Raw genomic sequence first — 128,905 nt, 5'->3', positions numbered from 1 at the left:
GTGCAGAGTCCTGCTGGAAAAGGAAATCAGCATTTTCATTAAGATTGTCAGCAGATGGAAGCATGAAGCTCTCTAAAATTTCCTGGTAGATGCTGCATCGACTCTCGACTTGAGAAAACACAGTGGACCGACACCAGCAGATGACATGGCACCTCAAATCACCTCATCACCTCATCACTGACTGTGGTAACTTCATGCTGGACTTCAAGCAGCTTGGATTCTGTTCCTCTCCACTTGTCCTCCAGACTCTGGAACCTTGATTTCCAAATGAAATGCAACATTAACTTCCATCTTCCCCGTGATTGTGGTTGTGTACTGAACCAGACTGAGAGATTAAAGCCTCAGGAAACCTTTGCAGGTGTTTTGAGTTAATTGTATGATTAGAGCTCTTCTCAGGTCGACATTTCTGTATTATAAATTCTTTATTCTAATATTTTGAGCTGTAAGGCGTAATCATCAAGATTAAAAAAGAAGGCTTGAAATATTTCACTTTATGTGTAATGAATCTAGAATATATGAAAATTCCACTTTTTGAATTAGATTAAGTAAATAAAGTGAACTTTTCCATATTCTAATTTTTAGAGATGCATCTGTAGGACAAATATCAAACCTTTCCTTCCTTTCTTCATTCCTTCCTGCCTTCCTTCCTTCCGTCCAGTCCCATTAAACCACACTGCCTGAGATCAGCCTAAACATTCATAAAAATAGCTTTTTACATGATTAAACCCTTTCAGGATAATGAATCTGAGTGCACAGATGGTCAAACTGAACATTTTCATGTCAGTCGTTTTAAAACACCTGAAAGTCTTATCGGAAAATATGAGGTAGTGTTAAACACATGATAGGCGAGTGTTACCGAGTCATAAAATATACAAGCCAATCGGAGTCCAGTATGCAAATGTCATCCTCATTTTTAGAGCTCATCCAAAACCCATGACCAGCCAGGTTTATCCTCACTGATAAAAACTGTTCTGTTTGGGTCTACAAAAAGTTTACTGCTTTGAGTGACAAATAATTGACTGACGAGGACGATGCGTCTAAAATGTGGTGATTCAGTTGAAGATTAGCTGCATTTAAAGCTCTTTCTCTGTCTCAACCACAGTCTGATTTAAGTCTGTGAGTCTGAAAGAGGACTCATCCACTCCACCTCCCGTAAAGTCATTTTCTGTTTGCACCCTTGTAAAACGTGTAGCTTGTGTATTTTTCACAGCCGCCTGCATCTCCATCCATATTTTATGCATTTCATCCAATTTTAATGCTCTCATTTTATAGCCCTGCTGCTTGCTGCACGTTTAAAGCAAAGGTTCAGCAAAATAATAAAAAAATAAATAAATCAAATTTACACATTTTTCCATTTTACTCCAGATGTAGTCGATGAGCCAAGACAGATTTATGTAACTACAGGCTAAGAAGTAATGGAAGTTGATTTCACTTAAATAATTTCCGTTAAATACACACACACACACACACACACACACACACACACACACTGCTATACTCTGTATATAGAGGCTTGGTCTGTCATCAAAGTTAGTGCTGTGTCTTATGTCAGATTATTAAGTGTATATGAGAAGGAAACATGTCCGTGTCGTGTGTATAGGTCAAACATTAGACATGGAGATGACAGGGTGATGCCAAATTCACACCCGAGTGTGTAAAGGGTGAAGGAGGTACAGTGACAGGCTAACTAAACATCCCCTTTAAGGAACGTCACACGAACTTCACATGTAAAAATTTACGAAGATTTTGTTTCACACATTTTTTATACGTAGTGCTTGTGTTTTTATTTTGATTTTCTCACACGATTCGTTTATTTCCACATGTGATCCTTTATCATCAGGGCATAACATACTGTAGTGAAAGTGCACCTTCATGATTTTTCCACATTTTACTCACAATATTCATTTGGGGAAAGTTTAATTTGAGATGTCTGAAACACCTTCTTAAGTGGATTTTCTGCATGTGGCGTTCAGATTATACAAATCATCTGAGTGTAGTTTGCACCTCTGAGGTTGCCAGATTTATTGTTTTCTTTGTAGAAGCATCCGAGACAGTGGATTTCAATAGCATCTAGGCCACCACCTTCAAACAGAAGTGCTTACCTTTAACCCAACCGCCTTCATACACAAAGACACTGGGGGAAAAAAAAAATCAGAGATAGAAAATGCGGACTGAAGGAGGAAATAGACACATAAAAGCGAGAGATGATTTCAGAATAAATCAGAGTAATACGATAATATACACTCACCGTTCACTTTATTAGAAACACCTTTACCCATGCACATTCATGCAGTTATCCAATCAGCCAATCGTGTGGCATCAGCACAATGCATACAATCATGCAGATACAGGTCAAGATTGAAGACTGGAAAAAGAACAGGTGATTTTGTTTCCCTAATCTTCAACTGTCCAGTCTGTGCCCCTGATAGCCTCATATTCCTGTTCTTGGCTGACTGGAGTGGAACCTGATGTGGTCTTCTGCTGTTGTAGCTCATCCACCAAAATCTAAAATCCATGTTTTGTGCATACTGAGATGCTTTTCTGCTCAGCATGGTTGTAAAGAGTGATTATTTTAGTTATTACAATATATTTTCTGGCAGCTCGAACCAATCTGGCCATTTTCCTCTGACCTCTCTCATCAACGAGGCTTTTCCACCAACAGAACCGCCACTCACACAATGTTTTTTTGTTGTTCACACCATTCTGTCTAAGATCTAGAGACTGTTGTGTGTGAAAATCCCAGGAGATCTGCAGTTTCTGAAATACACAAACCAGCCCATCTGGCACCAATAACCATGCTACGGTTAAAGTCACAGAGATCACACGTTTTCCTCATTTTTATGTTTGATGTGAACATTAACTGAAGCTCTTGACCTGTATCTGCATGATTTTATGCATTGTGCTGCTGCCACACGATTGGCTGATTAGATAACTGCATGAATGTACAGGTGTTCCTAATAAATGGGCAGTGAGTGTATGAATGAGATGACGGCAAGCATTGAAATAAGCCAATTATAATTATAATAGTCCTGGTTGTAATTATCACATCAATCACTGCAAATTTGATTGAATTTAACAATATGGCTTCCATCTTCACATGAAATAGCATTTGATCCAGTGCAGCATTTTTCATTTTTGTTCGCGGTTTATATACAACCCCAATTCCAAAAAAGTTGGGACGCTGTGTAAAATGTGAATAAAAACAGAATGCAATGATCTGCAAATCTCATAAACCCGTATGTTATTCACAAGAAAACATAGAAAACATATCAAATGTTTAAACTGAGGAAATGTACCGTTTTAAGAAAAAAAAAGGTCATTTTGAATTCGATGGCTGCAACATGTATCAAAAAAGTTGGGACGGGGCAACAAAAGGCTGGAAAAGTAAGTGTTAGTAAAATGAAACTGCTGGAGGTTAATTGGGAACAGGTCAGTAACATGATTGAGTATAAAAAGAGTATCTTAGAGAGTGTCTCAGAAGTAAAGATGGGCAGAGGTTCACCAATCTGCGAAAAACTTCATCTACAATTTGTGGAACAATTTCAGAGTAATGTTCCTCAAGGTAAAATTGCGAAGACTATGAATATCTCATCATCTACAGGACATAATATCATCAAAAGTTTCAGAGATTTGCGAATCATTGTGTTCTGTTTTTATTTACATTGATTTACATTTTACACAGCGTCCCAACTTTTTGGACTTGGGGTTGTATTTACAGGCCTCCCGAAGGTGCAAACCCGTATGCGCACGTACACTCTGCACCACCAGACAGTACAACACATGACATTTGGTCAGCCCCATTTCCCCATTCTCCATTCCTCCAAAGCTCTGCCACTTCAGATAACCACACTTTATTCCTCTGCACCTCTTTCACCTCTTTATATTGATCATTTTTTGTATTACTTATTTATATTCTGAACTACAAATGTGGTTTGGGACTGGACTCCCAAAAAAAAAGGTCACAGAATGACAAGTAGATTTAGCTTCTAAGCTTCTAAGTTTCTCTTTTCTTCCCTCTTTCTTTTTTCCTGGCTTGTTATAAAAGCATGAAAGTTGCAAGTGAAATCAATTAAAGCGGCTGTGTGAAAGGGCGCTTTCACATTTCTTTCCATAAGAATTTGTTCTTCTTATATTTGATTCCACTTGTAAATCAAAAGCAACTGCCACATGACTACATGAATGCAAATAATGTACGACTGAGAATGTGTTTTGATTGTGTTCACCTGCTTTGTATTTAGGTTCTGAACAGTTTATCTATTTGTTCTTTCCTTTGTCTTTGGTTCATTGCGAAGCCTTGTCGACAGTATCATGAGTTTCTAAGCCATATCTTGCTGCTGTTTCTTAGTTCTTTCAGCATACAGTTCACTCCTTCAGTTGGCTGCTTCTGGAACAGTCTCACTAATCTTTATTGATGATGGAACTCATGATGGCAGCAGCAAAATGAATTCAGAAGTTTACAGGAACGTTTTGTCTGCCAATTTACAGAGAAATGCAGCCAAATTAATCAGGAGGAACTTCATCATGCAGCAAGAAAATCAACTAAAACACACTGCCAACTCAATAAAGGACTTCATCATGTGGGAAAAGTGGGAGGTTTTAGACTGGCCAAGTCAATCACCAGATCTTAACCCAACTGAGCAGCATTTCACCTCCTGAAGAAGAGCCTGAAGGGAGAAACCCCCCCGAAACAAACAACAACTGAAAGAGTCTGCGGTAAAAGCATCACAAAAGTGACTACATTTCCCATCCTGCACTGCGGCTTACAAACAAGGCCGCCATGGACCGCAATTCCCAGAACACTCATTCATTCTAATCACGCACACCTGCATCTAATCTCACACACAATCACACCACAGTTTAAAAGAACTTTCGAGGCATTCGCTCTTTGCGAAGTATTGAGTGTTATCACCATACCAAACGTTTGTATCCTGTTCCTAGTTTCGATTCATGTCCTTCGATCTTGTTTCTTGATCCTCGTTCTCGATTCTTGCCTTGCCTAGTTCATGCCTGTTTACAGATTTCCTGTCTCTTGACCACGCTATTGTCTCATGATTTGGATTTGTCTGCCTGCCTCTCGTTATTAGAAGCTTTTATCTGCACTTGCATCCGTCCTAACCTTCATTACGTGGAATACGTGACAAAAAGAAGAAACCAACAGTTTGGTGATGTCAGTGAGTCCCAGGCTTAATGCAGTTATTGCAATTAAATATTAAGCGTTATTTATGTTGATTTACTTTAACACAATCTGTTCCTATACTTTTGCTCACCTTAAAACTGAGTGGTCTGCCAGCAAAGCTGTCATCTTCAAAATTGTTTAACACATCTGGATGTATACAACACTTGGCAAAAATTAAGGAATCACCACACTGAGAGGATTCTCATCCGGATTAATATTTTTTTACTTTGGAGAAAATGAACAAATCAAAGATATGACACATTCATGAAACATACCTCAAAGAAATTACATTAAATTGTTTTTATTAATGGAAATTTTTTTTCCAGATCACGTAGAGGAAAAAATGTATGGAATCATCAACAACAACAACAACAAAATCACAATTAGTACTTTCTTGCTCCTCCTCGGGTTTTTATGACGGCCTGAATTCTTTGAGGTGTGGACTTCACTAATGAAAAACAATATTCTCCATCAAGCTGGTTCCACCTTTAAAAATTTCCACCATAAATTTTCAGTGGGATTGAGATCCGGATTGTTTGCTGGTCAGGTCATTGAGTTAATCTGCCTTTCCTGAAGAAAAGCTTGAACTCTTTTTGCTCTGTGGCGAGATGCATTATCATCCTGAAAAACGACTTCATCATCACCAAACTGATTTTCTATCGATGGCATGAGAAAAGTGTCCAAAATTTCAACGTACACCTGTGCATTAACTGTTGAACTCTCTCCTGGTCGTTTACCTGACATGCAACCCCATATCATATACGAGTTGGGAAATTTGATTGTTTACTTCCGGAAGTCATCTTTATACTGCACCAGACAAAAGTTCCAGCATCATCTCCTTGGCCAATGCAGATTCGTGATTCATCACTGAACATCACTTTCATCCAGTCATCCACACTCCATGATTGCTTCTCTTTAACCCACTGTAACCTTGTTTTCTTCTCTTCAGGTGTTAGTGCTGGTTTTCCTTGGCTTTTCTATACGTAAATCCCATTTCATTCAACCGATTTCTTACAGTTCTGTCACACACATTGACTCCAGTTTGTTTTTGATTTGTTCATTTTCATTTTCTATTTTCAAGGCATATCGCTTTGAGGTCGACCTGTATGTTTCCCTTTTTCCTGTTTTTCCCATTTTGTTTATGCTTGCACCAAATTTTAGACACAGCTGACTGGGCACAACGGACATCTTGTGCCACACTCCGTGTCGGGTTTCCTTCTTGAAGGAGTTTTGTAATCCTTTTCACTGTTCCAATTGACAACTCTCTTGGTGGGGCCATGTTTCCTTTGAAAAAGTCCAAGATGAAGGTCTGTAAGCAATCTTTTAAGGTCTGTAAGCACTCTCTTTTAACTGCAGACTGATTTGCATGTTTAGACTTGTGCTGGTATTTGTTTTAGAAATGCAAATTACAAAGTGATTCCATATTTTTTGCCCCTCTACTTGATTAATTAATTAATTCATTGATTAAACTAATTTCATTTAACTTGGTTGAGGTATGCTTCACGAAGCCAGAACGTTCAGCCATTAAATAAAAATCGTTTTGTGTTATATCTCGGCTTTGTTTATTTGCTACAAAGTAAAAAAAAAACCCGGGTGAACATCCTCTAAGCCCATCTATCGTCTCATATTCATCTTTTGTCCTCAAACCCAAATGTCTTCAGTGTATAGCAAAAACAAAAGAATCAGGCTTGCCGTTCGAAACCTTTCGGAGGGGACTGTATACGTTTTCCTGCCTTTGACCCACAATAAACGCAATGTTCTAAAATACTATGAAGTAGCGTCACAGCTACAGTATTTTAGCAACGTGGTGAGTTTCAATCTATCTCACAGCATATGTGCCACAACGAGAATCAGGAAGCGCAGCAGCTTAACTCTACCTGTCCTTCTGTTTCATCGTTTTATCCCCACAGGAGACGTGTTCATAACTGGATTTACATGATCAAACAGTTTCTTAACGTGTGTGAACATAAATACTGGCAGGAAGTTCAGCAAGTGTTACCAGAGCGTTCACTGAGAGCTCGACATCAGCGTTTAAGTATCCATGCTAATCGCATATTCCCACAGTCGTATCGCTATTAATCCTTTATTCTTAATACACTTCTTTATGACTTTATATATATATTTATCAAAAATATGTGTGAGTTCTTGTGGAAGCTCCTGGCTGAACCTAGATCATGAGGTTTCTTGCTTTCTAACAGCTAGTATGTAAAGTTCTGAGGCCCTGATTGACTAAAGGGTTCATGTGTATAAACACGTGCAAGCTTGTGATGTCAAGTTTGAATTATGCCTTAAACAGCCTCTCATACTGACACACCCAGCTACACACACGCACGCACATACACACACACGCACACACTTGGCCGTTCTGTCTCATCTTCCTGTATCTGTATCTCCATCTCGCACACACTGTGCTCTGTCTACAGGCGTTAATCACAGCCGCTCTGCCCACACAGGAGCATTAAGAAGAGCAATGGCATCCCATAATAATCTGATTAATAATCTGATTCCGCTTTTCCAAAGGATGAAAAGAAAGAACGAAATGACAGTCGAGACAGAAGACGACAGAGGAAGAAAGAATGGAGGAAAGAGAAAAGAAGTGAGAGATAAAAGGACAGAGAGGGAAAGACGAATGAAGGCAGAGAGACAGTGAGAAGGAAGAGAGAAAGGTCAGAAGAGACTTGTGCTAGAGTCTGTAGATATCCAAATTAGAGGCCAGGTTTAGAGACACACTACTGAAGCACTCAGGACTCTAATATGTATATGTATGGTTGGGTCTTTAACTTTTTTATTATATCAGTGTTATATAATTGCGATTATATTGCTCCCTTGGCTCCTGGGCTACAGATGACTATAGCAGCACCGGGGTTGTGTTTTGGTTCTCTATCAAACTCTGGGCTCTTCCAGGAACATATTTATTTAATATTGAGATCACGTGACATTTTAATGACACTTTCTGATGGCAACTAATTGCACCAGAACTAAATTAAAGGGTTTCACGACAATAAGTGTGAACTTGTATCTGTTTAAGTAAAATAATTTTGCATTATTAGCTATTTTGTGTAGATTTATGAGATATAATCCCACTTAAAGTTCGGGGGGGTGAATACTTATGCAAGCCACTGTATTAGATCCAATCGAAAAATCAGAAACATGTGATTTCATATAGTTTCGCAATACTGCGCTACGTTATGCTTGAATGTGAGGAGAGAGAAAATATCTTAGTGATGTTAGCCAGCTATTTCAGCTGAAAGCCTCAGTGGAAGTTTCTCTCTCTCTCTCTCTCTCTCTCTCTCTCTCTCTCTCTCTCTCTCTCTCTCTCTCTCTGGCACGTGTCAGATCATCAGGCAGGTTTCAGGTCTGTGATGTCACCCCCCTGAGCCATGGTTTTATTTATTCTGACTGATACGATTTTGTCATGACTGATTCTGTTTTCACCTCTGCACGTCGAGCTCGTCTTAACAGCTCAGCGGTTCACTGAACAAACCTGAAGTGAGGTACAATCATCACACGCCAAGCACACGCTCAACACACACTGACGTGTTTGATGTTGGATCGGCCAGATGGACCACCGATGAACATCTGGCCACCATTTGTGCTCCGCTCCGTTCATCTTGTACTGTAAAGTAGTCTAAATACACACACACACACACACACACACATACACACACACACAGCGTGTAAAGATTGTGATAGATGGAGGGCCACTGGCCTCTTGGATCTCAGCAGGGTGGAGTGAAGAATTCATGCATTGCGCAATCACACCGTCAGGACAGCAAAAACATGTGCAGAGGAAATTTTCTTAACCCTGTACGCTGTAATCGCTTTTCTACAGCATGCAGAATGTGATTATAACTTATTTACAGTCTGAATGTTTAGTAATCAAACCCAGCCGGCTTGGATAAAATATTACCTCACTGTGGCCTTTGTTCTGCCTCAGATTGTAAACAGGAGACAAAAAAAAAATACACATGAACTACACCACCGACATCCAACCAGTGAGGCCAAGGAGGCATACATACTCACCTGTCAATCATGTTTCCTGTCAATTCAGAAAGCGTCACCCTCTTACACTTGTAATGAAATGTCAGTCCAGGCCAGGGGTCATCGACTGGTGGGATGTGGATCTAGCAAAGCATTTCCGGAATACAGCAGAGAAGTGCAGATAAACATTTGAGGAAAAAACTAAACTGGCTCTATTTCAGTGACTCTAGTTTTCTAAACACAAACCAGCTCAACTTCTGTAGAAGATACCCTGCTGTTGTTTATCCGGTCACATGCATTTATGTATAACTGAAGATCAGAGACTAGCAACAGGGCTAGAGACATTTGGTCAGAAAGGAACGTGGTTTCACACTTTTATAGATTTTTAAATTTTATTCACCCTCTCTGGTCTGATTAATGAAAAGTGTGACTTTCCATGCAGTTATTTTGACTCGCTATGTCAGTGAGAATTTTAGTTTTTCAGTTGCGATTGTCATATCTTGTTATTTTGACTGAGTAAGTCGCTATTTTGACTCGGTATCTGTTATTTCGACTTGCAAAGTCGAAACAACGAGATACTGAGACGATATAACGAGATACTAAGTCAAAATAACGACTTTGATTATCCACTTCAAGTTAAAAACGGATGTCTCACGTGTTCAGAGCCCTTGCGGACGAAACACTTCAAGTAGTCTTACTTATATCCATGAACTAATCATTAACGGTTTCGTGTTAACGATTAGTAACTGTTGTCACCAGTCAGTCATGTTAATTGCTGATCTATCTAATAGAATACAAGTTTCACTTATGTACATTCAGTGTTTTTTTAAATGTGAAACCTGTGTGTAATATTTAGCGAAGGAACACCGAAGGGACAAGCTGTATTTGTTTACATCCGCATTTTAAAGTCGAAGAGTCAAAATTTTGTGTTTTATGTCCGGGTATACACCTTACAAGTCAAATTATCCATACATCTGGAGGGGAAGGGCAGACTTTCTCTCCCCCGTCAATCACAGTGACACTAGCCAATCACAGCGTAGGTATCTCTGAGCTCATGTATGTGGAAGAGGGCGGATAGCTCTTTGCTCTGAGTGTGTCACGCTACGCTGCACTTTGACTCTGCGAGATTAAATTAGGGAGGTGTTCGGGGGAGAATTTAAATCAACACTGAGTACTAAATTAATTACTCAGTCCAATTAAAGAGGAGAAGAAAGAAAGCGTGAACGAATAGGCGAAGAAGGACGTGCGTGGAAATCCAAAACACATGGCAATCGACAGACAAAATAATACAAAAATTTTTACAAGCAGCGAAAACTGAAATGGTTCTTCGGATAGGTAGCGTTTTAAGGTTCCACCTGCAGCCCATTAGAAAAGAAAAGCACCCTGCTAGAGTTCCACATAGACCCTTTAAAGGTTCCTCAAGCTTCCGCTCTGTGCATGGGTCTGTTTGGCTCTTTCCCTTTAACTGGACATTAATTTTACGCTCTAATGCTTTAATCCTCTAAACATCATGATAATTCACAGCTATACATTCTGTTCAGTTTCTCATTTTTATTATTCTTACAGTGATGGAGAAAAAGCTAATATCGAGTATACCATTTCTAGCTGTGTGTATGGGCATCTAAATGTTTTATACATTTCATACATTTTTCATCCATCATTCATGAAGGTGTTATTACTCAACAAAACCTCCATAAAAAACTCTTGTCTAGTGTATTGCAGGAAGGGACTAATACTGGACAAAGGGGTAGACTTGATGTTTATTCCTCGTGTGTGTGTGTGTGTGTGTGTGTGTGTGTGTGTTTTAATTTAAATAAAACCTGAGCGATTAAACTGAAATGAACCTGCATCGACTTTTAAACTGAAAGTCAGGATCTTTTTCTTGATATGAAGCTACAATATTGAGGGTTAAACCAGTATTCCTGGGATTTTTTTGCCCCCCCCTTGTAGCGCGGTTGGTTTGGTCCAGCTCGGAGGCGGGTGCGCGCATTGGCGTCGGGAGCGCGCGGAGTTCGCATGACTGTGATGTGTGCAGAGACTGAGTCGAACCCAGGAGCAGCTCATCTACAGGTAATGAATATATTTTATATGATTCTTCTCATTCTTACAGGCGAGGGCGCACTTTCTCTGGGTTAAAGAGTTCATTATAAAGCTTTACCAACTTTTTAAAGGCATTAATCAGTTTATAGACCACACGTGACCTAAAGGAAGTTTTTTTTTTGTGCATAAATGTTTGCTCATGTATGATCTAGAATGTTGTTTGTGCTTGGATTAAAGTGCTTATTTGTATTGCAAACACTCCTGAGTGTAGAGCATGCAGCATGTACTTTATAACACGTGTATTACTGTAATGTTATACACACATCCCGTCCACTATATTAGGAACACCTGTACATTCATACCATTATCCAATCGGCCAATCAGGTGGCAGCAATCAGATACAGGCCAACAGCTTCAGTTAGTGTTCACATCAACCATCAGAATGAGGGGGAAAAATAGATCAGTGGTGATTTTGACCGTGGATTTGTTCCTGGTTTCTGGATCACATGACGCACAAAACAAAACACATATGAAGTTGTGTGCGTGGAAATGTCTTGTTGATGTGAGAGGTCAAAGGTGAAGGCTGTGGCATAAGCTACAGGAAGGCTACGGTGACTCAAATAAGCACTCTTTACAACCGTGGTGAGCGGAAACGCATCTCACAACACACAACACTTCAAACCTTGTGAAGAAGTCCACATCAGGTTCCACTTGTCTCAGTCGAGAGTATGAATCTGAGGCTACAGTGGGCACAGGTTCACCGAATCTGGACAGTTGAAGATGGGAAAAAGATCAGGTGATGTTTTTACAATCTTCAGTGGTCCAGTTTCAGTATCTGCAAACACCTACAGGGTGTCCCAAAGATCTCCATACACAGGGGGCACAGGGGACTATGTTTGCCAGCACCACGTCGGTTGTGCCTTTGAAAATCAGTGGACGTTCGTGGACTTCCACTTCATCTCGGTTAGTCCACAACACTTCTAGTCTTTTTGAATTTGTTAAAAAGTTTGGCAACAGCGTCGTGTGTGATGTGCTCGCCAAGTTTCCTGTTAAAGTCCATCACAAATTTGTGACAGCTTCCCAATCCAGCCATGAGAATTATTACAATTCTATCTGAAAAAAAAACCATGTATAATATAAGCTCAGAATGAAAAATTTTGGAAGCCATTTTGATTAAAAAAAAAAAGTGTTAATTTCCCCTGTGTATGGAGACGTATGGGAGACCCTGTATATTAAATACTCTATATTAGATCCTGTAAGGTCTTGTGACGGACTGGCATCCCATCCGGGGTGAATTCAACTGACTTGCACACAGTGTTAAGGGGACTGGATCCAGATTCATCTGTTACCCTGACCATGATAAAGCGCTAAATATGTTCCCAAGTGTTCCCTAAAGATCTGGATACAAGATTATCATTGGCCAAACCAAAGCAAAATGAAGAGACAGACTTATGGAGGAAAACCTGTGTGAGTTTCCCACTACTCTGCATGTTTCTAGGTTTGTAGAGTCGGTATAAAGGACTCTGGAGTTATACTGAGATTATATTATATTAGATTACTGGAAGGTGTTCAGACGCAGTCGATCACACAAACCTGTCTCAAGTAGAGCTTTAGATTGGACATTAAGGCAGTGATGTACAATGAACTACGGAGATTTAATGTTCACTTCCATTTATGACCGCTAGGTGGCAGCAGTGAGTCTTTGTGGCAGTACAACAGCATTGTGGCACTGACTTTTAAACGTGTTTTTTTATGTAAATTGTTGGCATTTTATTTATTTATTATATATTTATTTCTTTTTATTTCTTAATATGGGAGAGAAACTTGGATTTAAATAAAATTTATTTAAATACTGCAATTCGGTTCGCATCAAAAACTTACCATAAATGTAATTATTATAAATTATATTATTATTATTATTATTATTATTATTATTATTATTATTATTTCTGCACTTGGTGAAAGTAATGGAAGGATGTGTTGGAGCAAAGAAAGCAATATTACATGACACTTTAATGAAAGGAAGAAAGATAGAAAAATCACATTTAAGCCTTAATTTTATTTGACTTTTCATGTTAAAATATTTAAAAAAAAACTTCAAAGGCTTAATATTGAAATTATTCATATTTAATACTCAGGATTAAAATATTAAAGGATCAAAACGAAAGAACGAAGGGAGGCAGTATCAAACGAAAAAAGAAAAGACGATGAAAAATTATAGAGTAGAAAATAGAAGGAATATGATAAAGATGTGGAAAGGGAAGAGAGAGAGAGGGAAGCGATGAAAGGAGAAAGTGAGAGAAACCATATGAAGAGTGGAAAAATTACAGTGGAATGGAAGAAAAAAAAAGATAAAGGAAGGGAATAGAGAGAGCGAAAGAGAGTTAAAGAGACAAAGAAAAAGAAGTACAAGTTTAAAAAAGCAGTACAGAGTATTTATTTTTTTAAAGGAGATAATGATATTAATGGTCTTGGTCTGCACTTATATAGCGCTTTTTTAACCTTAGCGGTTCCAAAGCACTTTACACTGGTTCTTATTCACACACACACTAATAGTAGCAGAGCTGCCTTGCAAGGTGCTAGCTTGCCATCAGGAGCAACTTGGGGTTCAGTGTCTTGCTCAAGGACACTTTGAAGTCACATGGAGTCATGTGGGCCGGGGCTCGAACCTCCAATCCTACGATGAGTGGACAACCCGCTCTACCACCTGATCCACAGCCGCCCCAATATTAATGATGTAGGTCTTTCTGTTTGATCCGTTTGGGTGTATCTGAACACATGAAGTTGACACACAGCTGTTATACAGTGTGTATGTATGTTGCGTGAGTGGAAGTCAGAGCAGAGTGACGGTGCTGATGGGAACAGATGCTCCACTGTTCACTCTGTGTATAGCACATATAGCTCATTATGCAGCTAAACATTCACGCTGACTTCACCTCAGAATTTATAGGTCTTATAGAAATGCTGAACATTTTTATAAAAACTAGGTCATTACAGAGCAAAAGTGGGCGTGTGTTAATTGACAGATGAGAGTTTAGCAGGTTTGCAGGATTGATCCTGAGCTCGTTACACCGTCACATGTACCTGCTCTCCAACGGATTCCCCGCTTTCCTTCCATCATTAGTGAAGGACCGGCTGCTCTAAATTGCCCCTAGATGTGAATATGTGTATGTAGAGGGCAGTGGTGGCTTGGCGGTTAATGCTCTGGGTTACTGACTGGAAGGTCGGGGCCCGGCGCTGCCAAGCTGCCACTGTTGGGCCCTTGAGCAAGGCCCTTAACCCTCTCTGCTCCGGTCCCCGCTATTACAGCGCCTGGCTGTATTTGTGTATGTGAGTATGACAGGCTCTGGAGCCACCGCGACCCTGACCCGGACAAAGCCCTTACTGAATATAAATGAAAATAATCCATTAGAGTGTGTGTGTGTGTGTGTGTGTGTTTGAGCAAGTGGTAAATATTGACGCATGAGAGTTTGAGCTGGAAGTCAGGGGACGTGGGGAGTTAGTGGGAAATGATAGTTTATGTGTTCACATGACTCACTGGACACGATTAGGAAAAGGCGATTTAGAGTAGAGTAAGTTTATAAATAATTCCTGATGCTTCCGCCAATAAATCCTTTAAAGAACGTCATTAATGCCTGTTATTTGAGAAGCTAAAAAACAAAAAGTACATCTGAGGAGAAAGAACGAAGATTCCATTTGTAGTGGAAAAGCTTAACACATCATAAAGCGTTTTAAAAGGGAAGAGACAGAAAGAGAAGAAAAAGAGAAAAGGAGAAGAAAAGACAAGAGGAAAGGAAGCGAAGAGAAGAAACTGGAAGAGGAGAGCAGAAAAATAATGGGAAAAAGAAGAAAAGAAGTGGGAGGAGAAGAGAAGAAAAAGGAAGAGAAGCTAAGAGAAAAGAAGAAGAAAAGACGGAAGAGAAACGCAGAAAAGGGATAAGAATAGAGGAGAAGAGGAGAAACTGGAAGAGAAGAGCAGAAAAAGGATGAGATGAAAAGAGAGAAGAAGAGAGAGGAAAAGAAGAGAGGAGAAGAAGAGAGGAAAAGAAGAGAGAGGAGAAGAAGAGAGGAAAAGAAGAGAGAGGAGAAGAGAAGAAACTGGAAGAGAAAAGCAGAAAAAGGAACGACATGAAAAGAGAGGAGAAGAAGAGAGAGGAAAAGAGAAGAAACTGGAAGAGAAGAGCAGAAAAAGGACGAGATGAAAAGAGAGGAGAAGAGCAGTCAGTGTGAGCACGCTGGACATTTCTGTACCTCACACACACGGGATGGATTTTTAAAAAAAATCAGTGATTCAGCTCTGAATAGATGCAGAAAATGTCCGTTTTTATTGCTAAATGCTGATGCACTCAGTTACACACACACACACACACACACACACACACACACACACACACACACACACACCTCCCTTGTGCAGGATGTAATAGTATTTAATCCTCTATACATTAGCACATGCTAATCTTTATAGAATGCTAGCCAGAAGTCACGTCACGCTTCACACTTATCCAATTGTCGTAGCCTAATATTGCCCCGAGTGCACAATTCACCTCATGGGGTCATGAATATTCACCCAGCGAAAGTCTCTCCCATTTCAGTGTGTTGCTGGCACGGCTTTTCATGTGCTAATCAGACGCTACAGAGCTTGTTCATAACTGGAGGTGGTGCAGTTATAATAAACTCAGTGTTAAACATGGGATTAGTTATAAAAAAAAAAAAAGAACACAATGAGGCGCTGCTTTCTCTGATAAAAAAGTTGCAAAGTGATTTAGTAAGAACAGCGGGTGGAGATTAATATTGGAGGCTTTGTTTGGCTTTGATTAGCTGCTGAGTCGGCAAAACTGTTAGTGTTTAGTACAGTGGTGCTTGAAAGTGGGTGAGCCCTTTGGAATTGTCAATATTTCTGCATAAATATGACTTAAAACATCAACAAACTTTCACACAAGTCCGACAAGTAGATAACGAGAACCCAATTAAATAAAAGAGATGAAAATGTTATACTTGGTTATTTATTCATTGAGGAAAATGATCCAATATTACATATCTGTAAGTTGCAAAAGTATGTGAACGTCTAGGATTAGCAGTTTAATTTGAAGGTGATATCAGAGTCAGGTGTTTTCAATCAATGGGGTGACGATCAGGTGTGTGTGAGTGAGAGCCCTGTTTTATTTAAAGAACGCGGATCTATCTGAGTCTGATCTTCACAGCACGTGTTCGTGGAAGTGTATCATGGCATGAACAGAGGAGATTTCTGAGGACCTCGGAAAAAGAGTTGTTGATGTTCATCGGGTTGGAAAAGGTCACAAAACCATCTCTAAAGAGTTTGGACTCCACCGATCCACATTCAGACAGATTGTATAGAAATGGAGGAAATTCAAGACTGTTGTTCACTCCCCAGGAGTGGAGACCAACAAAGATCACTCCAAGAGCAAGACGTTTAATAGTCTGCGAGGTCACAAAGGAACCCAAAGTAACTTCTAAGCAATTAGAAGTTCTAGTAGAAGTCCTCTCTCACATTGGCTAATATTAATGTTCATGAGTCCACCATCAGGAAAACACTGAACAACAATGGTGTGCATGGCAGGGTTGCAAGGAGAAATCCACTGCTCTCCAAAAAGAACATTGCTGCCCGTCTGTAGTTTGCTAAAGATCACGTAGAAAAGCCAGAAGGCTGTTGGAAAAATGTTTTGTGGATAGAGGAGACAAAAATATCATTTTTTGGTTTAAATAAGAAGTTTTATGTTTGGAGAAAGGAAAACACTGCATTCCAGCATAAGAACCTTATCCCATCTGTGAAACATGCTGGTGGTAGTATCATGGTTTGGACCTGTTTGGATGCATCTGGACCAGAACGACTTTCCATTATTGATAGAACAATGAATTCTGAATTATACCAGCGAACTCTAAAGGAAAACATCAGGACTGTCTGTGATCTGAATCTCAAGAGAAAGTGGGAAATGCAGCAAGACAACGACTCTAAGCACACACGTCGTTCTGCACAGCCAGTGTGTTTTTGCCTTGCACCTCTAAGGTTGAGGGTTCGATTCCCGCCTCTGCCCTGTGTCCGCTGAGCTTGCATGTAGTGTTATTTGCTTCAGGGGTTTCCTCCGGGTACTCTGGTTTCCTCCCCCTGTCTAATGAGATGCGCTGTACACGGAATGCCATTTCCAAATTGTCCGTAGTGTGAATGTGTCTGAGATTGTGCCCTGTGATGGATTGGCATCCCATCCAGGGTGTACCCCTGCCTTGTGCCCAGAACTTCCTGGGTATACCATTGGCTCCAGGCTCCCTGCGACCCTGTGTAGGACAAGCAGTACGGAAAATAGATGGATGGACGGATGGAAGTTTTGAGGGCGGAGCTTTGTGGAAATCCATTAAACTTTTTTTTAACTCCACCCATTTAACAGTTAGAGACTTTTTATTATTTTTAACAAATCTTACCTAGTGCACCTTTAAACAAGAAATAATTTAAATAAAATATAATACAATAAGAAACTGCTAAAATGTACACTGAGAACAACGCTGTCACGTATTCCCCACTTAAATATTTCCTATTTGTTTTCATTTCTGTCCTGTGTCTTCTCATTGGTTAACTCCCCTAATGTGTGCACCTGTCCTGAGTTCACTCCTTGATCAGTTTGGTTATTTATATACCTTGTGTTTTCAGTTCCTCCTCGCGAAGTCTTATTGTGCTGTTTTTCTTATGTGTTGAGCCTTGTTTCCGGTTCTCACCTTTAGTTTGTGTGTTGATTACGGATTAATCTGCTCTGTTGCTGTCGGCTTTTGTTCCGACCCCCTCTATGAACTCTGAGAATGATTTTCGGATTAGCTGTAATAAACACCATGCTGATACTTGACAAACCGTACATTACACGGTGACAGGATCAGCAGGTCACCACTGGGGAAAAAACCCCCCAAAAAGTTATACAGTATGAGTAAAATCTCCGTCTGGCTTCTTAATTTCTAGCTTTACCTCGGGTTTAAACATGTTTCACACGCTGCAATTGTTGAAACGATGCTCTTTTTATAATATAAATAATACAAAAGTGGAAAAAAGGATCCAGATGAGGTTGGTTTGCTGCTACAGGTGAAAGGTTTAGTTTTAGTTTTACAGTAAAGTTGATGAGAATGCATGTTTTTCTGTCTCATTACAATATAATAACAGCAGTGTCACAGTAGCTCCACGGTACAGTCCTTTACAGACACAGTATACTTAGTCTGCTAACACTGAAATATATTCCCCCAGAATTCCACACAGGCTACTGTATCTAACTATAAAACACAGAATTTCTTTGAAAAGGTGTAAAACTTCTAGTCAGTTCTCAATGCATGCATTACCCCCACACACACCCCACAATGCTGCCTCTTACTGTAACGTCGTACATCATCGCTTAGACGGGAGTGCAAAAGAAACGCACTCTCTTTCCTGGGGAAAAGTGTGTGTGAAGGATTTGAGAGCATGACTAATGTTTTGGTGGTAATGGTGGGTAAGGGACAAATCAATCAAAGATCTATTAGGGACGGCACATTCTGGTACGTTTAAACCTCTCTGGGTGCCGGCCATGTATATTCATCATTAATCAGTTCCATAGCCAAGCTGTGTTTACAGATCATTAATTCACTATCCACTGGAAAGCACCTTTAAACCATCATCGTCATCATCATCATCATCATCATCATCCACTCACGGCTGAATTCTGCACTGGCTGGCTGCGTAGACTGTTAACCTATTTTGCTGTATTTAGTTTTTAAAGGTACAGGGTTATAGAAATGTAGAGGTCTCAATACTGTACAAGAAATTCTGCTTCACTTTACAGTAATAAAATAAATCATATTCATGGTTTTCTAATTTTTTTACAGGGTGCAGCAATAGTTTCTCTCAGCAGCAAGGGACAAAGTAACAGCACGACAAGCGACATTTAAATAAGGATTTTCACGATTTTGTACACATTAGTTATGCAGAAAAGAGACTACACTCAAACGATTGTCTGGAATGATTGTTCAGACTAATACTATGGCGCATGTGGTCTATGAAGCATGCAAAGTAAATCAAAGAACCAATTTTTACACTGACTAATGCACCATTTCTCATCTGAACCAATACAAATGACTGCATGACTACAATAATAATAATAAACGAATATATAAGTATTAATGCATTATTTTTAGGGATGCACAAAAAGCACAGAATTAAACTACATTCCTAAATGAATAATATTTATTGTGTGTGTGTGTGTGTGTGTGTGTGTGTGTGTGTGTGTTCTTTTCAGTCTTATATAATTGGACAAACAGTTGTGTAAAGTTTTAGTCTGAAGATTGTATTTGTAACACTCAGTTTGTGGATTTTATTTTAAATAAACGAAAAAATGGTACTGAAAGTTTGCCCCCCCCGATTAATTGGAATAATAATAATAATAATAATAATAATAATAATAATAATAATAATAATAATCGATTATGATAACCGATTAATCGATTCTGAAAATAATCGTTACTTTCAACCTTATTTTCCTTTTTTAATTTGGACGATTCTGGATGCTGTGTAGCTACATAAATGTAGAACTACACAGCTTCTGGAAGTATTTCAAACCTTTTAAAAATTCGGGAACAAAGAGCTTTGGAGTTTGCAATCCTAGTATATTTACACCAGACGTTTCCTTCCAGAACTGTGTTAGCAATGAAAACAGTTATGGTGAACCAGAGAACCTTTGAACAGCCACTCATATCTAATTTGCCACCGTAAACTAATAGGGCAGAAAAAAAGATACTAAATCTAGTGTAATGTTTATTGCTATGGATCAACGCTCCATAGCTCCACTCAGCTGTAGCAAACCACGGCTTTCGTTTTTCTCCAACACACCTTGGAGCCGAAGTACTGCAATATCCCAGCCTGGCATTTCCCTTCTTTCTAACTTCACTGATCACTTTACGGTCAGTAGCACACTAGCACCTCTGTGTACATGTGTGTGTGGTGTGTGAGACCCATTTAGGGTCTGTGGTCAGGAAGCGGAGAAGCTTATTCACGTTTATGGTGTTTTGATTTCGGAAAAGGTCAAATGTGTGTAGAGGCGAGTGGGACAGAAAGCCACGATTGACTTCTCCATAACATTAACTGTATATCGGAGGCCACGCCCACATCACTGTGACTGACAGGCTTTAAAGCCACGCCTCCTTCACAGAGTCCATCTGTGTAGCTGTTATAGTAACAGTGATTAACTGTGTATGAAGAGCTATGGAAAACGTGTGTGTGTGTGTGTGTGTGTGTGTGTGAGAGAGAGAGAGACAGAGAGAGAGGGAGAAAGAGAGAGACAGAGAAAGCCTGATGGTGCTGAGTGTGAGTTAAGCTAAATATTGTTACAGTAAATTGTGAATGTGTGTGTGTGTGTGTGTAGTGAGGGGTGGTGTGTGAGGAACAGAGTGAGTATTGAGTGAAGGGGAAATCCTGCACTGTTTATGAATAAACACATGAACATGTATTTCCATTGCATGTGTTGAAGCTGTGTGTGTGTATGTGTGTGTGTGTGTGTGTGTGTGTGTGTGTGTGTGTGGGTGTCTTTTCATGTTATGGCATAGCGGCACATCTATGCCTATTGTAGCACATGTTAATTTGCGCTTCCTCTCTTCTTCTGTGTATAAGTGGCTTTCAGTAGACTCAGGTTTGGCTCCTGCTCGGTTGGGATGAAAACCTACACCCACACCGGTTCTTTCCGAATAAGATTGGACACCCCTGATGTAGACTGTATCTCTTACCTAGAACGGTGTATGTAGAATACCTTTAAATGGTAAATAGATTCCAACCTTAATGCTTTACTGCATGCGGTTGCCATATGGCAACAATGAATTATCTCTAATTTTTTGATAAGCTATAATGCAAAATTACTATTTTCCTATTGTATATAACTGGAAAAATGGGGCTTTAACTTTTGACATAACAAAAAATGGCATGTCACATGACCAGGAAGTGCTGTTTGAACGTGCTTTTAAAATTTTTATACATTTTTCAATATGTAGGCAAAACTACTTAATGGGAAAAAGTTGAAACACTAACATTTCTTTTTTTTGTCATTCCAACAAGTTTAGATTTTACAAGTATTCTGTTAAATTGTAAAATTGTTGCCATATGGCAACGACATTGCATTCATGAATTGAAGCACAAAAAACCCACCAGGCTTCTCTAACAGTATATATATATTTTTTTGCATTCAAAGTAAGAAAAACTGTTGTCATTTCAGACATTTTGCAATCGCACCTTATTTTCTAAATGTTATGCTTTATGAGAAAGAATGAAATATGACACTTTCCACCTTTGCACATTGCTGCCATACGGCAACATTTTACCAACAATTTTTAAAATATATTTTTATCGCTTGAACTAATTCAAGCGATAAAAATTCATAAAAAACATTTGTCGGTGTAAATGTAATGATTCATGCAGTAGAGGGTTAAATGATTCCGAAACGTACACACTATCCACATTTCCATGTGATAGATATACATATTCACATATTAAAGCGAAAAATAAAAACAACAAGACTAACACACCCCCAGCATCCTGGAAACATACACTTTAATACCCTTTTTTTTCTGAGAGTGTACTTTAGTGTGGTTGGTTTCCTCATTGTTTCTCCCTTTTGTGAACTCTTGTGAGCAATAAGAAAAGACAACAAGAACGTACACAAAACGCATTGTAATACCCTCGAGGAGTGGCGTGGCTGTAAGTCACGACGAAAGCCGACAATGAAGAACAACATGTGATTAACAATAAATAATATAAAATAAGTGCCATAAAAAAAGGAAACACTCAAAACTTTTATACGTACTCATATCAAACTATTTTGCAAGAACGTACAGTGTCACGTGCATGTAAATCTCAGGGCACTTATATAATCTCTCATTTGCTATAAAGTTACACACACCATCCTTCACCCTCGCCACCCACGTGCCTCTGAGATTCTGCGTCTGAAGCGTACACGTCGACCGCTCCTGAGGAAGATGAATTATGCCGTGACTTAGGGGTGGAAAGGTTAGCGAAATGCCATAACGCCAGGCTGCTCCTGTCCTGCGCTTCACTGCATCCGTGTCGTATTTTAATGATGTGTGTTGAGGGATGTAAGCGCGTAATTGCCATCATGTTTATGCTGCCTGCTGGGTCAGCCTGGCCATCTCGCTCGTGTTTTTTTCCTGTCAGACATTTTCAGATGAAGACTGGCATCTCATTCTGTTGCTCGGACACGGACTAAGTGCCACCGGGACATCGCTTTTAGCAAAACTGGAACATTGATTTCTCATTGAGATTCAATTTATTACGGATGCAGTATCTGCAATATTTTTTACTTTGAATGACAGAATAGTTTGTGTCTCAGACACACACGGTTACTTATTACTTATGCCTGCTAAAACTCTTCAATAAAAGTGAACTTTATCTTTACTTTGCTTTACTGTGTACATCTTGGCCACATTTTGTGCCTCTTTAAGACTTTTAGTATTTAGTTGTTTTGTTTTTCCCCCTTCTTTTTGTAGATCAAGTTAAAAAAAAGGGAGCTAGCTAGCTAGCTACTCGCTAGGATACCAGGTTTACTAGCTAGACTGTTAGCTTCCAGTGTTTGTGACAGAAAAAGTCTGAAGAGAAGAAATGTAGAAAAATGCTAACTCAATGTGCTTTGTCATTGTGTGGGTTTGTTCTGTTTTTTTGTGTTAAGTAAAAATGCTGGCAGCGAACTAGCTAGTCTGTAGGATACGAAATGTTCATTCACATTGCTAGCTAGATACACATTCATTTACTAGCTAGCTAGCCTTTAAGTCTTTTATATGTTCAGTGATACTGGAAACACAGCATACCAAAGAAGACTGTCAACAGTTTCCTGAATCTAGTTGGTTAAATACTATGCTAAAGTTAAACATGGCTAAAATAACAAGGTGAGTTTACTTCAACTGCTAACTGAACTTCTACCTTATTGAGAAACATCAACATTACATCACAACTGTCAAAAAAAAAGACTTCCAAAGTATTGAAAGCTACAATCTTACAGGATGTGGAGCATCTGATATATTTTGTATACTTTTCTGGAAACGACCTTCAGAATGTTGAAGGTTGCTACCCGATTGGCTCCTCAGGTCTTCTGTGTACACTCACTTCTGTGTGCTGGTTTCAAGCAGGACATTTTTGAACAAGGCAACACAGTGAGCCTTTCCGAGCAAGATGTACCGTAGACACCGGATTAAACAAACCTTGACAGAATTTCATCCTTCAAAGTTATTCAAGAGTTGTGTTTTGAGCACTTAGTGGTGAGAGAACAAATTATTTTTCACGTCAACAAGAAGAGGTCTAAGGTTGATCATCTGCTACGTCTGTTAAGTTGCCTCTTCCTGTCAAAGTAGGTGGCTCTTGGCCATGTTTATTGCTGAAACATACCAGCAAATATATAGTACCGGACTCTCTGGAGTTCTGGAAACACTATTACACCATATTTGGCCATTTGGTTAAACGCTGAATCTGGACTTCTCACTACTTAGCAAGCTAAAACATTTTCAATGTCTTTGAAAACATTTAGAAGAAGTCTTTATTGGTCACATATACATTACAGCACAGTGAAATTTTTTGCTTCACATATCCCAGCTTGTTAGGAAATTGGGGACAGAACGCAGGGTCAGCCATGATACAGCACCCCTGGAGCAGAGAGGGTTAAGGTTCTTGCTCTAGGGCCCAACAGTGGCAGCTTGGCAGTGCTCTGGCTTGAACCCTGACCTTCTGATCAGTAACCCAGAGCCACCACTGCCCATGTGTCTAACATCAGGTGCAGAGCATACTGAAAAAAGGGGAGGGGTTACAGAATCCTTAATTAGGATGCCCCCTCGAGAAATGTTCCGAAACCGTCTGATGAGTCTGGGTATGTGCCAAAAATGTTTTGCAAATCAAACTAAGCCCTTGGCATAATTGTGGCAGCTCATTATAAGCGGTATTGTTGTGGCGCCACTAGCAATCTGTTTATGCTAATCAATGTAAAACAATATTACCACTAAAATTAGAGCCACACATGCTACACTGTGGAAATGCTCCTATTAGCTGTGTATTGTAGTGGCACATTGAGATTTCGGTCCAGATTGCCTGACACTGTCAGAACTCTTTGGTCTTTGGTTGTAAAAGGCAGAAAAAATGTTTGCAGCTGTTATTTATTTATTTTATTTTTTTGCACAAAATTATCCATGCATCCACAAACAGGGGAAATTATTAATTGCAACTTAACGGATTGAATCATAAACAGTTTCTGAGTGGTAGGCTCCAACAAACAGTCCTGTCGTACAGCCATTGTGTGTTTCTTCTTCTCACCTCGTACGCTAAGCTAACAGCTTAGCAGATTGTGACTTTTGAATCACTTTCCTGTGTTATACCATGCACTTTTTTATGTTTTACAAAGATTTCTGTGGTGAATTTGGTCTGCGAAATCATCATGGTAAAATCAATAGCATTTAATTTTTTTTTTAATAGCATTTACGTTTATTGTAGCGCTCGACCGATAACGATATCGGTTTTGCCGTTTAATCGGTATCAAATCCACTCCGATAGTTTTTCCTGGATGCGTCCGGTGCAGGAGTGGCTGAGAAGGGTCCGCATACGAGAGCGGCCTCTAGAGGCGAAATAGCTAATTTTGTTGTGTTATTTGAAGTGTTTTTTGATTCACTTTGGATGTCTCCATTTTTTATTTGTTATTTGTTATTTGATAGATAGATAGATAGATAGATAGATAGACAAAAGTCATTCTTATGGTTACATTTACGGACCAAGCTAAAGTAGTGCACCTGACAGGCAGACATAATTTGCTCATATTACTATATTATCTGTGAGGTAGGGATGCAACCAAAGAAATATTTTTATTTATTTATTTTTTACAAAAGATAGAAAGGGGCCGCTTCTTTTGATTACGCATGGACGTAACCAAATTACAGCCAAGCACTGTTATCTTCTGCCTCACCATGCCCTCAGCCTTAGATCAGGATCAATCAGGAAGGAGGCCAATGGAAGACAGTATTCAGTACCACTTCTGGCATCTATGAATGTATGGTTATGCCATATGGCATGTCCAGCGCCCTCCTTCTCGATGGTCCTGGTATTTGTAAGTAATGTCTTCCAGGACACTGTAAGTAAATGCAAAAAGCAACTGGTTATAGCATATATAGATGACATCCTGACAAAATTCGGAATGGAGAGATAATGTGTTTTAAACAGAGACGAATGCAGACATTTTACATCACTTTCATTCATCCTTAGTAACTGCCTGGTCAAGTTTGCAACGGCTTCAACTCGGCTACTAGTTTGTCCATATTTTTGGAAATAGAATCAACAAAATTTCTAAGAAGATGTTGCAGGGAGATCCCAACCAAATATAATAACTGCACAAACGGGATTAACATCAACAGACCTATATAGATACAGATACAGATACAGACATTGCATTGTGTTACACTCCTGCCGTGTATCTTTGTTAGTCAGCTCGCTCTTGAGGCAGGTGCTAACACTGTTTTCAAAAGCCTGGAGAAAAAGTAGATGATGAAACATGAACACAGGAGTTTGTAGGATGATCGTCCCTTGTCTCTGCTCTGTGATACAACCTCCACTTCTCTCATCCTTAGCTCATTTCCAGCTTGAGACCAGACCAATGCTTCTTTCATTTCCTCTCAGCTTTGTCTGAAGGGGAAAGACTTCCTCCGTTCTTTTTTTCCTTCCTTTGCCTCTGGGTTTTTTTGGTTGCCGGTTAATATAAAGTATGATGGTATGAGGAAAATCTGGAATAGTTTTAATGTTTGTTATTAAGATTTGCTATGACGCTCAGTGTCAGGTAGCTACACGGACTACGTGCAATCTGGATTATGTGGTCTAAGTATATATATATATATATATATATATATATATATATATATATATATATATATATATATATATATATATATATATATATAAACATTTTTATAGTTACTGATGTACTTCCCCCTCTCTGTACATCTCATAAATCTGGGGAGGTGTGATGTGTGATGCGAGACACGAGCGTGCTATTGAGACACTGGGTGAGCTGTGCTGAGTGAAGCTCACCTCTGTGTGAATGTTCTACATGCTCACCGGTGTTTTTCGCAGTTCTTAAAACAAACCTGTTTGCTCTGCCAAATATGTTTCTTTCCACGTTTCAGTGCGATTAAATTGCGCTTGTGGAGACGTGTCAGAGCTGCCGTGTGACTCTTACCCAATGAGACCTGTGTTCCTTCGAGGCTCTCTGATTGACAGCTAGCAGTTCTGTTCACCGAGAATAACTGCACAAATATTTCTGTATGTCTCACACACATGCACATGCACATGCACACACACACACGCACAGTCAAAACTGTGACATGTTCCCTTAAATTTAGCCAGAGGTAACATGAAAGGTATTGAAGTTATTGGTTTTATTGATTTAATTTAGTTCATTTCATTTTATTTATGGTATCTATTCATATCTTTATTTTATTTCCACACACGCTTTTTCATACGTGAAAGTCCCCATGAAATCAAGATGGAAGTTTTGTGGCTTTTAGTATGAATATCTTCGCCTCTATAAGCTAGTGTGCTGTAAAACAATGACAAAATTCACATTTAGAAGATATACGCATTCAAAATGTACAGTCTCTCTACCACCGATACGCGTCAACGCTTTTGATGACATCATTCTGCACTTCGGCTTCTCATCAGATCTTCTGTCCAATCAAACGCTCTCTAGACTCTGACGTGTCCCTCCCACAACGTTATAAAAATCGATGGTACTTACTGTTAAGTACGGCTTAGCCTGTTCTGTGAGGTAATCGAAATGCTTTTGGTTATTAGAAAGGGGGAGGAGCCACTCAATATGCCCCGCCCTGACGTTCTGTTTCAGTGGAAATTACGTCAATTCTGCGAATAACGCTGCGCGTTTCAAGGCACTTCACGGGGACTTTAAGATGCATTTTATTTTTTGATTTTGAAAAAGTTAATAGGTAAAACTAATTAAAAATATGTCAGTCATAATAATCATGTCATGATAAATGCAGTTAAATTGAACATAAAAAATAGTTCTCTCATGAATAGACAGTGCATTCGATGCAAGCTTTGACAATTAATTAGGGTTTATACTGTGTGTTTTATGTGCAAATCCTATTATTTTATGCTTTGATGTTATCTTTGCTTTGTGTGTATATTTATATCAACACTAATTTTATTTTGAAAAGGGTGACTGTGTGATCAAATTCATTTTATTACTGAGTTAAATACAAAATACAACTTTTTTTTGTTTTGCATGAGATGCTAGGACGCACAATGGGTGCAGACTGAGGGATTGTCCTGTCACCATACACACACATTCACTTCAGACAGGCAATTTAGTCTAGCCAAGTCACCTCCTGGCAGGATTCTGGAAGGTGGGAGGAAAGCGGAGAACCCGGTGTGTATGTGTGTGTGTGTGTGTGTGTGTGTGTGTGTGTGTGTGTGTTTATTAACACATTATTTTCTTGCATTATAATTGAATTTGTAGTAGCATTTGAAAGTACCTCAAGAAAGAATTTATAAATGAATGAATGACAGGCTTGTGTGTGTGTGTGTGTGTGAGAGAGAGAGAGAGAGAGAGAGAGAGAGAGAGAGAGAGAGAGAGAAACAAGGTCAGCCAAGGATTTCAGTTGTACTTCTAACTAATGAGCAAGCAAAGGTCTCGCTGAGAGCACACGTACACACACACACACACACACACACACACACACACACACACACACACTCTTATTGTGGCTGTTAGCAGTACCCTGAACAATCAGAGGAATTTTAACCCCTTTGATGCCAAAAGTGTCAGTGTTTTAGTTCAATGGTGAAATAGGCGTGGCCTCTGTGCTGGTCATGTCAGTTTAAGAGAAGGAGGTGTGGCCTCTGTGCATGTCATGTCAGTTTAAGAGAAGGAGGCGTGGCCTCTGTGCATGTCATGTCAGTTTAACAGAAGGAGGTGTGGCCTCTGTGCATGTCATGTCAGTTTAATAGAAGGAGGCGTGGCCTCTGTGCATGTCATGTCAGTTTTAGAGAAGGAGGCGTGGCCTCTGTGCATGTCATGTCAGTTTAAGAGAAGAAGGCGTGGCCTCTATGCATGTCATGTCAGTTTAAGAGAAGGAGGTGTGGCCTCTGTGCATGTTATGTCAGTTTAATAGGAGGCGTGGCCTCTGTGCATGTCATGTCAGTTTTAAAGAAGGAGGTGTGGCCTCTATGCATGTCATGTCAGTTTAATAGAAGGAGGCGTGGCCTCTGTGCATGTCATGTCAGTTTAAGAGAAGGAGGCGTGACCTCTGTGCATGTCATGTCAGTTTAAGAGAAGGAGGCGTGACCTCTGTGCATGTCATGTCAGTTTTAGAGAAGGAGGTGTGGCCTCTATGCATGTCATGCCAGTTTAATAGAAGGAGGCGTGACCTCTTTGCTGCTTTAAATTGTTCCATTTATACATATCATATAATCTCAAAAAGAGCATAAATTTTTTGCACATTAAACACACACACATACACACACACACACACACACACACACACACACACACACACACACACACACACTGACCATGTGTGTTTTACCAAAATATGTGTGATTATTAACAAATCTCTCTGGTCCCTTGACCACCCTACACACTAAAAAAGTTAGCATTTTGGCTTTTATGAGACTTACTGCTTCAGTGCACACACACACACACACACACACACACACACACACACACAAACAACAGGCAGAGTGAAATATCACCATCTCTCTCTCTCTTTCTCTCTCTCCCTCTCCCCCACAGAGGTGTTGATGTGTGCTGGACGCTGTCCACTGGAACGAGTCCATGCTGACGCTCGGCTGGTGAGTCCACTGTTTTGTTTTTCCTCACTCATCTGTCCAGTTTTTCCCTCCTTTCCTTCTCTCGTCTGTTTCTTCTGCTTTCAGATTCTCTCCCGCTTTTTTTTTTTTTTTTACCTCTTTGTATCTTTCAGAAGCTTCTTTAGATGCCTTGCTTTCTTCCTCAGTTATATGCCACTCTCTCTCTCTCTCTCTCTCTCTCTCTCTCTCTCTCTCTCTCTCTCTCTCTCTCTCTCTCTCTTTCTCTCTCTCTCTTGCTTTTTTTTCTCTGTGTGTCTCTTCTGTGTTTATGTAGATTGGTCTCCGGCTCATCCCCATTGTGTCTGGTTTTCTTTGTTCTCTCCTCTGTGTGTGTGTGTGTGTGTGTGTGTGTGTGTGTGTGTGTGTGTCCATTTGGATGGTGTGAGTGTGTTTGAACAGACAGAAATACTGTTTAAGAATGAATCAGTGTTGTCCATGTGGTCTCACAGCGTTCCGTCTGTCTCTCTCTCTCTCTCTCTCTCACTGTAAACTATAAATCTGATCATTACTTGATTTGATCAGCTCTCACGTTGCGCACATTACTCCAGCAAAAAGCACACTACAGTGTATACTACAGTAGTAATGTTGAATGTTGTATTAAAGATGCCTAAACTTTTACCTGATACCTGAGTTATTCATGCAAGTGAATTTTTTCTAACTCTGTACATGTGCGCAGAAAACAATGGAGAAAGTAAGAAAAAATAAAAGCTTGTTTCTATCTTGGGATAAATATAGAGTCCACTCTGTTGTTGTTTAGTATGCAATCAAAAACTCCCAAAATAAACAAATTACTACTAAAGTAATGCGACTCGGTATGTCACTTTCAATAGCTCTATCCATCAAGAAAAAAGAAATACATAACATAATGGATGTAAAATTTATATATATAAAAAAAAGTCATATATACCAGCACTACACCACTATGCGTCTGCTTATAGGTGAAATGTTTTAAAAACAAGTGATATAGGAATGTGATTATTGACTAATACACATAGACCCAGAAAGCCACATTAGAGATGATATATTTGAGCCTTTTCAGTGACTCAGTATTCATTCGAGTTCATTCAGATTTGTTCGCTGATTTATTCAGTTGTATGATGTGCACCCTGCTCACGCTGCTGTCTAAAGTTTTAGTAGAGTTTGCGTGAAATATCTAATAATAGTTTGTTTTATTTTGTTCATATTTTGAAGAATTATTTTCACATCCAGCCAAACACAGATTATTATTATCTCATGTATTAAAATGATACAAGAATCTCCAGCTCTGACTGAATGAACTGAACTCACTGACCCAACTGATTCGCTGAATGAATAATGAATCATGACTGAAATACTGAATCATGTCTGAAAGATTCACTGACTCGACTGATTCATTGAATGTGAGAGGAGCGACTCTCAGCCATGACCGAAAGATTCACTGACTCGACTGATTCACTGAATATGAGAGGAGCGACTCTCAGCCATGACCGAAAGATTCACTGACTCGACTGATTCATTGAATATGAGAGGAGCGACTCACAGCCATGATCGAAAGATTTACTGACTCTTCTAAACATCTAAACAGTCTGTAAGCACTGTCTCTGTCTATTTATTTTCAGATTGTCATGTACATGTAAACACATTTACTCTTTCACTGATGATGTTCTGTTGGTAAATAGCTAACACTTTACTTTCAACTTCCTGTTAATAGATTACAAATCTCGCTCTCGCTTTCTCTCTCTCTCTCTCTCTCTCTCTCTCTCTCTCTGTGTGTCTCTGTCTCGGTGGTGAAGTGGTACATAGTTCTCAGGACCGTTAAATAACTTGCTTTTAATCTCACGGTTCTCTGCTCGTGCTCACTCATCAGAACTAACAAAGAGTTTCACATTAGTGCAAATTTGAAACACAGTCTGATACTCACACTAAATGTGTATTAATGTGGTCTAATAACGCATTAATAATCCCTATGATAACTCAACTGAGTTAAAAAAAAAACCCAACCCCTAAATAGTACAAACTTACTCCGGCCAACGTGAACGACATTTCTATCTTATCAGTGTTAGTCACGGTGGATAATCTGAATTGTAATCGACTAAATCGAATAAAAAAAATAATAATAATAGTAAAACAAAATATAATAATTGACATGTAAAACTTTGAACCCAATTATGTTAGTTACTTGTTCCAAATATATGTTCACTATGCATATTATTTACATATTTTAAAATATCTCAAATTAAAAAAATGTTAGGATGCTGGAATTTGTGGAGCGTCTGTTTAATATTCCCAATCATAATGATACAAACTTTTATTTTGGGACATGTGAGGACATTTTCATGAGACAGAGATCATTGAAGGACTAAAGCAAGGTGAATAAAAGCGTGACTAACACACCAAGCTAATGTTAGCTACTTAAGGTTCTTGTTGTTTTGGTAACCGTGCTAAACACCGCTCTTCACATGTACCTGCATTCAGATCGGATTAGATCTAACATGCAAATATCATGTGGTGGGGGCTGTGGTGGCTTGACGGTTAAGGCTCTGGGTTACTTAAGGTCGGGGTTTCAAGCACTGCCAAGCTGCCACTCATGGGCCCTTGAGCAAGGCCCTTAACCCTCTCTGCTGTAATGTATATGTGATTAATAAAGGCTCATTTTCATTATCATTATCATAAATAAACAGACGTTTATTATTACATTGCTGCATTTAGGATGAAGAATGAATGAAAATTGGACTGATGAAAGTCTTTGCATGTAAACACAACCACACTCTGGGAAAAGCAATTTTCAGCTTTTTGTCAAAAAGCTTTTGCTTGTTATCCTCTTGGAATCCTAGCTATCATGTTTCGTGCATTTTGATTAGTCCTTACCAATTATATGTAATACAGAATTGGCAAAATACGTACAAAGCTGTTAATCCTTCACTCCAATAAGACATTTCTCAGCAGAACTGCAATACTACAGTCCCCTTCAAAACTATTGGAACAGCAAGGCCAGTTCATTTGTTTGTGCTGTACACCAAAGACATTTGGGTTTGAGACCAAAAGACAGGGATGAGATGAGAGTTTAGGATTTCAGCTTTTATTTCCTGGTATTTACATCTAGATGTGTTGAACAACATAAAACATTGAACCTTTTGTATCAGACCACCCAATTTTTAGGCGAGCAAAAGTATAGGAACAGAAAAGTCTTAAAGTAAATTCAAGTAAATAACATTTAATATTTGGTTGCATATCCCTTGCTTGCAATAACTGCATCAATCCTGAGACTCACTGACATCACCAAACTGTTGGTTTCTTCTTTTCATGATGCTTCTCCAGGCTTTTACCGCAGGCTCTTTCAGTTGTTGTTTGTTTCCGGGGGTTTCTTCTTCAGGAGGTGAAATGCTGCTCAGTTGGGTTAAGATCTGGTGATTGACATGTCCAGTCTAAAACCTTCCACTTTTCCCACCTGATAAAGTGCTCTGTTGAGTTGGGAGTGTGTTTTGGTTGATTGCCTTGCTGCATTATAAAGTTCCTCCTGATTAATTTGGATGCATTTCTCTGTAAATTGGCAGACAAAATGTTCCTGTTGTGAGGAATTAGCCCGGGGAAGGGCGGCGTACAGACCCACAGGAGACCAAAGGGTGGTTGCAGACGGTGCTTTATTGTGGCTAGGGTGAGGTGAACGTGTGATAAATGGAAGAGTGCGGGGGTTTGTGAAGGCGTGACGGCCGGCGGAGTCGACTCGTGGCGGAGGCGGGATTCCCGAGGCGGGGCGGGGGTTTTCCCGGGCCGGCGTCCTCCGTGTGTGCGACTCTCACTATCCGGCGGTCTCGTCCGCGCTTACGACTCCTGGAGAGAGGGAGAGAGAGAGAGAAGAATTTAGCGTGAGGCGTGAGGTTACCGTCGTGATCGGAGGTTGCGAATCGCTGCAAACACGCACGGAGTCCGTTTTGACGCCACGATATTCTCTTCTCCTTCCCGGCCGGAAGCGCGCTCTTTTATCCTCCTCCGTCGTCGCCTGAGTGGTGGGACTTCCCCGTTGGATCCGCCAATCGCGGGCCGGAGTCGCGTCAGCCCCGCCCTGCCGCGGCGGTCCCTCCAGCTGGCGGAATGTTCGGCAGGAAGCTGCCCACGTCGTGCCGGTGCGGCAGTCGGAGAAGGAGCGTTTTCCCTCTGGTGTGCGCCGGATCTCTGCCCGTCGCGACAGTACCCCCCCCTCAGCTCCGAGCCTACTGCCGCTCGGTGGTGGGCCCAGAGGGCGTCTCGTCGTGAGAGCCCATCCGCGTTACCATGCTGGGCCCCTGCCCGGTGCTTAACCTGAAAAGAGAAGTCTTGTAAGGCGAGGAACCAGCGGGTTACCCGGGCGTTGGTGTCCTTCGCCTTGGCCATCCACTGCAGGGGGGCGTGGTCGGTTATGAGGATGAAGTGCCTGCCCGCCAGATAGTATCGCAGCTCCTCGATGGCCCATTTTATTGCTAGTGCCTCCCGCTCGACCGCCGCATACTTCCTCTCGGCCGGGGACAGCTTCCGGCTGATGTAGAGGACTGGGTGTTCTTCCCCGTCGAAGGTCTGGGAGAGGACGGCCCCCAGCCCGGTCTCGGACGCATCAGTATGTACAGTGAACGGGAGGTCAAAGTCCGGGTTGCGGAGTATCGGCGCGCTGGTGAGGGCTTCTTTTAGGGCCTGGAAGGCCCTTTCTGCATCGGCTGTCCACCTCACCTGGTCTGGCTGGCCCTTCTTTGTAAGGTCTGAGAGGGGAGAGGCTACAGCAGAAAAGTTAGGCACGAACCTGCGATAGTAGCCCGCCAATCCCAAGAAGGCACGTACCTGTTTTTTCGACGTTGGACGTGGGTAGTCCTTCACAGCCTCGATCTTTTTTTGTTGGGGCTTCAGCATCCCCCGTCCGATGCGGTATCCCAGGTACTGGGCTTCCGTCAGCCCTAGGTGGCATTTCTTTGGGTTCGCCGTCAGGCCGGCCTCCCGGAGGGCTTTCAGGATCTCCCTGAGGTGGAACAGGTGGTCGGCCCAGGTGGAGGAGTGTATGACCACGTCGTCCAGGTAGGCCGCGGCAAACTGTCGGTGGGGTCGCAGGAGGATGTCCATTAGCCGCTGGAACGTGGCGGGCGCCCCGTGCAGCCCAAAGGGGAGAACCCGGTACTGCCAGTGGCCGGTGGCCGTGCTAAAGGCTGTCTTGGGCCTTGCCTCCGGTGCGAGCGCCACTTGCCAATAGCCTTTGGTGAGGTCCAGGGTCGATATGAATCGGGCTCTCCCCAGCCTCTCAATCAGGTCGTCCACTCTGGGGAGGGGGTAGCTGTCAAACTCCGACACCTGGTTCAGCCTCCGGAAGTCATTGCATAGCCTCATGCTCCCATCCGGCTTCGGCACGACGACGATGGGGCTGGACCAGGGGCTGCTGGACTCCTCGATGATGTGGTCCCGCAGCATGCGACTGATTTCCTCCTCGATGGCCTGGCGCCGGGCCTCGGGGACACGGTATGGCCTTTGTCTCACCACTACACCGGGAGGAGTCTTGATTTCATGCTGGACCAGCTGAGTCATTCCCGGGGCAGCCGAAAACACATCTGCAAACTGGTCGGTCAGCTCGGTAAGCTCCTGTCTTTGGGTGGGGGTGAGGTCCTCCCCGAAGCCGACCAAGGTACCCTTGCCCCGGTCCGAGTCCTGAACTGCGAACGCCGACACCACCGGGGTTGGTTCCACCCACTTTTTCAGCAGGTTTATGTGGTATAGCTTCCCGTCCTTCGGCTTACCGGGTTGCTGTAGGCGGTAGTTGACTGGGCCCCGGCGCTCGAGGACAGTGTATGGACCTTGCCACCGGGCGAGGAACTTGCAGGCGCTGCTGGGCACTAACAGGAGGACCCGGTCCCCCGGCTGGAATTCCCGGGGCTGTGCGGGGCGGTTGTATACCTTCTTCTGCTCCTCCTGCGCCGCCAGCATGTGCTCCCGGACGATGGGGCCCACCCTGTCAATCCTGGCTTGCATGTCCTGCACGTACTCGACGACGGAGCGGAACGGGGATGGTTGCTCCTCCCAGGCTTCGCGGGCTACATCCAACAATCCCCGCGGCCGCCGCCCGAACAGGAGCTCGAAGGGCGTGAAGCCCGTGGACGCCTGGGGGCACTCCCGAACGGCGAAGAGTACGTAGGGGAGGAGGAGGTCCCAGTTCCTCCCCTCCTCGTCCACCACCCGGCGCAGCATCCGCTTGAGGGTCTGATTGAACCTTTCAACAAGTCCATCGGTTTGGGGGTGGTAGACGGACGTCCGGAGGTGCTTCACCTGTAACATACGACACAAATCCGCCATTAGCTTCGAGACAAACGGCGTACCTTGGTCGGTCAACACGTCCTTGGGGATCCCCACTCGACTGAAGAGGAGTACCAGCTCCCTGGCGATGTTTTGCGAGGTGGCCTTGCGGAGCGGCACCGCCTCAGGGTACCGAGTGGCGTAGTCGACCAGGACCAGGATGTATTCATGGCCCCGGGCCGACTTGGGTAGGGGCCCCACGAGATCCATGCCCACTCGCTCAAACGGGACACCGATGATGGGCAGGGGTATCAGGGGCGCCGGCGGGGGCCTCCGCGGGGCCGTGCGTTGGCACTGCGGGCACTGTTGACAAAAGGTCCGGACCTCCGCGTCCATCCCGGGCCACACGAAGCGGTCCCGCAGTTTCTCCAGGGTATTTCGGGCCCCCAGGTGGCCGCCGAGGGGATGGGTGTGGGCTAGGTGTAATAAGATGGCTGTCTTGGCTCGGGGCACCACCAGTAGGTCCACCTGCTCCCCGCGGCGGCAGGCCCGTTGGTACAGGAGCCCCCCTCGGACGAGGAAGTACGATGTGGGGAGCCTCAGGTCTGGGCTCTGGTCGACCCCCTCTATCACCCGTACCTGGGCCCAGCAGTGCTTCAGTCGGTCGTCCTCCTTCTGTTCCCGACCGAACTTTCCCTCCCGGTTTACCTGGGGAAAGACAGATGACAGAGGGTTAGTAGTTTGGGGGGTCTTACCTTCTGAGGTGGCCTCTCCGTCGTCCTGGGCCAGGTAGGCCGGCCGGGTTGGGATCCCCTTCCCCCGCCGCCGCGGTCTCCAGGACTCGGCTCTCGGTACCACCCGGAATCCTGGCCAGTCTCGTCCCAGGAGGAGGGGCACGGGGAGTTCGGGGATGATTCCGACCTGGAGGGGCCAGGTGCTGGCTTCGCTCCGGATCTGGACCTCAGCTGAGGGGACCTCCCGGGTGTCCCCATGGACGCATGTCACGGTAAGCGTCCCGCTTGGTCGGCGCCCCTCAGGCAGGATGGAGGGTTGGGCAAGGGTCACCGTGCTCCCGGTGTCCAGTAGGGCGGTTACCGGTCTCCCTTCGACCCACACCGTCACGGAGGGCGCCTCCGGCAGTTGCTGCTGATGGAGGGCGCAGCCTGCCAGCCATGGTTTTGTAAGCAGCCGGGCGGCTTCCCTCTCCGGCTCTGTAGGCATGGGCTCGTCTCGGGGGTGTTCACAAGTGGGCGCCCTCTGTGGGTTCCTCCAGATGCGGGGCCGGGTCTGGCAGTCAGACCGGGGGCCCTGGGCACCGAGGGGCCGATCGAGGTGCTGCTGCTCCCCGGAGTCGAGCTCCAGGGTGGCCAAGGTTCGCTCCAGGGCAGTCAGGAGTTCCTGGGGCGTAGTTGGGGCGTGGGCCCCCACGGCCTGTCTCTCTGCCCGGGGTAGCGCTCTCAGGAAACGGTCGACCGCCACCTTCTCCGCCACCTCCGAGGCGGTATGCCGATCCGGTCGGAGCCATCGTTTGGTGATCCGGAGGAGGGTGTTCATCTGGCAACGTGGTCGAGCACCTGTTCGATAAACCCAACGATGGAATTCAGTAGCGGCCCGGCCAGGGGTTCGGCCACACCACGCCAGGACTCCCTCCTTCATCGCCAGGTAGTCCGTAGCCTCCTCCGGGTCGAGGGCATAGTAGGCTGTTCGGGCCTCTCCCGTGAGCAGGGGACCAAGGGCGCGGGGCCAGTCGTCACGGTCCCACCCCTCCCGGCAGGCGATACTCTCGAAGGTCTCGAAGTACGCCTCAAGGTCCTCTTCGGGGCCAAGGGGGGGTAGTAGGCGGCGGATCTCGCTGGTTGCGTCGGGGAGAGGCGTGGAGGCGGCGGGGGTCTCAGTCCTCATGGCGATCAGTGTCTGTGTGGCGACCTGAAGGCTTTCGGCGAGCTGCTGCGTCACGGCGTGCTGCTGGAGGCTGGTCTCCAGCAAGTGTTGCAGGGTGGGGTCCATTTTTTTTTTTATTTTTTTATTTTTTTTTTTGTGTTTTTCTTTTGATGGTTTTTTTTTTTTTCTTTTTTTTTTTTTTTTTTCTTTGCAGTAGGCGGGTCTGTACTATGCCCGCATTCTCCACCAGTTGTGAGGAATTAGCCCGGGGAAGGGCGGCGTACAGACCCACAGGAGACCAAAGGGTGGTTGCAGACGGTGCTTTATTGTGGCTAGGGTGAGGTGAACGTGTGATAAATGGAAGAGTGCGGGGGTTTGTGAAGGCGTGACGGCCGGCGGAGTCGACTCGTGGCGGAGGCGGGATTCCCGAGGCGGGGCGGGGGTTTTCCCGGGCCGGCGTCCTCCGTGTGTGCGACTCTCACTATCCGGCGGTCTCGTCCGCGCTTACGACTCCTGGAGAGAGGGAGAGAGAGAGAGAAGAATTTAGCGTGAGGCGTGAGGTTACCGTCGTGATCGGAGGTTGCGAATCGCTGAAAACACGCACGGAGTCCGTTTTGACGCCACGATATTCTCTTCTCCTTCCCGGCCGGAAGCGCGCTCTTTTATCCTCCTCCGTCGTCGCCTGAGTGGTGGGACTTCCCCGTTGGATCCGCCAATCGCGGGCCGGAGTCGCGTCAGCCCCGCCCTGCCGCGGCGGTCCCTCCAGCTGGCGGAATGTTCGGCAGGAAGCTGCCCACGTCGTGCCGGTGCGGCAGTCGGAGAAGGAGCGTTTTCCCTCTGGTGTGCGCCGGATCTCTGCCCGTCGCGACACTGTAAACTTCTGAATTCATTCTGCTGTTATCATCATGAGTTCCATCATCAATGAAGATTAGTGAGCCTGCTCCAGAAACAGCTATCCAAGCCCAAGCCATGACACTACCTCCACCATGTTTCACAGATGAGCTTGTATGTTTTGGATCATGAGCAGATCCTTTGGCCTTTCCATCACTTTGATAGAGGTTAATCTTGGTTCCAAAACTTTTGTGGGTCAGCTCTGTTTTTCTTTGCAAATTCCAATCTGGCTTTCCGATTCTTGCTGTTCATGAGTGGTTTGTATCTTGTTGTATGGCCTCTATATTTCTGCTCTCAAAGTTTTCTTCGAATGGTGTATTGTGATACCTTCACCCCTGCCCTGTAGAGGTTGTTGGTGATGTTACTGACTGTTGATTTGGGGTTTTTCTTTATAGGTCTCACAATGTTTCTGTCATCAACTGCTGCTGTTTTCCTTCGCCGACTCATTTGCTCTGTTGCTCAGTACGCAGGTGGTTTCTCTCTTTTTCCAGGACATTGAAAATTGTTGTATTGGCTATGCCCAATGTTTGTGCAATGCCTCTGATAGATTTTCCCTCTTTTCTCAGCTTCAAAATGGCTTGCTTTTCTTCCATAGACAGCTCTCTGAACTTCCTGTTGGTTTATCCTTTTTAACAACAAATGCAGTTTTCACAGGTGAAACTGAAGGCTAAAACCAAGAGTAGATGTTCAGAACTATTTATTGTTTAAACAATCAATCTAACAGGACACACCTGGGTAACAAGAAACACCTGTCAGTCACATGTTCCAGTATTTTTGCTTGCTTACAAATTTGGTGGTCTGATACAAAATGTTCTACGTCGTTTAACACGTCTGAAATTCTGAACTCTCTTCTCATATTCATCTTTTGATCTCAAACCCAAATGGCTTCTGAAGTGAAAATGAATTGGCCTTGCCGTTCCAATAGTTTCAGAGGGGACTGTATATTACTGTTTGTTGACACAAGAGATAATGTGTTTCCTTCCCATGGGTTTAAATCATTTAAAACTGCTCAAATTCTATATTTAATTTTTAAAAGATGATGATGATGATGATGATGATGATTATTATTATTATTAATTTTTTTTTTTTAGCATTTATAGGATCTGATTTTGACAACACTAATCATTCATGGTTAATGGTTGGATTAAAATCAGACAGCTTTAATAAAATATCTGCTCACAGATCAAATATCTGCTCACGGGATTCATAAATCATAAATGTGAGGGAAAATGTAAAAATAAATCAATAAATAAAATCCAACCAATCAGAAGCAAGGAGACGTATCTACTCAGGTGTAACTACATCAGTCATATTGACGGGTAGCTGTATTTGTATAAAGACTTTCTTTAGCTAACTTTCACCAAAATCTCCTACCTCAACACCTAGAATGTACAGGATGAGAACACTGTATTGTGTTTGTATAACATACTAGCAGTTTCTACTCTGGCTGTAATATCAAAAATCCACCTGTTTCTGTGGTAATTTAATTAGTTAGACACACACACACACACACACACACACACACACACACACACACACACACACACACACACACACACACACACAGGCCGTACACTAGTAATTAAATGAAGTTACCACATTGCTAGCTAGTTGTCTTAGCTAACTAACCTGAGCAAAAATATATATTTGTTACTCGTTTCCTGCCTTGTCTTCCAGAATCTAATTTTAATATTGTCTAAAGACATCCATCAGACATTTACTCCATTCTTTCACAGTTTCAGCGATGATCAGTAAAATGTTTTGTTTAGCATTACACAGAAATTCATTAGCTTCATTAGCTGCTAGTTAGCTAATTAGCTAGCCGTGTATGCTTTGCAGATTTAGTTATTTCAGTAACAATGTTTAGTTAAGCACGTCAGTCATAATGAATAAAAAAGACAATCAGATATTAAGGAAGTGGTGAAGGAACTTTTTTATTTTTATTTTTTATTTCAGTGTTGTTTTTTTTGTAGGAAAACAATCCCTGCACTTTGCTTTAAGACAGAAAACATACTCCCATAGATTGCGGCTGTGGAGTGGAGGTTTGAGTATAGACAGGACTGTAATCTACAGAGTGTGTGAGGTTGAAGAACAGATGTGTGTGGAATACAGGAGGAGAAGAGGACAGAGAGGACGGAGTGGAGACAGAGGGAGGAGAGCAGTGAGAAATGAAGAAGCGCTGTTTAGCGCCGCTGTTTAACATTCTGACTCGAGCCACGGTGTTTAACTTTGGCAGACAATCACGCGGTCAAATCAACAGCTTCATTCACACGCTAACGAGATCAGGACAGCTAATACAGAACAGGCATTCACACACACACACACACACACACACACACACACACACACATCCAGAGAGAGAGAGAGAGAGACATGATAAAGGGAGAGAGACATTGAGCATTAATTTTTTTTTGTTCTTTTGCCTTTTCTATCTTTACAATCATAACAATGCTCAATTGTTCTTCATCACACTTCTTGTTCTTGTTCTTCTCATTTTTATTATGTAACCCCAACTTTCTATACAAATGTGCCAGGGTTTGTCGTGGCATCGAGGCACACTGAAAGTAAATTAAGAGAAAGATGCAACAAAAGGCAAAATGATTTAAATGCACAGCGAGATAATAAAAGGAGGAAAGAAGCTGAAGCACAGACTGAGAGAAGGAGAGGCGGAGCAAACTGAACAGAAAAAAGTCCAGAAAGTTCCAAATGGAAAAAAGTGACAGACGAGAAATGAAACACTTTCAGCTGTTACAAATAAAAACAAAACATTCAATTGAATGTTGTGTGTGTGTGTGTGTGTGTGTGTGTGTATGCATGCGTGTGTGTATGCATGCGTGTGTGTGTGTGTGTGTGTGTGTGTGTGTGTGTGCGCATGCATGCGTGTGTGTGTGTGTGTATGCATGCGTGTGTGTATGAACTATGTCTATGTCAAACTGTTTGTTTGGATGTTATGTCTTTCTAGTGGAGAAAAATTTTACTAAGACATCTGATGATCTCAGACTGACATTTCTTACCTCACTGATGCATTTAAAACCATTTATGATTATAGACATTAAGTTGAGATCTATCTATCTGTCTATCTATCTATCTATCTATCTATCTATCTATCTATGTGTTTATATATCTCTTTGTATATGTTTATACAGTATACTCTCTGTCTGCACATCCCATTGTCTGTATAAATAATCATTTTTAACACCTTCATGTTGCCTTGTTCACGTATCCCTGTGTGTACAGTGTGTACAGTGTGTATATAGTGAGTATATAGTGTGCATACAGTGTGCAATAATGTGTGTTCAACTGTGTTCCACTTTGTGTACAGTGTGAGTACAGTGTGTACATTGTTTTCAATGTTTGTGTACATTGTTTTAGTGTGTGTTTCGGTGTGTGTAAAGTGTATATAGTGTGAGTACAGTGTATTCCAGTGTGTACAGTGTGAGTACCGTGTGAGTACAGTGTATTCCAGTGTGTACAGTGTGAGTACAGTCTGTACAGTGTGTTCCAGTGTGTACAGTGTGAGTACAGTCTTTACAGTGTGAGTACAGCGTATTCCAGTGTGTACAGTGTGAGTACAGTCTGTACAGTGTGTTCCAGTGTGTACAGTGTGAGTACAGTCTTTACAGTGTGAGTACAGTGTATTCCAGTGTGTACAGTGTGAGTACAGTCTGTACAGTGTGTTCCAGTGTGTACAGTGTGAGTACAGTCTTTACAGTGTGAGTACAGCGTATTCCAGTGTGTACAGTGTGAGTACAGTGTGTACAGTGTTTGTACAGTATGTACAGTGTGAGTGAAGCATGTTCCAGTGTGTAGAGTGTGTACAGTGTGAGTACAGTCTGTTCTAGTGTGTACAGTGTGTGTACAGTGTGTTCCAGTGTGTACAGTGTGAGTAGTCTTTACAGTGTGAGTACAGTGTGAGTGCAATGTGAGTACAGTGTGTACAGTGTGAGTACAGTGTTTACAGTGTGAGTACAGTGTGTACAGTGTGAGTACAGTGTTTACAGTGTGAGTACAGTGTAAGTACATTGTACAGTGTGAGTACAATGTAAAGTGTGTACAGTGTGAGTGCAGTGTACTGTGAGTACAGTGTACAGTGTGAGTACAGTATACATTGTTTACATTGTGAGTGCAGTGTGTTCCAGTATGTACAGTGTGAGTACAGTGTGTACAGTGTGAGTACAGTATACATTGTTTACAGTGTGAGTGCAGTGTGTTCCAGTATGTACAGTGTGAGTACACTGTGTACAGTGTGTATACAGTGGGAGTACAGTGTGAAGAGTGTACAGAGTGTACAGTGTGTACAGTGTGACTGCAGTCTGAGTACAGTGTGAGTACAATGTACAGTGGTTACAGTGTGAGTACAGTGTACAGTGTGTACGGTGTACAGTGTGAGTACAGTGTACAGTGTGAGTACAGTATGTGTACGGTGTGAGTACAGTGTACAGTGGTTACAGTGTGAGTACAGTGTACAGTGTGAGTACAGTGTGTACAGTGTGAGTACAGTGTACAGTGTGAGTACAGTGTGTACAGTTTGACTACAGTGTGAGTACAGTGTACAGTGTGTACCACCTTTCCTCTCAACAAGTCAGGGTGGAGCTAAACTTCTGTAGTTTTTCCCATGTGCTTGTAGCCGTTATTCTTCCTCTTCACCACTTGTGGGCCGACTAAAACACTAACGCGTATCTGCTGCCCCCTTCAGTTCCAGAAGAATTGCAGCCCCGGTACCTTCATTACCAACGGTACTTACACTACTGCAGAAAAACAAGTACCATCATGTTTTAAGAATGTTGGCACCGACTTGGTACCGAGTATCGGTTCTCGTGACATCCTTAGTGTGTGTGTTGATTGTGAAAGTGCAGTACAGATCGTGTTGTTTGATAGACATGTTTTCACACATTCCTGTTAAAACGCTGAACATTTGCGGTGGATTTTTAATGCGCATTGCTGAGCACAGTTTACTTTGACTTATTGTTGGGGGAGATTACATCATCCGTGCCATGTGTGTGTGTGTGTGTGTGTGTGTGTGTGTGTGTTTCTGTTTACACAGCCAGCGAACGCTTTCTGGACACAGAGCACCGAACAAAATGTTTCCAATAAATGAGCATTTCTTTTGGCTGGAGCAGCTGTAACTACTGCACACACGCACACACACACAGACACACACTGTTCATCTGGACAGTGAGTGTGTCCATGTGTCTGCGCTGAGGACAAGAATGATAATGGGATAAAAAAAAAAAAAGTTGTGTGATCAATGAGACACCAGGCAAATTTGCACAGAAAGCATTTCTGAAGTGATTTCAGTAGTCACCGGAAAGACACGCTTCATTTTAAACAGCATTTAAATTCAACTTTTACACACACACACACAAAAAAAAAAACCCCTAAGGCACAGAATCACAGAGAGATAGATGCTTTAGAAGTCTTTTTAAAATGTAGTTGCTGTGCTTTCCATCACCTACACTGAGAGCCCATTAGAACACAAAAAGTAAGAGAACCAAAAAAAGAAGAAAAAAAACCCCCGCAGTCCCACAGGCTGATTAAAAAATATGCCATTATAGAGTAATGACAGCAACGGCTGGAATAAAGCTTCACTTTATATTCACTTTTACCCCAGCGCTGTTGAATTCTCCGATCTGATTGGTCGTAAGTTGCCGATTAATGTTTTACAAGCTCTGACAGTAGTGCAGCTTGTTATCGTGCGTTCGTTTCTATAGTAACAGCTCTTACACAGGGACTTTATCTATATATCTTATTTTATGTAAGACTAATAATACACCAAAAAAATAAGATTTAACAAAGTAATGCACATAATAATTCATTTGGTGATGTTTTCTGTATTCAGTAAGCATGGATGGAAGGAGTCTCCAGTGTTAGTGTTTCACTGTGTAACAGTTTCAGGACAGGAGTGTACAGTTTCTTGGTAACACGGCAAGGTGTGCAGAATATTTTTCTTTTATTAGAAAAATGAGTGTCTGTATCTGTGAGCTGCTATACTGTAAGAAAGAACAGGAAAATGTTTTGCGGATATTGTGGACCACAATGTTTAACGTAACTGTAAATGGATAAGAAGTACGTGTCGTTCTTTAATAAGGGAAAAAAAGAATTGTTCACTAATTGCTGTGATATAAGAAGAATAAAGCCTTCCAGGACACGGCGCTACAGGAAAATAATCAACTTCAGGTCGGTAACGGTAAGTCAGTCATCGGCCGCATCACATCACCCGCCGCTGATTATTTTCCTATCACAGCACCCCTCCTTCCATGTGTTATATTCCTTACTAATGCAGCGGTAAACTGATCAAATAAATTCATGATACAATAATGTGGTCATGTCTCTGTGTCTGAACTAGACGTCTGGATGTTCAGGAGAAGAATCTTGCTCGAAACTATCAGCGGAGACGTGTTACAGACACCACCCTGAGAAATGAAAATAGTTAAGTAAGGAACAATACGACAGAACGTGCTGTTATGTGAAAATAATGCATGCTGGGGAAGTGTGATGCATCACAACGTGCTGACGGAGTGCCACTACCAGTCCTTCACTCACTAGCTTCATGTTTTTTTCTCTTTCCCTCTCTCTGTCCCTCTCTCGGTCTCTCTTTCTCTCTCTGTCTCTCTTTCTCTCTATCTCTCTCTCTCCCTCTCTCTGTCTCTCTCTCTCTCTCTCTCTCTGTCCCTCTCTCTGTCTCTCTTTCTCTCTCTCTCTGTGTCTCTTTCTCTCTCTCTGTGTCTCTGTCTCTCTGTCTCTCTCTCTCTGTCCCTCTCTCTGTCTCTCTTTCGCTCTCTCTGTCCCTATCTCGGTCTCTCTTTCTCTCTCTGTGTCTCTCTTTCTCTCTATCTCTCTCTCTCTCCCTCTCTCTGTCTCTCTTTCTCTCTCTCTCTCTCTGTCTCTCTTTCTCTCTCTGTGTCTCTTTCTGTCTCTCTGTCTCTCTCTCTGTCTCTCTCTCTCTGTCCCTCTCTCTGTCTCTCTTTCTCTCTCTCTCTCCCTCTCCCTTGTCTCTCTTTCTCTCTCTCTCTCCCTCTCTCTCTCTCTCTGTCCCTTTCCCTTGTCTCTCTTTCTCTCTCTCTGTCCCTCTCTTTCTCTCTATCTCTGTCTCTCTTTCTCTCTCTCTCTCTCTGTCCCTCTCTCTGTCTCTCTTTCTCTCTCTCTATGTCTCCCTCTCTCTCTCTCCCTCCCTCTCTCTGTCTCTCTCACTGTCTCTCTCTCTCTCTCTGCCCCCTCTCTGTCTCTCACTATCTCTATCTCTCTCTTTATCTCTCTCTGTCTGTCTCTCTGTCCCTATTTCTGTCTCTTTTTCTCTCTCTCTGTCCCTCCCGCTCTTTCTCTGCCTCTCTCTCTCTATCGTTCTCTCTGTCTTTCTCTCTCTCTCTCTCTCTATCTCTCTTTATCTCTCTCGTTCTCTCTCTCTGCCCCTCTCTCTGTCTCTATCGCTGTCTCTCTCTTTATCTCTGTCTCTCTGTCCCTCTTTCTGTCTCTCTTTCTCTCTCTTTCTCTGTCTCTCTCTCTCTCTGTCTCTCTCTTTCTCTTTCTCGCTCGCTCATTGGCGTTCTCTCTCAAAAACCACAGCTTTCCATTTTACAGAGAACACGGAAAACGTAAGCTTGTCTGTCCCGAAGACGTTTCTGTGCTGATAAACCTCTATTGTTACAAAGTGCTTACAACACAGACTCCTTTCATAAATGTTCATAAATGTATCCTAATAAAAAAGAAAAAAACAACAACAACACGTTTTTAAATACGCTTATTATTGTGCAATTGCAGAGATAGTTTATTTTTAGAAGAAACAGGCTGACAAACACAAAACGTTGGGCAAAAACGCAATCACAAAGCAAGCAAGGCCGGGCGATGTACAAACCACAGTGAAAGGGAAAATCAACCAAATCCAAAAAGCAGGTAGAGCACAAAAACCAGCGCGACTAAACAGAAGAAAAGGGCTTGGTGAGTTGGGGTAGAGACACACTGAGCATTACTTCGCAGTGAGTGAATGTTTGAGTTCTTTCTATATAGTGTGTGGTGGTGATTGTGTTCAGCTGTGTGAGATCAGTAATCAGTACTACACTAGTACTAATGTAGTTCTGGGTGGCCATGTTTGTAGGCCGTGGTGTGTTCTTAGAAACGTGGTTCACGGTGGATGCGGGAGTCGACCTGATGTTCCAAAACAATAACGTATTACAACGAGCGCATTAATGTGAACCTTTCCTTCACGTTACAGCTGGAACTATCTGTGCTGTTATACGAAATTAATGCACACCTTCTGACCAATCAGATTCAAGCATTCAAGCACACTGTGATATAATAGTGATTAAGTGATGTTTTTTTTTAGAACGAAGCAGGATTTATTAGTTAGCTAGCTATCTTCATGCTTAGTTTGATCTCATCCTGGATTTCCTGTCTCGTGAAAGCGGGACACTTAGCCTGATACATCACCATCGTAACTTATGTTGTGTATCTGACATGCCCCAGGGCAGGTTACTTTAGGATCACAGACTGTAAACAGATTTTTGTGGATCTTGGAGCACAAACTGCGATGTGATCCCTTGGCTTTCTCTGATTAGTTTGCATTTCCGTAGAGGGAATATTGTAAAGAGCTTTTCCGGCAATTCCTCTCACTGATCCACAATCTGAAAGGCTTTTATACAATATTTATTTAACTATAACATACAGCTCGCTAAACCTATACCAAGGTGGCCATTTCCCCATTTAACGCAGATCAATTCGGCTTTATTTGTATAGTGTTTTTAACAATAAGCAGTTATGTATTTATCTTTACAGCTCCCTAGGAGCACACAGACGACCTATCCACATTATCGTTCCCCCAACAACCGAGTATGTTAGTGCATTCATCCCTTGAAAGCTTGTATTTCCTGTACACTCCTTTTTCCTCATTCCTTGCTCTGATTAAATGTTTGGGTTTGTTCCAACAAGATTACATAACAAGACATGAGAAATGGGAAATACACTCCGCCCCATGTACTTACATCACTGCTGTTGAACACATTCACATACAGTGGGGGAAATAAGTATTGAAGGTCTGAATACTTTCCGATTCGTTGCTTCATACAGGAAGTGTCTCGAAGCTGTCGTTACAAACAAAGGCTTCTCCACTAAGTATAAAATAAAGTTCAGTTAGTGTGTTCAATACTTTTTTCCCGTGTCTTTACTCTTTATTACAAATAACTTCATGTATGGACTGTACTGTTGTGAATTCTTTATATTTGCGGATTTCTTGAGTTAATACTGATGTCTGGTGAAAATTTCATGTGAATAGCCTCATTGGAAATATATTTACTGAAAAATATGTTGACGCGTCCACTGTACCGTAGCTGCCTGAGACAGAGACAGAGACAGAGTACAGGCCACCTCAGACCCCCACCATAATGGCGTATCAATCATTATTAGACATGCAAACTCCTCTTCTACACGAGTGTACCCCAGGAGAGACGGAGCAGTTCGTTTAACGTGACGTATTGTTCGATTTTTCAGCTCTCTATCTGTCTCTTTTTTAATAGTACACCCAAAAAAAAATGCAGACCAATGGAACGGTAGTTATTTTGCTTTCAGGGCCTCTTTGCCACAAAAGAATAACGAGCCATTGCAAGTTATATAATAACAATGCATTTTATACGAAGTGATAAAAAAAAAAATTCTAGCTAGAAGGACAGAGAAAGTTGAGAGGAGTTGCATGTGTTCAGTTTTTAATAAAAGTCAGGAACTCGGATTATTATTATGATAAACCTTCTTTCAATTATCCTTGGGAGAAATGTTTAAAAAATGTTATTGTTAGAATCAGCAAGAGACTGGCTTAGCCTTTGAGCAAGAGACTCAAAAAATACCACGTAATACCGAACACTACAGGAGATCTTGACTTGGCGATCAGTCCGTAAAACTCCGCCCCTTTCTACAGAAATCAGTTTTTGAAAATTGTAATACCGTCCTAATGTTGAGTCACCAGCACACATTCAGTTTTAAAGAATGTTTATATATTTTTTAATCATTTTTTTTTTACTACCTATTATTATATTTACTGTATATCTATACTTATATACACGCTCTATACAAATATATTTCGTATTTGTTTTCTCTTGAGCAAGTTTGTCCAAAGTTTCCTTCGGGATCAGTATATACAGTTGAGGTCATAAGTTTACACACGCCTGGCAGAATCTGCAAAATATTCATTTTAAAAAATGCATTTTTTTAAATTGTTTTTTTATTATTATTATTTAGTTCTGCCCTGAATAAGCTATTTCACATAACAGATGTTTACATAAAGTGCACCAGACACAATAACAACTGAAATTACACAACCAGTTCAAAAGTATACACACCCTTGATTCTTAATACTGTGTCGTTACCTGGATGATCAACGATATAATGATTTTATGTTTTGTGAGAGTTGTTCACGAGTCCCTTGTTTGTCCTGAGCAGTTAAACTGTCCGCTGTTCTTCAGAAAAAATCCTCCAGGTCCTGCGCATTCTTTACTTTTCCAGCATATTCTGCATATCTGAGCCCTTTCCAACAGCGGCTATATGATGCCGAGATCCATCTTTTCACACTGAGGATGACCGAGAGACTCGTACACGACTATTACAAAATGTGCGAACGTTCACTGATGCTCAAGAAGGCAACACGATACATTAAGAGCCGGGGGGTGTAAACTTTTGAACAGGATGATGGGTTTTAACTGTTATTATTTTGTCTTCTGGGAAACATGTTAATATCTTATGTAGCTTCTGAAGGGTGGTACTAAATGAAAAAATGAAAAGCTCTTTAAACAAGATAATAACAACACTCCCCGGCTCTTACAGTATCGTGTTGCCTTCTTGAGCATCAGTGAATGTTTGCACCTTTTGTAATAGTCATGGAATGTACTGTATGGAAGGTTTCCCAGCATGCTTTGGTAAATCGCTATGGTATAAGTGGAATAAAACACTGTGCTGTGTTGTAGGATCTGTCTATATACAGTATGTCTAAATATCTATAAGCCTGCTTGTTTGACTGATGGATCTATCAGTCTGTCTTTCTGTCTATCCGTCTGTCGGTCAACCGTCCATCCGTGGCCTCATTAATTCACTTCTTTGTCCCTCGTGCGGTTATCTGTTCACCCGTATCGAATCGATGCAGACAAAACCTCAATGTCTCACGTGGGGACTTTTTCCTGGACGTCTATCAACGCCGTCTGTGCCTTTCTTTTTCTTTTTCTCACTTCCATCTCCTTTGGCCTGGCTCGGGCTGAAAGGCGCTGTTTGAATGGAGGTGTGTGTGAGCGCTGCAGTGTTAGCGGGGTGTTGAGGGGGATGTTAGCGGGGGTGTTAGTGGGCTGTTAGTAGCGTTAGAGGGGTCCTTTGGTTTTTGAGTCGGATTAGACATGCTCAGGGGAGGACTGAGTGGAGCCGAGAAAAGAGCAATAGAGATATTGTGTGTGTGTGTGTGTGTGTGTGTGTGTGTGTGTGTGTGTGTGTGTGTGTGTGTGTAGCCACGTTTGTGCACATGGTTTAAGTTTATGGATTGATCATGTGCTCATCTGAGTGTTTATAAGAGGATTTTAAGAGTAAGGGTTTGATCAGTGGTGTATGCTGCTGAAAACTATAGAAACCATCACAGAAATTCGAATGGTTTCCACTACAAATACCATTACAAACCATCAGATAACCATCAAAACTATGACCATTATTGGTCCTTAATGGTATCCACTAGACATAACATGCCACCAATATAATGCAAAAAAATTACCAGTGGAGACCATTACAGTTTTCATTAAACCAATACAATTCCCATTATAACCATTAAAACCATTACAAATTCTATTGAGGGTTTCTATTGTTTTTTTTTCAGCAGGGTAGTCAAACTTCTGAATCTGTAATAGTACTTATGTGTGTGTGTGTGTGTGTGTGTGTGTGTTTATGTTTTTATAAACACCATTGGATATCAGTTACAGCCTTGGGCTAACTTCTCTGAGTACAGTTTGTTGCTACAGATAGTTATTGATTTCTCTCTCTCTCTCTCTCTCTCTCTCTCTCTCTCTCTCTCTCTCTTTCTTTCTCTGCCCCTCTCTCTTTTACCCACCTTCATTACTTTGCTGTTCTGACATTTCTTTCTTTCTTTCTTTCTTTCTTTCTTTCTTTCTTTCTTTCTTTCTTTCTTTTCCTTCCTTCCATCCCATCTTTCATCGTTTCTTCATAAGTACAAATACAGATGTAGAGTGTATATATATCACACCCTAATTATCTGTTTTTTTTTTCTTCCTCCAGTTGACTCCCAGTTTTGTGCTAAAGGTGTGGTTGTCATGGTAACCATGCCTGCGATGTCTGTTTATTCTCCCGGACCTTTCATCGTCCTTCTCTCCCTCTCCCTTTATCCACTCCTTACATCCCAGCATTCCCTGACCTCTGACCCTGACCTCGCCACTTCTCATGCTAAACAGTGCAGCATGAAACTACACCCTGTTACGTCCTATGAAGGTCAGCCATTTTGTCTTTCTGTTTCTCGATTATTCCCTCTATCTCTCTCCTCTCTCTCTCTCTTTCTCTCAGTTGTGTACAATAGACGCACAATAATGACACAGGAAGTGTCTTGATATCTCTCTCTCTCTCTCTCTCTCTCTCCACAGCTCTCAGTGTATGGCTCTCATCTTTCTCTATGCCTGGTGTGAGTGATTACTCTCAGCTCGCTTTAGACCTCAGCAGGAACCAGCTGATCGTTGGAGCCAGGTAACAGACACACACACATACACACACACACATACTGTACACACACAAACACTCTTCTTTCAGTTGTAAAAAGCAGCCACGCATTGTTAATATTCTGTTCCTCTCTGTAGGAACTACCTGTTCAGACTGAGGTTGGCTAATGTTTCTCTACTTCAGGTAAAGCCTCTCCACCCCTCTCTCTCTCACACACACACACACACACACACACACACACACACACACACACACACACACACATTTGTATTTCTACCTTTGTGAGGTATACTATATCTACTTTGACTTTGGAGTGTATGTACTAAAAGTATGTACAAAGTATTCTAAAAGTCTTCGTGACGAAAATGTGTGTAGTGTGTAGCAGTGATTATGCAGGTACAGGGTCATACTAACATGACATGGAAGATACCATTGTTGCCTAGTTACGCACACTACCACCGTAAACAAACGCCTCGTCGTTGTCGCATTTCAGCTTTCCTTCATTCGTTATTCTTTATATCATTTATACTCTATCATTTAACTTACAATTCCCTCGATTTCTTTCTCCACATTTCGTTTGGTTAGAGCTGAACATTTAAGTTCTTACACTTAAATACTGAAAACGCATCACCGACGTTCCATTACAAAACTCCGCCTCCCTCGCACAAGCAGTTGTGGGCAACATTAGCTGAAAAAGTGTCCACGGATCCACACTTCAAAAATCTACCGGAAATAGTAGACCATCTGGGTACCTTTCGGAGTCTCGTTTGAGCCGACAACGATTTGGAACACACCCATTCTAATCTCGGATACTGTTTAGGACGGATGGTAGGCGAATTGGGACGCAGCATATAATAAATAGACAAAGTAATCAAAGTGAAACACAGAACAGGTGAGCACGATCAGTAACAGACCAATGACGAGACAGAGGTGGGGACAGGACCGTGACCAAAACAAACCAAAGCACATGGAGAACAACATCACACACTGATATGGAGGTGCCTTTAAATCACACCGACAGTGTTGAATTCCAACTGCCAGATGATGATGTCATTATGCTCGTTACAGCAGCTGAACCAATCGGCAATCAGCAGCTTTGCTTAAACTCACACTCAGTGGAAGTACATACTCATTAGAATTCGAACACACGCTCCTTATAATCACATGATTTCTTTGACATTTTTCTTGCCCTTTCTTCACCCCCCCCCCCCCCCCACATTCTACTTTTATCCGTCCATCACTTCAGTCTTGAACATTTACTTCTTTAAACAGTTGTTAATGACAACATTTAACACTTACACTTTATGAGTCATTGCATGTGTACAGTATAAGTGTTTCCTCAGGAAGGGCACTTCGAGTTTAATTAATCATCTGCCTCTCTCTCTTTCTCTCTCTCTCTTTCTCACTCTCTTTCTCTCTCGCTCTTTCTCTCTCTCTATCTCTCTAGCTCTATCTCTCTCTCTATCTCTCTCGCTCTTTCTCTCTCTCTTTCTCTGGCTCTCTTTCTCTCTCACTCTCTCTTTCTCTCTTGCTCTTTCTCTCTCTCTTTCTCTCTCTCTATCTCTGGCTCTCTTTCTCTCTCACTCTCTCTGTCTCTCTATCTCTCTCTTTCTCTTTCTCCTTTTCTCACATTTTTACACAGATCTGAGTTTTTGTCATGTTTGTTTACATTTATTAAGTATGTAAGACATAACCATTCTCTGATTCCTGTCTTTACACCAAAATACTAAAATACGCTAGACTGAAACCTTTCTCCCAGTAGCGTCACTGTGTGGTAGAAAGGACGAGCGATTCTGTTCTGTCCACTGAGATTATTGTAGTCCTCTGCTTCTTTGTGTCTTGCCTTCAGGCCTTTCATTTTTACACAAACAAACAGTTTGCTGGAGACAAGCAGACTAAGGACATGGATCACTGGAACCATGACCTGTGGTCTGATGAGACCAAGATAAACTTATTTGGTTCAGATGGTGTCAAGCGTGTGTGGTGGCAAGCAGGTGAGGAGTACAAAGACAAGTGTGTCTTGCCTACAGTCAAGCATGGTGGTGGGAGTGTCATGGTCTGGGGCTGCATGAGTGCTGCCGGCACTGGGGAGCTACAGTTCATTGAGGGAACCATGAATGCCAACATGTACTGTGACATACTGAAGCAGAGCATGATCCCCTCCTTTTGGAGACTGGGCCTCAGGGCAGTATTCCAGCATGATAAAGACTCCAAACACACCTCCAAGACGACCACTGCCTTGCTAAAGAAGCTGAGGGTGAAGGTGATGGACTGGCCAAGCGTGTCTCCAGACCTAAACTCTCTTGAGCATCTGTGGGGCATCTTCAAACGGAAGGTGGAGGAGCACAAGGTCTCTAACATCCACCAGCTCCGTGATGTCGTCATGGAGGAGAGGAAGAGGACTCCAGTGGCAACCTGTGAAGCTCTGGTGAACTCCATGCCCAAGAGGGTTAAGGCAGTGCTGGAAAATAATGGTGGCCACACAAAATACTGACACTTTGGGTCCAATTTGGACATTTTCACTTAGGGGTGTACTCACTTTTGTTGCCAGCGGTTTAGACATTAATGGCTGTGTGTTGAGTTATTTTGAGGGGACGGCAAATTTACACTGTTACACAAGCTGTACACTCACTACTTTACACTGTAGCACAGTGTAATTTCTTCAGTGTTGTCACATGAAAAGATATCATAAAATATTTACAAAAATGTGAGGGGTGTACTCACTTTTGTGAGATATATATATATATATATATATATATATATATATATATATATATCTGTATATATCTCTCTCTGTATCTATCTATCTCTCTCTATCTCTGTATCTCTCTCTCTTCCTCTCTCTCTCTCTCTCTCTCTCTCTCTCTCTGTCCACATTTACTTTCAACTCTGAATTTCTGGACTGTTTGTGAAAATCCTCACTGATCCCGTGAAGCTTTGTCCACAACCCTGACATTTAACCTTTAACCCCCGACTCTTTCACCCACAGATACACTTGCATGTGCATGCTGACGTTCCTTTAAGCCGAGCTCCTGTTGGTGCAAACGTAACGCTTATGGTCCAACAGCCACTCTGAAGGAAATGAGGAAATGATCTCTACTTTGTGTGTGGTTGTGTGGTTTGATTGTGACGAGAAAGCAGTTAGACCCTGAAACATAATATGACTCTGGGTCAGTAACCGCTACAATGAAGAAAGATGGTGTTTAGTTGATACCGTTCATCAGTTATGTGATTTTCACTGGTCTGGGAGAATGATCAGTGTGCAGGACGAGTCTAGCAGATCTGGAAGTATGCATAAACATCTAGCAGAGCGGTGACCTCTGACCCCCGGAACCTTCGTCTGCCCTCCTGCAAGATGTCTTTGTGATGAACGAGCCTCATCAGGCTGTGGCAGAATAATGAAGATTCATCCTCCAAGTGTCTTTTAGACGTTCAGCTCACGGACATCCACTTACATCGCCTTGCTGCTTCACATTTACAGACACAGGCACTTTTTTAATGAGCACTTTTATTTCCGCGCGATTGCATCCCTCTTTTCTCACAGATCAAAACGCTTGGCCTTAAAACACCTTAAAAACTTTTTACCCCCTAATCTCTGTTAGAGCTGCACGATATGGACAAAAACTCTGATAGGCAGCTGCAGTAAAGGCTTGGCAAAGTATCTCAAGGGAGGAAACAGCATTTGGTGATGTTCATGGGTTCCAGATTTCAGGTAGTCATTGCCTGCAAAGGATTTGCATCCAAGTATCCAATAATCCTTATATTTATAATGATAATGAGTTTTTATTAGTCACATATACATTACAGCACAGTGAAATTCTTTTTTTTTTTGCATATCCCAGCATGTTAGGAAGTTGGGGTCAGAGCACAGGGGCAACCATGAAGGAGCGCCCCTGGAGCAGAGAGGGTTAAAGGCCTTGCTCAGGGGCCCAACAGTGGCAGCTTGGCAGTGCTGGGGCTTGAACCCCAAACCTTCCGACCAGTAACCCAGAGCCTTAACCATCAAGCCACCACTGCCCAGTATGATTATTTTACTTTGTCCAGGTACTTTTGAACCCGTGAAAATGCAGGGACTGTAATTCTCAAATGGTTAATGCAATATTTTTTGCTAAACCTCTTGAATTATAGTGAGTGTCTACACTTTGATTGATTTCAAATCCACTGTGGAGGTATACAGAGACAAAAATACAAAAATCGGGTCACTGTCCAAACACTTACGGACCCGACTGTATGCGTAGACACAGTTCTGCAGTTTGCTGTTGTGTGTGAATAAGCAACTTTATGCCGTTTTGTTATCCGAGCTTCACAGCTCTGCGTTTAATGATAACTGTAAAATCCTAACCCTAGGATTAATCACGCAGCCCTAATCTCTTTCCAGCATTTCTGCAGTGTGTGTTTGTGTGTGTGAGTGTGATTATGAACAAACAAGATTTACAACACACATCCCTTTACTAACAAAGGAACAGAACACCTGTTTACACCATTTATAACAGGTGCAATAACATTTTCGACATCGATCGTTATCAGTTCAGTGATGCTTGTCATGGATATCACCGAGTAAAATCCGGACTACGATTCCCGGCAGACACTGCACCACACCGTCGTGTCACGTGACCACCTGCACCTGAACTTCATTCTTGTTAACAAGCACTTACGGGTATTTATAGCCACAGTTTGCACTACACTGGTTGTTTTGCGTTCGTCTTTCGCCCCCATCGTTTCTGTCATAGGGAACGTGGTCTTTGTTACACGGTTTCTCTACATGTTCGTAGCTTTTTTTGTGTTTGTTTTCGTTGTTATTAAACTCCTTATCTGCACTTGCATCCGTCTGCGCTTGCATAAAATTGCATTGTGACAATGCTATGATGCATTTTGACAAATCACAGGGATATTATATCAACATGTTCTGAATTAAAATTCTCTTGTGGACTGGAATTGAATTGAAAGATTAGATTAGTTATAAGCTCTGTTATTCCACTAGGGGGCAGAATAGAGAAAAATAACAATAACTCAGCTACTGATAAAATGCGCTAAAGATGTAATTCTTCACTAGTAAACTAAAATCTGACGGTTTAACCGTCTCCTTCCAAGAAAAAAAAAGAGTTTAGAGGTTTGACAGGAACAGAGCTGAACAGTTACGCAATTACAACTTTATTTTGTTGTTTGTTATTTATTTGTTTTTAGTTATTTATTTTAGTTTGTGCGTGTTTTTTAGGTGATATACCTTTTTGAGATAAACTTCACTACACGTTGAATCCCATATAACTGTGTATGTGACAAATAAAATCTTTGAATCCTTTGAAAATGCTTTGATTCAGAGCTCGACTTAACTCAGAATCTTGGCATAACTCTGAGCTTGACTTATTTCAGAAGCTGAATTTAACTCAGAACTCGACCTAATTCGGTGCTTGACTTAACTCAGATTGACTTAAATCGGACCTCAACGTAACTAGGAACTTGACTTAACTTGGAACGCGACGTAATTCGGAACTCATTAACTAGGAATTCGACGTAACTCGGAAATCGACTTAACTCGGAACTCAACGTAACTTGGAACTCGACCTAACTTGGAACTCGACGTAACTTGGAACTCGACGTAACTAGGAACTCGCCTTAACTCGGAATGTGACGTAACTCGGAACTCATTAACTAGGAATTCGATGTAACTCGGAACTCGACTTAGCTCGGAACTCGACGTAACTCGGAACTCATTAACTAGGAATTTGATGTAACTCGGAACTCGCCTTAACTCGGAATGCGACGTAACTCGGAACTCGCCTTAACTCGGAACTCGACCTAACTCAGAACTCATTAGCTAGGAACTTGACTTAACTCGGAACTCAACTTAATTCGGAACTCGACCTGACTCGGAACTCATTAACTAGGAACTCGACTTAACTCGGACCTCAACGTAACTAGGAACGTGACGTAACTTGGAACGACATAACTCGGAACTCGAATTAATTCAGAACTCGACATAACTCGGAACTCATTAACTAGGAACTTGACTTAACTCGGAACTCGACGTAACTCGGAAATTGACGTAACTCGGAACTCGACGTATCTCGGAAGTTGACGTAACTCGGAACTCGAACTAACTCCGAACGCGACGTAACTCGGAACTCATTAACTAAGAACTCGACTTAACCCGGAACTTGATGTAACTCGGAACACGACTTAACATGACGTAACTCAGAACTCGACGTAACTCGGAACTTGACTTAACTTGGAACTTGACTTAACTCGAAACGCGATGTAACTTGGAACTCATTAACTAGGAACTCGACGTAACTCGGAACTCGACATAACTCGGAACTCATTAACTAGGAACTCGACGTAACTCGGAACTTGACTTAACTCGAAACGCGACGTAACTCGGAACTTGACGTAACTCGGAACTTGACGTAACTCGGAACTTGACGTAACTCGGAACTCGACGTAACTCGGAACTCATTAACTAGGAACTCGACGTAACTCGGAACTTGACGTAACTCGGAACTCGACGTAACTCGGAACTCATTAACTAGGAACTCGACTTAACTCGAAATGCGACGTAACTCGGAGCTCGACTTAACTTGGAAGTCGACCTAACTCAGAACTCGATGTAACTTGGAACTCGATGTAACTTAGAACTCGACTTAACTCGAAACTCGACGTAATCTGGAACTCGAATTAACTCAGATCTTGACTTAACTGTGAGCCCGACTTAATTCCAAAATTGACTAAACTCTGAGCTTGACTTAACCTGGAACTCGACTTAACTCTGGACTTGGAATGAGGCAATTTTCGACCACTGTGCCTTTGCGCTACAAAGAACCTGGACACCTTCATGCTTGTCTTTGGTTAGCTAATATTAGCGATTAGAAAACAGCAAACTGTGTAGTCAGTGTTACAGATTTAACAGGAGAATATGTCTGTATGTTGATTGATCTAAAGCAGATACATGTATATACATTCATAACATTTAAAAATGAAAAAGAAGTGCTACATTTTTACTGTTGATGCTGTGAGCAGCCTTGTTGATTTGACATCATACGCTGAACACAGGCTTTAGGAGACTGTAGTGACTTTCTGAGTAAGTATCATGAGATGAGGGGTGTTTTTTTTTTTTGTTATTCCTAGTCGGTCGTTGACGTTATGAGCCATACATGTTTGTCTTACTATGAGGTCTTTTAAATTAGCACGACCTTTATCTTTTAAAAGGATTACAAGGGTCTTGTTATGTGCATGTACTGACAGTTTTCCAGACCCAGTCCCTCAGACGAGGCCACGCTAATCTAATCTAACAGAGACTTGAGAGCGATAGTTTACGTGTGTGCGCTAGTGTGCTTGTGTAATAGTGTGAGTCTGAGTTGTTAATAGCTCTCTGTGCGGTAAAAATTCTCTACAGATGATAATTAGTATCACTGTGCCCTAACCTCAAACTCTGACCTCTGACCTTGTTGTATTTTCCCCATTTATGCTCCAGAAAGCTTTGATTAATTAGAAATGTGACCTGGACAATAGTTGTATTGAAAACTATTGATATATGTGTGTGTGTGTGTGTGTGTGTGTGTGTGTGTGTGTGTGTGTGTGTGTGTGTGTCTAAAAGTATATGTTCCCCTCATGCTGAATCTGCTGAATATGTCATGAATGCTGACAGAGTAACAATAAAGGAGGTTCACCCTAAATGTACTCCATCAACAAAGACATGTCTAGTGTCTGAAGTTTACGTCGTTAGTTGTATACTAGTGCTGCAAGGCTAATGTAGCTAATAAGTACTGTAAATTAAGTTTATGTCACAAAAATGATCAACCTTCAAACTTCTCAAGAATCAAACCAATCAAACTTCTCAAGAAATTCTATAAAGCATAAAGATTCCTTCAATAAAAATGTACTTCATTTATAGTTTCTATAGTCGCAGAATACACAGGGATTTGTATGATGGACAGTCCACAAAAAGTATGCAAACATTAATATGGTGAAGTTTTCTGCGAAGAGATGTTTGTTTATTTATCATTTATGGAAGGAGTCTCCAGTGTCAGAGCTTTCTAACGGTCAGAGGTAGAGCTGTAACTGTAAAGTTTTCGGCCAGAGGAGTTTTTTTTACACTGGTCAGTTACTCAGGAACAAGCTGCTTTTTTGGCTTATTAACATAAAAGAGAGGAAAAACAAAGGCCGGTGAGGGAACGACTCTATATAAACGATAATGTAAGTGATAACAGGAACTTTTGTGGATGTTCCACAACATTAAACGTAACACTCGATTCAATTTGATTTTATTTGTATAGCGCTTTTAACAATGGACATCGTCTCAAAGCAGCTTTACAGAAACATATAAACACAGGATAGAGATTTTAAGCGTGTGAATTTATCCCTATTGAGCGAGAAGGTGGAGGCGGTGGTGAGGAAAAACTCCCTAAGATGATATGAGGAAGAAACCTTGAGAGGAACCGGACTCAGAAGGGAACCCGTCATCATCTGGGTAACAACGGATCGTGTGAGAGTAAAGGAACGTTCATTATGGTTTAATATGAAGTCTGTTTGTTGAACTAGTCCACTGTTCACTAAAGGAGACCTGAGTGAAAAATTGTATGTGGTAATTGCAGTTCCAGGCCATCGCAGCAACCGTAGTCCCAGCAACCACAGCGAGAACGTCCATGTGGAATTGAAGTCCAAAACCATTTCCATGGTACTTCAAGCCGCACCATCCTCAGCAGTCTCCAGGCTGCACTGCTTGGGGTCGTCCTCAGTGGCAGAATGTAGCCTCCAGTTGATGAGAGCGTCATCCAGACGTAGGGCCTCAGAGGATAGATCAGGCAGATCCGGAGAGCAGAAAGGGTCAGGATCACTGAGATCTCCACTAACACTAAGTGAATAAAAACTATGACGTTTCCCGTTTCCATAAAGAAATTGTAATCAGTAGCAGATTGTTGTGGTATATAAAGAATAAAACACTTGCTGTTATTGGGAAAATACTCAAAAGTTGAGGTGGTAACAGAAACTTCATCTTCATCTTCATCACCACAGCATGTCTTTGATTACTTTAATATAACAGAAGTGTGTTTTTAATCGTCCTCACTGATTACACTGGTTAGGAGCAGTCTGGAACGTTTAAAAACGCTGCACACTGATCCTGCAGGCTGCCTTGCACTAGTGACCGAGATAAATCGCTTTATGCTGCCGTGTCGTACTCTCGGGTGTTGCCTTGGGGCCAAGTGTTCATTATTATCGCTGAAGCTAAAAGCATTTGTGTGCATTCAAAAAGGAAAATATTGATTCCCTTTCACACACACACATTCATCAGCTAATTGAGTGTGATGAATTTGCTGCGCATGCCATCTTAAAGCGGGCAAAGCACTAATGCGCTGTGAGAGTACGCCGTTTAGCTCTGCTCTCTCTCTCTCTCTCTCTCTCTCTCTCTCTCCGAAAGTACATCTGTCGCTCCATTAAAGCTTCTGAGTCATACTCACATCTCCTGATGAAAAACACTGACGCAGCAGCTTGTTATATACTTCACTTAATAAAGTGGAAAAGAGCCCAACTACAGTACTGTGTTTTTTTTTTAACACACCCTTGTTGGCTTCTCACTCTCCATTTTACCTCAGTTTATATACCAAGGGCCATTCTGTTAGTTTAACAGCTTGAGTGAAGTTCCTCAGATGAGGGATCGAGACAATAACACTGTCAACTTTGGCATAAATTACCCAGAAGGCACTGCTGCAATCTGTCAAGCAATAAAATACTTCAAGCAAAGTCATTGTGTTTTTATTACTCTGACTCGTTCATCAGTACACAGACGTGTTACTTTACTAAACTGGCAAGTTAGCACATTAGCTAATTAGCAAAGACGTGCAACCCTGATTGATTCACTTCACCAACACATTTGCTTCAATATATCTGTAGGTTCTAACGCATCTCCCTGTGTCCACTGGACCGAAACTTGACATCACTTAGCATTATCTATCTTGCTAGGGAATTGAACTCCTTTTTTATTTTACTGACTCATTTTATTTTATTTTATTTTAATTCGAACTTGATTTCTGGTTTGCGTACACAAACCAGAAATTTTTTCGCTTTGTTAAGATTGGGATTTTAGACTTACAGGCCATCGTATACAGCACAATATAATATTTAAGCTAACATTATCCAACTTGATAGCAAACGGTTCTGGTGACTGAACGGCAAATTAATGAATTAATGTGTCGCCTCCTTGCGAAAGTTAGTTATATATTTAGCGTCAGATAACGGTAATATTAGCTGTGCTAAGTAACTAGCCGGTTATGGTCAGTGCATTTCTGCTTTTAGCCAGGTTGCTAGCGTAATCAATGTAGATTTACACATTCGATGTGTCTCTTGTTGCTTTTGCAGTCATTTCGATGGCAGTAATGTTACATAAGGAGTGATATCTGTGATTTCTGACTGTGGTTTGTATGTGTGTGTGTGTGCGTGTGTGTGTTACAGGGAATGGAGTGTGGCGTGGATGAAGACACACGCAGATCTTGTCGGAGTAAAGGGAAGACAGAGGTGAGAGAGGCGAATGAGTAAAGGGCTGGGGTAAAAGGCTCGATGTTGATGAAGGCACAAAAGTGGCTTTTGTACATATACACACGATTTATCACTTCTTCTAACCTCAATACCCATTTACTATTCCCTTTTCACACTGTTACTCTCTTTGTCTCGCTCGATCTGTCTTCCGCAATCAGTGTCTCTCTCTTAATCTGACCCTTTATCAACTGCTTTTCTTTACAGATTCACCAAAGTGGAATAAAATGGTAAAGTCCAAAAACAAAGAACATAATAAGTAATGAATTAAACACCATGGGGGGTGGGTGGGGGGTGTGTGTATGCTGTTATAAGAACATAATCAACAACAGGACGGTGTGATCCTTTTTTTTAAAAAAAATAAAAAATAACAACATGTCCTTATGTGTTTTATTCCTCTTACACCACAGTAATTTGCCAACAATTCATATTTTAATTGATTCAAGAACAACGCTTTATAGAGCGCTTTTTATCCACTTACAGTTATTATATAATGTTGTGGGACGTCCAGGAGACAAGTTAGTTACTTTTGTTATAGCAGCTCGTTCCCTCAACAGTCGTTCCCTTTCCTGTGGTGGAGGACTTTCTGTTACAAAGCACCAACACTTACACCAAGACTCATAAAATATCAATAATGCTATAAAATAAATTTAGGATGTCTTAAGACTTTGAGAATTAAAGATGTCCCCTCTTTCCCTCTCTCGTTCTCTCTCAGGATGAGTGCCAGAACTACATGCGTGTCCTCCTCCTGACCGGTTCTCGTCTCTTCTCCTGTGGCACTAACGCATTCTCACCCGTCTGCACCACCCGCTCTGCATCCGATCTCTCCCATGTAACCGAGACGGTGAACGGGGTCGCCCGCTGTCCTTACGACCCCAAACACAATTCCACCGCCATGGTAACGGAAAGCGGTGACCTCTATGCTGCAACAGTCATTGATTTTTCTGGACGTGACCCCGTGATCTACCGCAGCCTGGGGAGTATGCCTCCTCTTCGCACAGCTCAGTACAACTCCAAATGGCTGAACGGTACAATGACATGCATATAACGATGCAGTACTCACGTGTTCAGTGCCGAGATCACTTACTATATTTTTTTATTTAACGTGTCTTTCTGTCTCTTCTCCCCTCTTCGTCCTCTCTCCCTCTTTCTCCTTTCATCTAATTTACTTCTCTCACCCATTAAATCTCTCTGTGTTTTTCCCATCCTGTCTCCATCTTTTTTTTGTTGCTGCTTTTCTATCTATTCAGCTCTAGTTCGCATTTTTACCATGACTGTATTGTGTATAATGGTGGCAAAGCAAAGTAATGGACATTTCACGAGTCTCTCTTTTCCTCTTCCTCTCCGAATCCAACCAGAGCCTCAGTTCGTCTCAGCGTACGAGGTAGGTCGCTTCACCTACTTCTTCCTGCGGGAAGTGGCGGTGGAGGAGGATTGTGGAAAGGCGGTGTTCTCTCGGGTGGCGCGGGTGTGTCAGAACGACGTAGGCGGTCGGTTTCTTCTTGAGGACACATGGACGACGTTCATGAAGGCCAGATTGAACTGCTCCCGTTCAGGAGACGTGCCTTTCTACTACCACGAGCTCCACAGCACCTTCTACCTGCCTGAGCAAGACCTCATCTACGGCGTCTTCACCACCAACATGTGAGCTGTCTTTCTGATTACTGTTCACAATTCATCTCACTTCCTCAAAATGTCATAGATTTGCCTCGTTAAAAGTGCGTATCTTTAAAGTGCCTTCTCTTGAACTATTAAGGGATAAACAAACTGGGTGTGGCCTAATTTAAACCACCCTGACCCTGACCAGGCAGTTACTTCTACTTGTTGCATCCTGCCGGCTCCCATTTAGTGCACCTCCTATTCCTATCTGTATTTGTATATGTCTAGAACACATTATCTGTCATTATCTATCCCTAACCTGTATATATCATATGCTATATATGCAAAAGTCAAGTGAGTTTTGGGTTGTGGAAGGATAAGCAGATTTAAATCCTAAAACTGGAAGTGCTGTGCAACTGGAATTATGTATACCATGCCCTGATCCGCTGAGACATACAAGGTCACAATGCAATTTTATTTCCAGTGCTTGTCTATTTAAAATGCAGTGAGGCAATCAGCTGATGATGCTTACTGGGTCATCTCGCTATTCATATCCAGCGAATACGTGCAGTGGATTAACACAAGTGTTCACACTCTCCCATTAGAGCCTTGTGTGATGCTTAACAGCTTTAGTTTAGCACGGTGATCTTGGAGTATAGTTTAGAGTTGAAAGCTGATTGAAAGCAGGAAGGGTAACGGTAACAGAGTGAGATTTTAGCCCTGGGATTTGGGTCTGAAACGGAGAGACACTTGGGAGTGTACACTTGGGATGTTTGTCAGAATTGTACATTTTGAAACCCATAACATTTGATACAGATTAGTATAATCAGAACAGAGCTGGTTTAGATAGAGAATGACATCTTTTGGTCAGACAGGGAGTGGATAAAATGTTGAACACGTCATTAAACCTTCAGAAATGATTTTGTATGAAATGGAATTCTTTCTGAGAGAAAGCCTCCTTTCTGAAGATATTGCCAAGTGAGATGGGGTGAGATGGACAAGGACTTGTTCTGTTCTGAGATTTGAGTTCATGGTTAAGCTCTTGTTCAAACCAAGCTCCAATCAGTGGAATACACCAGAAAGCCTTCAAGTTAAAGCGCTAGGGTTGGCCCACAGAGTGAAAATGATGGAGAAATGTTAGTCCATGCTATTAATGTATGGTATGGTGGCTGATACCATTATGGGACATACTTACTTGAGAATCAACATTACACATAATACACTCAGAATCCATACCGTCCATTACTAGTCCATGCTACTTTTAAAGGACACTATTGACCTCTGATTATTTTGTAGCAACTAGGAATGCACGATATGGAACAAATAACATATGGTGATTTATATAATGATTGAAAGTTATACCTTGTGATACATTAAAAACCCAATCCTAATCTCTTGACAGTCTTGGTTTGAGGATAAACTTGCCTGATTTGAAGTTTGTGCCCATGTTTGCTCCCACAGTAACAGCATTGCTGCCTCTGCAGTGTGTGCCTTCAACCTCAGTGCCATCACCCAGGCCTTCAGTGGTCCGTTCCGCTTCCAGGAGAACCCTCGAATGAGCTGGCTCTCCACCCCGAACCCCATCCCCAACTTTCAGGTTGGAAACACACCACCACCTGAGATCTGTTATTACCCTTTTATCTACAGCCTTTTGCAGAAGAACACCATTCCCAAATGTTGCTTATATAACACCTTTTTACCTTAGTGGTTCTACAAAGCGCGTTACACTGTTTCTCATTCACCCATTCACACACACACACACACACACACACTCACACACCATGCAACTTGCCAGACCAATGCTAGCCTGCCATCAGGAGCAACTTGGGGTTCAGGGTCTTGCCCAAGGACACGTTAGCATGTGGAGGCATGTGAGCTGGGGATCGAACCGCTGTTATTAGTGGACAAGCCACTCTTCCACCTGAGCCACAGCTTCCCCAAGCACAAATGCTGTACACCTTGCCCAGTGGACAATCCCAATCTACCCATCCGATGTCCTGTACCAATGTGCTAGACTAACTTGCAGTGTACTGTCCTGAAATACTGGCCCAGTATCCTATACCGGGTCCAATTTGCCATCTAGGCATACTTCTATTTCAGACTAATGTCCCATTCCAATATCCTATCCTAGTGTTCATTAACAGACTGCTACAGTAATGTCTCATCCCCAATGGCCATTTTAAAGCATCTTTCCAAAGTTCTGGTCTATTATTTTGTCAAATGTCCATGTGTGTGATACTAATGCATTATCCCATTGCCTCCTTTCCTTTTACCATGCTATCACCCCTAATGTATTACAGTAATGTCCCTTTCCACTGTCTTATTCCAATTTCTCAAAAGAGTATCCCTTCCCAATGTACCGTCCCAATGACCATGTATAGTACAAGTCAAGTGTTCTATCCAACAGTATTGGCCCAGGATACCTGTCTTCCCAATATACCTATCCAATGTACATTCCTAATGTTCTATCCGCAAGTTCCAGTCCAAGGTTTTTATCTAACGTCCCTTTTCAAATTTCCTCCCAATGTACCATTCCAGTATAGAGTCCAATGCTGTATTGCAATATTTCTGTTTTACTTTCTTTCCTTCTATCTATGCTTTCTCAGTGTGGGACAGTAGGCGACAGCGGCCCTGGTGGGAATCTAACAGAACGAAGTCTGCAGGATGCTCAGAGACTCTTTTTGATGAGTGAAGTTGTTCAGCCTGTGTCCGTCGACCCCTTGATCAGCCAGGACAATATCCGCTTTTCCAAACTGGTTGTGGACATTGTGCAGGGTCGTGACACGCTATACCATGTCATCTACATCGGGACAGGTCAGACATGGCAAAGTGTTGTTGTTGGTTTTTTTGCACGGTTAGATCCCAGCAAGCACAGTAGCACAGTAATCATCTTTACCTGGTATATCCAAAACAGCAATGTGAATCTTTAGATCAAATCAAGCCTGAGCGGGATTTTTGAGCACCAAAGTGTACTCATATTTAGCAGAAATGGATGACATTCAGAAGAAGCGAAGAACTAATGTTCTTAAGATAGCATCGAAAATCAGTGTGCTCCATTAATTTAAATCACGTAGCTAAGAGACACTCAGTATACTGTACCTATAACCATAGCTTTTAAAAAAAAATTTTATCAAACAGAACATGGCACCATTATCAAGGCGCTCTCCTCATCCAGTCAAAATCTGCGTGGATGTTACCTTGAGGAGATGAAGCTTCTTCCAGGAAATCAGCAGGAACCAATCCTTAACCTGCAGATCCTGCAGAGCGACAGGTCCCTATTTGTGGGTTTGAGCAGCAGAGTTCTGAAGATCCCACTAGAGAGATGCTCCAGCTATGAAACCCAATGGTGAGCCTACACACACACACACACACACACATGCACACACATATATGCTGGGGTATGCGAAGAAAAATAATTTCACTGTGCTGTAATGTATATGTGACCAATAAAGACTCATTATCATTATATATACACACACACGTAGTTGCCATGCAGTCTGCAATGGTGCTATGTCTTGGCATACCATAAAAAAAAATAAATTGAACAACATTTCCATCAAATATCATAAGCAACCAATTAAACTGTCACTGTTTAGATGATGCCTATACATTTTAAAAAAAAAAAATTATATTACCATCTCAGTGTATCAGACTAACACCATTTTCCAATACCACCAGTGTCCAAACCCTATGTAACATGCCAGTCTGATTTACCTTCCCACTTTACACATCTCCTACAGTATAAACACTCCTAAACACTACCTCGATGTGTCTGTCCAACATACCCCTCCATACTGGTCCAATATATCCCCCCAATATATCAGATTAATGCGGTTTTAGCTAATGACCACATTTGTCTCTAATGGCAACATTTCTTGCCGTCTGAGGTGCTGCTGAGCGATGTGTCGAGAGGACAATGTATCTTTTAAAACTTAATATCCTTCCTCAGTAATAGACGAAGTTAAACAACTTTTCTTGCTGTCTGTAGGCAAAAAGCGCAGGCCAATCTATCCTGATATAGGAAATGGCTATTGTTCAGCGGAGCTTAATTTACATATTACACACTTAACCTTTCACCGATTGCATTACTACCGTCACTCCAATCCATTTTAGTGAAAAATCAGTTCCCACTTCAAGTGAGATATTAGATTTTTATATGAAACTTTTATTTATATTTGCAGTATTCTATCAGGTTTATCTTTCACATCAAAGCAATGAGAATGGAAGCGTAGAAGTGTCTCTTCACTGATATGTGATCTTTTCAGACCGGCTGCTTTCCAATCTGTTGCTTCAGAATACATTTTATATTGTAAATCATCCTCTGTGTCTGATGTTAGGGAGGATGTGGAAAGTGGATTTTTTATTTTTTTTTTAACCCATAAGTATGTTTTGAAATATCCCATAAGTGTGCATTGAGGTAGGCCATTTCTAAGAATCATACTCTTCAATTTTCTGCCAGCTGCTACAAACAAACCTCCATAAATCTCATGCTGCCTTTACAAAGACAGGGAATTTGTATTGTTGTGCCTCAGAAATATGAGAATTTTCTCCGTAATAATAGTTTGTCGTTGCCTAATCATAATTTTTCATTATTTCATAGCTCCTCTTTCCCTATTTATAGTACCTAGTACCCTTGTTTCTTTTTTTCATAGTTGCAATTCTTGCATTTATTGTTAGCTGGCGCCTAATTTCTTTAGCAGTTTTTAGTTTCATACTTACCTTACTCCTATAAATGTTTCCTAGTTTCCTTGTTTTATTCATAGCTTATAGTTACCATATTTACCTCAGAGTTCCAAGTGTTGTTTTGCCTTTTCTTTTCCTAGTTCCCTTGTTAAAAATGGCTAGTTTTCTTGTGCCTTGTTTGCTAGTCATAGTTCCTGGTTCCCTTGATTTCTAGCCATAGTTCTTCATTTCATAGTTCTCCTATTCGTTGTTTCCTTTTAATGGCTTGCAGTTTTGTTGTTCCCAGTTCCCTTGTGATAGTGCCTAGTTCCGGTGTTCTCTAGTTATGGTTTCTAGTACATTAGTACCTTGTTTCCTAATTTCTCATTTCCTAGACATAGTTCCTCGTTCCATTGCATCAACGTTGTAAGCTCTCTCAGTTCTCCAATTTCCTTGCTTGTTTGCTAGTTTTCTTGACACTTATCCTCTAGTTTCTTTGTTTCCTATGTCTTAGTTTGGTATTAAACAAATGCTGCCACTCATATCATCACGTATTATCTGTAGAACCTGCAAAAAGCATCCAGCGTTTATTTAAAATAAAACATATCCATTTCTATCTATGTATGTAGCAATGGTAAGTCATTTCTTCACCCATCCCTAGCTGAGGATCATCATGTTACGTATCCGTGTGTACAGTATGTTGCTCTGTGTTTTTATTAAGCCTCTGCTGCTCAGCGAGCTCCACTAATAAGATTTATTTAATGGAGCTTAACTAGAAGCTCATTAGTACTATCAGGTGTTTGTGACAGATTTAGAGTAAATACGTAAATACCAGTGCTCTTGGCAGGAATGTACAAAAAGCCATTTATTTTCTTGGTTTTCCATTTATTTATTTATTTTCCTGCATTCAGGGTGTCATGTGTCGCCATGGCTTTTCCAGGAGATCCATCAGCTCGTGACAGGAGGGTGGTGTGTGTGGGGTGGGGGTGGAGGTGTGTGTATGTATGTTGTTTCAGAGTAAATCTCTGAAGGTTCTTTTGTGTGAGATGCAGGGCCTCTGACCATGTCCTGTTGCCCTAGTGAACTAGTGACACATACACACAATGAAACCGACACGCTCTTATGTATTGACACAAACACAAATGCACACACTTTGTGTTAAAATGTAAAAGCTTTTTTCAGGCTATGTTATGTTATGTTAGGCTATGTGGCATCCTGGGCATATTTTTATGTTACTTATTTTATGTATGTAGGCTACAGATGGTCATGTAGACTATTGATTGTCAAGGTCACATATAGGCTATAGATCATCACATGTAGGCTATAGATCATCACATGTAGGCTATAGATGGTCATGGTCACATGTAATTTATAGATTGTGACATGCAGGCTATAGATAGTAGTCATGTGTAGGCTATGAATTAACATGTAATCTATAGATCATCACATGGAGGCAATAGACGGTAACATGTAGACTATTGTTGGTCAAGGTCACATGTAGAATATACAGTATATAGATGGTCACATGTAGGTTATAGACGGTAACATGTAGATTATAGATGGTCAAGGACCCGTAGGCTATAGATTGTCACATTTACGCTATACATGATCACATGTAGGCTATAGATGGTCACATGTAGGCTATAGGCAGAAACATGTAGGCTATCGATGGTCACATGTAGGCTATAGGTCATCACATGTAGACTATTGATAGTCACATGTAGGCTATAGACAGAAAGATGTAGACTATAGACGGTCACATGTAGGCTATAGATGGTCACATGTAGGCTAGAGATCATTCATTACATGTAAGCTATAGATGGTCACATATAGGCTATAGATCATCGCATGTAGGCTATAGATCATCACATGTATGCTATAGATAATCACATGTAGGCTAGAGATCATTACATGTAAGCTATAGATGCTCACATGTAGGCTATAGATCATCACATGTATGCTATAGATCATCACATGTAGGCTAGAGATCATTACATGTAAGCTATATATGGTCACATGTAGGCTATAGATCATCACATGTAGGCTATATATCATCACATGTAAGCTATACATGGCCACATGTAGGCTATAGATTATCACATGTAAGCTATGGATGGTCACATGTAGGCTATAGATCATGACATGTAGGCTATAGATCATTGCATGTAGGCTATAGATACTCACATGTAGGCTATAGATGGTCATTTAGGGTATAAATCTTCATGGTGACATGCAGGCTATAAAAGGTCATAAGTAACCTATATTATCATATTTGGTCACATGTAGGCTGTACTGTAGATGGTTACAGATAGGCTATAGATGGTCACATTTACACTATATCCGGTTATAAATCATATGTCGGTTATAGATGGTCATTTGTAGGCTATGGCTGGTCACATGTAGTCTATGGTTAGTCATGTGCAAGCTACAGATCCTCACATTGATGCTATGAATGGTCTCATGTGGGCCTATGGATGGACTTGTGTAGTCTATGCATGATCACATGTTTGCTCTTGAAGGTTAATAACAACCTGGTGGACAATTTAGAAATTATTTTACCACAACACACCTCCTAGTTTTGCTGTAATCCACAAGAGCTTTTGTTTTATTAACCAGTAACGTCAAGTACTTATTAAGAGTCGGTTTCAGAAGAGAAGTGTGTGCATCCTCAATCCCCAAAACAAACACACACACCCACACACACACACGCACACACGCACAAGTTACAGCTGTCTAATGCTGTCGGATTGTTAGCGGGATGCTCAGACTCAGTGGTGTGTGAAGAGCACTCCTGTTGATTTAGCATATGTGTGTGTTTAAAGAGATGACACATACCTGGCACCCCAGACTGTTTACTCACAGTGTCCGTCTGTGGCCACCGGGAAACCAAGGCGGAGAGAATAAAATAATAGATTTATATCTGTAAGCCATTTCTGCAACACAGATGAATGAATAAAGCTGATTTTATCGTACAGTGAGAAGTATTGGCCCCCTTCCTGAGTTCCACTATTATTTCATATTTGCTATACTGAATGATTTCAGGTCTGTAATATTACACCAGAGGAAACACATAGAATCTTTTCAAATGACTATTCTCTTTTTATTTAAGGAACAGGTTGCAGTAACATAATCGGTTTTTCATATGACTGCGAAGGAATGAGTTGCTCACTCAGGTTAATTTAGCCTATTATCACATTTTGACTCCAGCTAGACATGGATGAATGTATGACTTTTGACGACTTTGTCTGCTTTTTAGCTAAAGCGTATAAAATTCACCCGATGAGAAAGCCATTTTACTAAAACCAATAGAAATGAGGGACAAAACAGGAAAATCTGTCTATCCAGAGACCACTATGTTTATCATGGTTGCTTTCTAATGGCTTCATTAGCTTTAATTGGCTCTGACAGTTACATGTTCATGTTATTAATTTGTGCAGTGTGCTATGACAGAATAACATTGATTTAATGAAGTCCTTACACTTTCTCACTCATTATCCTCCTTCTCTTTTTATTCCCATAAAGGCTGTGATGTTGATATGGTCCCTCTTTAATAACCATATGGGAATTAATGTTTGATGAAACATGTGTCCACACTCACAAAATGCACAAGCAGCCTTATGCAGCTTTAATGATCGACTGCTTTCATCATCGCTACTCACTAAACTCCAGATATGGTATTATAAACGAAATGCCGAAAAGACTGTGTAATTTTGTTTTGCTCATGGATCATGGATCTTTTGTAAAAACAAAGCATACATAAGACTATCACTGACTTGAAGCTCTCGAAAGTGTGAAATAATAGCTTGCCTTGTGAGAAAGCAATAGCTAGTTAAAAATTGAGCCTAGCGATTTAGCTAGCTAGCATATTGCTCTTACGGTGCATATAAAGTCTACATGCCCCATCTGTAAAGTGATAATGCAACTATTAAAGAAAAAGCGTACAATAACCCGATTGCATAAGCGTACACATTGTTTAATAATGGAGCATGTGACTGTGCTCAGAATGAACCATTCACCAATCACATTCAAACTCATGTTTAAACGTTATCAAGTTAACCGCAAATAAAGATCAGCTGTTTCTGTAGGATTTTCTTGACATCTTCTTGGTTTCATCTGATGGCTGAAGTCTGCAAATAGCTTACAAAGCATGCACAAAAATGTACTCAGTGTTGAAAGATAGCAAACCATGGAACAGCTGAATAACCTTGAAGGTCCTCATCAACAAGTGGAGAAAATGGGGCACCACAGTGACATTACCAAGAGCAGGACGTCCCTCCAAAGTTGACAAAAGAACCAGATGAAAATCATCTGGGAGGCTACCAAGAGACCTACGGCAACATTAAAGGAGCTGCTGGAATATCTGGCAAGTGCTGGTCACCCCCTGCATGTGACAACAATCTCTCATATTCTTCATATGTCTGGGATGTGGGGGAGGGTGGCTAGATGGAAGCCTGTTGTAAATAGAAAAAAAAAAAAAAACAGCCAAGCCTGCCTAATTCACCCCAAACCGTGAAGCAAAATGTGCTACGGTCTGTAAAGTCCAACATAAAACTTTTGGGCATAATTATAAAAGATGTATGTGGAACAAAAAAAAGACAGTTTTCACCCAAAGAACACTATACCCATGGTGAAGCATGGTGGCGGAAGCATCATGCTATGAGGCTGCTTCTCTTCACCTGGGACTGGGGCTGTATTAAAGACATACAGCACCAAAGTTCAATCTATTTGGCGGAAATCCTGCAGGCCTGTGTTAGACAGCTGAAAATGAAGAAAAACTTTACCTTTCAGCATGATAACGATCCAAAACACAAATCCGGGTTCAGAAGAAGAAGATGGGAACGGTCCAGTCAGAGGAGATCCTTTCACAATCACAATGTGATAGATCTGGAGCATTTTTCAAAGCATTAGTTAAGAGTGTGTACAACACGTATGCAACCACGTTACTGTATGAATTTTCTTTTTCTTTTTTTTTCCCCCTCAAATATTTGTATTTGTTTTTTTTTTTTACTTGAGCTTTGTTGGTTGCGATATCATTTTAAAGCCGTAAAAAAAGACTGAGGATTTACCTTGGTTTCGTTCTTTACGTCACAAAAACCTGCCGTTTTAACAGGGATCTGCAACAATACAGAACTTCCCTCAGGTGTGCTGATAAAATACGAGGAAAAAAAACTTGTAAGATTTGAAACTATGCTGTAATTAAACAAAGCATTGACTGCTAACCAAACTTCTATGGGTTTCACTGTGTGTGTGTGTGTGTGTGTGTGTGTGTGTGTGTGTGTGTGTGTGTGTTTTCTCCTGTAGGGAATGCTTGTACGCTAGGGATCCATATTGTGGTTGGGACAGGAAACAGAGACGCTGCACTACGATTGAAGCCAGCTCCAACATGAGCCAGTGGAGCCAGAACATCACACAGTGTCCTGTAAGTCATACACATTTTAGCCTTACACACACACACACACACACACACACACACACATGCATTACACGTGCATTACCCCCAATTAGGCTATCAGGGTATTAAGTTTAGAGAAAATTTGTGATATTACTGGGTAATGTCTGAAGAGTTAGCTCTGGGATTGATTAGATTGATTAGACGTGATTATTATTATTACAATACACATGATTCTGTTTTTTCAGGAGCAAAATCTTACCCGAGATGGCGGCTTCAGCCCGTGGTCGTCATGGCAGTCATGTAACCATGATGACGGAGGTGAAAGTTCAAGCACCTGTCTGTGTCGCTCTCGTGTGTGTGATCACCCGGTCCCTCAGTGTGGGGGGGCTGAGTGTGTGGGGCCAACGATGGAGGTGACCAACTGCTCCAGGTAAAGTCTTGGTGGAAGTTTCTGTGAAGAAGAGTAACATAATGACATCATCAAGAACACCAAGTAATAATAGAGAAACACACACTTGCTGTGCTCCTGGCTCTGTGTGTGTGTGTGTAGAAGTGGAGGTTGGACTCCCTGGTCCTCTTGGTCTCCGTGCAGCACCAGCTGTGGTGTTGGGTTCGAGGTTCGTCAGCGTTCATGCAGTAACCCCACCCCCCAACACGGAGGGAGAGTGTGTGTAGGCCAGACGCGAGAGGAGCGGTGAGAAACACACACACACACACACACACACACACACACACACACACACACACATAGTCAGTACTTATAATCAGCATTAAAGGGTTAATTGTTGAACAAGTTGTAAGTTGTGCCTAAATGTGTACTTGTGTGTGTGTGTGTGTGTAGGTTGTGTAATGAGGAGTCTGTGTGTCCTGTGCCCGTGTCCTGGGCTCAGTGGACCTCCTGGTCTACATGCACAGCAGTGTGTGGCGGCGGTTTCCAGTCCCGAGTCCGAACCTGTGAGAACGGAAACTCCTGCCCTGGGTGTCCTCAGGTAAGACACACCACCTGTCGATCAAAATCACGTTCTATTAAACCCCGCCTCCTGAATATGGCAGCATTGTTACAGTAACAGTTTAAAAGTATATCATCAACAAACTCCCCTTATTTATACACAGTCCTTACTACAGTGTGTACATCATGTTGTAATTACGAGGTGATGACCCGAGACGAGTCATTGGATTTGGAAGTAAGGTGTTTCCATGGAAACACACACAGCACCTTAACACCTTTGTAGTCTGTAATTAGAAGACCGAAGCACACTGTGATGTTGATTATACGGTCAGTTCTGCTAATAATAGAGGTTTTGTAGACATTTATAAATCCTGACATTGCACGACAACACTGCTACGTTTAGCTGTGTCATGTTAACGTTAACATCAAGAAAACGTTTCGAAAATTTTGATCCCCTAATTTGGAGTTCAGTGAATTTTTCTATAGATATATCATTTTAAAAGTATTTCATGCTTGGTCATTGCTTTCCAGATTACACACTATATCACAAATTTGTAATATGTGATGTTTTTATTTTAAATTTTTAAGGGAGGTGTTGTTACATCATTACATATACAAGCCAATCAGGTTCCAGTATGCAAATGCAGGACATGTAGGATTGGATGCATATTCATAGACTTTAATTATTCATAGAATCTGTATTTCTACATATATAGATGCTTCAAAACTCATTTTGGGTGACTTTAATCTTACAGCTTGTGCACTAACACAACTGCGTACATCATTTTCACTGCCATGCTGTCCTATTTGACTCAAAACAACACAAACCAAAATAACTAACTTACGAATTACTAAGTCCTGAGCCCATGATCATTCTCGTAATAAAGATGTCCGGCTGTGACGGTGGAATATTGTGATAACAATTTGACCAAAATATCGGTTCTCGTGTAGGAGTACAGGTCGTGCAATTTGGACGCATGTCCCGAGGTACGTCGATTCACACCCTGGTCTCCATGGTACCCTGTGAACATGACAGTGGGCGGAGTCAGACAGGAGCAGCGTGTGAGACACACCTGTCGAGCGCCGCTGGCTGACACACACCTCCTCCAGCTGGGCAAACGCAAAGCAGAGACCCGTCACTGCCCGCCTGATGGTGGAGCGCCGGGGTGTGAGACTGACGGTAAAACACACACCGTGTCCTAAAAGAGTCCCAACCTTCTGTTTAGTTTACTAGTGCACTACTAAAGGGAACAGAACGAGTGACGTAACGAAAAAGCGATGTAATGAATTCGGCCCACTGTCATCAGGACGTGTCCCAAACCACACACACACACACACACTATACACACTGTTCAATATAGAGACCACATACATACTATAAAAAGTCCACTCGCAATAATTAGTTTTATTGAACCCTAAAACGAGAAATTTATTGGACAATATTAGCATAATTTTACAGAATTAAAAGGCTATATATGAACAATATTCATTATAAAAATATCTTCTACATAATATTTTTATTATTATTATTATTAGTAGTAGTAGTAGTAGTAATAGGCAGTAATGTCTCTCTCTCTCTCTGTCTTTCTCCAAATCTCCCTCTCTGTCATGCAGATCTGTTACAAGACATAGTAACCCAACCTTTGAACCCAGTGCAGGGGGTCACCTGGTTGCCATGGGAAACGTGGTCTTCATGTTCCAAAGAGTGCTCGAGAGGGTTTCGAACACGTAAGCGCTTGTGTGTCAGTCCTGACGGCAAAAGTTCGGCGTTCCTGTGCAGTGGAACACCGGTGGAGTATCAGGACTGTAACGCAGAGCCGTGCCCAGGTACCCGGACCCAATACACAGTATGGAAAAGGAACCGGATTAAGAATCAGAACCCAAATTGGAATCAACACTGTATTTATGTGCATAAATTGATTCAGGGTCGGGAACTATAATCTGAATCTGAATCAGAAAGTGTATTTATATCCATAGACAGATTCAGGATTGGGAACCAGACTCAGAATCTGAATCAGAAAGTGTATTTATGTGTATAATTAGATTCAGAATCAGAACTAGAGTCAGGATTAGTATTGAATACCTGATGGTTGGATTCAGCATTGAAGCATAGGAATTGGATTCAGAATGGTTCCTGTATTTTATTTCCTTTTATTTCGTCTAGATAGCTGAGTAATACAGCTGTTTGTGTGTTTTTGTTGTAGTGAAGGGGGCGTGGTCATGCTGGTCTTCCTGGACTGAATGTTCTACTTCCTGTGGAGGCGGGCATTACCAACGCACTCGGACCTGCTCAAACCCCGCCCCGTCCCACTCAGGGGACATCTGCATCGGCCTGCGCACTGAGGAGGCTCTGTGCAACATGCACGAGTGTGATGGTGAGACACACGCACACACACAGACACACACACACACACACACACACGAGACTGGGTTATTTTGAGTATTCCACGTAAAAAAAAAAAGGCGTTCACGTCACAGACATGGGACTGTAATTTAATGTGAATGTATAAATGTGTGTGTGTGTGTGTGTTTGATAGGTGGATGGGGGTTGTGGTCAGAATGGACCGAGTGTGAGGATGGGCTTCAGTACCGCACTCGAGTGTGTGCGATAAGCCCCGCCCCCTGTAAAGGGAACCACACGGATCAGAGACTGTGTCCTCCAAAAGAGAGTACCAGTAAGTTCACTTGTTCCATCTTTCACTCGATCTCTCAACTTATGGTAAAGTATACCGCATATTTAAGTTGTCCAAACACATGCACTGTAGGCTGATTGTCATGTCCAAAAGTGTCCGTAGTGTCTGAATGGGTGTGTGAATGTGTGTGTGATTGTGCCCTGCGATGGATTGGCACCCCGTCCAGGATGTACCCCGCCTTCTGCCCCGTGCTCCCTGGGATAGGCTCCAGGTTAACCGTGACCCTATAAGTATAAGCGGTACAGAAAATGGATGGATGGATGGATGGATTATAGCAGCCGTAAACACTTGTTCCCTCACCATTCTTTCTTTGTAATGTAATATGACAAAATCCTAGCTTGTCATATAACCAATAAATGCGCAAACTCCTAAATAAAACGTACCATTACAAAGTGCTGACACTGGAGACTCCTTCCATAAACGCTAACTAGACATTTTCTTCCAATGAAAAACTTCAGTGATAAGATGTTTGAAAAAAAAAAAATCTCTTTTGCAACTGTAACTCTTCCCCTCTTTCTGTTTTTTAGTCGGCTCACCAGGAGGGAAGAAAGGGTTAAACTGTGGAGGTAACTTAAATCCTTCATATCCCAGCATGCAACTGTCTAACAACGGTTGCATTGTACTCTTGTAAGCTTTGCTCTAATTAAACTTGTGCTTGTATGAATTTGTGCTTTAAAGATGAGAGGGCTGATGTCCATGTTCTACAGCGGTGCATGTGATAGAAAACATGACTAAATAATCACTTCCTTGTTAATCACATGGTAAATAAGATGATCAGTCGTTCTGTGAAGAAGAATTTGACCAATCGGTAATGAGCAAGTTACAGCAAGTAGTTAAGAGAAAAGTACAGCCGCTGGAGTAGGAACTAAAATCAGTTCTGCGTCATCCATCCCATCTCTCTCTCTCTCTCTCTCTCTCGCTCTCTCTCTCAGGTTTCTCCCTGTTCCACCTGATCCTGACAGGTGGCGTCTCCTTCCTGGTAGCGTTGCTGGGATCCATTCTCGTTTACGTGTTCTTTCAGAAGGTCTATAAACCCATCCAGGAGCCTGCAGTGATCCATCCTAACACCCCCAACCACCTTCACCACAAACACAACACCAGCACGCCGAAGAACGAGAAGTATACTCCCATGGAGTTTAAGGTACTGGAGCTCAACACGCATCTCTCCATTTATCCCATCATCGGTTATAGATCTGCTTGACATGAGAATCTCAGATCTTACTATAAGACCAGTGTTATGATATTTCCAACTTCACTGTTATCGGACTTTAATGAATCATTTATTTAAGCCTTATTCTGTTCAAAACAAGATGTTTTTGTTGTAATTTTTTTTATTTTTTTGTTTTGATTTTTGTTTTTGCCATCCTCTCTCTTGCAAATATAGCATTTTCCTATCAGTTTCACTGTAGTTCTGAATAATTCATGGTATTTACTAAATAATGTACTTTAAGATTAATAATCCAGGAAGTTATAAGCAAGGGATTAAAAATCATGTTTCTGTAACAGAGATTTTCATCGGGATTTAAACAAAGAGTAAAAGGTAAAAAAATTTTTAAAAAAGGCTAGTATTTTCAAATTGATGTTCCCCTCATTTCTTATTTCCATTCCCACTGATACACAGACTTGTGTCTGTTAAAAGGTGACATAAAGGAGCAAAAAAAATGAGTAGTAACTGTTAATGCCTTTTTTTTTATCTTCAGGGAACTTTAATTATTCAAACTGCTACTCAGAGTAGAAAGTTCTGTAATTGGTTTGGTGCAATAAGCAATAAAGTGATACCTAGAGTTAATTAAAAGCTGTAACTTGTGGTGTTGGGACAGGACATAGAGTTTGTTAAACAGTTATTGAAGTCATTTGAGGCAGAGCCAGGCAAACTGATGGGTAATTCATGAAAAAATAAAATGGTCAGGGTCAAAGCACAAGATACTAAAAAATAAACTAAAAAACAACAAAAAACAAACAAACCAGGAACAAGAGGAGAACTAGACAAAAGTACATTTAACTAGACTGAACTGAGGAAAATCGTAAATGAGAATTGCTGTAAACACTCAGTAGGTTCCAAAAATATCAGGAGGAAGACTATAAAGTTCATATAGGGAAGCTGGAAACAGGAAACAATGTCCAAATATGGAATAAGGAAAAGGTTTAGGGTGTGCAGACCTTACAGTCACCTTACTAGGTAAACAGGGGCGGCTCGTCTATAACATCCGCTGTTCAACAAATGTTATTCTTTAGTCTTAGCTTCATAGAATAACATAGTCAGTGTTATGTTATTATGTTCAGTGTTATCAGTATTATGTTATTTCACAGATATAAGCTGATGGTTTATTGATTTGCTCCCCTTTCTAGATGTTGCACAATCATGGGATAGCAGTTCATTGGCCCACTTAGCTTCCATAGGGTTATTATTGCACCTAGTGGTCAAAAATAGGAACTGCAGCAATCAATGGGGCAGGAATTATGCTGCCACATGCTCAAGGACAGAACAGTTAAAGTGGTTGCCAGATTATGATAGTTTAATAAAACAACAACAACCGTATTTCCCACGTAAAGGCTAAGAAAAATATGTCTCTTTAGCCCAAATTTTGGGGGTAGTTTCAGGTCTTAACCTGGCAACCCGGGTTCATGATATTAAGTTGTAAGGTGTGCTCTCCTCTGTTTTTTTTTTAGACACTGAACAAGAACAACTTGCTGCCGGACGAGAGTTGTAACTTCTACCCTCCTCCTCCGCCGCAGACGAACGTCTACACCACCACGTACTATGCTCCTCCACTGGGCAAATATGACTTCCCGTCTTTAGACTCGCCCTGCAGGAACTACATGCACAGCTGAACCCAGACTCTCACCTTCTGAACCGTATGTTATTGCAGGCGCGGCGATGCAGCATTAGCTGTGAGTCGACGGAGTGTGTGGAGGTTCAAAAGACACGTTCTTCTTCTTAAAACTAGAAGGAAAAGATAACAAGGATGAGGATGTGTACTGGGTGCTTGACCTTGTTTTGGACGTTTAGGGCTCAAATTCGTGGATGAATGATGGTCCAAAAGGCATGAACACACCAGCATGTGACTACAATATGGAAACTTGTCCAAATGCATCTGAACCAAGACACTCTTGGGCAGGATACACAGATCTTTCAGTCTTCCACAAAGACCTTAGGATAGAAAGTTCTGGTATACCTGTCCACATTTTGCTCTCAAACTGAATATATGACTTGGGATCCGGCATGGTGTTCACACTAGACTGTGCTGTTTTATTGCTTACAGTACCACTGTCCACTGAGCACCAACAATTGATCCATTTACGCTTTGCCATTTACGTGCAATCGCGTCACATTTAATACGTGAATTTATAAAGATGCCGTGATAAAGTAAGCAGCTGTACACTTTTTTAAAAATAAACTCACAACTACATCCACTACTGTACCTAAACGTGAACATCACTGGGGTCTAATGTAGCTTTTAGTGCTAAAAGGAGCCTCAGGATGGACATATGATTCACACTTTACACACAAACAGACACACAATTGTTTTTTTTAAAACATTCTTTTTTATTAAACAACAAAGCAGTGTTGTTAGCTCACACTCACATGTCATACATCCTACTGAAGATATAGTGCAACTTAGTATGGAACACACACACACACACACACACACACACACACACACACACCAAAAAGTATGGTATATTACAGTATGTGTGTATAAAAATGAGTGAGTGTGTATGGGCGTCTGTGTGATTGTGATTTCTGTGTGTATTAAATTATTGTATATACACAGTAGGAGCCCAGAAACCAAACTGATATTAAATGTGTTACAGTAAAACAAGTGTGTTATTACAATGTAACTAACAGTGTAACGACACTGTAATAAACATTGTATTAATTAGGGGGGGTCATCGATACCAACACTGATACCATACACGTACATGCTCATACTTGACAAAAATAGTGCTCTGGTACTAACACCTGATGGCACATGATAGTATGCGATGTAGGGCAAGTGTATGTTGTTATGAGGACTTTTAAAAAACGTAACCTGATAAAACATCTTAAACATAAAAGTCAGCACGAGAAGTTCATCACTAGCATGACATGCTGGCTAGGTGAGAGAAAATATCAACAGGTGACGCTAGGCGAGTGAAAATAACACTGACAATCAACTGCAAAGTAGCTAATGTAGCTAGCTAATGCACTTCATTTATAAACAATTAGCTAATGTTATGAAGGACGTGTCTATAGTAGGCTAAGTGCAAGAATACACACATGGGCCAATATTTCAACCAGACGAATATAAACAAGCATATATATGTCACTGACTGAGTAATACTAAGTAGGCTACTCATTTTGGTATCAGTATTGGTATCTGTATCCACGAGTACCAACCGACATGTACTCATATACAGTGCCATTCACTAATATCGGCACCCTTGGTAAATATGAGCAAAGACGGCTGTGAAAATTTGTCTTTATTGTTTAATTTTGATCTTTTGTTCAGAAAAATTCACAGCTGCTCTCATGGATATCAAACAATTGCAAACACAACACAGGTTTATCAAAATATATATATATATATATATATATATATATATATATATATATATATATTTGTTAAATACAGATGTGCAACAATTATTGGCATGTCTATGAATTCGTATGAGAGAATATAGTATATTCCTATTGATATTATTTTTTTTTTTAGTACACCTGAGTGACTAGGAACAGGAAATTGTTCGACCATGACTTCCTGGTCATAAATATGAATAAATATGAGGTAACACATAAACCAAATTCTTTTAGTCATTCATAACGATGGGTAAGACCAAGGAATATAGCTGTGATGTGCGGCAAAAGGTTGTTGAGCTTCACAAAATGGGAAGTGGCTATAAGAAAATAGCACAAGCATTGAAAATGCCCATTTCCACCATCAGGGGAATTAAGAAGTTCCAGTCAACTGGAAATGTTATGAATCAGCCTGGAATTGGACGTGTGTCTATATCGTCTCAACGCACTGTGAAGAGGACGGTTCGAGTGGCCAAAAAATGTCCAAGGACCACAGCTGGAGAATTGCAGAAGATATTTGGGGTCGGATAGTCTCCAAAACTACAATCTGAAGTCACCTACATCACCACAAGTTGTTCTGGTGATCAACCTGTGTTTTGTTTGAAATAGTTTGATATCCATGAGAGCAGAGTATTTGTGTGAATTTTTGAACAAAAGATCAAAAGTTTAAACAATAAAGACAATTTCTCACAGCCTTCTTTGCTCATATTTACCAAGGGTGCCAATATTAATGGAGGGCAGTGTACAGTCTGATAGAATGGTATTAATGCATCCCCAGTATTTATACTTACTGTGTGTGTGTGTGCAAGGCAGGGACACGTCTCCTATTCCTCACACCTGTTTCCCATTCTGTTTTCACTTTCCCCGTGTCTCTGAGACGAGTGAAGCCCGAAGCGCTTAGCACACGACTCTGTATAAACCGAGCTGTGTACATCATTTTAGTGAGATGTGAGAGACTAACATTTCTACTAATAACCTTTTAGAAATATTTCACATCAAAGTAAAAACCTTCCCTTTGAAGTCCTCTGAGGGAATATGTTGGGAAATGTTTATTCAAACTGCCATCTGATGATGTCATAATGGGTGTTACAGCAGCTGACCAATCAGCAGCTTTGCTTACACTCACACTGAGTGGAGCGACTCATTAGGATCTTAACACACAATCATTATAAACACACGCTTGCTTGCTGTATGGTTCTTTCTTCCTTCCCTCCTTTCTTACTTTCTCTCCTTTCCTTCCCTCCTTTCTTACTCTCTCTCCCTTTCTTCCTTCCGTACTCTCTCTTCCTTCCTTCCTTCCTTCCTTCCTTCCTTCCTCTCTCTTCTTTCCTGTCTCTTCCATGCTTGCTTCCTCTCTCTCTAGCTTCCTTCCTTCCTCCCTTCTTCTCTCTTAGATGCTTTGTTCCTCTCTCTTTTTCTTCCTGTCCCTTTCTTTCTTTCTTTCTTTTTCCTTTCTTCCTCTCTCAACCATACTTAGTTCCTGTCAATTTTTCTTTCTTTCTTTCTTTCTTTCTTTCTTTCTTTCTTTCTTTCCCTCCTCTCTCTCTCACCTCTTAATTTCCTTCCTCTCTCTTTTTCTTCCTTTCTCTTTCTTTCTTCCATTCTTTTTCCTTCCTTCCTCTCTCTCCCATTCTTACTTCCTCTTTCTTTCTTCCTTTCTCCCTTTTTCGTTCTTTCCTTCCTTCCTCTCTCTCTTCCTTCCTTCTTTTCTTCCTTCCTCTCTTCCATACTTACTTCCTCTCTCTTTCTTCTTCCTTTCTCTTGCTGTCTCTTACTTTCTTTCCCCCTTCCTTTCATCCTTCCTACTCTCTGTTTCTTTCTCCCATACTTCCTTCCTCTTCCTTCCGTGCTTCCTCTCTCCTTCACACTTACTTCCTCTCGCTTTTTCTTCCCCCCCCTTTCTTTCTTTCTTTTGATGTTCCACATCAAATAGCCAGTTATATGCTATTATGCAAACAGCTTCATCCACCCTGTTATAAAGCAAGCAGAATCAGATCACTCTTGCTCTTCTGCTCTTGATGTAGACTTGATGCTCATCTAACACTCATCTAACAAACATCACTTGAGCTTATAGTTATGGAATGGCGGGAAAATATTCTCCACCAAAGGGAAGTGAATCGTCTATAAAACAGTATTGGAATACGGCGTGATGTATTTTTTCCAGTCTCTCTGAGACTCCAGCGGTTGTTTGAGCTTCCCTATGCAATACCGGCTCCTCATCACACCGTCACTGCCTTTCTACACACTGTGAACTTTTGCTATGTTCTATTTTTGTATGCTGTGCGTCATAAACAATAAACTTCACGTAAACTTCATACGTCTCATTTGTGAGAAGGACTAAATGGTATATTTCTGACTTCATGATATACAGTGCTTGTTTTATAAAAGTCTTTGCCCCTGTCCTGATTTCCTCTCGTTTGGCTTATTTGTCACACTAACTGTTAGTTCAAACAAAATTTTATATAAGACAAAGATAACCTGGGCAAACACAATACACGGTTTTTAAACGATCATTTCATTAATTGAAGGAAAAAAGTTGTCCAATACCAACTGTCCTTGTGTGTCCTTGTGTGCCAGTTCTGTTGAATCCAAACATCACTTAAATATTTCCTAAAAAGTCTCATCATGCCGCGCACGATGCCTCAATCAAAAGCCATTTCTAAGCAATTTCCCTCTCTCTCTCTCTCTCTCTCTCTCTCCCCTACTGTCTGAATGTCATGAAAGGGTTTGTAGATCTCAGCATTAAAGTTTCAGAAATGTCAGCAGACGCTTTTACAGTTCATTTTCGATCACCTCTCTCCCTCTTTTCCTCTCTCTTTTTGGTTTATTTCCTTAATTCCTGCAGCTTTAAAGGCATACACCATTTCAGAGGTAACAATAGAGGTAACAATTTTCAGTGCTGATGTCTGAACACCACTAAAGAGTCTTGAGCCGAGTATTTTCAAACAGGAACAAAGCCGGCGCTCTCCTCCCCGTCTCTGATTCATCGAGAGTGAACACGGAGTGGTTCAGTTATACAGCATTTTAGTTCCGAAGCAAACATTATTTAAAACCTGCTATTCAAGATATACAGACAGGTATACAAAAGCAAAAGTTGCATATTATTATTATTATTATTATTCTCCAGCCATCCATTTTCTATAGGGGGGTTGGGGGGTAACACCCTGGACGGAGTGCCAAGGTCACAAGGTCAGATGTGACGCAGGTCACAATCACACACACATTCATACACTACGGACACTTTGGACATGTCAGTCAGCCTACCATGCATGTCTTTGGACTGGGGGAGGAAACCAGAGTACCTGGAAGAAACATCCGCAGCACGGGGAGAACATGCAAACTCCACACACACAGGGCCGTGAACCCCCAACACTGGAGGTGTGAGGCGAACGTGCTAACCACTAAGCCATTGTACACCCTATTATTATTATTATTATTATTATTATTATTGTTATTATTATTATTATTATGAAGATGATTGATGATAATGTTGATGATGATGATGATGATGATTATTCATCGTGCAGCATCCATCTTGTGATTGTGTGTTGTGTGTAAGATGTGATTGATTTCCACTTTATTCATTTTAGCGCTCCACCGAAAACCTCTATATCATCGGAGAGAGTTCATTACAGGCTCCATTAGTTTTACCTTATCATTTATAACACATACACACACACACACACACACACACACACACACACACACACAAAGATACAAAGGTACAAGGTGCTTTCTCTGGCTTGAGGGCTACTAGAGTATATGGTCTCTGTTTGGTCTGTGAAAAATGGACATATAGGTAATTATATTTATTATTGGTTAGGTTTACATAGTTTCCACACTCAGCACCAGGGCTGCAACAGCTAATCAATCAAATGTGATCATAAAAAGAGTTGGCAATGAATTTCATTATCGATTTCTTTGTCTATGTCATGAAGCATTACGTCACGGCACGCCACGGGCAGCAAAACCATTTTAATCAATCACCTTATAAGTAGTTAAAAGAGTTAATAACCACTGCATACTCATTCTGTTTTCATTAACATCCACAACATGCTGTATGTTTCTATAAACTGTGTGTCAGGTCATTAATTAATTTGGCCTTGTAATTGGTGACTTAATGTAATTAAGCCTATAGGAGATTGGAATGCCGGAAAGTTAGCCTATATTTTTAAATCATTGTTTTTGGTATTTATTTGGTGTAAACACGTTTTGAAATAACCCAGCTAACTTAATTAGTGTAAAACTAATGGTTAAATGAATCAATTATCAAAATCATCATTAGTTGCAGCCCTATAAGCACTATTTGGAATAAATGTAACACAACATATTTATGCTGAGTTTTTTTTGTTTATATTTATGCTTTAATGTCTAACAATCAGGATCATTTGTAGAGTGTATGTAAGGAGTAATAGACGTTGAATGATTAGGAAATAACGCGCACCCCGAGGTGGTAATGGGGTTGTGTAACCCGTTACACTTCGGGTGTGCGTTATTTTATAATCATTCAATGGACCGGAGTCAATTACTCCGCTTATACTACAGTTCCCAAACCTCGAGACATTGTTCACATTGAGACATGTTTTCTCTTTCCCTCCTCTCTCTCTCTCCCCTCCTTCCTTCCTTCCTTCCTTCCTCTATCTTCCTTCCTTCCTTCCTTCCTCTCTCTTCCATACTTAGTTCCTCTCTTTTTCTTCCTTTCTTTCATTCTTTCTTTCTCTTTTTCCTTCCTTCCTCTCTCTTCCATACTTAGTTCCTCTCTTTTTCTTCCTTTCTTTCATTCTTTCTTTCTCTTTTTCCTTCCTTCCTCTCTCTTCCATGCTTAGTTCCTCTCTCTTTTTCCTTCCTTCCGTTCATTCTTTTTTCTTTCTCTCGCTTTCTTTCTTTCTTTTTCCTTCCTTCCTTCCACTCTCTTCCATACTTACTTCCCCACTCTTTCTTCCTTTCCCCCTTTTTTTTCCCTTCCTTCCTACTTTCCTTCCCCTCTCTCGTCCTTCTTTCCTTCCTCTCTTCCATACTTACTTCCTCTCTATTTCTTCCTTGCCCCTTTTTCTTTCTTTCCTTCCTTCCTCACTCTTCCATACTTAGTTCCTCTTTCTTTTTCCTTCCTTCCTTTCGTTCTTTTTTTTCTTTCTTTCGCTTTCTCTCTTCCTTCTTTCCTTCCTTCTTTCCTTCCTCTCTTTCATACTCACTTTCTCTCTCTTTCTTCTTCATTTCTCTCTTATTTTCTAATAATTTAACGAACCGGAATCAATTATTCGGCTTATAGCACAGTTCCCAATCCTCGAGACATTGTTCAGATGTTTTATTTCAAGACATTTGTCAGGTTTTTGTCCTTAAAACGCTCGTGTGTATGGAACTAATTTATTACGCATCTCCTCTCAAGCCTCGGTGTTAACTCCAAAATGTAATTATAGAGCTAGTAACAGAGGCTCGAGCCCCTGATGTGCAGTTATTAGAGAGAGTTAAGAGAGAGAGAGCTCATTTTTTTTCCATTTCATGCTGTTAATATAAAAATAGAACAAATAAATAAATAAATAAATATCTATAAGCCCACTTTTTTTTTTGTGTGTGTGTGTATTACTGCAGAAAACATCATAAATAAATAAATAAATAAATAAAATTGATATTTGTTCACCAGTTTATCACAAATGCTCTCGCACTTTCTCTTTCTCTTTTTTCTTGCCCTCTGATGTAAATCTTTTCTGGATGATTAAAATGCTTCAGCTTCACCAGAAGTAAGATGTTTGGAGAATCAGGAGACCACGAGCCAGGGTACAGTCAAAGAGATGGTTCATTATGTGCGCAGAGAGACCCTGGGCACTACAGCGTTTCGTCGTCTCAGTCTTAGTCTAAACACAAGTTGGATAAGGTCAGCTTGTATACTCAGCTGTACGTGCAAGCAACATACCCAAGGCTAGTTACGGGAAACATATGAGAAAAACATAAGGCAAAAGACAAAACACCTTGACATAAACATAATCAAGGACAGAAACCTTGAGTACGCAAAAAATCACATTGAACTGATCTTAAATGATTGAATCATAATCTTGAAAAATAAGGAAAAATATCTCACAATTCCGCCTTTTGGATGACCCTAAAATCATCCATTAAAGCAAGCTTAAACCTTTTATACTAGTCTACATATTTTAACCACTGGTCAGGTGATTATCCATCTACATATCCTAAAAGAAGGATAGGTCAAACCCATTTATATGCGTACCAAGCATGTTAGATTACACGTGAAATCAGATTAAATGTAAGCATTAGGCCTATCAACCGGAGTTAGGAAAATTGTGGTTTCTGCTACTTGAGCCTGGGTCATGCTCTTAAAGACACACAGGCAGCAACAGCGAAACATGACATCAATTAACAGGAAGGTCTCTCTCTCTCTCTCTCTCTCTCTCTCTCTCTCTCTCTCTCTCTCTCCTATAGCTGTGTCAGTGTGTGGTAGTGCCAGGGTGAGAAGTGTCTGGAATGAAGGCTGCTTTGATAAGGATTTAAACAAAGAGGGAATGTTAGTGGGAAAGTTAGCACACAGATTAACACTCTGGAATTTTCTGGAAGGTCCATACTGTACTCAGACCTCACAACAAACCTTATATCATATAATCATCATCATCATCATCATCATCATAACAATAATAATAATAATAATAATAATAATAATAATAATAATATTTTTGATATATTCTGTTTAATTCTGTATAATTTGGTTTATTCTGTTTTTTTTTTTTTTTTGGGGGGGGGGGGGGGGGGGGGGTTGTGTTGTTTTTGGAAGTTTATATAATGATATATCTATTGGTGCATTTGGTTTGGTTGAATCATAGGACCTCCTTGAAAATGAGTTGTTACATTTCAAGGAGTCTATCCTAATAGTAAAGGTTCCCACCCCTGGTCCTGCCCCAACCTCCCCACCCCCGTTGTACGTTTTTTCCTGCTCTAACATACCCACCTCAACTCAGGAAGGGCTAGTAATTAGCTGTTTAGTTGAATCATGTGTGTTAGAGCAGAACAAGCACTAAAATGTGCAGGACATGAGGCTCTCCAGGACCATTGTTGGGAATATGTGGTCTAAGAGAGCCCCCTAGTGGTGAGGAATATCACGTCAGCACTAATATATAATAAAGCAGGAGCAATTACATATACTGTATATTTGGAGGATCTTGACACTGTCCCTTGGAGAACATGTTAAATAGCACACAGCCAGTAACGTGAGCTACGGATGGAAGCAGGAGAAGCTGGGAACCTGCATCTTACCCATCATGCAGCGTTACTCATTACTCCACAGACATTAGCCTAATGGATTATGTGTGACTAACAATTCTGCACCTCTTTCATTACTTCAATCATAGCCTACCTGCACTTAATGTCATTTTTCTTTTCATGCTATTTTGAGTGACAAGCAAAAGCTTTGTTGGCGAATGGGGAATGCTAATCACGCACAAACAGAGATTTAGTGTGAAAGAAGTTTAAGCACACTGATTTGATTAAAGTGCACTTTAGATCTTCTCCTGTGTCGGATACTTATCAGCGGCTCGTTTTAGATTTTTATAATCTTATGACTTTGAGTAGCAGTAATGTGCAATTTAACTAAAACTATTGCCGTGTGCTTACTAAATTTTAAACTACTTCATATTTTAATGACTGACATGATCAGTTTTAGCTCCTTAAAGGGGTCATATGATGATTTTAAACGTCCATTATTTTGTTTATTGGGTGTAATAGAATATACGATCATGCTTTAATGTTCAAAAACCACATTTTTTTACCCATACTGTACATTATTGCAATCCCTCTATTCGATTGAAACTCGGATTGAGTTTCAGTTTCTCCAAAGCCCCGCCTTCTGAAAAGCCCAGATGCTCTGATTGGCTAGCGGGCCCATGGGGTTGTGATTGGCCAAAAACCTCAAGCGTGTGTCGGAAATGTAACGAACATTGACATAATCACGAGCTTCAGCTTCCAAGGCTTCTAAAGCAATCATAAACAGAGTTAATAATGTCATCAGTTTTACCGTATCGGTTCAAATCGGGATGTAGACATTTGAGGAAGTAAGATCTGGACTTGGATCGAGGCGTTTTAGACCGGTCTGGAGCAGTGCTCTCTGTTAGATAGAATAAATCCCTTTGTGGGAGACTGCGAGCTTTATAATTTTGCAGATCTTATACATGCACAAACAGATACATTACACACTAAAGGAAAAGGAAAACATTAAAAAGCATCATATGGCCCCTTTAAAATCTGTGACGACGTTTTCACAAGTATTTTTTACTACTCTAAAGTTAAAGTCTTGAACAATGTTCCAGAAAATATTAGGAAAGCTATTTCGATAACAGTTTTTAAATCCATTTTTGTTTAACTTATCGGTGCAGTGGTGACCCAGTAGTTTAAAAATGCTCTGGGTTACTGATCAGAAGGCCAGGGGTTCAAGCCCCAGCACTGCCAAGCTGCTACTGTTAGGCCTTTGAGCAAGGCCCTTAACACTCAACTACTCAGTTGTATAAATGAGATATACGTAAGTCGCTCTGGATAAGGGTGTATACCAAGAATGCCATTAATGTAAATGTAAACTTGGCCTATTCTTAGTACTAAGACTTGTTAAATAAGGTTTTCAAGATCCATAGTCATTTGCATAGATTTATTGTTCATTCATTTCTGATTTACATTGGTTTGTTTTTTAATCATAAATACGTTTTAATAACTTCTACAATTTCAATACTGACACTCTAGAGAGCAGTATTTCTTAATCCCGGTCCTGGAGTAATCCTGTTCTCAGCTCAAATGATTCAACTCATCAGCTAACGAACAATCCTTGAACAAGATGATTCAGCGGAGAGAGAAAACCCGTGAATGCTCAGATCACGTGACCTGCAGAACCAGGATTGGTAAACACTGATTTAAAGAATAATGTGTGGAACCTATGAAGAAAGTGCTTAGTGTACAGATAATTGTCATTTGTGTGTCTTTTTTAGACATAAAAAAAAAAAAATCTTATATACCGTACTAGTTTAAAGAAAAGATAAATGATGAGCATGTACTATTCTTGCTTTCGAATTACTTAGTAGTGGTACTTTTAAATTATTTTTAAAATTCTGCAACACTTTCATTTACTAAATAGATATAAACATACACATAGCATGCATTAATTAATTACATGATGCTTTAATAATTAATTGAATGTCACATGACATACATGTTAAGGGTACACTATACATTGTTATGATATTTGGATGCATTTTTGATGCTGAATGCTTTGTTTGCGATTGTTCATTGACCTGCTGAGCCACATCACAATCATCAGCAATAATTATTACGTGATTACGGAATAAAACTTTATGGGTTGTTTTGTTATAGAAAACTCATCAAGAGTGAGACAGTGTGACGCAACACAAAGCTGAAGTACTGTTACAGTACCACCCCAAAGTGAATTATTTGCAGTCATTAACACATTTTACCTGTTTATAATTACATTTTAATGTTGTGGAGCACTGACACCGGAGACTCCTTCCTGAAACGTTCAATAATTTAATTCAACTCAGTTATATTTATATAGTGCATTTAACAACGGACATCATCACAAAGCAGTTTTTTTTTTTTTTTTTTTTTTTTTTTACAGAAATCTACATGTACTCAAGATTTAAACGCTCACAATACAGTTTTACCAGATCAATAATTACACATTTTTATTCAGCATCTGCCATACTGGTGTGAGCTGCTACTAAAAATAAAAGAAGATATTAGAATGAGAGCATTAAATATAGAACTGTGATTTGAACTAGACTCTAATGTCAGAGCTACTGTTCCAGAAAATTAATCAACACTTCCTGGCCAATCAGAATGAACAATTCAAAAGCGCTGTGGTATTAAAGGCTAAAGTCTCTCAAGGGCAGAAAGTGTAAAATGGCAAAGAATAAGTACATGTGCTTCTTTGAGGAATTAAGTAATTAAGCACATACTTGACAGATTAAGTATATTCAGGAAATACACTCAACATACACTTTATTAGGAACACATGTACACTTGCACACTCATACCATTATCCAGTCAGTAATTATCCAATCATCCAATCATGTAGCAGCAGCACAATGCATAAAACATTCAGATACAGTTATATAGGTGTTCCTAATAAAGTGCCCAGTGAGGGTGAGGATGTAATTATGTCCAGTATGCGAAACTAGCCATGTGAATTACCATGACTCACTGTAGCATACACACACGATTCTTCCTCCACTTTAAACCTAACCTTACGAGCGGCGTCGTCAGATTTGGTGTGAAAACGCACTGTTGCATAAGTCAGACCTTTAGAGGATTTCTCAACAGCGGACATTGAGGAATCAGAGAGATTTGTGGGTAACTGAGTCGTGGAAGCAGTACTTGCAGAATCACAGGAGCTTGTTGGTAGGTGCAAAGTAGAGTAAACTGGTGAAGTTCCAGCTTCTGAGGTGTCTTTAACCTCCTCATAATTGCAGACAGCATGAGGATCAAAGAGAAAGAGAGGAAAGAAAAACATAAAAAGACATATTTAAATGTTATTATTATTATTATTATTATTATTATTTTAATAAATAAGAGTAGAAGTTTTAGGATTGAGCACATGCTTTCCATCCATCCATTGTCTATACCGCTTATCCTACTGGGTCACAGGGAACCTGGAGCCTATCCCATAGAGCATCGGGCACAAGCCGGGGTACACCCTGGACGGGGTGCCAATCCATCACAGGGCACACTATGGACAATTTGGACACACCAATCAGTCTACCATGCATGTCTTTGGACTGGAGGAGGAAACCGGAGTACCACTAGGAAACCCCCGCAACACGGGGAGAACATGCAAACTACACACACACAGCGTTGCAACGCGAATTGAACCCCAAACCCTGGCGGTGTGAGACAAACGTGAAAAACAACCTCATAACTTACTTTATGGCTGTTTCCTGAGTCTGGAACAGACTGCCTGTCAGGAGATGCTGTTCTTCCTGAAACAATTAACACCAACAATGAATTCACTTCATTTAGTGACTTAAGAAGACAATATAACCACTAATGCGAACAATATACTAAAAGAATGCATTTTTAAAATGAATCTCATCAAGTGTTGTCTGTGTGTGTGTGTGTGTGTGTGTGTGTGTGTGGTACCTTGTATCTTGCGTCTAATTCGGAGAATCACATAAAGGCATATGCTTCCGATCAGAAGCCCGATCAGAATATTTGCTAACACAGTGACTACAATGGAAACTGTGGAAAGTCCTGGAAGAGAAGTGCATGAGCAGTTATCCAGTCAAATTCAAACTACATGCTGATGACAGAGAGGTCTGATCAGATTGCCTTGTAGTTAGACTATGGGTGTGGTATGCATTTAACTAGAATTACCTTGTGGAGCAGAAGTTGATGACGGTGATGAGGACGATGATGACGGTGATGACGATGATGACGGTGATGACGATGATGATGGTGATGTTGGTTTCAAGGGCGTAGCTAAAGCAGAGAAACATCTTGTCAGTCATGTCCACAACAAATTTACTAAGACTCTTTCTAGTCTTCTTTTTGAAAATTCTCACGTTGGGTGTGTACTGTCATTATCTCAACTTACTGTATATTATATTTGCTCGTATTGAAAACTGCAATGCACTTCTTGCTGGGATTCCTACAGCCACACTAAATAAATTGCAATGTGTGCAAAATTCTGCTGCAAGGATCCTGACTGGTGTCAGGAGAAATGAATTCATCACTCCAGTACTTGAAGTCCTTGCACTGGCTCGGTCAGGTTTCGCCTTGATTTTAAAATCCTTATGCTCACTTATCAGGCACTGCAGGGTCCGATCCCTCAATATCTGTCTGCACTTTTAACTTTATATACTCCCAAGAGGCCTTTGCGCTCTTCTCAAGCAGGTTTACTGGCTGTCCCACAGACACGGATGCGATCTGCAGGGGACAGGACTTTCTCTTCCTATGCTCCGGAATGCACTCCCTGCTCATTTTACAGATGCGCAGAATTTGAGAATTTTTAAATCTAACTGAAAAACTCTTTTTTTTTTTTTTTTTTTTAAGGTTGGCTTTTTCTTAATGGTTTTACCCATTTTGTATTCAAGTCTGGTTTTGTTTTTGTATGTTCTGTGTTTCTATCTTGTCACAATTCAGATGGTTGAGCCAGGAGCAGATGCAGACGCAGATGCAGATAAAGACATTTATTTAACCAAACGTACTATGAAACAAATACACTTGGAAAACCACTATGGCAATAAACAAAACACAGAGACATGAACAACAGGTGTCTAAGACCACGAAAGACAAACTAATGGTGCAGACAAGGACTATTTATACCCATGAGTGCTCATTAACCAAAACATGAATCAGGTGCAGGTGGTCATGTGACAACTAGTGCAGTGCAGTGGCTGATGGGAAGTGGAGTCCACAGTTTCCCAATACGTGACATATCTGAGTTTTTTTCTTGTCATTTTCTTATTGTGTAAAGTGCCGTGAGAAGCTGATTTAAAGGTGCTATATAAAATAAAGTTTATTATTATTATTATTATTATTATTATTATTATTATTATTATTATTATTAACTTCAGGAAGGATGAAGGTGGATGTGAATTCGTGGTCAGAACACAGGGCAAGATTAGAGCAAGCGATTAGGCAAACAGGACAAAAAAGGACAAACAGTTACGTAACAAAGAGAAAAATGTAAGAGACTCTTACCCAAAAAGGAAATTGAGAAATAACGCACACTGAAAGAAAGTGGCAAAATTTCACAAAGAGTGTAAATGAAGAGCTGTTTAAACAGGAAGAGAAACCTGAATGTGACAGATATGAATTTGACTTGAATACTATATTATTAATATAACACAGAATGGGTAAATCCAGTGGTTTTCAACAGCTGTGTCGTGAAGAGGCATATACTGTGCCCATTCCTGCACAGAATTTACAGAACCTGCGATGGTGCACTTTTATTTTATGTTTGTTTTTGTTTTTTTCTTAGACCTGTCATTATCCTGGCTATGTCAAGTATGGTTTTACTTACACTGAGGACAGAAGAGAGGGTTATAAAGTGTTTTGTGTGATGTATTATTAGCGTGTGAAGGCTTCCAAGCTTAAGTGTCATTTAACTGTCCTCCGAAGTTTATTTGTTAGGAATGACCGGCTGTCCTGTCAGTTTAAAGTTACGACCTAGTTGGCATGCATTAAATAGCTAATTACTACATTATCCATTTTGTTAAAAAAAAAAAAGTTAATGACAATGGACAAATGTGAATCCTGAGGCAACAATCACTAGATAACAAACTCACCAGTAACTGTCAGGTTGATCTGTGTGAAATAAACCTTGTATCCATGATCAGATTTCCAGGCTGCTTCAGATCCACACCAGTATTCACCAGAGTCCTGCTCAGTTACATTTCTAATACTCACAGTCAATATTTGTTTTGCTCTGTCTTCATACAGGGAGAATTTCCCCTCATTTACATATTTTCTACTTTCTTTAACAGATGCTTTATAAGAACAAGTAGCAGTTTGAAGCCTCTTGCAGAGAAACTTGGGGTCACTCCTGAAGGATTCTGGGTATTTACAGCTGATATTCATATCTCCTCCTACATGGACAGTCTTATTGATGGCCTTCGCATAGGACAGATCTGTAAGTCACACGATCAGATTATATGTGATGAAGCCATACTGTAAAAATCAATAACAAGCGTTACAGTAATTAAGGAAATAAAGCATTAAGGTGTGCTGTTATAGGAAAATAATCGACAACAGGGTGGTGTGATGCAGCCTGACACATCATACTTTTTCAGCTTACTATTATAGTTACATTTAATGTTGTGGAACATCTGCAAACCAAGTTAATTCCTTTCATCACTTACTTTATAACAGCTATAAACTGCTGTTCCCTCACTATCTCTTAAAGTTAATAAGACAGAAAAAACGCAGCTTGTCACCAAACAGTCTTGAAGACTTTAGAGCATTACCCCTGACTGTTACAAGGCTCTGACACTGGAGACTCCTTCCATAACTGTTAAATAAGCATCTCCTCACAGAACACTTATCAGCGATTTTCTTCTATTTATTATCTGTTTCTTTTTAATCTTACATAACATCAACCATAGAAGTCCCAGTGAATTAGTTACTAGAGAAATGATAACATACTACAAGAAGCACGTTGATCTAAACGTGTGATTTGTCAATGCTGTGGTATAAGGCAAATATAACAAAGGTTCATTTGGGAACACAGTAAAATGTCATAGGATCACAACTGATTAAGCTCATGGAGTAAAAGACTAAGTTAGAAGTCAGGCTTAAATCAAGACATGTCATTCAACTTTCAATAATAACATTCGAAAAACACGTAATTAAAGATCCTCACCTTCTGTTACTTTCAGCTTCACTACAGTGTAGATCTGTATTTCATCAGACACAACAACAGCGCACGCGTATGTTCCAGTGTCCTCCGTAATCAGCTCTCTGATAAACACACTGAAGAATCCTGCACTTCTGTTGTCCTGAATTGAGAATCTGCCATCATGTGACCATTCACTGTATAGTTTTGTTTTTATTTGATTAAAACACCACTCATGTGATCCCATCTTGCAGAAAGATTTGGGTTTGTCTTTATATTCATCCTCATATCTGCACTTGATGTTGATTCCTCCCCCTGCATATGCACTCACTTCTCTAGAGACCGAGCCCCCTGTTAAAAGAAAGTTCAATCCTGCTTACAGTTCAATCAAGTCCAAAAGTTTTGTAAACGATTTCCATGGGAGAAAGTTACTCATATTCAGAGATGAGTTACACACATTCTTAAATCAATTAACTCGGTGCGCCATCCAGATTACTCAAATGACCTGTGTGTCTTTCACACCTTTGTGGTTTCCAGGGTTTAGAAATAGCTTAGACCACTGCTTTTAAGCACAAGCACTTGCCTTTAGGCCATGAAATAATTTTGGCGGGTAGAAAATGCAGACTAAACATCTAATTAACATCTAGTAGGAGACTCGTACATTGCCAAAATCTTGCTGCATGAATAGTCCTACTTGTAATTATCATAGTAATCACTGGAAAGGTAGTTTAACTGAACCAAAATGGCTTCCACTCACCTATTGTGGTAGTTTATAAAATAGCACTTGATCCAGAACATCTTATTATTACATTTTCATATCTCACAAATAAACAAAGCTATGACATACTAAATAGAAAATCATGAAATTGCAATGTGTGCACTTCATAAAAGCTATTTTATAATGCTTGTATTTCAGTATTTTGTACAAATAACCTTAATATCAATTATTAATATTTATTAATTGACAAATAATTCCAATGCCAAATAATGGAACGTGCTCTCCTGTAAAGAAAGCGTGCTGAGGGTGTAAAGGGTATGCTGATGGCTCACTTTAAGTAAATGAAGTTCATCATTTTGCTTTAAAACTTTCTGTCTTTGGGTGAAGTAATGCCTCTGATTATGATGCTGTCTCAGGTGTGTAAAAAAAAACCCCAACAACTTTTCTTGTACTTTAATGGGATGAATTGCATTTTAAGTGGATTTACAACTAAAAAAAATTCATTTGAGTGTGCCATATTGTGGTTACATCAACCTCTCATATAGTGGCACTGGATTAAATACTGCTCCTCGCTGCAGTCAATATCATGCAAGAACAATGGGCTTAATTCCAAGGACGGAATCATGCGTAACTGAGATACACCTCTGTTTTAGACAAACTCCGCCCCAAGCAAACTCCCATGCAACTGCTCAAGTAGCGCTTATGTCTGTACTTATGTCTGAGTTCTGAACACCAATGTGCACAATAGCAGTATGACTTCCTCGCGACATGAACAATGGAGATCTGAATGATAATTTTTTTTTGAATGTTCAGGAAGATAAACACGTGGGAGACTCACCTTCCTTCACCTTCACTTCCACCGGTGTGTAAATGTCTTTCACCCTGGGTAAATCAACTCCACACTGGTACGTCCCAGTGTCCTCTACAGTGAGCTCGCTGATCTTCACACTGAACTCTGCTGATTTTGTGTCATCAAACAGTGAGAATCTTCCTGAATTTATCCACTCGTTTTTAGCTCCTGTCTTTATTTGGTCAGAACAGGATGGCCCTGAACCCTTACAGAAATATTTTTGTTTTTGTGAGTATTTTGTATCATACTTGCACTTGATAAGGATTTCTCCTCCTGAATATCCTGTTACTTTCTTGGCGTCTCCTCCATCTAACAAAACACCAAACATCCATCTGAGCAAAACCTTCCTTCCTGTAACACTGCTGCTGATAGTGAGGATTATTCTGAAGTGCATTTCTTTACCTGAGATCAGACAGAGGGTGAAGATGAGGAGGATCTTCATCCTGAGTTCACACTCCCAGATCTCCACACCAACTCCACTTCAGAAAGACATTAAAGCTCCTGTCGTGTTACACACTGTTACTGTCTCTGTCCCGCTCTGTGAATGTTCTGTGTGTCTTCATCTGTGTTTTAACCAGAAAGTGAAGCAATGGCCACTTCCCATTTTGTCTCACTATGAAACTGACAGATGTTAAAATACTCCCTACACTGATGTGAAAAAAAATAAATAAATTACTTGTTCTGATGCAGCTAATGTTGCACTTTTGGGTTTCTTTTCTTTTCAGTTACAGATGATATATTAATATATGTATTCATTCTTTTACCTTCAGAAAGTGCTTTATTGGGGGGGTTCTGGTGGATCTGGAGCCTATTCCAGGGAATACACCCTTGACAGACACCATTACATCACAGGGTAAGATGGTTACAGTCTTCTCCTGAGTTTTAATTGTACTTTATTCTTAATATCACGTGACTGAAGAGTTTTTCCTCTCACACTGTTGTGCACTTACTGTTTTCCTCCTGCGTCTCTCACATTACCCTCTAGATGGCAGCAGCAGCATCGGACCAACTCAAAATGGCTGCTGTAAAACTGTTGGTCAGTGCAGCACGGTGATTCCACAGCGTTCACATTTAGCCTATTTAACTCTTCAAAATGAATCTTTGTATAATAATGCTATAATGCAATTAAGCATTCAACATTCTCTGGCAACAATATCCCATCTTTTCCAAGATTTCTGTGCTGTTAATATGGCAGCTTTTTGCCTTGAGTTCTTTTTTGTTTGTTTGTCTGTTTCTTTAGCAATTATATATATATATATATATATATATATATATATATATATATATATATATATATATATATATATATATATATATATGGCTACCCAGCATCCATGCTAAATGCATGAGGACATTAAGGACATTCTAATGAATTATTCAAATGCGTTTTTCTTTCATTGATTCTACTTCTTTTATTGATTTTACTGATTGATTTCTTTTATTGATTCTAAAATGTATAATTTTCACTGAATCTCTAATTTGGATAACTTCATTAATAAATATCAGCATATCACTGGAAGTAAAGAAAAAAGAATGAGAGCATACTTTTCTTCTTCCCACGATCTTGAGGAAATTGAGATGATACTACTTCCTGTTGAATTTACAGTACATATAACCTGTGGAATATACCGGTAACATCGTGAAGCGATTGTTGTGTAACCAAAATATATATTTTCCATAACGTGATGGAAAAGGATATTTCAAACATGAGATAAGATGTTAAATGGATTTATACATTATTGAAAAAAAATAATGCATAATGTAGTTATTGTGAGCTTGGACATGCTGTTATTAACATTTTTTAATTATTTACCTGAAACATGAACATTGGTTATTGCAAATGTGACTTTAACTATGTTTAAAATGTATTTTACCTTATCAATCGCAGAATCACCCTGCAAGAGTCTGCATTTGAACTGAGAGCAAATATGTGTGAATACACAGAGGTGTTATTCCCAGAGTAGCACCAGAAACTGTTACACACCTTGTGCTGTAGAGGGCAGTAGAGGCCTTCTGGCAATAGACAATGACATGAAGTAATAAATATCCTCAGTAAAGTTAATACTGGAGCACTGAGAGGAGAAATAACTCCCATGGAGAAAGATGCTCAGATGCAGAATGTTAATATTAAACACTCTCACAACTTCATATGATAGTTTATACACTGTAACTGAGCATTTTTTTGTGCCAGGTATTTGAAAGCTTTTGTATTGTGCTTATGTAGTTCACATATACACTTCCTGTAGAGCTCTTTCTCACACTTCTAGAAGGGGAAGTGGGTGTGTTATGACTTTCTGGGTAAGACACAGAAGAAGACACACAGCACATTCACAGAGCGGGACAGAGACAGTAACAGTGTGTAACACGACAGGAGCTTTAATATCTTTCTGAAGTGGAGTTGGTGTGGAGATCTGGGAGTGTGAACTCAGGATGAAGATCCTCGTCATCTTCACCCTCTGTCTGATCTCAGGTAAAGAAATGCACTTCAGAATAATCCTCACTATCAGCAGCAGTGTTACATGAAGGAAGGTTTTGCTCAGATGGATGTTTGGTGTTTTGTTAGATGGAGGAGATGCCACGAAAGTAACAGGATATTCAGGAGGAGGAGTCCTTATCAAGTGCAAGTATGAGAAAAAATACACACAAAACAAAAAATATTTCTGTAAGGTTTCAGGACGATCCTGTTCTGACCAAATAAAGACAGAAGATAAAAACAAGTGGATAAATTCAGGAAGATTCTCACTGTTTGATGACACCAAATCAGCAGAGTTCAGTGTGATGATCAGAGAGCTCACTGTCGAGGACAATAGGACGTACCAGTTTGGAGTTGATATATCCTGGGGAAATAACACTTACACACGGGTGGAACTGAAGGTGAAGGAAGGTGAGTAGGAGATATTTATTCAGACCTTTCAAGTAAAAAACTTGACTAAAAGACTTTTGCATGGCTGAGAAACCAATCACATTTTTGTGCATTTTAACTTTTTATATTTAAATTAGCTTCTGAAATCCAAACCAATTTGTAAGAATATCACAATTATTAATTTCTACACAATAATGACCGCATATAAGTCTTACCTGATCTTCATACATTACAGTTACAGTTTAATGGAGAAAAAAAACAGATCTCATGATAAAAAGACATGAATTTAAATGAACATTGAGGAAATGTGGTTGGATTTCTGTCTCCTGTCTGTGGGCGGAGTCAGTTACTCATGACTAGCTAGCTAGCATTAGCTAACTTACTTTCACTGCAAGCAGCAATGTTAACGCTGGTAGTGTTGGAATCAGTCAGTGTTTCAGTAATGTTAGTCACAGCACTCAGATAACCGCTGTGTGTAAATAAAAAAATTAGCCATGCTTGATAGTAAGTGAGCTAGCCGTTCACCATATACTACGAGAGGGAGCTGACCTCATCTCCAGAGCTCCAGCCTGAGATCCATGAGGTAGTCTCACCTGCAGTGTTCCAGCTGGAGGTCAACATGGCGACCTTCTCCCCAGAGCTCCAGCACGAGATCCATGAGGTCTTATCTCCAGAACTCCCATGCCAAGTTCCTGCTAGAGGTTGACGAGGCGACCTCCCACACCATGTTCCTGTCCGAGGTCAAGAAGAAGCCTCCCAAGCCATGTTTAGCTTGAACTCAAGTATCATTTTTAGTAACTGCTTCCAGTTTTAATTAATTGAGCATTATTGAATTTGCTTTTAACAGGGGGCTCGGTCTCTAGAGAAGTGAGTGCATATGCAGGGGGAGGAATCAACATCAAGTGCAGATATGAGGATGAATATAAAGACAAACCCAAATCTTTCTGTAAGATGGGAACACATCAGTGGTGTTTTAATCGAATAACAACAAAACTACACAGTGAATGGTCACATGATGGCAGATTCTCAATTCAGGACAGCAGAAGTGCAGGATTCTTCAGTGTGTTTATCAGAGAGCTGATTACGGAGGACACTGGAACATACGCGTGTGCTGTTGTTGTGTCTGATGAAATACAGATCTACACTGTAGTGAAGCTGAAAGTAACAGAAGGTGAGGATCTTTAATTATGTGTTTTATCAGAAGAAATGTTGTGATCATGTTTATGTGTAAATTTATTGTATTACATTAAATATAAGTCATTAAATGTTAATCAGAGCTAAAGGTAAAGCTAAACTGCCAACTGTAACGTTAGGACTCAGCTTTTATTTCTGAATAGATTTTTGCTAATAAGTTTATACTGCTATGCTGACATAAAATATTACAGCTCTCCTAGAACAGAATAATAATATCCCCAGTAGATTATGACAGGATTATGTTACCATTTATGTGTGGTGGTGTGGGAAACCTGGTCAGATTGTGCTGTGGCTGAATTCCGGTTAAAAAAAAAGATTAAAGAAGAAAGTTTTCTTTAACAAAACAGAAATAAGCGTAATCAGTTTGTAAACATATTCAGACTGTCAAAACACTACAGTCGGAATCGCATGTTTAAATGCATTTTCCCCTCTTTTCATCATTGGGGGTAACCAGAGTTTAAAATGATCTAACTTTATTTGTGTCTGAGAAACCTTCATCCATCCATCCATCCATCTTCAGTAAGCACTTTATCCTGGTCAGGGTCACATGAATCCAGATCCTATCCCAGGAACACTGTGCACAATGCAGGAGAATTCCCAGCTAGGGGTAATTTAGCATAGCCAATCACACACAGGGAGAAGATGTAAAACTCCACACAGCCAGAAACCTGAACCCATGACAATGGAGCTGTGAATGTTATCTATTGTATCACCAGACCACCCAATTAAGAACCATACAAACATTAGAAACATATTTCAGTTCAGGAACATCTGTAATTCTGAAAAATAGTAGAAAATATCAAAATTCACCATGTGAAGGGTTCTACCAAGCTGCTACACATATGTTGAAGAATGCTGACATAATAAGTGTACCTCCACAAAACTGGGTTGTACGAAATGGGACAGGACTTTTACTGCTTCACATGAAGTGAGGAACATCCCATGTAGACCGTCTCACACTTGAAGAGAATGATGTGTATTTGAAGTTTATTTTCGTATGAAGTGCAGCATACAGAAATAGCAAAAGTCCACAGTGTGTAGAAAGGCAGTGACGGTGTGGTGTGGAAACGTTATGTGGCATTGCATAGGGATTCAGGAAAACCTTTAGGGTCCAAACTATATAGTATAAAATATCAAAATTCACCATGTGAAGGGTTTTCCCAGGCCACAACACATATAAACTGATCTGATTGGTTGTGATTTGCAGATCTGTCCTATGAGAAGGCCATCAGTAAGACTGTCCATGTAGGAGGAGATTTGACTGTCCACTGTAAATACCCAGAATCCCTCAGGAGCGACCCCAAGTTTCTCTGCAAGACGAGGCTGCAACGTGCTGCTTGTTCTTATAAAGAATCTGTTAAAGAAAGTAGAAAATATGTAAATAATGGGAAATTCTCCCTGTATGATGACAGAGAAACACAAATGTTGACTGTGAGTATTAGAAATGTAACTGAGCAGGACTCTGGTGAATACTGGTGTGGAGCTGAAGCAGCCTGGACATCTGATGATGGATACAAGGTTTATTTCACACAGATCAACCTGACAGTTACTGGTGAGTTTGTAGAGACATGGAAACACACTGCATTAACTATTCTGACGTTACAGAGGCTTTTTGTGTAGCATAGAATCAGTGCACATCCTAACCTACACTAGCCTGTGATATTACTGGCAGTTAGTCATTTATTATCTAACTAAACTTTTCACTGCTTTGATCACATTCTGAAGTTCCACAAAAATTGTATACAGTATTGTTTTGAATCTGTACTGCTCTGTCATTTTCTAGATTCACTCAATATTTTCACTGCTTTAGATCCACATGTCCCAGTTTCAACCTCCAAACCCACACAACCGTCATCATCAGCATCATCACCACCACCCTCATCATCATCACCACCACCATCATCATCGTCATCATCACCACCAACATCATCATCACCACCACCACCACCATCATCATCACCACCACCATCACCACCACCACAACCACCATCATCATCATCATCATCATCGTCACCATCGTCACCATCATCATCATCATCAATATCATCAATATTATTGTCACTATCGTCACCATCATCATTATCATCGTCATCGTCATCATCATCGTCATCATCAACATCATTGTCACTATCGTCACCATCATCATCATTATCATCATCATCATCATCGTCATCATCCTCATCTGAGACTACTCCAGCTTCTCCTCGAGCAGGTGATTCTGCTCAGATCCTCATCACCCCCAGAGTCTAACTACATGACTTTGATGAATCTGATCCCTTATGAATGATCAGCATGTAGGTTAAAGTGACGGTCTGTTTGTTTCTCTTCCAGGATTTCCAGCTTCCACTGTGATCACTGTGTCTGTAATTCTGCTGCTGCTTCTGATTGGAATCATATTCCTCACTTTGACTCTACAAAAGAGATGCAGTAAGCAAGGTATACACACACACACACACACACACACACACACACACACACACACACACACACACACGATAAAATGTTTAACACGAACATGTTCATGGGAGGATGTGTTTGATGCACTGCAGTGATGAAGTTAATGAAGATGAGTTCCTGAATAAACAAATGATTAATCACAGAGTTTACAATATTTATCAGTTTTTGGGGGGATTTTTTCCCACTCTTCCTTGTAAAAATGTTCCAGATCTATCAAATTGCAGGGGGGTCTAACTGTGCACAGCCCTTTTCAAATAATTTCACAGGTTTTTGATAGGATTTAGATCTGGGCTCTGACTGAACCATTCTAAAATGTTTATCTTCTTCTTCTGAAGCTACTCGTTTGTTGAGTTGGATTTGTGCTTTGGTTCATTATCGTGCTCCATGATTCACTCTATCCTGACTAGAGCCCCAGTCCCAACTGAAGAGAAGCAGGTCTATAACATGATACTGCCACCACCATGCTTCACTGTGGGCATAGTGTTCCTTGGATGATAAGCTGTCTTGTTTATGCACCAAACATGTCTTTTAGAATTATGCCCAAAAAGTTCTAGAGTGAGCAGTCCTTTAATATTGCTATCGGTCTCTTGGCAGCATCAGTGATCATTTTTGTCTTGTGCATTAATCTGTTTTGGAGGGACGTCCTGTTCTTGGTGATGTCACTGTGATGCTCTATTTTCTCCACTTGTTGATGATGGTCTTTACGGTGTTCCTTGGTACATCTAACATTTTGGAAATTCTTTTATACCCCTCTGTTTATCATTACCTCATGACAGTGAGATCCTGTACATGCTTTGTATGCTCTTTCTGGACCATGGCTTCAGCAGTTGAATGAAACGAAGAAGATTTTTTTAAAAATCCTGCAGAAACAGCTGATCTTTATTTGGGGTTACTGTACTTTTTTTTTCCTTTTAGTTTTTCCCCCGAAAATAATTCTATTTGTTTTTCACTTGAATTTTGTGGAAAGGTGGAAAAAGATGTGACATGATTTATCTTACCTTAAGATTAAACCTACATTTTTAACAGTGTTGTGTAGATTTTTTTTAAATGTAGATGAATGAAGACGCTACAGGCTTTCGAGCCATCATAGAATCCGAAACTAAAAATAACAACAATAATAACAGTAGGAGTGCTTTTCAAGCACCGCTAATAATAACTACTGACTGTGTAAATGTATTTTGTTTTTTTCCGCAGGTACAGCTGCTAGTGACCAGTGTTCTGTCCAAAACTCAGGAAATGACCAAGAGGTAATTGTCTTCATCATTGTTTGTGTGTGTGTGTGTGTGTGTGTGTGTGTGTGTGTGTGTGTGTGTGTGTGTGTGTTCAGTACCAAATCTTATGTCTTAGTCTTTTGAAAAAAAGGGGAAAACCTTTATATTTTTTGTTTCTGTTTATCTCTCAGGTTCCTCTTGATGTCTGTGAGTACGAGGAGATTAATGACACCAGACGACTTTCTGCCTCAGACGCTGGATCTTCTTCAGTTTACTCTAATGCTCAACTACCCACAATCCCCTCTGATCCTTCTCAAACTGTTTATGCAAACACAGAATTACCCACAATCCCCTGTGATTCTGCTGTTTATTCTACTGCTCAACGACCCACAATCCCCTCTGATCAGGACATCTACTCCACAGCTCAGTTACCCACACGTCTCTCGGCTGAGAAATCTGATGAAGGTCTGACTTAGGCAGCAGTGAGTTTTCACTCCAGGGCCACCAGCTCTAATGATGCAGTTCCACAGATTAAGGAAGACGTCTCTTCTGACTATGCTTCAGTCAGTCATGTTACTTCATCTATTTAGTTTAGCATCATTAGGACTTCAATCATGTGGCACTGGAACTCTACAGTTTTGTTCAGATATCTGTTCTCCTCCTTCTTCCTCTTCCTCTTCTTCCTCCCCCGTTCCCCTTTCCTCAAAAGCAGTATTTTCTGCAATGACTGTATATAGTGAAGATGCCTTATTCTTATTCTACTTAGCTAATTTGCATGATATAACAGACCTAGGGTTTATAATCGGAATTACCTGATCACTGCTTGGCCGTTAGCCTCATATCTGGTTTTATGCTGGAAGCAGGTGTTTCCTTCTTTAAGGTTGATAAGAGCAGTTCATGTTTGTTCACATTTCAACAGCCCAAATGTGTCAGTTGGTATGTGATGGAGCTCTGTCAGGTAGCAAGAGTCCTGCAGGAAATGTTAAAGATCAGTCACAGTCACTGGTTGAATGGCTGATCCTGGTGGTTTTGTGCTTCCTGAAGATGTTTCTGCACAATTTTCCCTTCACCTCTATGTGTTCCTGTATTCATGTGGGCCAGACTGAGGAGGGCAGCACTAACATGTGAGACTCAGACGCTGACCAGACGCTGACCAGGATTCTGTTCACAGTGACAGCACACATTGGGCCTGCTCTTATTTTATATAATTACAACATACAGCCTGCCACTTTGGTTGGAAGGTGGAAATGTGTATTATTTCGTGTTGCCGTGACTTCTTCATATAATATTATTAGAAGTGATAATGTATTAGTTTTTACTCTATTTTTTTTATTACTATCTAATTTTTATTCTATCCCTCTTCAGAAAATCTTCCTTTTTCATGTAACATATATTGATGTGCGCATGATTCTGACAATTCAAGGAATCTCAGATTAGTCTATGACACCATCTGACCTCTAGTGACCTTTTGAGCATGCATTAACTACTTTCCCCTGCGAACATGTGCCAAAACTTCTCACAAGCAATGTGTAGATTCTGATATTAGAGGGAGATGAAGCGTGTCTCAGTGCTCAGTGCTCGGCAAACTGAAGTGCACTCACATGTGGAAGTTTCTCTATACGCTCTTTTTTAATGATCACGCTCACTGATACTGCTCTGTACTCTCATATCTGCTGTTCTCCAGCTCTTTACTCTATTATTATTATTGATGTATATAACTCTGAAGTTGGATTGGCATCAAACGAACACTGAAAGTCACAGCAATAGTAAATTTCAGTGTTTAATATTCACCAGAATATTAGTCAGTGAGGATTCAGAACTCGGGCACAGTAAAAAAATAAAATAAAATAAAAGATTTTCAATAATCTGATGGACCTTGTTACTGAATTTCAGGCAGATATGAAATGCTCAGCAACTTTACTGCAGAGACAAACTCTTCTTCTCATTGTGTGTTTAAAAATTACACTAGGATGATGTTTATTTCTTCTGATAAAATACTGTGGTGTTCACTTTAAACTGTATATTTCTCCCTCTGTTACACACCTTGTGCTGTAGAGGGCAGTAGAGGCCTTCTGGCAGTAGAGCAGTACACACTGACATGGAGTAATAAATATCCTCAGTAAAGTTAATACTGGAGCACTGAGAGGAGAAATATCTCCCATGGAGAAAGATGCTCCGATGCAGAATGTTAATATTAAACACACTCACAACTTCATATGATAGTTTATACACTGTAACTGACCAGAGGCTCATAGTTCACACATATTTCACACACACACTTCCCGTAGAGCTCTTTGTCACACTTCTAAAAGGGGAAGTGGGTGTAGCATCAGTTTCTGGTAAAGACACAGATGAACACACAGCACATTAGTAGTAATATCATACAGTTTCTGTCAAACTGTCAGTCAAATTGATTGATGATTTATGACCCTCTGTGTTCCCCTGACTGGCAGTTGTGTAGGCCCAGATAATTTATGACCAGGGTGTGGGGGGTTAGCCCTACGTATGAGGGCGTATGTGTGTGTGTGTGTGTGTGTGTGTGTGTGTGTGTGTGTGTGTGTGTGTGTGTGTGTGCTACTGGACGTTATGAGTGTGTGTGTGAGAGATAATGGGTATGTGTTTCATGTTGTTGTTTTTTTTAATCAGAAAATGCTTAGGAAATGCATTATATGGGAAATGATAGTACAGTCTTTGCTGATAAGTTACAAACTCATACTTTATAATAATTTGTTTAGGAGCATCTGAATGTTAGAATCTGGGAAATAACTTTTATTGCATTCTGGCATGCAATAAAAGTTGATAAACAAATTAAGAAGAAATGAAATGTTCAAACTTCAGCATGATCCATAGAGTAGCAGAAACTTATGGCACCTTAGGAATACCATGTGAAGGATTAATTTGACTAGTCGCTTGTAGTTGTAAAGACATGTCCTTGTGCAGGCTTACCTTCGCACCAGCATTGCCCCATTGGCCCCTCTTCTCCCGTGTCAACGTATAAGAAAAAACAAAAACTAATATATGATATATAAGAATATATTTTATATAATATAAGACATTATAAGGAAGAAATATAATAATATTATGTAACAAGGTCTGCCATTCAGCCCCCTTAAGTGTAAGAGCATTATCAGTATTGTATGGCAGTAGTTAGCTTTCAGATGTCAGATGAAAAACAACTTTTTGAGTCACAGTGCCAAACTACTGACAGAATATTTTGACCCTTATTTTACAGCCTGAAGGACTGGTATTTATTTAATAGACAGATGTCATAGCCATATACTTGGTCAAAGGATTTTTAGGAATTTCTTTAAGTAAGGTTCACTGTTTTTGTTCATTTAGCATAGCTTCAGTTTGTATACTTACTTTGGTTAGTGACTTAAACTGTTTTATTCGGTGGTGAAAGATTTCGTTAACAGGGAATGATGATAGGTGAAGATTAAGATGGTATGCATGTACAAAATAAAACTCTGTTATGTATCTGTTTAAGCACTACTTTAATAGCGATATAAAGAGCGAGCGAGAGAGAGACCCTGAATGTATCCATACTGAAAGAGCCATCCTGCTGCTAATGACTCATTTTACAACACATTAGCTAATACATAGAACCCCTTTCGACCTTTTCAAGGTCATTATACGTTTCTTTTCAAGCATTGTGTTCAGACATTGCAAATCATTAGGCTGAAGGTTAAGGGTTCCTTAGATTTTTGCTTCTTCAGGATCTACAAAGTCTAAACAAAGACTAAAATCAGAAACAATATAATTGGCTGGTTGTGATCAGAATAAAAGGCAACGTGATAGATGACTTAATTCCTAATGAGATTTCTCAATGTTCTATATGACCTTTCTACAGTATCTAACATTAAGTCCTAGTTTCCATCCATCATTATAGCGTTGGAGAGGAAATCTTGTTCATCAGATGTATCATGTACATCTAGACCCTCTGATAACAAACTACACAAAAATTGATGTTGAGAAAATTCAGCTTGGGCTTAGTGGTTAGCACGTTCGCCTCACACCTCCAGGATCGGGGGCTCGATTCCCACCGTGGCCCTGTGTGTGCGGAGTTTGCATGTTCTCCCCGTACTGCGGGGGTTTCCTCTGGGTACTCCGGTTTCCTCCCCCAGTCCAAAGACATGCATGGTAGGCTGATTGGCATGTCCAAAGTGTCCATAGTGTATGAATGGGTGTGTGAATGTGTATGTGATTGTGCCCTGCGATGGATTGGCACCCTGTCCAGGGTGTACCCCGCCTTGTGCCCGATGCTCCCTGGGATAGACTCCAGGTTCCCCGTGACTATGAAAAGGATTAAGCGGTATAGAAGATGGATGGATACATGGAAATTCAGCTTGCTCTTTGTTCCCAAATAATATTGGACCAGACCCATAGTTTACATCATCTGCCCACACATATTTAATCCGTATTACAAGTACTGAACAAGTTAGAGGAAGAGAATGTGTAGCTTTACTGTTCATTGGAACTTTATTGTTTATTTGGATCTGTCTTGATTCGTTTTCATATTTATAGTTTTTTTTATTGTATTTTCTTATTATTTTTTATGAATACCTTCAACCTAGGAGAGTCTGGCATCTAACGTAATGTATGAATGAAGGAACATGGATTTTCACCATGCACCCTAGTTGACCCTAGCAGTGCCGGATTAAGTAAAATAAAAGCATATCACCTGTTTAGATTATATCTATGATTAAGTTCACATTCAATTAAAAATGAAGCTCATGTTATGGCTATTTCTTCCACAGATGTGCCTCCATTTAAAATAAACACTCCCATGCAGATACAGGAGGTATGATATTGTGCACAGAGGCGAAACAGACAGGAATGTTTTAACCCTCTGTCTGATCTCAGGTAAAGAAATGCACTTCAGAATAATCCTCACTATCAGCAGCAGTGTTACATGAAGGAAGGTTTTGCTCAGATGGATGTTTGGTGTTTTGTTAGATGGAGGAGCCTCCAAGGAAGTAACAGGATATTCAGGAGGAGGAGTCCTTATCAAGTGCAAGTATGATACAGAATACAAAAAAAAAAAAAAAAAATTCTGTAAGGGTCCAATGACATCCTGTTCTGACCAAATAAAGACAGGGGCTAAAGATGAGTGGATAAATTCAGGAAGATTCTCACTGTTTGATGACACCAAATCAGCAGAGTTCAGTGTGAAGATCAGAGAGCTCACTGTAGAGGACACTGGGACGTACCAGTGTGGAGTTGATTTACCCAAGGGAAATGACATTTACACACCGATGGAACTGAAGGTGAAGGAAGGTGAGTAGGAGATATTTATTCAGACCTTTCTATAAGTAAAAAATTGACTAAAAATGTCAAATAATCACGATTTGAGCGTCCATTACTTTTGCATGGCCGAGAAACCAATCACATTTTTGTGCATTTTAACATTTTATATTTAAATTAGCTTCTGAAATCCAAATCACTTCGTATGAATATCACAATTATTAATTTCTACACAATAATGACTGCATATAAGTCTTACCTAATCTTCATACATTACAGTTACAGTTTAATGGAGAAAAAAAATAGATCTCATGATAAAAAGACATGAATTTAAATGAACATTGAGGAAATGTGGTTGAATTTCTGTCTCCTGGCTGTGGGCGGAGTCAGTTATTCATGACTAGCTAGCTAGCGTTAGCTAACTTACACTCACTGCAAGCAGCAGTGTTAATGCTGGTAGTGTTGGAATTAATCAGTGTTTCAGTAATGTTAGTCACAGCACTCACATAACCGCTGTGTGTAAATAATAAAATTAGCCGTGTTTGATAGTAAGGGAGCTAATGTTACGCTAACCTCTGTGTAAATAATAAAATGAGCTATGTTTGATACTAAGGGAGCTAATGTTATGCTAACCGCTGTGTGTAAATGATAAAATTAGCCATGTTTGATAGTAAGCGAGCTAACGTTACGCTAATCGCTGTGTGGGAATAAGAAAATTAGCCGTGTTTGATAGTAAGCGAGTTAACATTACGCTAATCGCTGTGTGGGAATAAGAAAATTAGCCATGTTTGATAGTAAACGAGCTAACGTTACACTAACCGCTCTGTGTGAATAATAAAATTAGCCGTGTTTGATAGTAAGTGGGCTAACTGTTTACCATATGTCGGTGGGGGCGACACAAGTGTGTGAAACTTAGGGCTGCAGTCTAGAATCGGAACTACAGTGTCCAACATGTGTTAAACTCGGGATACATGGATCTTATTTCTGCTCTCAAGAATGTTTCAAAGGCAGCTGGTGTGCCTACAAATGGCTCTATAAGAGAGCAAAAGCAGAGCTCTAGCTAGAGGCCCATGAGGTGGTCTCCCCTGCCAAGCTACAGCTGGAGGTCAACATTGCGACTTCATCTCCAGAGCTCCAACCTGAGACCCACAAGGTGGTCTCACCTGCAGAGCTCCAGCCAGAGGTCAACATGTTGAACTTGGACCCAACAGGCGTTCACACCTGCAGAGTTCCTGCCGGAGGTCAATGTGGCAATCTCCTACCCAGAGTTCCAGCATGAGACCTACAAGGTGGTCTCACCTGCTGAACTCCCATCAGAGGTCAACGTGGCGACCTCAGCTCCAGAGCCCCAGTCGGAGAACAACATGACAAATTCCTCCCCAGAGCTCCAGCATGAGACCCATGAGGACTCATCTCCAGAACTCCCGTTGTAGGTTAACAAGGCAACCTCCCACACTAAGTTCCTATCCGAGGTCGACGGGGTGGCCTCCCAAGTCAAGTTTCTGCTAGAGGTCAAAGAGGCGACCTCCGAGGTCGGGGGGTCTCTGTCATGATTTCCCCTCGTGCAAAGTCATCCATCTGTCTCTCCAATATTATCGTTGTATATCTCAAGAACCAGTGGTTGAAGGATTGTAGGATTTATATGGAATTTTCACTGAAACCAGAAGATGAACGAATTTGATTTTGAAATTGATCCAAAACCAGGTCAAGGTCTCAGCAAGGTCAAATATCATCTGAAATAATTTTTCTTTAATTCTGTAATTTCTGTTTGAAGGAGATTTTAAGAGTATTTGAGGCATTATGAACAAGAAGCACTAGATGTGTTGCTGGTGGAGGTGTCCATGTCAATGCTGTTTGTGTAGATTTCTGCATGTTTATAAATTAAATGTACACCAATTATACTCACTGCTTTAAAAATCATAAATTCTTCATGTGAAAACTATCACATTGTAATTTAAAAACTTGGAATTAGATTCCCGTGAGACCTATGGATGATCTATTATTGGTTTTTGACCCTAATTTTGTCTGTAGATTTGGATTTTTAATAAGCGGCTCACGCTTTCATCCATCTTCCCCCACCTTGTAGCAATTTCACTAGATTTGATAGAAATGAAGACATACGAAAAGTACGAACTTGAACTTTCCCTTAACTCTAACTCAGCTTATAAAAAGTGAGTTGTGTTTAAAGATACGAAGTTGCGAGTGAGACGTTATGTCGGGAAAAAATAATCTATCTCTCACACAGACCCTTCAAGATATTGTGGAGGGGAGGTGTTTCTGAAACTCAACAACTGGTGTTCAGAAACTCAGAAACTGTGGAACTGGTGTTCCACAGGGGTCAGTTCTGGGTCCACTGCACTTTTCTATTTATACTACATCTCAAGGGCAGTTGATTGATTCTCATGGCTTCTCAAATCATTGCTGTGCTGATGACAGCCAGCTGTATTTGTCCTTCCAGCCTGATGATCCATCTGTTTCTGTACGAATCACTGCCTGCCTGACGGACATCTCGGACTGGATGAGGGAATATCACCTTAAGCTCAACTTGGCAAAATCTGAGCTTCTCGTCATTCCAGCCTGCCCCTCAATCAACCACAACCTCACTGTACAGCTCGGCTCAACCACACTCAAGCCAAACCCTGCAGCCAGGAACCATGGGGTGATTCTTGATGACGGCTTGACCTTTACAGACCATATTTCAACAACTGCACAGTCCTGTACATCCATTCTGTACAACATAAAGAAAATCAGACCCTATCTCACCGAACAGGCTACACAACTACTAGTCCAGGCTCTTGTCATATCAAAACTGGACTACTACAATGCACTACTCTCAGGCCTCCCAGCCATCTCCATCAAATCCCTTCAGATGATTCAGAATGCTGCAACATGCCTCTTCTTCAACCAGAGCAAAAGGACCCATGTCACACCCCTCTTCATCTCCCTCCACTGACTTCCTGTATGTGCCTGTATCAAATCAAGGCCTTGATCCTCATGTACAAGACCTTGTCTGTAACAGCACCCACCTACCTTAACCCTATTCTGAAGGCTTACATTCCCTCACGCAATCTGCAATCGATTAACGACCGACGCTTAGTAGTTCCTATTAAGTGTGACTTAAGGTCCCTTTCCAGAACCTTCACACTAACTGTCCCTCAGTGGTGGAATGAACTTCCAACCTCAATCCGGACCGCAGAATCTGTCACTATCTTCAAAAAACAGCTAAAGACCCACATCTGCCGTGGACAACTAACTAACCCCTAAAACGCCAACCCCACATTATCCTTTAAAAAAAAAAAAAAATACTCTGGCACTTACACCTCTACTCTACGCACTTTGCTTTTCAAGAACTCAATTAAAAGATCTTGTATGGTAACACTACTTGTTTTGTTCTCCGCTTGAAATATCGCTTTGCTTGTATTTCCTCAGTTGTAAGTCGCTTGGGATAAAAGCGTTCGCTAAATGAATTAATGTAAATGTAATTTAACTGTGAAGACGATTTTTTTAGCTTGAACTCAAGTATCATTTTTGTAGCTGCTTCTGGTTTTAATTAATTGAGCAGGATTGAACTTGCTTTTTACAGGGGGCTCGGTCTCTAGAGAAGTGAGTGCATATGCAGGGGGAGGAATCAACATCAAGTGCAGATATGAGGATGTATAGAAGATGGATGGATGGATGGAAGTTTTGCTGTAACGAAACAGAAATAAGCGTAATCAGTTTGTAAACATATTCAGACTGTCAAAACACTGCAGTCAGAATCACATGTTTAAATGCATTTTCCCCTCTTTTCATTGTTGGGGGTAACCAGACTTTAAAATGATGTAACTTTATTTGTGTCTGAGAAACTTTCATCCATCCATCCATCCATCTTCAGTAAGCACTTTATCCTGGTCAGGGTCACATGGATCCAGATCCTATCCCAGGAACACTGTCCACAATGCAGGAGAATTCCCAGCTGGGGTAATTTAGCATAGCCAATTCCAGAAGTGGGAGGGAAACCAGAGAGCCCAGAGGAAACCCATTCACACACAGGGAGAAGATGTAAAACTCCACACAGACAGTAACCTGAACCCATGACAATGGAGCTGTGAATGCTATCTAGTGTAACCAGACCACCCGATTAAGAACCATACAAAAGTTAGAAACATATTTCAGTTTAGGAACATCTGTAGCTCTCTAAACTTTCAAAAAAATAGTAGAAAATATCAAAATTCACCATGTGAAAGGTTTCCCAGATCACTAAACATATAAACTGATCTGATTGGTTGTGATTTGCAGATCTGTCCTATGAGAAGGCCATCAGAAAGACTGTCCATGTAGGAGGAGATTTGACTGTGCACTGTAAATACCCAGAATCCCTCAGGAGTGACCCCAAGTTTCTCTGCAAGACGAGGCTGCAACGTGCTGCTTGTTCTTATAAAGAATCTGTTAAAGAAAGTAGAAAATATGTAAATGAGGGGAAATTCTCCCTGTACGATGACAGAGCAAAACAAGTGTTCACTGTGAGTATTAGAAGTGTAACTAAGCTGGACTCTGGTGAATACTGGTGTGGAGCTGAAGCAGCCTGGACATCTGATCATGGATACAAGGTTTATTTCACACAGATTGACCTGATAGTTACTGGTGAGTTTGTAGAGACATGGAAACACATTGCATTAACTATTCTGACATTACAGAGGCTTTGTGTGTAGCATGGAATCAGTGCACATCCTAACCTACACTAGCCTGTGATATTATTGGCAGTTAGTCATTTATTATCTAACTAAACTTTTCACTGCTTCGATCCACGTATATAAACAGCTGTCAGTATTTCTGACACAAATCGTTCCACACAAATTGTATACCATATTGTTTTGAATCTGTACTGCTCTGTCATTTACTAGATTCACTCAAAATTTTCACTGCTTTAGATACACCTGTCCCGGTTTCAACCTCCAAACCCACACAACTGTCATCATCATCATCATCATCACCACCATCAACATCATCATCACCACCACCACCATCATCATCATCATCACAATCATCATCACCATCATCTCCATCTCCATCACCACCATCATTATCACCACCACCATCATCATCATCACCACCATCATCCTCATCTCCATCACCACCACCATCATCACCACTGCCATCATCACCACCATCATCACCACCACCACCATCATCACCACCACCACCACCATCATCACCATCACCACCACCACCATCACCACCACCATCACTACCATCTCCACCACCACCATCATCACCACCACCACCATCATCATCATCACCATCATCACCACCACCATCATCATCATCATCATCATCATCATCACCACCATCATCATCATTACCATCACCACCCACATCACCACCACCACCACCACCATCATCACCACCACCACTATCATCATTACCATCACCATCACCAGCATCATCATCACCACCACCATCATCATCATCACCATCATCACCACCACCACCATCATCATTACCATCATCATCACCATCATCATCATCATCATTACCATCACCACCCTCATCATCACCACCACCATCATCATCACTACCATCTCCACGACCATCATCATCATCATCATCATCATCACCACCACCACCATCATCATCATTATCATCACCACCACCATCATCGTCACCATCATCATCACCGCCATCATCGTCACCATCATTACCACCACCACCCTCATCATCATCATCACCACCACCATCACCACCACCACCACCATCATCATCATCACCACCACCACCCTCATCATCACCACCACCATCATCATTACCATCACCACCCTCATCATCATCACCACCACCATCATCATCATCACTACCATCTCCATCACCATCATCATCACCACCACCACCATCATCATCATCACCACCATCATTGTCACCATCATCATCACCACCACCATCATCATCGTCACCATCATCACCACCACCATCATCGTCACCATCATTACCACCACCACCCTCATCATCACGACCACCAGCATCATCATCACCATCATCATCACCATCAACTCCACCACGACCACCACCACCATCATCATCATCACCACCACGACCACCAAAACCATCATCATCACCACTACCATCATCATCACTACCATCTCCACCACCATCATCATCATCATCACCACCACCACCACCACCATCATCATCATCACCACCACCACCATCATCATCACCATCATCATCACCATCAACACCACCACGACCACCATCATCATCACCACCACCACCATCATCATCATCATCATCATCATCTCGGCCTACTCCAGCTTCTCCTCCAGCAGGTGATTCTGCTCAGATCCTCTTCACCCCCAGAGTCTAACTACATGACTTTGATGAATCTGATCCCTTACGAATGATCAGCATGTAGGTTAAAGTGACTGTCTGTTTGTTTCTCTTCCAGGATTTCCAGTTTCCACTGTGATCACTGTGTCTGTAATTCTGCTGCTGCTTCTGATTGGAATCATATTCCTCATTTTGACTCTACGAAAGAGATGCAGTAAGCAAGGTATACACACACACACACACACACACACACACACACACACACACACACACACACACCACATGATCAAATGTTTAACATGAACATGTTGGTGGGAGGGTATGTTTGATGCACTGCAGTGATGAAGTTAATGAAGATGAGTTCCTGAATAAACAAATGATTAATGACAGAGTTTGCGATATTTATCAGTTTTTTGGGGGATTTTCCCCACTCTTCCTTGTAAAAATGTTCCATATCTATCACATTGCAAGGGGGTCTAACTGTGCACAGCCCTTTTCAAATAATTTCACAGGTTTTTGATAGGATTTTTATCTCGGCTCTGACTGAACCATTCTAAAATGTTTATCTTCTTCTTCTGAAGCTACTCGTTTGTTGAGTTGGATTTGTGCTTTGGTTCATTATCGTGCTCCATGATTCACTCTATCCTGACTAGAGCCCCAGTCCCAACTGAAGAGAAGCAGGTCTATAACATGATGCTGCCGCCACCATGCTTCACTGTGGGCATAGTGTTCCTTGGGTGAGAAACTGTCTTGTTTATGCACCAAACATGTCTTTTAAATTATGCCCAAAAAGATATACTTTGGTCTCATCAGACCATAACACATTGTAGCATTCTGTGTTATACACAGTACATGATGTGGGTTAATTTAGGCAGGCTTGGATTTATTTATTTATTTATTTATTGAGAAAGTGCTTTGATCTATCCCTCCTGCCCCATCGCCAAGACCAAAACTTATGTCTTAGTTTTTTGAAAAAAAGTTGAAAACCTTTATTTTTTTGGTTTCTGTTTATCTCTCAGGTTCCTCTTGATGTCTGTGAGTACGAGGAGATTAAAGACACCAGACGACTTTCTGCGTCAGACACTGGATCTTCTTCAGTTTACTCTACTGCTCAACTACCCACAGTCCTCTCTGATCCTCAACCTGTTTATTCAAACAGAGTTACCCACAAGCCCCTGTCATTCTGCTGTTTATTCTACTACTCAACGATCAGGACATCCACTTCACAGCTCAGTTTCCCACATGTCTCTCGGCTGAGAAATCTGCTGAAGGTCCGACTTCCACAGCAGTGATGTTACTTCATCTATTTAGTTTAGCATCATTAGGACTTCAATCATGTTGCACTGGAACTCTACTCTTTTGTTCAGATATCTGTTCTTCTCCTTCTTCCTCTTCCTCTTCTTCCTCCCCCGTTCCCCTTTCCTCAAAAGCAGTATTTTCTGCAATGACTGTATATAGTGAAGATGGCTTATTCTTATTCTACTTAGCTAATTTGCATGATATAACAGACCTAGGGTTTATAATCGGAATTACCTGATCACTGCTTGGCCGTTAGCCTCATATCTGGTTTTATGCTGGAAGCAGGTGTTTCCTTCTGTAAGGGTGATAAGAGCAGTTCATGTTTGTTCACATTTCAACAGCCCAAATGTGTCAGTTGGTATGTGATGGAGCTCTGTCAGGTAGCAAGAGTCCTGCAGGAAATGTTAAAGATCAGTCACAGTCACTGGTTGAATGGCTGATCCTGGTGGTTTTGTGCTTCCTGAAGATGTTTCTGCACAATTTTCCCTTCACCTCTATGTGTTCCTGTATTCATGTGGGCCAGACTGAGGAGGGCAGCGCTAACATGTGAGACTCAGACTCTGACCAGATGCTGACCAGACGCTAACCAGGATTCCCTTCACAGTGACAGCACACATTGGGCCTGCTCTTATTTTATATAATTACAACATACAGCCTGCCACTTTGGTTGGAAAGTGGAAATGTGTATTATTTCGTGTTGCCGTGACTTCTTCATATAATATTATTACAAGTTATAATGTATTAATTTTTACTCTGATGAAGGTATATTCTATCCCTCTTCAGAAAATTTTCCTTTTTCACGTAACATCTATTGATGTGCGCATGATTCTGACAATTCAATGAATCTCAGATTAGTGTATGACACCATCTGACCTCTAGTGACCTTTTGAGCATGTATAAACTACTTTCCCCTGCGAACATGTGCCAAAACTTCTCACAAGCAATGTGTAGATTCTGATGTTAGAGGGAGATGAAGCGTGTCTCAGTGCTCAGTGCTCGGCAAACTGAGTGCACTCACATGTGGAAGTTTCTCTATACACTCTTTTTTAATGATCACGCTCACTGATACTGCTCAGTACTCTCATATCTGCTGTTCTCCAGCTCTCTCTTTCATAGTACAGACACTGATTCTGGCAAGTATGCTTAATCAGTTAAAGAAGCACACTGATGTGCATCATTATTATTGATGTATATAACTCTGAAGTTGGATTGGCATCAAACGAACACTGAAAGTCACAGCAATAGTAAATTTCAGTGTTTAATATTCACCAGAGTATTATTCAGTGAGGATTCAGAACTCGGGCACAGTAAAAAAATAAAATAAAATAAAAGATTTTCAACAAGCAGATGGACCTTGTTACTGAATTTCAGGCAGATACGAAATGCTGAGCAACTTTATTGCAGAGACAAACTCTTCTTCTCACTGTGTGTTTAAAAATTACACTAGGATGATGTTTATTTCTTCTGATAAAATACTGTGGTGTCCAGTTTAAACTGTATCTTTCTCCCTCTGTTACACACCTTGTGCTGTAGAGGGCAGTAGAGGCCTCCTGGCAGTAGAGCAGTACACACTGACATGGAGTAATAAATATCCTCTGTAAAGTTAATACTGGAGCACTGAGAGGAGAAATATCTCCCATGGAGAAAGATGCTCAGATGCAGAATGTTAATATTATCACTCTCACAACTTCATATGATGGTTTATACACTGTAACTCAGCAGAGGCTCATTTTTATGTCAGAAATTTTACAGCTTTGAACTGCGCTGAGGTAGTTCCACATATTTCACACACAATCTGGCGGTACAGTTCTTTATAATGAAGGCAAAATAGAAAGTTATTACTGCATTGCATTCTGGTTTAAACACAGATGAAGACACACAGCACATTCACAGAGCGGGACAGAGACGGTAACAGTGTAGAGAGACGGTAACACGACAGGAGCTTTAATATCTTTCTGAAGTGGAGTTGGTGTGGAGATCTGGGAGTGTCGTGTCTCGTCTCGTCTCGTCTCGTCTCGTCTCGTCTCGTCTCGTCTCGTCTCGTCTCTAATTCAATATTCCGCGTTGTGTGCTGGGAGGCGCGCGGTATATATGCGGACATAACCAGCGTTGTAATGGCTGACGGCTGAGGGCAATTCAGACACACATGAAACAACAGCCAATGACAGGACGGGGAGGAGACATAACAGAAACATAAACAAATGCACGTGTCGAAATGTCACGATTGTCAACAAGGGAAAAGCAGGTGCTCATGCACGCGCGCTCACATGCACCACAGCGCGCTGCTTAAAGGGGAACTCATGACAAAGAATAACAAGCAAGCATCTAACCAGCTCGATTTGGTATTAAAATTGTCTAACCAGCTCGGTTTGGTATTCTACGTGCCTTCACATTTGTGGGTACACACATATTGCTGTGGCTTCTCAAATGTCAGGCTGACACACACACACACACACACACACACACACACACACAGACACTTCCTGTCTATTTCTCTGCAAAATTGTCAAGCTCATCTAGTTTGCATTTATCCTGCACAGAATCACATGAAGCTCTTATACCATCTGGATTAAATTTCTCAGCCATTTTACATACAATAACATCAATATTTCTAAACCATTTATCAATTATCCTCTGAGTATCTCTCAGAGCTACCGTTAGCCATTCTTAGTCCAGTCATTTCAGCTCAAGTCTTTATCAACCTCTTTAAAGCCCCAGGGAATGTATAGTGGAAGTTCATTTGTGTAACTGTGAGTGCTTGTGGTTGTCTGTTAATACGGTGTTTAATGTTCTGTTTTATTAGAATAAGTCTTTATTATTGTAAGAGAAATTTGTTTAAGAATGGCCCGTGTTATTGTTCAGTACATTATTGTTGTGTTTGTTCTATGTACTATCCAACACTGGTTATCCCTATCCAAGCAGTTCTGTAGATAACCATAAAATCTCTTTTTGGGCTGTAAGTGTGAGTTTACCAATAAAAGAGCAAGTGCATTGTTTTACCAGTGCTTCCTGGTTAAACTTCTTCTTTGAAGTATGTGACTACAATATGAAGTCATAAGGAAGAAGAATGTAAGTCTGGATCAGACAACAAGTCCTATTTTATTTTATTTTTTAAATGTTTTTATAGTGTATCAACTTTAATTTAAATGTAAAATTGATTACAGGTGTTGGACAAAAGTGAGATAAGTGAAATAGGGAAATAAACACTCAGAGTACACACCGAAACTTAAAGTACAGTATTATAATTGTGGTGAAAATTACAAAATAATAAAACCTTCAAGCTCAAATTGTAAACTAAAACACCACAGTGTAATATTATATCAGCATTCTGTATTATACATTTACAGCGTTTAGAAGATGTCCTTTTCTACAGAGACTTACAGAAGTGCTTTGTAGAGACACAGACATAGCTACAGATACAGAAAGTGTCTCTCACACACACACACACACACACACACACACACACACACACACACACACACACACACACACACACACACACTTCCTGTCTATTTCTCTGCAAAGCTGTCAAGCTCATCTAGTTTGCATTTATACTGCACAGAATCACATGAAGCTCTTATTCTATCTGGACAAAATTTCTCAGCCATTTTACATACAATAACATTAATATTTCTAAACCATTTATCAATTCCCCTCTGAGTATCTCGCAGAGCTACCATGTTAGCCGTTCTTAGTGCAGTCATTTCAGTTTTTGCTTTGTCATGAACATGATCCGGTTTCTCCTTCAGTCCCACAAGATCCAAATCCTTGAGCTCCTCTTCTAGTCTTTTCTGTCTTTCTTCTCTTCCCTTTCTTCGATGATCTCTGTGACGAGCTCTTCTTGCCTTGTCGCTCAAGACTTTTTGCAATCTTTTTGCGATCTCGAGCGAGAGGCGATCTGTGTCTCATCGTGGCACTTGAGGCCTGAGGATACTACAACAGTAGACTGTACTTATTTAAAACAATGAAGTACAATTACTTAAGTATTTTCCTCTCCGGAGCATAACAATACATTAACTTGAGTCTGCAATCGTTTATTTATTTATTTATTTATTTTGTGATCTGCATTGTGTGCAGGCTTGAAGTGAAGTAAATGAAGATAACAGTTCATTACATGTATAGCATTATGCTCAGAATACAGCAAACTACTAGATACCAATTTAACCTTTTAAACCAATAGTTATTCGTCAGATTCTTGTACATTTCACAGTATCCTTCTGTGGAAGTGGGGGCGTGCTTAAACGATGGTAAGGAATACACACCTGGGGAATTCTGTTAATGAATGTTCTTGATCCACGCCTGCCTCCGGCTTCCTCATTTCTGACTGATCAATGTCTCAACCAAATAAAGGTGTCAAAACTTCTAGACAGATCAGGATATAGCAACACAATCAATCCTTACTGCAGCCATATATAACACCATATTACCACTAAAACTGTAAACTTTATATTAGTTTTTTTTTTATCATTTACTTCTTACTTTTATATACGTGATGTGTAAATGTAAATCCCTGTATACTTTAACTAGAGTACATATGTTGCACTTTTAATACTTTTAATACATTTTTACACCTCTGCTTTTGCCCCTAGGCACCAGACAAGTAAACTTACTAAGAGATCTACAGAGGAAACGCAAGGTCGTGTGACTGTGGGTGTAAAGCTGTGTGCCTTGAGCAGGGCTTTGATAATCTCTAACGCTATCTGTTTCTTACTCAGCCAGAACAGGAAGTGGTAAGTGCATCAGTATCTGATTAAAATGCAGATAAAGACACAGATGAAGACACACAGCACAGAGACATTAATGTCATGTAACACAACAGGAGCTTTGATATCTTTCTGAAGTGGAGTTGGTGTGGAGATCTGGGAGTGTGAACTCAGGATGAAGATCCTCCTCATCTTCACCCTCTGTCTGATCTCAGGTAAAGAAATGCACTTCAGAATAATCCTCACTATCAGCAGCAGTGTTACATGAAGGAAGGTTTTGCTCAGATGGATGTTTGGTGTTTTGTTAGATGGAGGAGCCTCCAAGGAAGTAACAGGATATTCAGGAGGAGGAGTCCTTATCAAGTGCAAGTATGATACAAAATACACACAAAAACAAAAATGTTTCTGTAAGGGTTCATGGCCAGGCTGTTCTGACCAAATAAAGACAGGAGCTAAAAACGAGTGGATAAATTCAGGAAGATTCTCACTGTTTGATGACACCAAATCAGCAGAGTTCAGTGTGATGATCAGAAAGCTCACTGTAGAGGACACTGGGACGTACCAGTGTAGAGTTTATATACCATGGGGAAATAACACTTACACACCTGTGGAACTGAAGGTAAAGGAAGGTGAGTCTCCCACCACTGCCTTCTGTTTGTCTTCACAAAGCTCTAGTATCATTACGAGAGGTAGAAAATACAAAGTAATTATACTTTGTTACTATACTTAAGTGTAATTTTCTGAGACTTTTACTCTTTATATTTTCATTCTGATGTTTTTACGTACTCTAACTCTAACTGTTTCCTGTAAGTAAACTCTTATTTTACAGTTCATTCACCATCTTTGCAAAGTTTTACCTTTACAGTTTGTGTTTCTGGGCATTTATGTCTCTGTTCACTATTCCTGGTTATTGACTTTTTGCTTAAATTATTCTTTAGATTCTGATTGCATTGCTCTGTTTGCCTGACATTTGGCCTTTTGTCTGTTAAGGCTAGTCTTAAGTTTTAGCAGAAGAAACATGTTGTGATCGTACTTATATGTAAATTTACTGTATAACTGTCTAAGTGTTGTTAATCAGAGCTAGGACACATATACACATATAAACCGATCTGATTGGTTGTGATTTGCAGATCTGTTCTATGAGAAGTCCATCAGTAAGACTGTCCATGTAGGAGGAGATTTGACTGTCAGCTGTAAATACCCAGAATCCCTCAGGAGTAACCCCAAGTTTCTCTGCAAGACGAGCCTGAATGATTCCTCTTGTTCTTATAAAGAATCTGTTAAAGAAAGTAGAAAAGATGTAAATGAGGGGAAATTCTGCCTGTATGATGTCAGAGCAAAACAAATCCTTACTGTGAGTATTAGAAATGTAACTGAGCAGGACTCTGGTGAATACTGGTGTGGAGCTGAAGCAGCCTGGACATCTGAACATGGATACAAGGTTTATTTCACACAGATCAACCTGACAGTTACTGGTGAGTTTGTAGAGACATGGAAACACACTTCATTAACTATTCTGATGTTACAGAGGCTTTGTGTGCACAAATTTTAAAGCAGAGAGTCAGTGCACATCCTAACCTACACTGGCCTGTGATCTTATTGGCAGTTAGTGAATATAATGATAATAGAAGTACGAGTAGAGCAGTTATTTTTAGATAGAAGCTTGTTAATTGAGGTGATTTAGCTGATAATCTTTGTTAAACTTGTGACTTCTGTCCTTTCAGACAAGATGATATTAGGAGATTTTTATTAGGAACAGAGTCTCTGTTCTTAACATGCATGTGTATTTTTGGTTCACTGCACTTCCTGTGGTTTATCAGATGTATAAACAGCAACTCAGTAATGTCTCAGTGCAGTCATTTATTATCTAGCTGAACTTTTCTATGCTTTAGATCCACATGTCGCAGTTTCAGCCTCGATACCAACACAACCTTCATCATCATCATCATCATCATCATCATCATCGTCATCATCTGAGCCTCCTCCATCTTCTCTTCTAGCAGGTGATTCTGCTCAGGTTCTCATCACCCCCAGAGTCTAACTACATGACTTTGATGAATCTGATCCCTTATGAATGATCAGCATGTACAGTGAGGGAAAAAAGTATTTGATCCCCTGCTGATTTTGTACGTTTGCCCACTGACAAAAAAATTATCAGTTTATAATTTTAATGGTAGATTTATTTGAACAGTGAGAGACAGAATAACAACAAGAAAATCCAGAAAAACGTATGTCAGAAATGTTATAAATTGATTTGCATTTTAATGAGGGAAATAAGTATTTGACCCCTCTGCAAAACATGACTTAGTACTTGGTTTAAAAACCCTTGTTGGCAATCACAGAGGTCAGACGTTTCTTGTAGTTGGCCACCAGGTTTGCACACATCTCAGGAGGGGTTTTGTCCCACTCCTCTTTGCAGATCTTCTCCAAGTCATTAAGGTTTTGAGGCTGATGTTTGGCAACTCGAACCTTCAGCTCCCTCCACAGATTTTCTATGGGATTTAGGTCTGGAGACGGCCTAGGTCACTCCAGGACCTTAATGTGCTTCTTCTTGAGCCACTCCTTTGTTGCCTTGGCCGTGTGTTTTGGGTCATTGTCATGCTGGAATATCCATCCACGACCCATTTTCAATGCTCTGTCTGAGGGAAGGAGGTTTTCACCCAAGATTTGACGGTACATGGCCCCGTCCATCGTCCCTTTGATGCGGTGAAGTTGTCCTGTCCCCTTAGCAGAAAAACACCCCCAAAGCATAATGTTTCCACCTCCATGTTTGATGGTGGGGATGGTGTTCCAGGGGTCACAGGCAGCATTCCTCCTCCTCCAAACACGGCGAGTTGAGTTGATGCCAAAGAGCTCCATTTTGGTCTCATCTGACCTCAACACTTTCACCCAGTTGTCCTCTGAATCATTCAGATGTTCATTGGCAGACTTCAGACGGGCATGTATATGTGCTTTCTTGAGCAGCGGACCTTGCGGGCGCTGCAGGATTTCAGTCCTTCACGGCGTAGTGTGTTACCAATTGTTTTCTTGGTGACTATGGTCCCAGCTGCCTTGAGATCATTGACAAGATCCTCCCGTGTAGTTCTGGGCTGATTCCTCACTGTTCTCATGATCACTGCAACTCCACGAGGTGAGATCTTGCATGGAGCCCCAGGCCGAGGGAGATTGACAGTTCTTTTGTGCTTCTTCAATTTGCGAATAATCGCACCAACTGTTGTCCCCTTCTCACCAAGCTGCTTGGCAATGGTCTTGTAGCCCATTCCAGACTTGTGTAGGTCTACAGTCTTGTCCCTGACATCCTTGGAGAGCTCTTTGGTCTTGGCCATGGTGGAGAGTTTGGAATCTGATTGATTGATTGCTTCTGTGGACAGGTGTCTTTTATACAGGTAACAAACTGATATTAGGAGCACTTCCTTTAAGAGTGTGCTCCTAATCTCAGCTCGTTACCTGTATAAAAGACACGTGGGAGCCAGAAATCTTTCTGATTGAGAGGGCGTCAAATACTTTTTTCCCTCATTAAAATGCAAATTAATTTATAAAATTTTTGACATGTCTTTTTCTGGATATTTTTGTTGTTATTCTGTCTCTCACTGTTCAAATACAACTACCATTAAAATTATAGACTGATCATTTCTTTGTCAGTGGGCAAACGTACAAAATCAGCAGGGGATCAAATACTTTTTTCCCTCACTGTAGGTTAAAGTGACTGTCTGTTTGTTTCTCTTCCAGGATTTCCAGTTTCCACTGTGATCACTGTGTCTGTAATTCTGCTGCTGCTTCAGATTGGAATCATATTCCTCTTTGTGATTCTACAAAAGAAACACAAGATTAGGGGTAACTACACACACACACACACACACACACACACACACACACACACACACACACACACACACAAGCAACACATAATAAAATTATCAGGTTTACGGGTTCATTCCTGAGTTCTAGTCGCTGTCTGTTGCTGCTGAACAGATCCAGCATGTTGTTGAATGTTCTCCACAAGTTCTTCTGGGATTCCTCCAGGTTTCCTAGTTTCCTCTCCTCCCAGAAGCAGTCAGTAGGTGGCTTGGGTGCAGTAAATTGCACCTAGGTGTGTGTGTGTGTGTGTGTGTGTGTGTGAGTGTATATGTATGTACATGTGTGTGTATATTTGTGTGTGTGTGTGTGTGTGTGTGTGTGTGTGTGTGTGTGTGTGTGTGTGTTATTTTTCTATTAACCTCATTCATTAGTCAAAATCAGGATTTTTCCATGTTCAGTAGGAGGAGCAGTGACAGTGAGTCTGTATGAGCTGATAAGCAATGAACAAAGTAGAGAACAGACAGAAAAAGAACTGCACACAATCCAGATGAATAAATTCACCACATGATTTCTGACCGTCATAAAACCCCAAACTAAAAATAACAACAGTGTTTACAACCACTGACTACATGACTGTTTTTATTTCAGCAGGTAGACATTCTGTCCAAGACTCACAAAAGGACCAAGTGGTAATAGTCTTCATCTGTGTGTGTGTGTGTGTGTGTGTGTGTGTGTGTGTGTGTGTGTGTGTGTGTTATTGCCTTTAAAATATTCCTCTTTTTCTATGTTCCTTTACTTTTAGTTTCCTCTTGATGTCTGTGAGTACGAGGAAATTAAAGACACCAGACGACTTTCTGCCTCAGACGCTGGATCTTCTTCAGTTTATGCTACTGTTCAACTACCCACAATCCCCTCTGATCCTTCTCAAACTGTTTATGCCAACGTGGTGTTACACACAAGTTCCTGTGAGTCCATTTATTCTACGCCTCAACTTCCCATAAACCCTCCTGATCAGGACATCTACTCCACAGCTCAGATACCCACACGTCTCCCTGACTCTTCAGTTGGCTGAGAAATCTGATGAAGCGACAGTTTTCACTTAACACCACCAGCTCTAATGATACAGATCCAAAGATGATCTTGTTTGACTATGTTTCAGGCAGTCGTGTTCATTCATGAGGCTAGTTTCTCATCATTACGGCTCCAAGTACATGGCACTGGAACTCTACTGCTTTGCTTAGACATTCACTCATTCATTCATTCATTCATTCATTCATTCATTCTTCTTCTTCTTCTCCTTCTTCTGTTTTTCAAACAATATTCAAAGCAATGACTGTAATATGGACTGTAACATATTTTTTTAGATAATTTTCATGATTTGCCAAGCCTAAGGATTTTGTCTGCTCCTAGAAAAAATTCCCCACCTCTGTTAGCTCCAGCTAATAGCTGTGTTGTATTTGTCAATCACGTGTGCTGGTTAGACTATTAGTCCACTCTCTATCAGGACAGTCTGGGAAGGCCTGCTTGGTAAATTCACCTCATGTTTTATCTCATATCTAACACACACACTGATTCTGCTCGGTGTGCTCATTTCTGCTGTTCTCCAGCTCGCTATTTCATAGTAGAGACTGCTAAAGTAAAGTATGCTGCTTAATCAGTTACAGGAGCACAGACATATGTGTTTTCCGTTTATATCTGATAACAGATAGTGTAGATACTGTTGTTGCTAAGTAACAGAGAATGTACTAAGTTATTATCAGAGCTCATTAATTAAACCAGTAAATAATAATATTATTCAGTATATCGTATGTCCATAATACTTTCACTAAAGGCTCCTCTAGATGGCAGCATTGATCCTCAGACCGGTAGAGTTCACCTCTATAAAGACCCATGTTGTCTCACACAGAGTAAAAAAAAAAAAAAGAAGACGACATTTTCAACACCCAGAGCATCCTTGTAGCTGAATATCATGCAAATACAAAAATGCTGAGCAACTTTACTGCAGTGATAAACACTTCTACTGGCTGTACGTTTAATATTCACACTTATATGTTGTTTTCCTGAGGAAGAAATAATGTAATATTTGTTTCACATATAAGTATATGATTAAATTGGTGAATGCACTGACCTGACTTACACGTGCCTTGTTGTCATGGTAACAAACACTGACACTAAACATCCCTCCACACATGTGCATAACTTTGGCTCAGATTACATATAACATGCATGTAAACACAGATTTTATACACAGTGACTTCTTATGTCTGCATATAAACAGGTCATTTGAATCGGTGAAAACCTTTGCATGTAAATATGCATTTAGAACATTAACTGATACACATATAGATAGTGTCATTGTGTTACACCCCTAGTGTTTACAGTCAAACAGCAGGGAAGTCGGTGTTAAAAGTTTATATTTGAGCATTGAGAGGAAATATCTCACGGGGAGAAAGATATTCACATGCAGAATGTTAATTTTAAACACTCACACACCTTCATATGAGTGTTTACATGCTGTAACTGCCCAGAGGTGCATTTGTGTATGTATCAGAAATGTGGAAGCATTTATGTTGCATTTTGTTCACACTTATTGCAGACACATTTCACACATTCTGTTGTTGGACAGCCCTTTCTCGGACTTCTAGAAGGGGAAGTGGGTGTGTTATGACTTTCTGGTTAAGAGACAGATGAAGACACACAGCACATTCACAGAGCGGGACAGAGACAGTAACAGTGTGTAACACGACAGGAGCTTTAATATCTTTCTGAAGTGGAGTTGGTGTGGAGATCTGGGAGTGTGAACTCA

General features: G+C 40.8%; 4 protein-coding genes and 2 long non-coding RNA genes across 10 annotated transcripts; 2 read left to right on the top strand and 4 right to left on the bottom strand.

Annotated features, from left to right (window-relative positions):
* Nucleotides 1-11,129: 11,129 nt before the first annotated feature.
* On the top strand, nt 11,130-83,439 carry sema5bb (sema domain, seven thrombospondin repeats (type 1 and type 1-like), transmembrane domain (TM) and short cytoplasmic domain, (semaphorin) 5Bb). 4 transcript variants are annotated; one of them, XM_017479322.3, is made up of 23 exons: nt 11,138-11,227; nt 28,999-29,057; nt 44,416-44,498; nt 50,316-50,525; nt 50,675-50,774; nt 50,885-50,930; nt 61,191-61,253; nt 61,987-62,299; nt 62,630-62,915; nt 64,332-64,467; nt 65,477-65,684; nt 66,009-66,216; nt 72,834-72,951; nt 73,170-73,354; nt 73,475-73,618; nt 73,766-73,913; nt 74,825-75,053; nt 75,488-75,700; nt 76,078-76,248; nt 76,411-76,548; nt 77,094-77,132; nt 77,499-77,707; nt 79,237-83,439. In XM_017479322.3, exons 4-23 carry the CDS (start codon nt 50,351-50,353, stop codon nt 79,396-79,398), a joined length of 3,291 nt encoding a protein of 1,096 aa, XP_017334811.1. In that variant the 5' UTR covers nt 11,138-11,227; nt 28,999-29,057; nt 44,416-44,498; nt 50,316-50,350; the 3' UTR covers nt 79,399-83,439. The 4 variants fall into 4 exon arrangements, with proteins under 4 accessions (XP_017334810.1, XP_017334811.1, XP_053539535.1 ...); XM_017479321.3 differs by lacking the exon at nt 44,416-44,498 and having other exon boundaries at nt 11,130-11,227; XM_053683560.1 differs by lacking the exon at nt 11,138-11,227 and having other exon boundaries at nt 28,986-29,057.
* LOC108271677 (uncharacterized) lies at nt 25,059-29,096 on the bottom strand. The gene is made up of 2 exons (XR_001813884.3): nt 28,959-29,096; nt 25,059-25,327 (listed from the first exon to the last, which is right to left on the bottom strand). It is a non-coding gene; the product is annotated as an uncharacterized LOC108271677 (long non-coding RNA).
* Nucleotides 32,677-37,324, bottom strand: LOC124628632 (uncharacterized). Its single transcript, XM_053683559.1, has 2 exons — nt 32,977-37,324; nt 32,677-32,885 (listed from the first exon to the last, which is right to left on the bottom strand). Exons 1-2 carry the CDS (start codon nt 37,302-37,304, stop codon nt 32,705-32,707), a joined length of 4,509 nt encoding a protein of 1,502 aa, XP_053539534.1. The 5' UTR covers nt 37,305-37,324; the 3' UTR covers nt 32,677-32,704.
* On the bottom strand, nt 37,485-38,286 carry LOC128634014 (uncharacterized). The gene is made up of 2 exons (XR_008397192.1): nt 37,783-38,286; nt 37,485-37,691 (listed from the first exon to the last, which is right to left on the bottom strand). It is a non-coding gene; the product is annotated as an uncharacterized LOC128634014 (long non-coding RNA).
* Nucleotides 83,440-90,267: 6,828 nt separating the features above from the next.
* Nucleotides 90,268-97,557, bottom strand: LOC124625990 (polymeric immunoglobulin receptor). 2 transcript variants are annotated; one of them, XM_017479366.3, is made up of 8 exons: nt 97,430-97,557; nt 97,016-97,336; nt 95,487-95,810; nt 94,414-94,755; nt 92,498-92,602; nt 92,264-92,374; nt 92,048-92,103; nt 90,268-91,583 (listed from the first exon to the last, which is right to left on the bottom strand). In XM_017479366.3, the coding sequence occupies exons 1-8, from the start codon at nt 97,467-97,469 to the stop codon at nt 91,302-91,304; spliced, it is 1,581 nt and encodes a 526-aa protein (XP_017334855.1). In that variant the 5' UTR covers nt 97,470-97,557; the 3' UTR covers nt 90,268-91,301. The 2 variants fall into 2 exon arrangements, with proteins under 2 accessions (XP_017334855.1, XP_017334856.1); XM_017479367.3 differs by having other exon boundaries at nt 90,268-91,580.
* Nucleotides 97,558-122,695: 25,138 nt separating this feature from the next.
* LOC108271668 (CMRF35-like molecule 8) lies at nt 122,696-128,025 on the top strand. Its single transcript, XM_053683508.1, has 6 exons — nt 122,696-122,930; nt 123,432-123,776; nt 124,194-124,304; nt 126,031-126,135; nt 126,748-126,788; nt 126,902-128,025. Exons 1-6 carry the CDS (start codon nt 122,825-122,827, stop codon nt 127,169-127,171), a joined length of 978 nt encoding a protein of 325 aa, XP_053539483.1. The 5' UTR covers nt 122,696-122,824; the 3' UTR covers nt 127,172-128,025.
* The last annotated feature ends 880 nt before the right edge of the window (nt 128,026-128,905 follow it).

The sequence above is a fragment of the Ictalurus punctatus genome, chromosome 11 (genome assembly GCF_001660625.3).
Source record: "Ictalurus punctatus breed USDA103 chromosome 11, Coco_2.0, whole genome shotgun sequence".
NCBI lineage: Eukaryota > Metazoa > Chordata > Actinopteri > Siluriformes > Ictaluridae > Ictalurus > Ictalurus punctatus.
This window is presented reverse-complemented; position numbering and strand designations above follow the sequence as displayed.

What these genes read in the sequence shown, in the direction of transcription:
- LOC124628632 (XM_053683559.1), bottom strand. Translation starts at nt 37,304, where the DNA reads ATGGACCCCACCCTGCAACACTTGCTGGAGACCAGCCTCCAGCAGCAC. An exon ending in GTGGCGTCAAAACGGACTCC is followed by an intron (nt 32,886 to 32,976) that starts GTGCGTGTTTGC and finishes CCCTCTCTCCAG; the next exon opens with GAGTCGTAAGCGCGGACGAG.
- sema5bb (XM_017479321.3), top strand. Translation starts at nt 50,351, where the DNA reads ATGGTAACCATGCCTGCGATGTCTGTTTATTCTCCCGGACCTTTCATC. An exon ending in GCCGGGGTGTGAGACTGACG is followed by an intron (nt 75,054 to 75,487) that starts GTAAAACACACA and finishes TCTGTCATGCAG; the next exon opens with ATCTGTTACAAGACATAGTA. An exon ending in CAACATGCACGAGTGTGATG is followed by an intron (nt 76,249 to 76,410) that starts GTGAGACACACG and finishes TGTGTTTGATAG; the next exon opens with GTGGATGGGGGTTGTGGTCA.
- LOC124625990 (XM_017479366.3), bottom strand. Translation starts at nt 97,469, where the DNA reads ATGAAGATCCTCCTCATCTTCACCCTCTGTCTGATCTCAG. An exon ending in GGAAGTGAAGGTGAAGGAAG is followed by an intron (nt 95,811 to 97,015) that starts GTGAGTCTCCCA and finishes TTCTTTTAACAG; the next exon opens with GGGGCTCGGTCTCTAGAGAA. An exon ending in ACTCAGGAAACAGCCATAAA is followed by an intron (nt 91,584 to 92,047) that starts GTAAGTTATGAG and finishes TGCAATTATGAG; the next exon opens with GAGGTTAAAGACACCTCAGA.
- LOC108271668 (XM_053683508.1), top strand. Translation starts at nt 122,825, where the DNA reads ATGATCAGAAAGCTCACTGTAGAGGACACTGGGACGTACCAGTGTAGA. An exon ending in GGAACTGAAGGTAAAGGAAG is followed by an intron (nt 122,931 to 123,431) that starts GTGAGTCTCCCA and finishes TGTGATTTGCAG; the next exon opens with ATCTGTTCTATGAGAAGTCC. An exon ending in ACTCACAAAAGGACCAAGTG is followed by an intron (nt 126,789 to 126,901) that starts GTAATAGTCTTC and finishes CTTTACTTTTAG; the next exon opens with TTTCCTCTTGATGTCTGTGA.